The sequence below is a fragment of the Anolis sagrei genome, chromosome 4, assembly GCF_037176765.1.
Source record: "Anolis sagrei isolate rAnoSag1 chromosome 4, rAnoSag1.mat, whole genome shotgun sequence".
Classification (NCBI taxonomy): domain Eukaryota; kingdom Metazoa; phylum Chordata; class Lepidosauria; order Squamata; family Dactyloidae; genus Anolis; species Anolis sagrei.
Genome location: NC_090024.1, coordinates 164,572,470 through 164,699,620, shown reverse-complemented (window position 1 = coordinate 164,699,620; position 127,151 = coordinate 164,572,470). Strand labels below are relative to the sequence as shown.

General features: G+C 41.1%; 3 protein-coding genes across 4 annotated transcripts; 1 reads left to right on the top strand and 2 right to left on the bottom strand.

Moving 5' to 3' along the window:
- Nucleotides 1-9,362: 9,362 nt before the first annotated feature.
- LOC132767408 (uncharacterized) lies at nucleotides 9,363-11,159 on the top strand. The gene has a single exon (XM_060762308.2). The coding sequence runs from the start codon at nucleotides 9,369-9,371 to the stop codon at nucleotides 11,157-11,159; it is 1,791 nt and encodes a 596-aa protein (XP_060618291.2). The 5' UTR covers nucleotides 9,363-9,368.
- A 23,179-nt stretch (nucleotides 11,160-34,338) lies between these two features.
- On the bottom strand, nucleotides 34,339-43,553 carry DIRAS3 (DIRAS family GTPase 3). The gene is made up of 2 exons (XM_060771575.2): nucleotides 43,360-43,553; nucleotides 34,339-35,701 (listed from the first exon to the last, which is right to left on the bottom strand). Exon 2 carries the CDS (start codon nucleotides 35,633-35,635, stop codon nucleotides 35,039-35,041), a length of 597 nt encoding a protein of 198 aa, XP_060627558.1. The 5' UTR covers nucleotides 35,636-35,701; nucleotides 43,360-43,553; the 3' UTR covers nucleotides 34,339-35,038.
- A 19,463-nt stretch (nucleotides 43,554-63,016) lies between these two features.
- WLS (Wnt ligand secretion mediator) lies at nucleotides 63,017-117,500 on the bottom strand. Of its 2 annotated transcripts, none has more exons than XM_067467836.1 (12): nucleotides 117,182-117,499; nucleotides 96,698-96,970; nucleotides 83,070-83,194; nucleotides 82,130-82,291; nucleotides 80,654-80,790; nucleotides 72,730-72,898; nucleotides 72,003-72,100; nucleotides 70,223-70,286; nucleotides 69,659-69,802; nucleotides 67,928-68,011; nucleotides 67,331-67,484; nucleotides 63,017-63,944 (listed from the first exon to the last, which is right to left on the bottom strand). In XM_067467836.1, the coding sequence occupies exons 1-12, from the start codon at nucleotides 117,285-117,287 to the stop codon at nucleotides 63,835-63,837; spliced, it is 1,626 nt and encodes a 541-aa protein (XP_067323937.1). In that variant the 5' UTR covers nucleotides 117,288-117,499; the 3' UTR covers nucleotides 63,017-63,834. The 2 variants fall into 2 exon arrangements, with proteins under 2 accessions (XP_067323937.1, XP_067323938.1); XM_067467837.1 differs by having other exon boundaries at nucleotides 63,805-63,958; nucleotides 117,182-117,500.
- Nucleotides 117,501-127,151: the final 9,651 nt, after the last annotated feature.

The following is a 127,151-nucleotide window of genomic DNA, read 5'->3' as shown; positions in this document are numbered from 1 at the left end:
GTCCTAAGTCCCTTCCACACAGCCATATAACCCAGAATATCAAGACAGAAAATCCCACAATATCTGCTTTGAACTGGATTATCTGAGTTCACCTGACATATAATGCAGTTCAAAGCAGGTAATGTGGGATTTTATTTAGCTGTTTGGAAGGGGCCTTAGTTAAGTACACAACAAATCCGAATTACTCTAAATACTTGAGCATAAGCTGACCTGGATATAAGCCGGCACACCTAATTTTACCACAAACAACTGGGAAAACTTAATTGACTCAAGTATAAGCCGAGGGTGGGAAATGCAGCAGCTACTGGTAAATTCCATAGTAAAAATATATACCAATAGAATTATGTTAATTGTGGCATCAGTAGATCAATGTTTTTGAATATTTACATAAAACTCTAAGATAAGACTGTCCAGCTCTGAGTAAATCATTATTCTAACCTTCAATGTAAATGTGCTTACATATGATTCTAATAATCACCATAGTATATTTTCACTACATTTTGGGGGAAATGCTGTGTGTATATGAATAAGGAAAAGTGAGAAAGAGTGGCGCCGAGAGAGGAGGAGAGGAAGGCATGCTTTGTGAGAGAGGAGAAGAGGAAGGAGAGCTGGGTTGCTTTGCAGAGAGATGAGGGTCCTGGCAGGAAGGCATGGGGCTGAAAGAAGCCCTTCTTTCAGCCCCTATGCCTTCTGCCAGGACCCTCACCTGAGTATAAGCCAAGGGGGGCTTTTCAGCCTAAAAGGGGGTTAAAAACTAGGCTTATACTCAAGTATATACAGTAACTCGACTCTGGTCAGCCAAGAGCAGACCCATGCTTCCCATTGAGATGCTGGTATGTTTATGTTGGTTACAATTTTTCTTCATTTTAAATATTGCATTGTTCTTCCATTGTTTTTTTTTTTTTTTGCACTACAAATAAGATATGTCCACAGTGTGCATTAGGAATTCTTTCATTTTTCCCCCCGGACTATAATCCATTCCATCTTGTCCCCACAATTGATCATGAACTGTCTTTAAAAGTTTGAGGAAACCTGCACCACACTGTCGGATTAATTTGACAGTGCTTGAGCTGCTTATTTTTATTATTATTTTTCGTATCAGAATTGCTTCTGGTATGAGAGAATTGGCTGTCTGCAAGGACATTGCCCAGGGGACCCCCTGATGTGTTACCATCCTGTGGGAGGCTTCTCTCATGTCCCTGCATGGGAAGCTGGGACTGACAGACAGGAGCTCACCCCTTCTCTTGGATTCGGTCAGCAATCCTACTGGCACAAGGCTTTAGCCCATTGCGCCACCGGGGACTCCTTATGGAATTCTGGGAATTCTAGATTGGTGAGGCGGCAGCACACTTTGGCAGAGAAAGCCGCTGCAAGAAAATTGCACAGATGGACTACAAACAGAGGTACAACTATGTGGCCCAAATGATTCATTGGAACTTATGCCACAAATACCACGTGACAGTAGTAAAGAACTGGTGGAATCATAAACCTGCAAAGGTAGTGGAAAATGAACATGCAAAAATACTGTGGGACTTTCAGATCCAAACGGACAAAGTTTTGGAACACTATACACCAGACATCATGATTGTGGAAAAGAAAAAAGTTTAGATTATTGATGTCGCCTTACCAGGTGATAGTCGAATTGACAAAAAACAGCAGGAAAAACTCAGCCATTATTAACACCTTAAAATTGAACTGCAAAGGCTCTGGCATAAACCAGTACAGGTGGTCCCAGTGGTAATCGGCACACTGCGTGCCATGCCAAAAGATCTCAGCCGGCATTTGGAAACAATAGACATTGACAAAATCACGATTGCTGAACTGCAAAAGGCCACCTTACTTGGATCTGCACGCATCATTCGAAAATATATCAAAGTCCTAAACGCTTGGGAAGTGTTCTACTTATGATTTTAAGATACGAAATCCAGCATATATATCTTGTTTGCTGTGACATACTATGTTTTTGTGTCAGTAAAATAATAATAATAATAATAATAATAATAATAATAATAATAATAATAATTTCCTGCATCTCATCACAGCTCAAGATGGGGTACAACATAGTTAACACACCCAGATAAAACATAATACCATTAAAATATGTGTATTAAAATACATAGTACAAGGATTAAAATACAATACTAACAATGTACATTTAAATTTCATAGTTTAAAATTGACTGGGTAGACCTGCCAGAAGAAATAAGCCTTTTATGGTGTCATAAATTCTAACATGTCATTTAGCCATTGGTTCTTTTACAGCAGGTCATTCCACAGTCTTGGGGCAACTGATGAACAGGTCTGCTGGGTGATCAAAGATCATTAAAAAAATCCTGCTGTTTCCTTGATCATTGAAGCCATGTTGGGATAGCTTGCTTTTGTTGCTTTCAGTGAGTTTTCTGTTGCTTTCAGTTTCCTTCTGTGGTCATTCCACACATCTGTAGATTTATACTGAAACATTTATTCTAGTAGAGATATTTGTACATGCTTTTTAGTAATTTGAATAAATTCTATACCCAGATTATGTTTGACAAGTATAAACATGTTTGACCAATAGATGGCACCATCCCTTTATGAAAATTACCAGCCTGTCCATCTTGGAAAGGCAAAAACAGGCAACAGCATTTATAAGGACTAGGACATGTGATCTCTAACCATATAGAGCAGGTTTAAGAGCTGCCACAGGTATCTTGAATACTTTCAATGTGTGAATTTCAGCCCCTCCGGCCTAAGGCTACAAACAATTTGCTTGGAAGACTGAAGCCAACCACTTGGGTTGCTGTGAGTTTTCCGGGCTGTATGACCATGGCAAACCCCATAGAATCTGTCAGGTGGTACTGGAACATGGCCACACAGCCCGGAAAACTCACCCCAACCTGTGATTCCAGCCATGAAAACCTTTGACAACACATTCAGCTACTTTCTTTTTCCAAGTCCTTCTCGGCTAGCTAAGAAAACCAGAGTCTTGAGTGGGCCCATGGGGATGGAACATGTTCATGCTTCCTTGGATGAGGATTGTCCTAACTCTGCTAGTACAAGCTGCTATTGGTTTTTTTAATCCAGTTTGGATTCTACAATCCTTCATAATTTACCAGTCAAGCAGATTGTGGCAATAAATCCAGGCCTTCTTAGATGAGTTGGATCCATCCACCTTTCTACTTTAGATTTAGATCTGGGTTGAGAGACTGCAGCAGCTTTGGGAATGACCTATCGAAGGAACCAAACAAGGTTTGTCACCCTATGTTATGTCTTGTCATGTCCTACCTGGAGGAAGCCTCTTCGGACAAGGAAGGGGAAGAAGAGAGCCAAGATACCAGACGAGGCTGAGAATCTGGTCAAAACACTGACAGAAATGTCCATCCCAGCCATTGACTGCATATTAGGAGAGAAATACAGAGGTACTTCAGCCTTTGGAGCATTTATAAATTAAAATACCAGTTTAAAAGCATCAGGAAACCTCCTGCACTACTTTAAAAGGAAATGCTGAGCTAAGTGAGGCCAACTAGGTGGCTTTACTGTTGACTATAGTGTGCACCTGCCTTATCCACAGGTGTTTGGTTCCAGGGCCCTGTATGAATATGAAAAAAAATGTGCACAATCAAGCCTATACTATTAAATGGTGGGGATGTGGACACCTCAACATCTCCCGGTAGTGCATAAAAGGGCTTACATTGGCTGCTGCTCACGCCACCTCTTTCCCTGACAAACAACCACAATGTGAATTCACCAACTGCAGCAAGACTTTCTGATATATTTTTGTTTTATTTTTTGTTATGCAGTGGTTTGTGAATACACTGTGTCAACTCTTAAGTTTGTTCAAGCAAAGTCATTCCATTTCTGGAATGCTTTGGAACCTTTTCTAATGGGTTTATTAATTTCTCTCTTTTGGTGTGTATCTTTGGCTCATCTCTCTATGTGTGCTATTTATAAACCCTATGGGAGATGGTGTTGGAGTATAAACAAAAGATTGTTGTTGTTATTATTTGAAACATAACAAGATTAGGACATAGCAAACAAGATCACTATGCTGGTTATCATATTTGATCACACGTCTGACACTTCCCAAGTGTCTAGGATGATGTGATGTATCGGCGAATAATGCATGCAGATCCCAGTAAAGTGGCCTTTTGCAGCTGACAGATGGTAATTTTGTCAGCGCTGATTGTGTTTAAGTGCAGGCCAAGGTCTTTAGACACTTCACCCAGTGTGCCGATCACCACTGGGACCACCTTGACTGGCTTTGTAGTTCAATCTTTAAATTCTCATATAGTGTCAGCTTTTCCAGTTGTTTCTCTTCAATCCTGCCTGGGATTGCAATATCAGCAATTATTATTATCTTCCTCTTCCTCTTCCTCTTCCTCTTCTTCTTCTTCTTCTTCTGACAATTCCCTTGTTTGCTTTGGCTCTGCTCAGAAATGGCTTTTCCCATTTGGAGCTCAGACTATCTCGACCATGCTTCTTGCTCTGAAACAATGTCTACACTCTGAGACTGGTTCATTTTTATGGACAGTGGTACATGGGAGACTGAAATGGGACCTCTCCTTGATCGGTCACTTTCTAATGTTAGAAGCTGCACACATTCTTGGAGAAAGGTTATCGGATCACAGTTATACATGTCTTACTTGCATCACGATAAAGTTGGCATCCACAAATTCAACTGACCATGGTTTGAAAATACCCCCCTAAAGTTTCCCCAAAAAAGGCATACTTTGATTTTGCCATTTTATATAAGGCAGATTGGGCAAACTTTGGTCCTCCAGATGTTTAGGACTTCGACTCCCACAATTCCTAATAGCTGGTAGGCTGTTAAGAATTGTGGGAGTTGAAGTCCAAAACACCTGGAGGGCCCAAGTTTGCCCATTTCTGTTATAAGGGATATCGTTTTACTACAGCACTATATGTGACAGATTTTTATATCCATGAGGATCCTGGATCAAACTCCTGCAGTTACCTGGGGGCTACTGCATCAATAAACAATAGTGAATTGCCACCCAAGTTGCTGAAAAATTGTATTTCTAAGGAGATTTTTGAAGATGTATATGCTGGACTACAACTCTTAGAAGCCTACAACCAATTTGCTGTAAAAATGTTCTCTTTTCACATACTGCACATTAATCATACAAATGATAATGGACAATCTTAGGCTGTTGCTTACCCAATAGCGATGGAAATAACAGGAGACTATGAGAAAATTATGTACTCCAGAAATATTCTTGCCTGCGGCATTTGAAACATTCACTAGAAACCACTCTAAAATGCAAGATTCTCAAGCAAGAAGATGTTCTAAAGTAGAGGTATATAAATAGTCTATCACTTTTTATTCTTATAATAAACACGATGGTACAACAAATGTTGCATTTTACTTTCTACATCCTCAATAAAGTTTTACAGCTGTCTTTATTGTGCAGGGATATACATATAATAGAGAACTGCATGGTACTGAACGTAAACCAGCAGCAGGATACATTTTGTTCTTAAACACAAGTGTCAAATTTCCCTGTGTTTGGTTTACAAGACAACAGATCTTGCTTCAACCTTTTCAAGAGTCATCTGTCGTTGTGTACATATACATTAACACTTATTCTTTCCATAGCACCACTATTATTATTTCTAGCACCCACAGAGTCTTCCTGAAGAGATGGAGAATGCTCATTTCTTCCATCCATTGGAGGGTTTTCTTACACTATGAAAAGCCTTGCTCCTTATAGATAATGATTGTAGGGTTATTACTCAAAGAGAGAGACATATAGGAACATGCAGGATGTTTTTACACTAGTTTGGCCATCTAGACCTGGACAACAAAGCCCATTCATTTCAGTAGGACCTAAATGCAACTAACTATGAGCTTGACTCATGTCCCCGCATGGGGAGCTGGAGCGGACAGAGAGAGCTCATCCACACTCTTCCCAGATTTGAATCTGCGACCTGTCAGTCTTCAGTCCTGCCGGCAAAAGGGTTTAACCCATTGCACCACTAGGGGCTCCTGTTTCTAAATGTATCAATGCATTTCAGAGTGTGAATGATCTTAAAGTTGCATTATAGTGGTGACATTGGTTTCATGTAGGTGCCAAGTTATGGCTGTTCCTTGAAACCTTTGAAGCCTGTGTGGTTTATTCTAAAATGTTAAATAATGTGGTTTTCAACTTTTAAAACACTTTTAACTTGTTAATATGTTTAATATATAATTTAGTCTATTAAAATGTTTGAAATTTTATTTAATATATTATATACCTTCCAACATTTCACATATGATGAGTGTGGACAAGTAACAGAGTATGGTCAAAATTGTTAGTTATTAATAAGAAAGAACACACAAGTTAGGAAAGGTGCAGCAGCTTGCTCTTCCTCCCACCTTAATTCAATTCCGACCTCATTCCTTGGTTTTCTTAATTTACATATGGCTTTCTTTATTTACATATCTTGCATTCTGTGTCCTTTGTTCTGTGACTGATCACTGATAAACATGAGTTAAGGGAGCCTACATGGTGTATTGGCTCAAGTGTTGGGCTAGGACACTGGGAGACCAGGGTTTGAATCCCTGCTTGGCTGTGGAAACCTACTGAGTGACCTTGAGCAAGTCACACTGTTATCAGGCTCGGAAGAAGGCAAGGGCAACCTTTCTCTGAACCAATTTTGTCAAGAAAAACAGATGATAGGTTCACCCTTAAGGTCAGGATAAATCAAATATTACTTGAATGCACACAACAGCAACACATGAGTTTAATTCGCAGATCTGACCACTGAAACATTTATATAAGGGATTCCTTTACTGGAAGGAAAACAGATTAATCACACGGAAGACATGTTTCCTTTAATTTTTAATTTGACCCTGTTTTGCCAGTAGCTGACATTGATTTCCTACCCTGTTTTACCCTGGGAAGAATATGAAATTGGCTTGTATCTTAAGTGGACATTCAGCTTTAATACAGGAAATTCTGAAGCCTTACACATTCTTTGTTACACAAAAATAAAAAGGGGAGGACATACTTCTTTCCTATAAGGAATTCCTATAAAGAAGATTGATCTGGAAGAGCATCGGGGATGGCTCTATTCTGAGTACTTAACCCTGGGCCGATATGGAATGGCCAACACCACGTTGGGCCGGGATGGTGAGAGGAAGTTCTAACTATCCAGCAGTGGCAAATCTCATTCTGTGGCATGGAGCAGCCACCTTTACTGTTGCAGTGCCAGTGGGCACGAAATGGGTCACGCCCATCACTCATCACCTGGAACCCAAGATTGATATGGGGGGGGGGGGGAGAAATTTCACCTGCTGGCTATTGCACTAAACAGAATGGGAGGGGATAGTTAGTGGCATTCCATGTCCTTAGGCCACCCAAGCCCAGAGAACATGGGATGGCAGCTGGATGATGTCATCCGGAGTTTTGGAGCTCAGTGCCATCTCTGCGCAGATGACACCCAACTCTACTACTCTTTGCCACCTAAATCCAAAGAAGCCTCTCGGATACTGGACCAGTGTCTGGCTGCTGTGATGGTCTGGATGAGGGCAAACAAGTTGAAAATTAATCCTGACAAGACAGAGCTCCTCCAGGTCAATCGTATACCGGATCGGGGTATAGGGTGGCAACCTGTGCTTGATGGGGTTGCACTCCCCCTGAAGACACAGGTCCGCAGTCTGGGGGTCCTCCTGGACTCAGCACTGATGCTTGATGCTCAGGTGTTGACTGTGGCTGGGAGGGCCTTTGCACAATTGAAACTCGTGCGCTAGCTGCGACCGTACCTCATGAAGTCTGATTTGGCCATGGTGGTCCACGCTTTAGTTACCTCTAGATTGGACTATTGCAATGCACTCTACATGGGGCTGCCCTTGAAGTCGGCCCGGAAACTTCCATTGGTCCAATGGTCGGCAGCCAGACTACTAACTGGAGCGAATTACAGGGAGCGGTCTACCCCAATGTTTAAGGAGCTCCATTGGCTGCCTTTCATTTTCTGGTCCCAATTCAAGGTGCAGGTTATCACCTCTGTACAGTTTGGGACCTGCCTACCTTTGTGATCGCATTTCCTTCTACGAACCTACGCGATCTCTTCAATCTTCCCAGGAGGCCCTCCTCTCACTCCCACCTCCATCACAAGCGCAACTTGTGGGGATGAGGGAGAAGGCCTTCTCTGTGGTGGCCCCTTGGTTCTAGAACTCGCTACCCGGAGAGATTAGCCAAGCACCCACTTTGGCAGCCCTTAAGAAAAGCCTGAAGATCTGGCTGTTCTGGTGTGCTTTTGAAGAATAAACAACAAATCCCCATACCATGACCATCTCAGCCCAAAATGTCTTTTATGCATCACCCACCAGTTACAATAATTTTATTCCTTGCATTTGGCCCAGCCCACTACACTCAATTCTTATTATTTTATCTTGTATCCTGTGTTTACCCTATTGTATTATTGTGTTATTGGTTGTATTTTATCTAGTGTTATTATTTGTAGTATGTATTTTATTTTGCTTTATTGTAATTGCTGGGCTTCGCCTCATGTTAACCGCCCCGAGTCCCCTTGGGGAGATGGTGGCAGGATATAAATTAAATTTAATAATAATAATAATAATAATAATAAACAGTTGTGGTCAGTTCTGTCTCAAAACCAGCCCAATAGTTTACATGGACCCAAAAGTTGAAGTTTGATCCAGATTCTGAGATAGAATTTAGAGCAACCTGCAAATTTGGTTAATGTGGTTAAAGACTACAGTAAGCAGCTTTGGCTCCACATTAACCTGGATCAGCTCCAGGCCTGATTGAATAAAAAGCCTGGAATCTGTTGCTGTCTCCCTTCTCTTCCTTCCTGATTGCATTCATCTGATCCTGGGTAACAAACCTGCTGCTACAAATGGGGGCTCGTCCGGGATCTGAATCAACAGTGAAGGAACAGAAACGAAGTCTTTTGAGGACTTGATTGCCACCACTCAGCGGGCCAGGTAAGACGACGATCAGAAGGGGCGAAACGGGTACCCATTGAAAGAAAAGACCCGGCTGATCCTCGCCTTCCCTGCCCTTCAGACTGGGGTATATTGAGACTGGGGTATATTGATTCCACGGCACAGGTAAAGGAAAAAGGCTAGCCTTAAAGGAACAGGAAAAGGAGGTACATGGGAAGTACCTGGGGAATATTTCACTGTGTGATTACTGCAGAAATCAAGTGAAACCCCTCGAGTGACGTTTTCGCACAGAAATCGCACTCACAGGTTAAAGGAACACACTTTCAGGGGAAAGTGATAAGGTTGTTTTGTGTGTATATTTTGGTTTATGAAATATTGTGTTGTTGCTTCTTTGCTTCTGTATTTTCCATTCTTTATGCTTTCTGTGCTTAATACTTTGTTTTAAAAAAAAAAAAGAAAAAAAAAGGAGAAAAATATAGAAAATGGGTGGTATACCAAGTAAAAAGTCTTTAACTGCTCTTGAATGCATGGTGGAGAATTTCTCAAAATTTAGGGAATTAACTCAAACACCAGGATGTAATAGCCCCCAGAAATTGAGATCTCTTTGTGAACTAGACTGGGTGCAATTTAATACCGGGTGGCCAGGTGAAGGAAGTTATGATTTAAAAGATATCAGAACAGTTGTGAGAATAACAGCAGAGGTTCATCCGGATCAATTTCCATATGCAGAGGCATGGGAAAATGCTATCATTACACAGCCCGCATGGTTAAAGAAATGTCAAAACAAAGAATGTGCTGTTTTTGTAGCTTTAACTAATTTGAAAAAGCCTCAGGCAGATAAAAAGAAAAGAAGATTTGGAATTTTTCCTTGTCCTGAGGAAGAAGTGAGTAACCCTCCTCCTTATGTTCCTATGTACCCACAGTTAAAAGCCATTGACAATGAAAGGGCAACTTTGGTTCCTCAGGCAACTTCTTTAACCACACCAAAAGCTTCTGATACCTCTCCTGGGGAATCTAAAAAGTCACCTTTAATAGATCTAGCATCTGCAAGCAGATGGCTTCAGAATATAACAGAAGAATTTTTGCGAGATAGTCCCATAGCTGGAAGAACTAGAAGCCATAGTAATCCAAACCCAAAGATTGCTTTTCAATTGCCTTTAAGATCAATGGTCCAATATGTACAAGAGATAGATAACAAAGGAGAATTAACCCTAACTCCAAAAACCACTTACCAGCATGTGCCTTTTACCACTTCAGATTTGTTAAATTGGAAGTCTAATAATCCTCCTTATACTGAAAACCCTCAGCCACTTATAAATTTGTGCGAAACAATAATGGCTAGCCACCAGCCAGATTGGGCAGATTGCCAACAGCTATTACAGGCTCTCTTCACATCTGAAGAGCGAAGAAGAATCCTTAATCAAGGAACCCAACTAGCACAGATATATGCTGCTGAAAAGACAAGTTATAATCCCATTGAATGGGCTGCAGGGGCATTTCCTTTGACAAATCCAAACTGGGATCCTAATATAAGCCGAGAGATGGAATATATAGTCAGATACAGGGAATTTTTAATGGAAGCTTTGAAGAAGGGACCCCAAAAGGTGATCAACCTCAAGAAGATACAGGAAGTAATGCAAGGAAAAGATGAAAGTCCAGGTGCTTATTTAGAGAGATTATTGGAAGCTTACCGAAAGTATAGTCCCTATGATCCTGAATCAAAAGATGGATCTGCATTATTAAATACTTCATTTGTTACTCAATCAGCCCCAGACATCCGTAGAAAGTTGCAGAAGCAAGATGGGTTTGCAGGAATGAATCTGTCCCAGTTAATTGAAATAGCTACCAAAGTATTCATCCATAGGGACGAAGCAGAAAAAAGAGAGAGAAAGAAAATAAGAGAGGAGGATCATAAGATTTTTTTGAACCTTCTAGATGAAAGAGATAAATTGAAAGAATCTGAAAGTGGAAACAGAAGGAAAAGAGGAATGTGGCAGAAGGAAAGAAGAGGAGGACGAGGGATGCCCCTGGGAAGACACCAGTGTGCCATTTGTCGTCAAGAAGGTCATTGGAAGAACGAGTGCCCATCTGCTCAAGGAACGGTAGGAATACAAAGGGGAATGCCATCCCAGAGAGGACATTGGAGAGGAAGAGGCCGGGGAGGAGGCCACCAAGGGGGATATGCTAACCTGGTTCCTGGGGCTAGATATGGAGAAAAAAGAGAAGAAGAATTTGTTGGGATGGTTGGATTAGGAGAAGACTGGACGGAATAGGACAGACCGGCCCCCTTATGCCTAGGCCCGGGGGAGCCACTGGTCAAAATGAATGTTGAGGGCCAGGAAATGACTTTTCTAGTAGATACGGGAGCTGACCACTCTGTGGTAACCAAGCCAGTGGCCCCTGAAAATGGACTAGAACTTAATGTGGTTGGAGCCACCGGTCAAAGACAAAGTTATCCTATGTTACAAAGCAGAAAATGTGATTTAGCAAACCAACAAGTGATGCATGAATTCTTATATATACCTGAATGCCCAATCTCTTTATTAGGAAGAGACTTGCTTTGCAAAATGAGAGCAATATTAGCATTTGAAGACAATGGGACAATGGAAATGACTGTTAGAAAGGGACTTTATACTTTGATTTGTCCTATGTCAGAGGAATGGAGAATATTTACTGTTTGTGAGGAAAGTACTGAAGAATGGAAGAGATATGGAGTTCCAGGTGTATGGGCAGAAGACAATCCACCTGGCTTGGCCCGGTGTGTTCCACCTGTACAGATAGAAGTAAAACCAGGGATGGGACCTGTGGCTATTCGACAATATCCCATACCTCGAAAAGCTGTAGAAGGGATCAATTTGCATCTGAATAAGTTACTTGAATATGGGATCCTAAGAGAATGTAGGTCTCCTTGGAACACCCCTCTTTTACCATTACAAAAGCCAGGAACACAAGACTTTCGTCCGGTGCAGGATTTAAGAGCTATAAATCAAGTTACAGTAACCATACATCCTGTAGTGCCCAATCCATATGTACTTTTAAGTTTAATACCAGCAGCTGCTACCCATTTTACAGTCCTGGATTTGAAAGATGCATTTTTTTGTATACGCCTTGAAACCAATAGTCAGCCCATTTTTGCTTTTCAATGGGAAAACCCTACAACCGGAGCAAAAGTCCAATATACTTGGACTCGTTTGCCTCAAGGTTTTAAGAACAGCCCGACGATATTTGGAACTGCATTGGCTCAGGATTTACAAGGGTTCCCATCTGACCCTAAAAATAGGGTGCTTTTACAATATGTGGATGATCTTCTCTTGGCAGCCACGTCACAAGAAGAGTGTTACAGGGCGACTAAGGAACTATTACATCTACTTTATGAAAAAGGATACAAGGTTTCTAAAAAGAAGGCCCAGCTGTGTAAAACTGATGTCAAATATTTGGGTTTTCGTGTGTCACAAGGAAAGAGACAATTAGAAATTGAAAGGAAACAAGCAGTTTGTGCCATCCCCACCCCCACCAGTAGGCGTCAAGTGCGAGAATTCTTGGGGAGTGCGGGGTTTTGCAGAATTTGGATACCGAACTTTGCTATCATGGCAAGACCTCTTTATGAAGCTACAAAGGGGGGTGAAAAGGAACCATTTAATTGGACCCCCGAATGCGCCCAAGCATTTGCCCAGTTAAAACAAGCTCTGGTGCAAGCACCTGCATTGGGCCTGCCAGATTTGGAGAAGCCATTTACCCTTTATGTTGGTGAACGAGATGGAATAGCAGTGGGGGTGCTTACCCAGCTACTAGGAACCTGGGCAAGACCAGTAGCCTACTTGTCCAAACAAATAGACAAGGTAGCAAAGGGTTGGCCATCTTGTCTACGTGCTGTAGCTGCTACGGCCTTGCTGACTCAAGAAGCTGATAAGTTGACTTTAGGACAAGAATTGGTAGTTATGGTTCCTCACTCAGTAACAGCTATTATGGAATATAGAGGACATTATTGGTTCACAAATAGCCGTATGTTGAAATATCAGACCTTGTTATGTGAGAACCCTCGAATCAAGTTACAGGTTTGCAGTACATTAAATCCTGCTTCACTCCTGCCTATTGAAGGAGAATTACTTCAACATAATTGTTTGGAAACTATGGATGAGATATATTCCAGTAGGCCTGACCTAAAAGATCAACCTTGGCCTAAGGCGGATGCTACTCTTTTTACAGATGGAAGCAGTTTTGTTGAAAATGGACAAAGGTATGCTGGATATGCTGTAGTAACTGCAACCACTGTGTGGGAAGCAGAACCACTTCCTCTAAACACCTCAGCTCAAAAGGCAGAACTGATAGCCCTAATTAGAGCTCTTGAATTGTCAGAAGGAAAAACAGTCAACATTTATACAGATTCAAAATATGCATTTACTACTCTGCATGCACATGGAGCTTTATATAAAGAAAAGGGTCTATTAAATTCTGCTGGGAAAGAAATACGACATAGTGAGACCATTCTGAGATTGTTAGATGCTGTCTGGATTCCTGCTAAAGTAGCAGTGATGCATTGTAAAGGACATCAATATGGCGAGGATCCTGTGACCTTTGGAAACCGATATGCTGACACTACCGCAAAGGCTGCGGCCCGGAAGGGACGAGGACAAGAGCCGGTCATGGCCCCTTTGCAGGTAAGAGACTGGTTAAGGAAAGATGACTTGTTATATACTCCAGAGGAAGAACAATGGGCCCAGCGTGAGAAAGCTGTAAGGAAAAATGGATGGTTGGTGTTGCCGGACCAGAGGCTGTTTGTACCCAGACAGATAGCTTGGGAAATGATTAAGGAGGCACACCAGGAAACCCATATGGGAAAAACAGCTTTGGCCTCACTAATGGGACGACAACTTTACATAAATGGGCTCACTGCCCTAACAGGAATAGCCTCAGCCAGATGTCATATTTGTGCTGAAAATAACCCCAGAACAGGACCACTGCCACCTCCAGGGGTTCAATATCAAGGAAATACACCTTTTGAATCTTTAGTAGTAGATTTCACTGAAATGCCAAAGTGTGGGCCTCATAAGTATTTGCTTGTGTTTGTATGTACTCATTCTGGATGGCCTGAAGCATATCCAACTAGAACTGAAAAGGCGGCTGAAGTGTCAAGGGCACTTCTTAGAGACATCATCCCAAGATATGGGATTCCTTTGCACATTGGTTCAGATAATGGACCAGCTTTTGTATCAGAAGTCTTACAGTCCTTGGTCCAACTATTGGGGACGAAATGGAAGTTGCATTGTGCATATCGACCTCAGAGCTCAGGAAAAGTAGAAAGGATGAATCAAACTCTAAAAGGAAAATTATCAAAAATGTGTCAAGAGACTCGCTTGCCATGGACTAGGTTACTGCCTATAGCCTTGCTCCATGTTAGATGTACTCCTACTAAGTTTTTGGGCCTGTCCCCGTTTGAACTTATGTATGGAAGACCTCCCCTTGGATTGAGGCATCTTCAAGGAGATATTAATCAATTGGGACAGCAAGCATTAAAAAGGGATGTTCAAGCATTAGGGCTGGCCATAGCCCAACTTCAACAATACACTGAAGAACTAAGACCACCTTGGCCAGCTACTCCTTTACACTCCTTCCGCCCGGGGGACTCAGTGCTGATTAAGGATTGGAGACTAGAACCGTTAAGACCAAAATGGAAAGGGCCTTTTACTGTCTTGCTTTCAACTCCCACAGCTGTCAAAGTGGAAGGAATCAAAGCCTGGATCCATTACACCAGAATAAAAAAGGCACCATCTGAGTGGACTGCGACTCCTGAACAGAAAGATCTCCTGAGACTTCATACCGTCAAACCAACAGCGCCATGAGACCCAGAAAGAGGACTACGGCTCTGGTTTTGACCACATACCTGGAAGCTGGTCAAATAAATCAGACAGAAGATTGAGGAGCACTGTGGAAGTGCCGACGTGTATGGGACATTCTTCAATAATTGTGATAAATGATTCTGTTTGATTGTGTTAAAATTATTGTTATTCTTTTCTTGCTTTAAAATAAGGATCTGACATCCTGAGTTTGCGATGCTACTGTGGAACATTCGCTCGCAAAAAGGGGGGAATGTGGTGGCTGTATGAAGAAAAATAATGAGAAGTGAGGGGTTACCTGTCTGAGAAGGAAAGCAGAATCTTTGGTAGAAGGGAAACTTTACAGATGACTCAGAAACCTTTCAGGCTGGTTTATCTTGTGTCAATATTTGAATAAGCCAAGGCTGAAGCTAAATGTGTTACTAGGGTTAGTGCCAAGTACAAAGTTAATAATTATTAATCCAGGGAAGAAGCGAACATCTGAAGATATGGTATAACAGCGCCACCTCCTGTCTGGTTGATGTAAATAGCAGGCAATTAAATACACCTTTTAAATGGAGCAATTGAAAAAAACTAATATATTATGAATGTATTGTGAATGTATTATGGGGGAACTTAAGGAGAATTAATAAGGAAAATGCTTGTTTTGGATAAATTGAAGAGATATATATGAAGACATATGTATGAAGAGAAATATATGAAATGATGATTCATTCTAAAGATTATGTAAGTCCTCTGGGAATGTAGTCAGCTGATGGAAGGGAAAATAGTGGATCTTGCCAACAAATGTTCTTGGCTGCGATTCCTCGAGGACAAACGGATGTTGATTAGATTGTGTAAATGTCAGGACTTTTCTGCGCATGTGTAACCCTGAGAATCATGCTATAAATGCTGGAGCAAATCTGACTTCCAGTGTGTGTCAGATATTGTATTCTGAACACCCGATCAGGCCTGATTGAATAAAAAGCCTGGAATCTGTTGCTGTCTCCCTTCTCTTCCTTCCTGATTGCATTCATCTGATCCTGGGTAACAAACCTGCTGCTACAGTTTAACTACCACAGAGCTGATTCGCTGCCCATGTCAAATGTTTAGTGTAGATGTGCCCATGAAAGTTTTTATTGAACGAAGCAACCTGCCTTGAAATGTTTCTATATTTACTCAAGTGTAGAATACCATCAAATGGAATGTGCAGCTCAATTTTGAAATGTGCATTACAAAAAAAATGCCATTAAATGTAGTGCACAGGTGAAAAGGTTTGACTTCCCCATGTCTCTTAGCCCTTCAGCTGCTTGCCTTGGTCAGCCAGGCAGTAGGAGGGCCAACAAGCAAAGGGAAGTAATGTCCCTTCACCAGCCTTGCATCATTCCCAACTGCCCTCATTCACGAGGCCTTCAAAATCTCCCCCATGATATAGAAGGCCTTGTGGATGAGGCCTTTGAATCTAATGTGCCCCTCTTTTTTGCCTAGGTAATTTAGCCCAAAGGTGTGGTAAATACAGTAAAGGGGCCGGGGGGGGGGGGGATAAAAAGAAATATATATCGTATTGTTTAATTACAGATGCACAGATGCGAACAGGAGCTTCAGATTAAATTTTAACTGACTTCAGGAACATTACTGGCTCTTCTCACACAGTGATTTACTGCTATTGTCACCAGAATGTGAGTGTAGATTAAAATTGGAACATTGCATGGTCTAGCATGCAAAATGGTCTTTGACTGAAGACTTGTGCTTTAGTTGGGTTTTAGGAAATGCGAGAAGATTATCAATTTCTCTAAAATATTCCTTTCCAATTTTTGTCTTCAAGCTAAAACTGTAAAAAGATTCCAGATTTGGGAAAAGCAGGATTGTGTACGACATAAAGGCAAAATACAATAGCATGCATGTGAATGGAGAACATCAGGCTCTCCCAAAATTGTTAATCTGTAACTCCCATTATCCTTTATACTTGGTGCAACATCTGGAGGGTCACAGGTTCCATATCACAGCCAGCTAATCTATTTCAACCTACATAGTGGTTGAAAAAAAGAGAGTCTGGACACACAATAATTTTTGAATAATAAGGTCTCAGAACTGTTTTCAGTGTAAGGGGTATAGACATTGGGAGGCAGGTAGTCTCTAATTTTGTGTGCTTGGAGCAGTTGGAGGTACAGGTTGATCATCCTATATCTGAAATTCAAAAATCTGAAATACTAAAAAAAAGTAAATTGTTTACTTTGATGACTGAGATTGTGAAATCCTTGCTTGTTTGTTATATATTTTTTCCTGTGGCACCTTTATTCTGCAATGTGTTTAAGTCTTGTTTGATATACACAATTATTTCAAAAATTGTGTATAAAGTTATATTGAGATTATGATATATATATATATATCATAATATAAAACACAGAAATGTTTAAACTTAACTCTCAACTCCATTTTGAATGTATATGCAAATGCAAGTTTTCCAAAATTTAAAACTCTGTAATCCAAAATCTAGAACACTTCTGATCTCAAGTATTTTGAATAAGAGAAACTTAAATTGTACTTGGAATGAGATACCCAAACTGTACCGGGAATGAGAGAACAATGACTTTCCAGCACAATGTATGGGAAAGTGTGCATAGGTAGGGTTGTAGTCAGCTTTTATTATTCCTAGGAGGGCTGAATTACAACAGCTATCTTAATATTTCTTAGTACTTGATCATTTACTATAGTACTAATGAATAATTTGGGAAGACTTCGGCAATGCAATTTTGCCTGATAATTTCAGGGGAACTCAACCTGCCCCCTTCAGTTTCTCATGCCCACTTTTCCATGATTTTTTTAAAAAAAATTAACCCCTTCAGAGCTAAATGATGCATACTGTCCAATATTTCACTGATGAAAACTGGGACACCTGTGGCCTAGCAACATCGAAATGCGGTCAAGATGAAGAATACATAAGTCAGGAAAAGCTGAAGCTGAAGTAGATTGCTTTTGATAAAGCTTACTGGGAGAGGCAACACCCCCCCCCCCACCACCACACACACACACACACACACACACACACACATCTCCCTTCCATGCTGAGGTCTAATGGTTTTAAGTTACAGGAAAGTAGATTTTGATTACTTGTCAACATTTATTAACAGTGAGAGCAGTTTGGCAATGGACCATATTGCCTGGAGCGGTGGTGGGGACTCCTGCTTTGCACATCTTCAGGAATAGGCAGGGCAGCTGGAGGTGCTCTAGATGGAGATCCTACATGGAGCTGGGAGTTGGACCCAATAGACCATGAGGCCACTTTCAACTCTATGGTTCTATGATGTTTACATGTCAAATGGCAGATTTCAATCTGGAGATTGTGTGTGTGTCAGGTGCTACTTGAAGAACTGCAAGTTGCTTCTGATGTGAGAGAATTGGCCATCTGCAAGGACGTTGCCCAGAGAATGCCCGAATGTTGGATGTTTTACCATCCTTGTGGGAGGCTTCTCTCATGTCCCCATATGCGGAGCTGGAGCTGACAGAGGAAGTTCAACCCACTCTCCTTAGATTCGAACTGCTGACCTGTTGATCAGCAGTCCTGCCGGCACAAGTGTTTAACCCATTGCACAACTGGGTGCTCTTTACTTGCTGATGATGTAGGATAGGGACAAGTTGTCAAGCGTTCATGATACATATTAGAATTTGATTCTTTTGGTCACCTAGGAAGGGATTCTTAACCTATATAAAAGTTAAGATGCAGTTCACAAGGGTTTAACCCATTGCGCCAACAAGGGCTCCAGTCTGGAGATGCAGTGTGTGCCATCCCATGTCCCCAAGGCAAAAGTAGATGGCATAGCTGCTGTAGTTCCATTCCTCTCTTGGTTCACATATAATATTAAGGAAGGAGATATCATAGCTGCCAGTTGATGAAATAACTTTATGAATATAAATAGAACTCAGAGCATGGGATTTATTTCTATATGGGATTATGGGGATTGTAGGAGCCCCTGGTGACACAGTGGATTAAACCCCTGTGCCAGCAGGTCGCAGGTTCGAATCTGGGGAGAGTGTGGATGAGCTCCAGCTTCCCATTGCGGGGACATGAGAGAAGCCTTCCACAAGGATGGTAAAACACCAAAACATCCAGGAATCTTCTGGGCAACATCCTTGCAGATGGCCAGTTCTCTCACACCAGAAGTGACTTACAGTCTCTCAAGTCACTCCTGACCAGGCATGTAGCCGGGGGGGGGGGGGGGGGGCTCGGGGGGCTTCAGCCCCCCCCCCCCCCCGAAATTTTCATGGTGGTTCGCGAAAAGGACTTAATGGTGCATTATTTAAACTGTTATGTTTATTCATATCATGATCTGATCACCATACTCAATATATCCCAAATGCATGGGGGTATTGATACAAAAGGTTTGCTAGGCTAGACCCTAGAAACGAAATCCTGGCTACGGGCCTGCTCCTGACATGACAAAAAAAAAAGGGGGGGGGGTTGTAGTTTACAAAATTAACTTTATTGAGCTCTGGTAGATTGTTCCACCTATGCATTACTTCAAGTCAAACATGACTTAAGGTACAATATGATTGTTTCTTTTCTTTTGTATGTGGCAAAAATACTATTGTAACTGAATATTGTAAACAAGGCTTTACTATGCAACAACATTATTTTATTCTATTCGTTTAAAAAGATCTAGGCCCTATTTCAGCGAATGCAGACCTCTTCCTTGCATGATGATGATAATTGGTTCCTTATTTTGTTAGAATCAAATTTATGTAAAGATCAGCATAAGCCATGCTTCATTATACAATATCAATGGTACCATGCAGAGTTGGGCCAAGGGGGCTGCATATTGTGGTTGATTCACAAAGGCTGTCCCACAATTTCTGGTATAAAAAGCTGACAGAGGATGATCCTTGCCCACAGGTTTCAGTGCCAAAAATAGAATTGCTTTTATCACTCCCTGTTCCCTGGGCTTGACTCATCCTGTGACTTTGATGTTCCGTGACTAGTTCTGAGGATGCCAGTTTCCCTCCCACCTCCCTGATGCTGGATCATAAAGTATACAACCAAAGGAAACATGGAGGTCAGATACTTTATTTCCCTAGACTATGGCAAAATTTCCCTCAACGTGACTTGCAGATGTTTAGATGCCATGAATAAGTTTACCTGCCACTCATCAATAGACTTCCATACAAGAAGTGGAGAGGCATGCTCCTGGACATCTTACAATCATTATTAAATCTTTAAATCTAGGAAAGTTATAAAAATTAGAGTTACATGGAATTTCACTTCCTCTTTTACCACTCTTTATTCCTCAACTTCCCTTGCCAACTCCTTACTATATCTAAAGCTTTATCAGCCAAAGTACTACATGCATACATATGAGCGTGATAATCTATTTAGCATCATGCCTTCCAACATTCCCACTTTGACAGAGACAACTCTAATTGATCTTCCTTCATCCCACTTTTTAGCTTCTTGTAAAAGGTCCCAATCTCTCTCTCTTCTTCCCACTTTCCCCCTTTGTCCCCCACTTTCTTCAATTGCTGTATGTTGAGTTAAAGTATAAAAGCAATTTGCACTCAGATGCTCAACAGGACATTGAGAAAAGTAAAGGTTAGAATCACGTACTTCCTAATAGGCTTAAGTAAAAGCAAAGTGCTGAAGCCTCTCCTGGTTGCTGTGTTCCTCCTCATTGGTAACTTTTATCATCTTGATCATTGTGATAAGTTGGAAGGTATGTAGAACCCTAAACAAGTACCTGGGATATACCTGAATTTGGAATTTGTGAATGAAAATAACAAAAGAAGCTTAACATTTGTTTTCTGTTTTCTTTTTTTATACGGTGGAGGGGATTGTTTTGACTTTGTACAATCTATACTATTTCATATTTGCATATAAATATCTCAAAATCCACCCCATATCAACTGCCTCTGTTTTCTTTGCTGACCTTAGTGAGATGTCACATAGATGTATTTGCACGATATTGTGTAATTCTATAAAAATAGAGGGTTTTTGTGTGTGTTTGTGTCATGAGTGATTTGAGAAACTGCAAGTCGTTTATCGTGTGTGAGAATTGGCCGTCTGCAAGGATTTTGCCCAGGGGATGCCTGGATGTTTTGGTGTTTTACCATCCTTGTGGGAGCTTCTCTCATGTCTCCGCATGGAGAGCTGGAGCTGACAGAGGGAGCTCATCTGTGCTCTCCCCTGATTCAAACCTCCAACCTGTCGGTCTTTAGTCCTGCCGGCACAAGATTTTAACCGACTGCGCCATCGGGGGCTCCTTAAAATAGAGGTCATAAGAGCATGATCTCATGTAAATATAAGGAAAATTAATATTAAAAACAGGACAACCATGGGAGTAGGAGGAATGAAAGAAATAAGATCAATGAGTATTCCTCTTGACCAAAGGTAGCTCTTGTTTGTCACTGGTTCCCAAACTTGACTCACAGATACAACTCTAAGAAGCCCTGAACATGCTGATTTGAGATTTCTGATAACTGAAGTCCAATAATTTCTGGGATCCATGTTTGGCATCACTATGTAATGCAGAAAAAGAACAGATGAATTGAACAATTAAACCATGTTTTTTTCTAAATTTAGCCTATTAATGGTATTCTGCTGCATCAATAACCTAAGAATGGAGAGGAGGGATAAATGCAAAAACATATGATAGCAGGAAATGGTATTGATGCAAACGTAATTGCATGGATGCAAACGTAATTGCATGTGCATTCTAGAAAATTGCTGCAACTTTTATTAAGAACAATAAAACTGTGACTTTGTTTTCTAAGAATCGCCATAATTTCATTATGATTTTCCTAGCACTCTGTTTAACCTTTGATTTGTAAACATGGAGTTCTCAAAGAGTTGAGGCTGTCCGCAGCTATTGTTTCAGATTTCAAACTCCAATTTTCCTTATATTTCCTTTCTTTTTGATTTGGAAGAATCTGTATTTAAGACAGGACTGAGGCGGAAGAACCATGTTACAGTTAGAGGAGCTAATGCCAAGAGGAAACATGGAAAGCTTCAAAAATAAGCTAGTCCTCTGGAGAAAACCTGTCTGATTTATGTTTATGAGCTGCAGTGTATCAAAAAGACCAGAGCCGGTAAAATAATAGCAAAGTGTACACATTAAGCTGAAATATAACTCAGTCGGTACCTCATCATTAAATCAAGCTGCCAGGAATATTGATTTATGTTTGAGCACGTTCATTTAAAAACAATAGACAAAACAGAACTAGGTGGAAAATATCCTGGCCTAGGTACATCTAATGAATTTTTAAAAAAATCTGTACTTAAAATAATTGAGTGATATTTAAATATTCTTTGCCTCCATCTGTTTTTATATGACGTGATTATTCCATAGTAGACTGTATACATATTACATTGTCCCTGAGAGTGGATGCTTTTGAAGTCAGAAGTTGATGCATATGATTAATGCTACTATAGGGAGGGCTTATTAAATATTTTCTACTGAAATACCTGTGCTTTTCCTACCTTTAATATTTAAATGGTATTTGTAAGATTTGCTATTTATTCCATCATTTGACTCTCTGTTGCCTTTATGGAAAAGCCCTCTCAAGTTATATATCTTTACTCTCGTTTACTTTTGTTTATATCAGAAACAGTTGACTCAAATGTAAATTCTTTTGTCTGAGAAATTTATTTCCATAAGAGTAGAATCCCATCAAATGTATGTTTTAATCACTTAAAGTGAAGACAGATACTTCTCACACATTTTGTGTATTTATTTATTTATTTCGGACATTTCTACCCCGCCCTTCTCAACCCCCTAGGGGGGACTCAGGGCGGCTTCCAACCGGCACATATTCGATGCCTGCAATTCAACATAGTAAAATATACAACAACAGTAATTATAAATAATTAAAACATAAAGTTAATACAATAAAAACTAATAGAAAAAAGCCAGTATGGTGGCCAACGTTTCGCCGAGTTCTGTAATTGAGTCCATTCAGCTTATCATAATCCGTTCCAAAGCTCTAGTCGTCATTGTCCATGTCAGTCTGCCAGATTACCCAAAGGCCTGGTCCCATATCCATGTTTTTAATTTTCTTCTAAAAGAGAGGAGGGATGACAATGATCTAATTTCCCCAGGGAGTGAATTCCACAGGCAGGGGGCCACTACCAAGAAGGCCCTGTCCCTCGTACCCACCAGTCTCATCTGTGATAAAGGTGGGGCCGAGAGCAGGGCCTCTCCAGAAGATCTTAAATTTCTAGGCGGGATGTAGAAGTAGAGATACGTTTGAACAGGTATGCTGGGCCGGAGCCATATAGGGTTTTATAGGTCAAGACCAGCACTTTGAATTGTGCTCGGAACTGGATCGGCAGCCAGTGGAGCTGACATAGCAGAGGGGTGGTATGCTCCCTGTATGATGCTCCGGTGAGTAGTCTAGCTGCCGCCTGTTGGACTAATTGAAGTTTCCAAACAGTCTTCAAAGGCAACCCCATGTAGAGCACGTTACAGTAATCTATTCGGGATGTAACAAGAGCATGGACCACTGTGGCCAGATCCGACTTCCCAAGGTACGAGGGCAGCTGGCACACAAGTTTTAATTGTGCAAAAGCTCTCCTGGCCACCGCTGAGACCTGGGGTTCCAGGCTCAGCGATGAGTCCAGGATCACTCCCAAGCTGCGAACCTGCGTCTTCAGGGGAAGTGAAGGGGGAGTGAACTATGGGTACCTCCATGCTGTAGAATTAATGCAATTTGGCACCACATTTACTGCCACAATTCAGTGCTATGGAATCTGAGAACTGAGGCACCAGCACTATTTGGTAGAGGAGGTAAAGACCTTGTAAACCTACAACTCCCGTGATTCCATAAACTGTGCCATGAGGGTTAAAGTGGTGTCAGACTGCACTCATTCTACAGTGTAGCTGTATTAATCCTTGGCTGGATTAAAAGTGGGCATAGGTCTTTGGAGCAATTGTCACTTCTAAATTGGGAAAAAGGAGTGGTTGCCCCAAACTTTCATCCAGCAACATAGTCTTTGCATTCTGGATGCATTAAAGTTTCCCTGATCTTTTTTCAAAGGGATCCACTTGATATACACTATATATTTAAACAATACATTGTAACTGCTACTAAATTAGCCTTCCCCAACATGGCACAATTAAGGGAGGCTGAGATTTATGGGAATCATGATGTAACATGCTTGGGGTGTGCCAGTCTGAACTGGATTGAGAGGAGTTATAGACTAATGCATATCTAAAAAGCAGCTGTTTGTGGACTGCATTAGGTTGCCAATCTGTTCAAGCCTGTATTCTCCAAAAAGGGCACAGCTGATGGATGGGATTAAGGTGCTGAAAACTACTGCTGACCACCTTCATCTCTTGATACCCAAGATCATTGCAGGATCCTGTTGCATTCCAAAACTGAAGATCTTGTTCTTAAGGAGCAAACCAACTCCACCCAAAGTAGGTTGGACACTCCCATCCTCGGTCAAGAGAACGTCCTTTTGTCAGGAATGAGCTCAGTTTGTCCAGTGACATTTATAGTTGCCAGATATAAGGGTTTCATGCTGAGGTTCAGGACCTGGACTTTCTCTTCTGGCCTTCAGAGGAAGATGGAGACATCTCAAGGCAATACAATTGCTTTGAAACGTATGTGTTCATTTCTGTCATTACATAAGCATGGTGTTTTGTTTTTCAATGGCTACTCTGTGCAACTGTGGCTGATGTTTAGACATCATTCTTAATACATGAGCATTGCTTTGCCTTGTAACATCCCTTTGGTAACATCATTGGAGACTGTCCCCTGTTCTGACTCTGAAATCTCAAAACCTGGGAGTATTTGGACCTTGCAAGCCTTGCAATGGCACCTGTGGCACATATTATGGTCTTCTTGGTGCAGCTGAATTCACCTCTCATACCAAATCCAAAGAACAAGGGCATCTGGTCAATACTAGTGATCTGTATGAAAGAAAAAAAATGTTCCAACGCTATATTAAAAAAACCCTTTAGCTGCCCAGTTTGCTCCTTGTCATTTGTCAGTTCAGGTTTTATGTGCACCCTGCTGGGTTTGTCCTGAGTTTATTTGATTAACATTTATCGTCATTGTTTTATTGTTAATTTACATCTTTTGTTTGTACACTGCTTAGAGAGTTTTAGTTACTGGGTGGCTTTTAAATGCAATATAAGACATAAACAAGCAAACATATGTCTCACAGGAGGTCTGTAAGTTTAAACTGTAGTCATCTGTCTCTATCTTCCTTAGCTTATTTCCCTCTCAAATTCTGGTGGGGATTTTTCCCTTGCCAAGAAATAACTCCAACAGTGTAGGCTGTTTTTCCTCATCTCCCTGCATTTGGCAAAAATTCTGTGGACCAGATGCAGACAAGCTATTGACCACGCAAGCAAAAGGACAATTTATGTGAATGATACAGGGGAAAACCGACAAAACTGATGAAATAAGACTATTAACCAATTTAGTTTTTAAAATTAATTTAAACATGCTGTTGATTACAAATAATTGGTTTAAAATATTATTTATTTATTTGCTGTATTTATATACCACCTTTTTCACCCATGGAGGGACTCAAGGAGGTTTACAACATACTGATGGCAGAAATTCAATGCCAACATACAGTATAACAAAGAAATAATAATAACTAATTACTACATATAACTATGAACTTAAAATCATTACAACCATTAAACATAAGACACACATAAAATGTAAACATTCAGACAAAGCATAAAAATCATCCTAGTATAAACATTAAAATCACATGATCTAGAAATCATATATCATAGCCATTCTGAATAGTCATTACACTTATTCTTTAATTATTCTTTGTACTGATTTATTTACTGGCCAAAGGCTTGATCCCACAACCACATCTTTGTTCTTTCTAAAGGTCAAGAGAAAGGGTGCTGATTTAATCTCGCTGGGGAGGGAGTTCCAGAGCTGAGGCGCCACCAGTGAGAAGGCCCTGTTTCTCGTCCCTGCCAACCACAATTGTGACGGAGGCAGGACTGGGAGCAGGGCCTCCCCAGATGATCTTAACCTCTGTGATGGTTCGTAAAGGGAGATATGTTCGAACAGATAAGATGGGCTGAAACTGTTTAGGGCTACTGAGCACTTTGAATTGTGCTTGGTAGCAGACATGCAGCCAGTAGAGCTGACATAACAAAGGGGGTTGTGTGCTCCCTGTATGCTGCTACAGTCAGCTATCTGGCTAATGCCAATTTGAATACTAGAAGTTCCTGAACAGTTTTCAAAGGCAACCCCACGCAGAGCACGTTGCAGTAATCTATTCTCAATGTAACGAGCGTGGACCACCATGGTCTAGTCAGACATCTCACTGAATGCTGAGATTCAACTTAAATCATCTCTTAAAAAGAAGTTTGGGCAAGCTTTTATAGTAAATGCATATCAGAATAGGCTTAATTTGGAAAAAAAATATTTTATAGAAAAAATATTCAGAACATAGCAAACAGCATTGCCTGTGTCACTTCTTGGGATGGGACTTGTTTTCTATAGGCTACTTAGAGCTTGTGTGTGTGTGTGTGCATAGGAGTTGTAGTCCAGTTCTAATTTTTTCTATCATAATTTGTGACAGTAATGTCATTTTTCTTGGAAAATGTTGACATGAAGTGTAGTGAAGCGGGAATAGTAAAATGTGGTTAGTAATCATGAGTTATCTGTTATAGAGAGTAGGAAATGAATACATTTCTTAAGCCTTACTTCCTTTCTAATGGCTCTAAACTTACCTCAGATGTAAGCACAGCTTCATATTTCCATTGTCTCTGAATGAGAAATACGCAGATCAGTTGTGAATTCCTGTTATCACATAGCTAAGAAATTGTAGTTTTCTTGTTCTGAATATTCTGCCTCCATTTGTAAATTAGGTTTATATCGTGTATTATAGAAGAGTGATATCTTTTTTGGTCAACCAAAATGCACAAAACACAAAGTTTTTGAAGTGCAACTGACTTTTTCATCAGGTCAAAGATTATTTTAAAAACATACAGAAAGAAAAAAGTGACTTTTTGGAATTACAAACATAAATTTTGCCTTTTGTCTGGGTCCCATGAAAGGGTCATAAAAGGAGTGGCTTCTGTGTGCATTGAGATCCCTCCAAACCACCTGAGTGAAAACAAAGACAATGTCAGATACAAAATGTAGGCTTATGGCTCTTATATTATTTTTTTAAATTTCTTCTGTGTGATTAAAAAACATTGGCCTGATAAATAAGCTAGTGAAGTATCAAAACCATGCATGATGTGCATGTTGGTTGGCCAAGCAAAGTGTTGTTCTTTAGTGGATTTTATTGTATAGGCCTCTCAATCAGGGGCGAGGAAATTTGGGCCTGCCAGATGTTTTGGATTACAGTTCTCATGTGTTTGACATTAATCATACCAGCTGTAGCCTTGGGGAGTCAAAGTACAAAATGTAGAGCTATCTAGTCCAATCCTCTTCCATGCAGGAATACACAACAAAAGCACACTGAAAAGATGACCATCCAACCTGTGTTTAAACACATCCAAAGAAATAGTACACCATTATCCAAGGCAGTCTATTTCACTACTGAACTGTTTTTACAGTCAATAATTTCCTTCTAATGTTTAGATGGAATCTGATCTTGGAATTTGAATCATTGGTTTCTGTAGAAAGCAGATTAATGCCATCTCCTACATGACAACCAGGTATTTTAAAATGGCATGTAACATTGCAAACTTCTCCATGCTGAACGTATTCAGCTCTCTAAGTTGTTTATCGTAGGGCTCTATTTCCATACATTTCACTATCTTGGATGATCTGAACCTGTTCCAGCTTGTCAATATCTTTGTTGAATTGTGGTCAGAATTGTATGCAGTATTCCAGGTGAGATCTGACCAATGCAGAACAAAGTAGTTCTATTATTTCCTTTGATCTCGACACCTTGCTCCTATTGGGGCCACCACTTCACATTATTGACTCTTATTTATCTATTAAGACCCCTAGAGTTTTTGCATATATGATGTTACAAGCCATGGTAAATATTCCTCTTCTGCCTTGCTTCCGAAGACCTTAGAGCATGGGTCCTCAAACTTTTTAAGCCGATGACTGGTTCATGGTACCCCAGACTGTTGGGAGGCTAGACTATAGTTTGAAAAAACCATGAGTGAAACCCTTTGCACACTGCACATATCTTGTTATACAAAAAATGACAGAACAATATAATCTTTAAAATGGAGAACAATTTTAACTAACATAAATGTTTTTCAATGGGAAGTGTGGGCTTGCTTTGGGCTCATAAGAGAGTCAAGGTAATTGGGATTGTTGTTGTGTCTCTTTATGTTGTTTCAGACTTAGAGCAACCCTAGGTTTAATGTTTAGAGTTGGGGCTGGGTCAATGACCTTGGAGGGCCACATCCGTCCCATGAGCCCTGCCTTAGAGGCTTCTAACTGTGTAGAAACAAAAATGCTTAACTCAATGAGAGAATTCAGTAGGCCTTTTATATAGATTTACAACTAGACATCTGCAAATACGTGGATTTTAAAACTTCACAAGTCATTATAGGCTGTCAAATTAGTGGTGGCAAGTTTAAGTCTTAATAGTGCACAGTGCAGGATCCTCAATGCAGTGAACTTCAGATGTGTTAAACTATAGTCTGTCTTGTTTGATGCAGCACATAGGAGTTTTAGACAAAATCATAGGGAGGCTACTAGTCTGAGAAAGGCTACCACCAAAAGGTGTGATAATCTACTTGGCATTCTTCATCTTTGCTGATGAAGGAGCCCCCGGTGGCTCAGTGGGTTAAACCTCTGTGCCAGCAGGAATGAAGACCGACAGGTCGCAGGTTCAAATCTGGGGAGAGCGTGGACGAGCTCCCTCTGTCAGCTCCAGCTCCCCATGCGGGGACATGAAAGAAGCCTCCCACAAGGATGGTAAAATATCAAAACATCCAGGTGTCCCCTGGGCAACATCCTTGCAGAAGGCCAATTCTCTCACACCAGTAGTGACTTGCAGTTTCTCAAGTCTCTCCTGACACGAAAATCTTTGCTGATATTAAGAGCAAGGTTGAAAAGCCTGACAGCATTGAAGCTAAAATAATGCAAGTGTTAGCAGAGACATGGCATGTATTCCTTCTTTTAGGTTTCGATAGTGCTCTGTTTTAATGAAAAGTCATGATTGTATAGACTAAAGGTATGTTTTATTATCCTGCTATAACTCAGAAATGGAAAAACATCATAGATCATTCCTTTCAAACTTGCTTCAGACTTAAACTTCAGCACTTTGAACTGAAGTTTTGCCTGCTCTAATACATGGCCACAGCCAGGAAACCGGTTCCACAGGATACAGTATTCAAGCCAAAGGCAGGCTACCAGACAAAGTCCCTTCAATTTAACCAAAAAAATTAACCAAAAAAAACCCCGCTGTGAGTCGCCCTCGGGCTTGAGCTACAGCGGTATACAAGAATAGTAAATAAATAAATAAATAAAATCTCTGTGCATAATTGGGCAGATATTGAACATCCTTGTGCAGCTGAATTGTATGTTCAATGTTGTGAATCATCAGCTACAGTCTTTTGTATTCTGTTTGAAATGGAGTTTCTTACATAATTAGAGTTGTCAGGTTTCAGAGTGCCGGCTGAAATCTCAGGGTCTGTAGGTTAAGATAAAGCTCAAGACAAGCAACACTGGAGAAGGAAGCAAAAGTTTGGTTGTTCTGTGAGAGGAGGTTTAGAGCTGGGCATTAGGGCTGTGCAACATTTTTGTTCGTCGTTGTAGGTCACATAAAATTCATAAATTCGTACTTATATCTGGCACGTGGATGTGGCCTCCGCCAAAAACTTAAGAATCAACACTTACCCAATACTTTTTCATTTGAATTTTGTAAACCTCGGAAGCCTCCCAAAGTCAGTTTCATGTTGAATGCAAGCAAGCAAAGCAAAGCCAAAAAGGCTGCAATATCTCTTTAAATTAATGGCCTCTCTCTATTAGGAATGGGAAGCAGCAGGGAGAAAGCAGAGTTTGCTGAGAAAGAGACTGAGACAGCACAGTATTCTGGGAAATGTAGTTTGGGAAGGCAAGGAGCCCTATGGCAGAGAATTCAAAAGGTCTTGCACTAAACTACATTTCCCAGAATTCTGCCCAGCATCAGAAAGCCTCAGTCAGGATAGGGGAGAGATTTGTCCCTCCATACCAGCAGCCAGCCAGAGTTCCAATAAATTTTTGAATCTGCAAAGAGGAGGACTGACTGATACCTCTAGGTCCTCCAGTATAGTAAGTAAATTTCTGTGCTGGGCTGGGAAGAAACTCCTATTTGGAAGTTTTGTTGGTTAATTTGAGAGACATTCAATGAGATAGCTCTTGTGGCTTTTAAAAATGTTTTTTGTCAAAACGTTTTTAAAAAAATCCCTAAAATTATTAGATGTATGAATATTTCTGAAAATTGGGGGAATGGTTGCCAGTTATCTTGTGTCACTGTATAGAACATTCAAGTTTATAAAAGCTGTGAAAATTTCCCAAAAATCTGTGGATAAGTGAAACTTTCTGAAACTTGATGGGCTAACAATGGTAAATTTGTTCTACCATTGTAGAAAATGTGACCCCAAAAGCTGTAATAAAGGAGCCTCTGAAGTTTCCTCACTTGCACAATTACTCTCATTATAGTAACAAAATTTTCTCTAATGATACTTTAGAAACACTTTAGAAATGAAATGCCGACACCCCTAATTTTATATTGAGTTTTGAAACTTTTTTTTCATCGATTGCACAGCACTACTGGCATCCATTCCCAACATTCCTTGCCAGACCCATGGCTCCCTAGTTGAGCACAAATGTATTTGTGTGTGCACCAAAATGCTGAGAGTGAAAGGGAACTATAGAGATGGGTGATAAATGCATGTATTTCTAATCATTGTGCCATCTGGATTGAGATAGTTCTTGAGTCTTCTTGTTGTATCAGCAGCAATATAGGACATAGAAATGTTGTGTAGGTAAGACCACAGGAGGAAACACAGAGCGTGTCAAGATTTTCCTTAATAGAGATTCTGGACCTACTTTATCTTACTTGGTGCTTCCAAAGATAATATTTTATTCAGCACACTATGGATAACCTGCCCTTTAACATAAGCTTTCCTATAAACAATCAAAGGCAACACCATATGTAAACATCCTTGCAGCAAGCATCTCCTCATTCCTTAGGTATTTGTTTGGGGACTCACCCCACCCTTGCTTGAGAAATAAGGCTCTAGACTACACTCTAGGAATGACATCTCTCACAAGGGAAGTGGCATCTTCATGTGTCACTTATTGTAGTTTCAAGACAGATGGGCATGCAGACATGGGGAAATAATTTAATTTTTGCTCTGTGAGGAGTAGTAGGATGAATTGTAGTAGGGGTAGGGTTGTCAGTCTGTAGTTCTCTATATCTAATCATCATCATCATCACCTAGACCCTAAAGAACATTTCATAAAGAAAATGGCATACTTTCCACATAATGCACTGTTTTCTACACAAAAAAAACTTTTACACAATTATGTTTTTGCAGTTTTTAAAAAAGGCATCTTATAGCACTTGGCCATTCTCTTCACATGTTGTCTCAATATGTACTGCAATATTTTTATTGATGACAAGAACGCATCCCTGTACTCTTGCCCCAAAAGTCACCATCAAAGATTCCCAGTGACTTTAGAATCATAGAGTTGGAAGAGACCTCATGGGCAACCAGTCCAATCCCCAAGAAGCAGGAAAATTGCATTCAAAGCACCCCCAACAGATGGCCATCCGCCCTCTGCTTAAAAGCCTCCAAAGAAGGAGTCTTCATCACACTCCGGGGCAGAGAGTTCCACTGCTGAACAGCTCTTACAGTCAGGAAGTTCTCATGTTCAGGTGGAATCTCCTTTCCTATAGTTTGAAGCTATTGTTTCGCATCCTAGTCTCCAGGACAGCAGGGGGCAAATAGCCATCTTACTCCTTCCTCCCTATGACTTCCCCTCACATATTTATACATGGCCATCCATTATATTGTTACAGATACGTGAATATACAGATAGTACTTGAAAAGCATTGCTTATTACATCACATCACTGTGTGTCTTTCCTGGACTACAAAAATGTACCTGCCGATGGAAAGGATTACATCTCCCACTGGTATAAAATATTAGTGATTAATGTTAGCCTTTTTTTTAATTATTGAGAAGCTCTTGTCTTTTTGTACTTTTTTGTCCTTACAAAGAAATTTAATTTTATAGTCAGCAGTGACTAGACTCTACGCTCACATTTTGTAATGAGATGTAAAATAAATTCCCAGGACACTGTACAACAAAATTGAACAGATTCGCTTCACTAAACCTGCCCTTCATTTTATGAGCTTCTAATACAAATTTGTAGCCGTAACCCATTTTTGAGGTGCTTGATAAAGTCAGGAAGATCTGCTGATTTTTTTTTAATTTTTTTTTTTTTTGCCCAGAATAATCTTCCACAATGAAAAAGATATTAAAACCAATCGGCAAGAAGTCATGTCACTTTAATTCCATTTGTTGTCTTTTCATTACTGATCTTTTTTGTATTTGCCTGTTCTGGTGAATTTATTGCAATGATGACATGTAAAATCATCCTTAACACATGGATTGTACTGGGACAGAGCAAAGGCTCTCTCTCTCCATTAATGTAGATTTCTCCTGCCCAGAAGCCTCTCAAGTTTCCGAAACCCCGAGGAAGGGTTTAAAAACCTACAAATTAGCATCTTCTTATTGATTTGTGGGCCTGATTGGAGATTCAGATAAGAGGAGATCGCATTAGTGTTATAGAATTGAGGTTTTTATCTCCCTACTGCCCAGGTTGCTCCTGCAGAATGCTGAGATTTGTAGTTTAGGGCAGGACTTTGGAATTCTCAGCTGGAGAGGTCCTGGCTTCCCTAAACTACATTTCCCAGAATTCTGCAGGAGCAAACCTGGAAATAGTGAGACAGAAACCATTCTATAGCACTAATGTGATCCCATCCCAGTAGAAACTTGAATCTTGCCTTTAAAGTTCCTGAAAGCAGTTTTCTGCATTCCCCTCCACAATCAGCATACAGCTCCATTTCCATCCTTCTTCTGTCTACATTCCTGTCCCTGGTTTTGTGGTTTCCTTTGTAGCATTTGTGAATCTTGATTATATATTCAATTTTGGATAGTTTTAGAATGTGGCCCAGATCCAGTTGGGGACAGACAGGACACAGGTGATCAAATTCAGTTGGGGGGGCCATAATGGGGCCTTGGGTGTGTGAGCTACTTGAGTCATGTCTGATTGAGGGACAGGCAATCCATCCTACCCAAAGTGGCAAATAATCCATGCAGCAATTTACACCCAGACAGAATTTTAGGCCATCATTCCAAAAGTGTACCCACTCAGGGCTGGATGAGCAGGTTCCCATCAGTCAGCAGATGGCCTGATCAGTGTCTGCACCCAAACTCATGCTGGAATCAAGCTACTATAGCTGTCCAGTCTGCCCTCCAAATGTGTGAGTTTGTTTTGCAAATTTGATTTATCAGATTTAATATGATCCCTATGAATCTCTGGGTCCTTGACTACAACTATATGGTCATTTTCTGCTGGAAGTTGATCATGGAGTTGTGCTGATAGACCTTGAGATTCCTAAAGAGAGCACCTTCCTGTAGAAAATGACCATACAGTTATTCTGGAGGATCCAGAGGTTCCTAAAAGGTGTTTTCTAAGGTTAATATAGTCTCATCTCTCTAAACTGCTCTATGGTGTGCCTCATGAAAGACTGTGGTAAAAGCAGCTCCAGTGTGCTCTCCTGCTGAGCCTGAACACTGCTGAGGTGGGACAGAGAGGAGAACAAGATGGGGAAAGAAAGAAAAAAGGAAGAAGGGGTGCTCAGACAAGAACCCCAGAAACTTATGGTAGACTAAAGCTTGGTAGAGATCAGGGAGGCATTCTGAGATCTCTTTCCTTGGCAGCTGGTCCTTTTGCCACTGGCTGTTATGGTTGGGATTTGAACATCCATGGATTTTGGTATTTGTGGGGAGTCCTGGAACCAATCCCCCATAGATTCCAAAAGTATTGTAAGTGGAGTTTCAATCACCACTGAATCTACAATAAAATTAAAAACCTCAGTAGACCATGAAGGAAATGGCCAAATTTAGCTCAAAGAACAACCGAAGGATCAAATCCTTTATATAACAATTTTCCAATGATCTAGAAGTCCACATGTGGACAAGTGACTAATGTGGCTATTCTCCACTAAACATCTAGTCTGGCAACAGCTGCAATCTAAGACCAGGCCCATGCAGCTTGTGTAAAAGTGGAACATGAATCTATTCAGATTAACATCGCCTTTAAACAAAGGGTTGAATCCAAACTTTGTGACACTTTGAGCTATTAATTCAGCTAAATTTACAACTTTTGAGCTGTGATTAAATAGTGTTATTGATTTCAGTGTGTAGACTCTAAATATTAAGTCTGGATCCAACCTAAGAATTTTGCCTCGCTTTAATTAAAAAAATGTTCAAGACCACTAATAGTTTTCATTCTTTTAAAAAGAATAATAATACTAATCTACACAATGACATCAGGTGCTGAAACTCCAAGCTCTCGTCTCAGCTTCTTAAAGATGGAAAGAATATTTGATGACCCCAATCCACTGATACTAATTTTAGGAAAGACAGCTTTGCACCTCACATAGCTAATCTATTAAACAGATTCACAGTTGGTATTCAAATCACTTTAATAATTCACATAAAACCCTTGCCAATACACAACACTAAATACAAAATTATAATTTTTAATCTGGAACAAATAGCACATCTTTGGTAAGGAATGCAGCTTCTCCTTATATATACAACACGTTCAAAGAACTACAGGAAATGAATAAACAAAAGTAGTCAGCATTTGATTTTACCCTGGTTAAAAATCAGTCTAAAAACAATTCAGGTTACTCTGTTTGCTTATTAGGCAAAATGTTATCTTTGTTTCTAACTTACTGACCAGAGTTCCATCGTGAACCACCCATTCTTGTAAGCATTTGTATAAAATGGTAAGTTGGAGATAGACTCAAAAGCTATAGTAAAATGCAAAGTTAAAATGCAGGGTTCTGCTGCTCAGTCATAATGGCTTCTCTGTACTACAGTGACTCATATTTGTTGTGGTGTGGTGGATGTTTTTTTAACACCTGATGTGCAGAATGAATCATGCAAACCCCGACTGTCCTCAAGTAAATATTTTAATAACCTGGCCAAAGTTTAAGAATGAGACTTTAAAAACAAACATGCAAGCAAACAAAACCTAACAACAATCATTTGCCCATAGAAACTCTCTGTGTCTATCTGTATCCCAAAATGTATGAGAATGAACTGCCAAGAATGAATCTCTCCACCTCTTTCGATTGCACAGGTCAAAACACCTGCACTTCACATGACAGAACATTTGCCTTTCAGTTTATCCTTCTTCCGCTGCTGCTTCGATTTCTTACCATCCACCTGGAGGCTTACACTTCTTCGCTTCTCCAGATTCAAGAGTTCTTGGAAGAGTTCTTGGACGTTATAGTTCATTTTGGCAGATGTCTCCATGAAGGAACATTTCCACTTGGTGGCCAGGACTTCTCCTTCATTGGCATCCACCTCTCGCTGGGTGTCATCGCTCTTGTTTCCCACCAACATGATGGGTACCTTCTGGATGTCCCCTTTGATCTGACAGATCTGGTCATAGATTGCCTGGAGCTCTTCGATGGACTGCCTGCTGGTAACAGAGTACACCAACATGAATGCATGGCCCTTGGAGATGGACAGCCTCTGCATAGCAGGGAACTGGTGACTTCCAGTGGTGTCTGTGATCTGAAGGGTGCAGATGTTCTTGTCACAGCTGATCACCTGGCGGTAAGTATCTTCAACAGTTGGGATGTATGTTTCCCTGAAGGTTCCCCTTACAAAGCGAAGAACCAGAGAACTTTTACCAACACCAGCAGCTCCAAACACCACCACTCTATAATCGTTACTTTGTTCTGGCATGTTTGTTGTTCACTAGGGAGCCAAAGAAGGGTCTTCAATGTTTACATACCCCCTTGGGGAGTAGGCCTGTTGAGGAAAGACAGAAGTTTAGATACTAGAAAAGGTTCCAACATCCAGGTGAAATTGACAACCATTTTCCTTTTCCCAAAGCTTTATATCAGTGGTTCTCAACCTGTGTGTCCCCAGATGTTTTGGCCTTCAACTTCCAGAAATCTTAACAGCTGGTAAACGGGCTGGGATTTCTGGGAGCTGTAGGCCAAAACATCTGGGGACCCACAGGTTGAGAACCATTGCTTTATGTGGACATCAAAATTCCCAATTAGCAATAAAGCTGCCTTCTTCCCAACCAGTGCCATCCAGATGTGTTAGTGTAATCACCCTCGTGGATATTGCTCACGTTACCTGGAAATGATAGATGTTGGCATCCAATCCATCAAGGGAGGCTGAAGTAGAACACGAGGCAAACCTCTGGTTTCTCAATCCATAGGCATACTTCTATTAGTAGTGAAATATCTAATTTGCTTCTCCATCAGGAGAAATAAGGTTATAATTGTCAATTAGAGTGGAGATCAGCCAGCTGCCTGTGCCCAAGCAACAGAGCACCCAAAGCAATTGGCACCTGCCCAGAATCACCCTTTCCTATTTTCCAATTTCATTTGTTTTCATTTTCTGCTTCTGGGGTGGGGATGGAAGAAAGTTGTCTGCTAATCCCATGGATCTGTTGCTTCCATTCTTGTTTCATGCACACACCCACACTGACTCTCAATAAGCAATTCAGCTGCATTACTCAGAATGACGGATGCAAGCAAATACGTACAACACCAGTGTCTGCCTATTGGCATCGTCACAGCTGCAGGCAAGCAAGGAAAACATTTACCTGCCTTGGAGTCAAAGTGACTTTGCATCATGAGCCTCCGGGAGGAAACAAGCTTTTTTAGCCTATAGAGTGGTATGACCTACACACAACCCAGGTTGTGAGTCTGTGGAATTTTAACACACTGGTTTGTGATTAACATCAAATTTTATTGCATATAGGAATTTGACTGCATGTATAACAAACAGTAGTACACACAGGCATACAAAGTGTGTCTGCTTTCTGGTTAGGAATATTCTTAAGACATCCCACTGTACACAAAAGAGACTAAGATCTAAACATCTATGTGGGGCGAGAGAGGGAGATATTGGATTTCAAGCAAAGTCAGCCTGAACCAGTTGACTTGAAGTCTTCAACTTGTTGTAAAGGCTTCAGAGGGCATGTGTGGATCCCCAGACGCTTTTTTTTCTGTATTCCAACTCTCTTAACCCTGCTGGCTAGGGTTACTGGGAATTCATGGCAAGTAATAGCCTGAGAGCCATCCTCACAATTCCCTGACCTAAATGTTTGTTTAATATTAAAATACTTATATTTCAGTCTTTATCCAAATATCTTGGACAAGTTCACAATTAAATCAACTTGAAACAATAAATAACAAACGTTTAAGGTTTAGTTAAGATATATATGAAATATAATTGTCCCTCCACATTTATGTTTTTGACTTTTGCAGATTTCATTATTCATGGATTTGATTTAAATGTTTTCTCTACGAATTTCTAGTTCCTCCCATGTGACTCTGTGGTCAACCTCCACTCTTTTTTTACCCAAGAGCACACCTCTCTAGGAGTCTCGAGGTCAACTTTGTCAACTTCATGATACAGTCATGTTGGCAGATGTTGAAACTCCAAGAAAGGTGTCTCTCAGGTAAAAAAAAAAAAAGCAATTTCTTCATTCTTCATCTGTAGTAAAATTACAGATTATGGAAACGTGTAAATTTCAATATTAACAAGCCACATAATCAAGCCTCTACATATTTCAAATACAAAGTTACATCAAAGTTGTTTTTTTCTGATTAGAATTTTTCTGCCCCTGCCCACCACCTTGTAATGTTTACTCACATGCCATAAAAGTGTTAATGATTTTGGAGGGAAACACTATCCATTAGCTAAGCTGAAGCATTGTTCATGGGATAGGAGAGGAAATCATCTGGACTGAGAAAGCAGAAATATAAGAAACAGAAACTATGAAGGAAGAAAGCCCAGGTGAAATGCTATTACAGTGTCCAAATGCTGGAGAAGTTTCACTTGTTGAATGTTTCCTGCTCAGGCAAAAGGTGCAAAGGAGCTGCTCATTCCCTTAAAAAGTTGCCAGGCTATTCAAGTATTCCTTAGACCATGAGTGTAAAACTCACTTTCATTGAGGGCCACATCAGCCTTATGGTTGTCTTCAAAGGGCCACTGAATTCATGGACAAAGAATCTGGGGACACAGCAGGGCAACTTTTTTTTATTTACATAGTGGTTGGTGTTCTTTTGTTTTTAACTGGAGGGAATGGGAATTGCAGGCCAACATCACTTGTGGCTCTGAGGTCGGGAAAACCTTAATGGACATTTTAAAGTCCATTGTATCTAAATTCAAACCTCACTATCCTGACTAAACAACAAACTGCAACATTCCAAATGTTGCTGTCTCACAACTCCCATTAGATCTAGTTATAATGTCTAATTATGAGGAATACAGGAGTTGTAGTCCAGCATCTGGAGGGCCACACAAAATGACATGGCGGGCCGGATTTGGACAGCGGCCGTTGAGTTTAGCACATGTCCCATAGAGCTTCTGTATAACTCCACAATTATTCCATCTGTGGCCAAATCCTGGTGAAATGTTTATCCCTTTCTCTCTAAGTTCTGACCTTTCTCCATCTGGAAATACGGCCACAAGATTAGAGTCGTGCTGGATCTAGCCAGAAGTCCACCTAGCCCAGCATTCTGCAGCCCTGGTGGGCAATAATACCTGTGAAAGGTAGTATTCCCCAGCAACTGGCATTAAAAGATGAACTTGCCCTGTTTATGGAGAAAATATATTGCTTGCATTATAGCTAATCACTTCATCCTTCATTGGGAGAACTTACCATAGCGAGAAGCTATTGGACAGGATGCAAAAAACAAGCAAAGTCAAATCCCAGCTAAGTCAATACCATGTTGAATAACACTGGCCAAGTTACACCTTAATAAACTTAATAATAATAATAATAATAATAATAATAATAATCTTTATTATTCATAAACCTTCTAAGATTCCATCCGCACTGAGGAATCAATGCAGTAGGACACTACCTTAACTGCCATAGCTCAATGCTATGGTATCATATCATATGGTATCAAAGGTATTTCCTCTAGCTTGGCACATCTGAAATTTTGTACTTTCCCTCGGTTCTACTTAGGAATTCACTACACTTACTTGAGCCCGGACCCAGCTCCGATTTTGTTTTCAACCATGATATCATTTTTATGATGTTGTTGTGATTGTGTTATGTTTTTATTTGATTGATTTGAATGTGGTTGTTTTTATCTGTAATTTTTGGTCTTGTCTCCTTGTGAACTGCCTCGAGTCCCCTTGGGGAGATGGTGTCAGGGTATAAAAATAAAGTTGTAGTAGTAGTTGTTGTTGTTGTTATCATGGGAGTTAAATTTTCCTAAGTCTTTCACCATAGTATTGAGTCATACCAATTTAAGGGGCACACTGTGATGCAGGTGTTGAATGCACCCTTACATAGAATTCCCCAATGTAGGTCTCATCAGATGTTTTGAGCTATAACTCCACTTTGCTTTACCACTGACCTGGAGTTTGGAAGGCACCAGATGGGGGAATTCTGTTTTAAGACCACTGAAGATTATCTGTCTTTCTAGTACAGGGATGGACAACTGTACCCCTCCTGATAGTCTTGGATACATTTTTCATTAATGACATGGTAGACAGGAACAAATGCAAGATACTCCACTTAGGCAGAAAAAAATGAAATGCAAAGATACAGGATGAGGGATGCCTGGTTCGGCAGCAGTACGTGTGAAAAAGATCTTGGGAGTCTCGTGGGCAACAAGTTAAACATGAGTCAACAATGTCATGCAGCAGCTAAAAAAGGAAATGAAAAAGATCTTGGGAGTCTCGTGGGCAACAAGTTAAACATGAGTCAACAATGTTATGCAGCAGCTAAAAAAGGAAATGGGATTTTGGCCCACATAAATAGCATAGTGTCTAGATCAGTGGTTGTCAACTTTTGGGCCTCCAGGTGTTTTGGACTTCAACTCCCAGAAATCCCAGCCAGCTTACCAGTTGTTAGGAACTGTGGGAGCTGAGGTCCAACACCTGGAGGCCCAAAGGTTGATAACCACTGGTCTAAGATCATTATACCCCTCTCTTCTGTCTTTGTCAGAGTTCACCTGGATTCACACTGCATCCAATTCTGGGCACCACAATTGAAGGGAGATGTTGACAGGATGGAAGGTGTCCAGAGAGCAACTAAAATGATGAAGGGTTTGGAGAACAAACCCTATGAGGAGAAGCTTAAAGAGCTTGGCATGTTTAGCCTGAAAAAGAGAAGGCTGAGAGAAGACATAATGGTCATGTATAAATATGTGAGGGGAAGTCATAGAGAGGACAGAGCAAGCTTGTTTTCTGCTGCCTTGGAGACTAAGATGCGGGACAATGGCTTCAAATTACAGGAAAGGAGATTCCACCTGAACATTAGGAAGAACATCCTGACTGTGAGAGTTGTCCAGCAGTGGAACTCTCTGCCCTGGAGTGTGGTGGAGGTTCCATCTTTGGAGGCTTTTAAACAGAGACTGGATGTTGGGGTGCATTGGAAGCAATTTTCCTGCTTGGCAGAGGGTTGGACTGGATGGCCCATGAGGTCTCTTCCAACTCTATGATTCTATAACAGGGAATCTGAGAGTTGAAGTCCAAAATAGTACTCATCTTAAGGGAGAGGAAGAGAAGGAGAGGTGGTGCAATGGGTTGAGCATTTCTGCAAAGCTCTGGAGACTAGGCTTTGAATATCTGCTTGGTCATGGAAACCTACAGGTGAACGTGGACCAGTCACATTCTCAACCCCAGAGGAAGGCAAAAGCAACCCCCTTCTGAACAAACTGGGCCAAGATAATCCCATCACAGCTTGGTCTTAGAAAATTGCTTGAAAGCACAGAACAACAATGACCACAACATACAGGAAAACAAAGATTCCCAGTGTCTGAACTAGCCAAAAAATGTCCACTGCCAGTGGCTTGGCAGAGGCAAAGGGTTTTACTTGCTCTCTGACCCATTTAATGGACTGAATGGAAATTGGGATTTCCTGCATACAAAGCAGGTGCTTTACTACTTCAGCCGTGTGCTCTTCTCATGTAAAATAGAAGCAATCCTCGGCAATGAACTGCACAAGACAACAGCTAGTTAAATATTCCACACTCCTGCCTTTAACAACACCCAATTAAAGTTTCATTGAAATGCAAGGGGAGTTTCTTCCAGGTAACTGTTGCTTAGGACTGTGATGCAGAGCTGTTCTCAGGCGCACGTGTGTTCTCTCTCACACAGGCATGGACGTGAATCCAAAATCTGCATGTGGCATTTACAATCTGGATCCAGAGGGGTGGACTGGTACTCTGGGAGACCAGGGTTCAAATCTCTAAAAAACCAAGGGAACTCTTTAGATGACAGAACAAGTGAGGCTCGCCCACGTTGGACCGACACTGCTATGTGATGCAGTTTAAAGTGCATTACGATATAGTGTAGGCCAGGCATGGGCAAACTTTGGCCCTCTAGGGGTTTTGGACTTCAACTCCCACAATTCCTAACGGCCTCAGGCCCTTTCCTTTCCCCCCTCAGTTGCATAAGCTGAGGGAGAAAAGGAAGGGGCCTGAGGCTGTTAGGAATTGTGGGAGTTGAAGTTCAAAACCCCTGGAGGGCCCAAGTTTGCTCATACCTGATGTAGACCCACCTAATACAATTCAATGCAGTTCAAAACTGCATTACGTGGCAGTGTAGATCTAGCCCTGACCTTAGAGCAGCGTTTCTCAACCTTGAGAGGAATTGCCAAAGACCAGCAAAAACCTATATTTCTGATGGTCTTAGGAACCCCTTTAGCAGAGAAGGTTGAAGATCTCTCCACCTCTCCTTCTCTTCCTTTTTGGAAGCAGATGGGAAATCCTCCCACCAAAATTCCTTCTCCGCTGTGACTCGCCGGCCTCTCAGCCAAGGGGAGAGCTGTTTCTATAACTCCAAGTGGGAAGGGGAGAGCAGGCATGCTTGGTGCATGGCAGTGTGGAGCACATGTGCGGGTAAGGGAGAGCGTGCAAGGCTGGAGGGAAGCCTGCGTCCCTTCAAGGCAGGGGAAAAGTGCCCTTTGATGGTAGGTGAACTATAAATCCCAGCAACTACAACTCCCAAATGACAAAAATCAACCCCCCCCCCCCCCACAACCCCACCAGTATTCAAATTTGGGCTTATTGGGTATTTGTGCCAAATTTGGTCCTGTGAATGAAAATACATCCTGCATATCAGATATTTACATTAGAATTCATAACAGTAGCAAAATTACAGTTATGAAGTAGCAATGAAAATAATTTTAGGGTTGGGAGTCACTAGAACATGAGGAACTTTATTAAGTAGTCGCAGCATTAGGAAGGTTGAGAACCACTCCCTTAGATGAAGATAATGGCAAACCACCTCTTAATATTGCCAAGAAGATCCCATGATAGTGATGTAAGTCAGTGGTTGCTTGAAGGCACACAATACCAATGTGTTGCCCTCCAGATATGACCAGACCCCTGCCACCATCAGATTATGGTAATGGAGTCCCAAGATGCCTGGTGCCAGGTTGCCCATTTGGAAGTGGGTGCCTCCTTCTCTGGGGTTTTTGAAACACAGGCTGGATGGTCATCTCTGGAGATTGCTTTGGTTGCATGTCCCTACGTGGCAGGGGGTTGGACTGGATGGCCACTGGGGTCACTTCCACCTCGATGAGGGACTCTAAGTGAGTCTCTTCAAGTGGTTGCCTGTTTGGACGAGATCCAAAGTCCAGAGGGTGCCTCCTTCTATGGGGGTGCCTCCTTCTATGGGGGTGCCTCCTTCTACGGGGGTTTTTGAATCAGAGGCTGGATGGCCATCTCTAGAGGCTTCTTTGTTGCATGTCCCTACATGGCAGAGGGTTGGACTGGATGGCCAGTAAAATCTCTTCCAGCTTGATGAGGGATTCTAAGTGAGCCTCTTCAAGTGGTGGTCCATTTGGATGAGATCCAAAGTCCAGAGGGTGCCTCCTTCTATGGGGGTTTTGAAGCACAGGCTGGATGGACAACTCTGGAGCTTGCTTTGATGCATGTCCCTACATGGCAGAGGGTTGGACTGGATGGCCACTGGGGTCTCTTCCACTTTGATGAGCCCCTTCAAGTGGTTGCCCATTTGGATGAGATCCGAAGTCCAGAGGATGCCTACTTCTCTGGGGGTTTTGAAGCACAGGGTGGATGGTCATCTCTGAGGATTGCTTTGGTTGCATGTCCCTGTATGGCAGGGGGTTGGACTGGATGGCCGCTTGGGTCTCTTCCAGCTCGATGAGGGGTTCTTAAGCGAGCCTCTTCAAGTGAGCCTCCTCAGCACTGCCTGGGGGTGCCATCCCTGGGCAGAAAGCAGAGCCCTCTATCCTCCCCCAAACCCTCCAGGAAGGAAGGGAAGAGCCCGAAGTGCCCCTCCATCGCCTTTCAGCCCAGGTCCAGGAGGGCAGGCCTTCCAAGCAGCCCCAGAGGACGGGGCGCCCTCCCAAATGCAGGGCAAAGGGGGAGAGGAGGTGGAGGAGGCCGCCCCTCCCTCCCTCCCGCCTTTCCCCCCTCCCTACCCTCGCCCTCCCCACCCCCTTCTCTCTTTACCTGGCGCTCCGGGTCCGCCGCACGGCTGCTTTCCCCACCAGCCAGGCGTCACCGGCGGAGGCGCGCCCAGGAAACGCGCTTCTCTTCCTCCTCCTCCTCCTCCTCCTCCTCCTCTGCCTCCTTTCTCCCTTTGAGTCCCAGCCCAGCGCCCACTTCAGCCTCGGCAGCGCCTCCAAGGCTCTCTCTCCCCAGCCCACCTCTGTCGCCCAGGCCAGGGAAAGGCGGCGCCACCACAGAGGCGCCCTTCCCTCCTTTCAGCTCCCCGCCTTTCTCTCCAGACTCAAGGCGGCCGACAACACTGGATGTGTATTGTCGAAGGCTTTCATGGCTGGAATCACTAAGTTCTTGTGGGTTTTTTCGGGCTATATGACCATGTTCTAGAGGCATTTCTCCTGACGTTTCGCCTGCATCTATGGCAAGCATCCTCAGAGGTGAGGTCTCACCTCTGAGGATTCTTGCCGTAGATGCAGGCGAAACGTCAGGAGAAATGCCTCTAGAACATGGCCATATAGCCCGAAAAAACCCACAAGAACTTAGCAACACTGGATGTGTTTCTGAATCCGGCATGGCCTTAAGCGGCTGTGGGGCAAAAAGGAAAGGGCCTGAGGCCGTTAGGAATGGAGAGGGTTGAAGCCCAAAACACCTCGAGAGCCCTTGTTTGCCCATACTCACTTCATCACACTAGAGAAGAAGTTAAACATGAGCCAATGATGTGATGCTGCAGCAAGAAACGCCAACGGGATTTTGCCCTGCATCAATAGGAGTCTAGGGTCTAGATCCAGGGAAGTCATGCTACCCCTCTATTCCACCTTGGTTAGGACACACCTGGAATACTGTGTCCAATTCTGGGCACCACAATTGAAGGAAGATGTTGACAAGCTGGAAGGTGTCCAAAGAAGGGCAACTAAAATGATCAAGGGTCTGGAGAACAAGCCCTATGAGGAGCGACTTAAAGAGCTGGGCATGTTTAGCTTGAAGAAGAGAAAGCTGAGAGGAGACATGATAGCCATATGTGAGAGGAAGTCATAGGGAGGAGGAGGCAGGCTTGTTTTCTGCTGCCCTGGAGACTAGGACGCGGAATAATGACTTCAAACTACACGAAAGGAGATGCCACTTGAACATGAGGAAGAACTTCCTAACTGTGAGAGCTGTTCAGCAGTGGAACTCTCTGCCCTGGACTGTAGTGGAGGCTCCTTCTTTGGAGGCTTTTAAACAGAGGCTGGATGGCCATCTGTTGGGGGTGCTTTGAATGTGATTTTTGTGCTTCTTGGCAGGGGGTTGGACTGGATGCCCACAAGCCTATTCCCTCCTTCCTATGACTTTCCCTCACATCTTTATACATGGCCATCATCATGTCTTCTCTCAGCTTTCTCTTCTGCAGGCTAAACATGCCCAGCTCTTTCAGCCACTCCTCATAGGGCTTGTTCTCCAGACCCTTGATCATTTTAGTCACCCTCCTATGGACACATTCTAGCTTCAATTGCAGTGCCCAGAACTGGACACACTATTCCAGGTGTGGTCTGACCAAGGCCGAATAGAATTTGAACCCTAGTTTCCAGAGCAGCACAAAACAAGCTTGTTCTCTCCTCAATGTTGCATCCTTTTAAATATTTAAACATGGATATTATGTCCCCTCACAGCCTTCTCTTCTCTAAACTTATGCCATTATATTCAGTGGCATAAGAAAATGGCATCTCTTTTATAAAATGGCAAACTTAAGGTTTGGTTTGGAGTAATTACATGGTATAACATGTTTTTAGGAGCTATTTGCTGGGTAATTTCTCCAACTTGGAGAGAATTTCCTGTTCTGGACTGCAAGTTCCAGAATCTTTTAACTACATCTCCAAAATAAGTAACTTTGCAGACTCTATGGGATTGTGACTACAGACCTATTTTGACCTCTCTTCCTTCATTGCATGTCATTTATTCAGCAACAGCGGCGTATGTAACCAACAAGCAAAAATAAGATGGATTAACTGCTGTCAAGAAGCTTGCAATCTAAAATTGATAAAGGAAGACGGAGCAGGAGACGAAAGTGAAAGCAAAAGAGAAATGAATTAGTTGGGATGTAAAATGGAGTTGGGGCTGAGAAATGATGGGATGAGACAAAGCTCAAGCAGAAAAGTTGGGTATTTATTAAGTGTGGCCTTTGGCCTGCCTGAGGCAAAGGGCAAGATGGTACCCTTTGCCTACCAATGCTTCTTGAGCAAACCAATATCTTGAGTGACACAGTGATGCAAACACATGTGTCCTTTTCCAATATTTTGCTGTTGGTCTTCACCCCAATTTCATCATTTCCTCCATAAGACTTTGCTTCACTGTGCTATTACGAAGATATTTAAATTCCATCCAAACCCAAGCACCAGAATTGGGCTCTCCTTTCCTTCATTAGATATATGCCATAAGGGAAGGAGGCCATTACAGTTTTATATTTAAAGCAGTGATCTTTCTCCCAACATAGGATGTGAGACTGTGAAATAGTCGATCAAGAATTTAACCCATAGTTTTTCCTTGCATGTGGTCAGGTAATGTCTGGACTTCCAGGTGTCATTGGATTGAAGTTTAAATCACCTTTAGCCAGCATAAGCCAGACTGGGGGATGGTGGGGATGGCAGTGTAGATTGTCAGCCACACATCCCTTAGCCCTGTCCTACCATGCACCCATAGTGGTAGCTTAATGGTGAAATTTCTGTTTTGAATGCAACTACTACAGACAATCCTATACAGTCAGAGCCTGGTATCTGTAGCGGATACATTCCTGGCCAGAGTGCCATTGCCTAAAACTGAATATATGACAGAACATCACTAAATTACCTGATTTCTGGTCCCATTATACCATATAATTGTCTTTCAGAACCTAGAAATTCTCGGAGAGGAAGTATTATTATTATTATTATTATTATTATTATTATTATTATATAGAGATATATATACCCAATTTTCCTAGTTTCCTAGTTACCAACAGACCGCAGAATCTCTGAGGATGCCTGCCACAGATGCAGGCAAAATGTCAGGAGAGAACGCTTCTAGAACATGGCCATACAGACCGAAAAACCTACAACAACCCAGTGATTCCAGCCATGAACGCCTTTGACAATACAACTTCCTTTGTTCTGGCAGTGTTTGCTTGTTTGTTAGGGCTTATAACATGGTATGTGAAGCAATTTCTGAAATTCCTTGTATCAAGTAGTATACACTAACATGCTGCTCATCCCCAAATGAAACAGGATCCTATGATTCCTTGGATTATTGTGATGTTCAAATTCACTTGATAACTTTACATTAATTAACTGCGTGTTTATTGCCAATGGTGTCTTTGTTTGAGTGTTGGACTCCTCAGATCAGGGTTCGTTTGGCCATGGAAACTCAGTTGGTCAGACCACAGTGGAATACTGTGTCCATATCTAGGCACTGCAATTGAAGGGAGATGTTGACAAGCTGGAATTTGTCCAGAGGAGGGTGATTAAAATGGTCAAGGGTCTGGAGAACAAGCCCCATGAGGAGTGGCTTAAAGAGCTGGGCAAGTGGGCATATTTAGCCTGCAGAAGGGAAGGCTGAGAAGAGACATGATGGCCATGTATAAATGTCTGAGGGGAAGTCATAGGGAATTTTGTAGGACAGTTTATTTTCCTTTGACTCAAATGCATGATTATATCTTTGAAACTAAAAAGCAGATCTGTGACTTTTTATCATGTAATTGTATGAGTATTGGACTACGACTCTGGAAACCAGAGTTTGAACCTGTACTCAACCATCATTGCGGTGGCCAGTGGGTCAAACCCTTGTGCTGGCTGAACTGCTGAATCCATGAGATGGGGTGTGCTCCCATCTGTCAGATCCAGATTCCCACGCAGGGACATGAGAGAAGCTTCCCACAGGATGGTAATACATCTGGGCATCCTCTGGGCAACATCTATACAGATGGCCAATTCTCTCATACTAGGAGTGACTTACTGTTTCTCAAGTTGCCTCTGACATGATTTTAAAAAATCAAAACCCACTTGTTGCACTCTCTCAGCCTCAGAAGAAAACAAAGGAAAATTCTCTTTGAGGAAATCGTACTAATAAAACTCAGTGATAGGTTGGTCTTAGGAAATGACTTGAAGGTCAGAAATGACTCGAAGGCAAACAGCAACAACAGCAAGAACAACTTGGCTTTATGCTGAAATGTTTTCTAGCATGTATTGTTTGGGCCAGCAGGATTTTTGCAGTTACTAAAAGCAGTTATTTTAGTTCTCTTTTCCTTAGAGAGTAAGGATGCTGGGTATATAAATTCCTCCCCCAACCACAGTAGAAGAAAGAAAGAAAATGAATCATTTCAAGCACATGAATCATTCAGAACGGAGCAACTTACACATTACAAAGGGAATGTCAAGATCTAGCCACTTCATTTTCCAAACAGAGATGCTGCATCCACGTTTGTCATTGCTCATCCTTATTTTTAGACTTGGTGCCAGGTCTCGTGTCTTATTCCAATTGCTACCTTTCTAACTGGCTTTTCTTCTATTTCTTTTGGAGCACCCTGACATCTGGGCACAGCTGGCATAGATGTTTTAATAACACTTTTGTCCAATCCTGATACAAGCAATATTGAGCTAGGCCGGCCAACAATCAACAATCTACAAGGACATCTTTCTATACTTCTAAAAGTATAGAAGAGAATTGTTTTGCCCCCCCCCCTTTCTTTCAAGATGGCTTTATATAATAAAAATAAATGTGCTGCATAACATAAAGTTAGGGTGGCCAACAAGCCCATAGCCAAGGGGACAGATTAGAGGTTCAAATCACTTATTTCACATGCCAGTAAAGTAATGCTCAAGATCCTGCAAGGAAGACTCCAACAATACATGGGAAAAAAACTGCCAGATGTACAAGCTGGGTTTAGAAAAGGCAGAGGAACGAGAGACCAAATTGCCAATATCCGCTGGATAATGGAAAAATACAGAGAGTTTCAGAAAAACATCTATTTCTGTTCTATTGACTATTTTAAAGCCTTTGACTGTGTGGAGCATAATAAATTGTGGCAAGTTCTTGGTGGTATGGGCATACCAAATCACCGTGTGTCTCTCCTGAGGAATCTGTACAAGGACCAAGTAGCAACAGTAAGAACTTACCATGGAACAACAGACTGGTTCAAGATTGGGAAAGGTGCACGGCAGGGTTGTATACTCTCACCCAACCTATTCAACTTGTATGCAGAACACATCATGCGATGGCAAAAAGATTATGGCAAAAAGACTGATTGATAACTGGAAAATAGAGGGAGAAAACGTGGAGGCAGTGACAGACTTTGTATTTCTAGGTGCAAAGATTATTGCAGATGCAGACTGCAGCCAGGAAATCAGGAGACACTTATTATTGGGAGGAGAGCAATGACCAATCTCGATAAAATAGTGAAGAGTAGAGACATCCCACTGGCAATGAAGATCCGCATAGTTAAAGCAATGATATTCCCCATAGTCACCTACGGATGTGAGAGTTGGACCATAGGGAAGGCTGAGTGAAGGAAAATAGATGCTTTTGAACTGTGGTGTTGGAGGAAAATTCTGAGTGCCTTGGACTGCAAGAAGATCTAACCAGGAAATAAAGCCCAACTGTTCATTGGAGAGAAGGATATTAGAGGCAAAGATGAAGTATTTTGACCACATCATGAGAAGACAGGAAAGCTTAGAGAAGACAATGATGCTGGGGAAAATGAAAGGAAAAAGAAAAAGGGGCCAACCAAGGGCAATATGGATGAATGGTATCCTTGAAGTAACTGGCTTGACCTTGAAGGAGCTGGTGGTGGTGATGGCCAACAGGGAGCTCTGGTGTGTACTGGTCCATGAGGTCATGAAGAGTTGGAAGTGACTGAAAAACTCATGAATTTTAACTTATTAATCAAATCTCCATGACAAGTCTATGAGAAGCAAAAATTAGAGTCCCTCCAGAACTACAAGCACTATCTCAACCAAATGTTGATTATTCACACTCGTTCCTCTGCCTTTTCTAAACCCAGCTTGTACATCTGGCAGCTTTTTTTCCCATGTACCTTTCTACCAAGCGCAAGAAACCGAGTTGGCCTTCCCGCAGCCAGCAAGCAACACCTAAGACACGGGGAGCAGGGGTGGAGTTGCAGATGGAAACTGAAGTGTCTCCCACTGGTACATCTAATCCAAGCCCTGCCAAAGAAACCATGGAACAGGAACAAAACCAAGAAACGGTGTCATTGTTAGACCATGGACTTCTATGAACAAGACTGCTTCTAATGACCAAGTGAAAGCTCAATTATGTACAGACTCCATTGCCAGGATATGTATTTCCTGTGGATAAGAAGAGGCATCTAAGATTTCAACTCAATGGTTCATCAGATTTCCCTGATTAGCCTACTCATATCATGTACAAGGTGCACTCTGTAAGTACAGTGTGGTGTTTGGAGGAAAAGTTGAAGGTCAAGATGCTCATAAGAAGCTTAATGCATTGGTTGGTTGATAAACCATTTGTGCAATGGGAAAATGCAATACAAGTTTTTGACAGATACCAAAAAACCACAAAAAACCAAAACAGTAGCATCAGAACAATTTGTGCTTGGCTGAAAACTTATTGTTAATTCACAGTGGAAAACACCTAGATGATAAAGGAAATAAGAAGAAAGCAGAAGGAAACTTCTGCCAATTGTGGAAACTACTGTCCTTTGTGGGCAACAAGAACTGACTTAAAGAGGGTGTAACGATTCAGGATTTATTGCCTATGAAGAACTTTTTCACAATGATGGTTATTTCAGGGCCTTGTTGATCAGGAGACATTGGCCTGAAAAGTCATCTAGGGGGGAGAGGGAGTTTCAACTTCTCCCAATTTTTTTCCTGGCTACAGGTCTGGTAGCTATTGTCTTTTTCCATCATTGAGACACCTGATATACCTATGCAACATGTGAGATTCTGTAGTCTTAAAAAAGGGAATTTTGTCAAGCTTTGCTGCACCAACTTTTTTGAGGAATTCATGGACAATATACTCGTGCCCATGTTCAAGCAGTGATGGGGATGACTGAAGTCAGTGTTGGCCACAGGAAGAGGGCTAAACCCATTACCTCTCTCTTTCTGCTAGCTCTCTCTCTCTTTTGATCTCACACTCTTTCTCTTTGTCCTCCTACTCAGCTGGCTGGCAGAGAAGGACCAGTTTGGTTCTTGCAAAAGACTCTGGAAATCAGGCTGGCCAGTCCTGCCATTGATGGTTATCCTGCTGATTCCTGCAGTCAAGCTAAGGCAACACATTATGGTTGTCACAAGTTGAGAAGCCCGTTCTGATATGTTGGGAATATAAATGAGATCCACAATCGAAGTAGCTCCAGGTCCACCCAAAAGAAGTCCAAGGGCATTAACAGCTCATAAAGTAGGAGCACTAAAAAGATTTGTCCACTAGGATACCAGGTAGAGCAGGATTCATATTTAAGAGTGCATTTATATTTAGAATAAATACAGTTTGGCAACACTTTAATTGTCATGGCTTTACAAGGCTTTCTCTTCCAAGGGGTGCTGCTGCCTCACCAAACTATAATTCCCAGAATTCCATAGCACTGAGCCATGCAATTAAATTGATGTCAAACTGCATTAATTCTACAATGTGGATGCATTTGTAGAATTCTAAATATTACACTCAACTGACTTACTCCCAGGTAAGCATTCAACTCCAGGCTCTTCTCTTTGCATTAGACCCCCAGATAATCCAGGTTATCAAAGCAGAAAATCTACATTAAATTATTTGAACTGGATTATCTTAGTCTGTACTGCCATATAATCTAGTTCAAAGCAGATTATGTGGATTTTATAGAGATGTGTAGAAGGGATCTTAGTTATGCATTGCTGCTCAAGGCTTCAGCATCCTCATGACGTTGACGACAAAGCAGGCCTGAGATAATAGAAACAGATCAAGGACATCATGATTTATTTCAAAGATTACATTTATAGATGGCTTTGGAAAGATGTTTCAGAGCAACTGCTCAGTATTATTGTGAGGTGCTGTGTTATAGAGCTCGTTTGGTATGGTTACCTAACTGCCAGAAAGCCACATGCATACAAAATAGCTACACCATTTTATAAAAGTCTTGCACACAACTGTGACAACTGTATATATAGCTTTTTCAAAGTCACTTCAAAATTCAGAAAGTACATTTTCTAGTATTTCAATGACCAAGGAACTGCCTTCACGTGGAGAAATCAAGGAAGCACCCAGATCCAGCAAATACATGTATTTCCTATTTAGGACCAGGACCCACCAGCATCAGATTTACATTCAGATGATGCAAGAATTAAAGTTTGGAAAATCAGTAAATATTTATAGAGCACGGAAGTGAAGAATTATGATTGCATGTTCCTCTTTTCCCTTTCCACTCCTTCTTTCCTTTTCCTTTTGTGTGTTTAGATTGCAAGTCTGAAGGAAGGACTGTCTTGTGTTGTTTTTGTCAATACATAAGTCATTCAGAGAGCCTGTGGGATGCAGGAGTGCAGGATAATTGCCCTGAATGAAGGAAGGAACCTATTTAATTATACCTCTGAGAGGAAGCAACGCTTGGTAGTTGACTTTCACACTCATCCCATACAAAAAGAAGTGGAAGTCTAGCCTTGGGGAACAAATGAAAGGCTTCTGTTTATATTTTTCAGTGTCAGATGTTTCTTAAAGGAATCAGCTTCCTTCACCAGAAGACAATCAAGTGCATCAAGGTAGAGTCTTGGACAGAAGAAGTTGATTATTATTGCATTATTGGACCCTCTCTCTATTATGCCATCCTAAGGGAACAAAGTGGAGAAAAGCAATAATGTGAGTGCAATGAAACCATCAAGGCTTGTTACCTTTTGTTCTGGTATGTTAAGTGGAAGCAAATAGTGACTGGCAAAGAACAGAAAGCTCTAACTTTCATTTTCTTCATGGTATTTTCAGTGTTTTTGTAAGGAAAGATGTCCTTCTCACGTAGGTATTCATCTAGGACTGGTTCTATCATTAGGGAGAGTTTGGCATCTGCCTGAGGCAGAGATTTTGGATATTAGACAACCTTATAGAGAGATAGAGTAGGCATAGATCTAACATTAGAAATGGGGGTACCGCAAAACCAGTTGTAGAACTCTTCAATCTCTCAGAACTCCAATTAGCAGTTATTGAACAGAAAAAAATGTTAAAGGAATATTGAAAAAGGGGGGGGGGGGGGCTGAAGAAGGATATACTCCCAAATTCTAGTCCGTTAGCTATGTTTTGAACAATGGCAATTGTTTCTTGGCATATTTTGAAATACTAGTCTTTCTTGCAACTGCAGACAAGAAATGCTTTTTCTCATGCCTGCTTTACATCAATGTTTTACTGGCCTTGTATTAAAGTAGGATTCGTATCACATGAAGTCGTTATTCCAGAGCAGTTGTGTAACCAACAATAGTGGCTACATTTAGTGTAAACACCCTCATGTCTTTCCATTTGGGCAGCTGTGACAATTTGCCAATCCATGATTCTGCACTTATACTTCAGTGTAAGATTGTCACCAGACTCTCTCACACTTCCAGTGTTACATAATTTTGAAGGCAATTTAACACTTGCAGGTTTCTCAGTGGGTAATTAGGACTGTGGATAAGAGGATCCGTGCCTGGCAAGCATATGCTAAACCAGATAGGCCAGGGATAGAGAAACCAATTCACCATGTTGAAGACAAGGCCCAGAGGTTTATTACAGTTCGGCCAAAAAAGGATGCAGGTACAGCAATTTGCTTCAAAATGAACAAGCATTAAACAGAGAAAGCAAGATGTCTTATACAAGATGTCTTTGACAAGATGTCTTTGACAGCTATTCAAAACTCCTGTTCCCTTCTTTGATTGACTGAAAGAGGGGTCAGTCTGCATCCATGCTCTGATTGGCTGAGAATGCTGATGATGCCGCCTCTGGGTATGGATTCCCTTTTGGGGGGAATTACAGGAGCATTTTGTCTCTTTCTTGAACTCGTTCAAAGGGGGAGGAGATGTCTTTCTCCCTACCCAGTTTGCACTGCTTGCTCTTAAGTTATGACTGTGAAAAGTCTGTATGGAACAGCCTTCGCCTCCTACCAAATTTCAGTGATGAAACTGCTAGTGATCTGCTTTAAATTGGATGGCTTAAAATGAAGAACAATTTTCACCATCGTCCAGTCCAATCCTCTTCTGCCATGCAGTTAAAGTACAATCAAAGCACCCCCACCAGATGGCATCCAGCCATCGTATTTTTGAAAGGAGGATGAAATACACCACAGGCTTTTGTAAGAAGAATAGGGACTTGAAATGGAGAACTCTGACAGCTAAAGGAAAAGGAAAAAAGAAAATATAAAGAACTAATCCATAATCCCTTCATGATTGATTGATCGATTGATCGATTCAAATAATACTCAAATTGAAGATACAACTGTTCCCAGTGGATTGGGGGTGAAGGGGGAGAGGGAAGGAAAAACGAAAAGCACTGGACACAAGTGTTTGATAAATGTGGAATTGGGATTGGTAAGGTTAAGTAAATAAGATACATTATACTGAGTGAAAATGTAAGTAGAATTCCATTACTGAGATTTGTCTTACTCTACTTGTGCCTCCAATTAATTAGAAAATGTTAAAGATGACATCTGGCAATAATAATAATAATAATAATAATAATAATAATAATAATAATAGCAGCAACCCAAGGGCCATCCAGACCAACCCCCTTCTACTATGCAGGATGGGGGAGATAGAGAATGATAGGAAGGAGGTGTGGTGCTCGTGGAGCTCCTGAGCAGTGAGCACCTCTTGTGGAACCCCAAGGGCTCTGCAGAGTTTGAGAACCACTGCTTTACAGGTATCAATGTGGAGGGAGAGAAAGTAGCTTCATGAATTAGAGATTATTACAGTAAATGCTGTAAAGAATAGAGTTTTGACAATTATTGACTAGAGTTTGCATGTCAGTAGGACTATGAATCTATTTTGGATTTTAGTCCAAACTTTAAAGTCACTATCTATGTTACTGAGCCTATTTTTGTGACAGGACCATGGACAACTTCAATTTTCAGACTGAAAGACAGAGTGGATTCACCTCTTCACTGACTTCAAAGCCACAAGTTGCCACTGTGTAAAACTCTCAGACCTCTCAATAAGAATTGCCATAGACTAGGAGGTTGTGGGAACTGCCACCTAAAAAGCCTTGTACTTCAAAAGACAACTTTCCCCAGCTTTAGAAAGTCTTAATCAAAATTAAATAACAGATTCTAGAAAAGATCTGCAGAAAGAGATGAAGTCAGACACTGTTCTATATTTAATATATCTTGAAATTAAAAATAAATGAATTGTATAACAGCATGGGGAAAGAGATTCCCACCTACTGCAATATTTCCTGGTTCATCTGCAAATGTCACAAAGCCCCAGCAGCTGAGAATGAGTTCATCAAAGGCAACAAAATAGTGAGAGGCAACCCCCAGTCACGCTGGAACAAGAACAGGAGGTAGTCATCACCAGGGACTGATCTAAGCTTGCAGTCAGTTTGTGCCAGAGGGGCTGTTCAGATCTATTCAAGCCCACAGGAATTTACCACCAACGTCAATGGGATTTATGCTGAAAGGAGCTATTTTGTTAGCTAAGTCAAGTGCCAATCTCTTCCTATCCTAAGCAGAGGGAACTGCTTAGGATAGGAAACTTGTGGCCCAGACTCTAAAGTTCCCAATTGGTAAGAGTGGCAAGAACTGATGGAGTCCAGCAGCATTGAATAGGTGACACATTATTCCCCCCCCCCCCCCGAACATAGCCTTCAGAATCTCATATTATTTCTGTCTATACAGCCATTTAACTTGCTCTTGTTCCTAGCATTAGTCTATCTGTTGTGTCTACGAATTACAGTCATAGGAGAGAAGAGAGCTGCAGGAATTACACATTGTTCCTGTGAATCTTTTATCAATGTCAGCATGTCAATCTTGAATAAGCATTTTTGCTGTCAATAAATAACCACTCAGATTCACATAGGGTGAGAATGAACTGAAGGCACCTTGATTTACCCTGATCTTCTTCCTTTATCAGCCCTTCCCTATTTTGCCTCATTAAAATGAAGATTCACCCTTTTAGATGGGCACAATTATGCACAATATAGATGGTAAACATGATCAGTCCCTAGAGTATTGTGGGTAGCAAATGCTGGCTGAGCTACATTTGAACTCTGGAAAAAATACTGATTTGGTCTCCATACCTTCAGCAAGCCATGTTGACTTGGGGATCCTGAGTTTTTCAGTAATAAATCTTTTCCAAGTTCTGAGCCATATATTTGAGCAAGTCCAACATCTGTGTAAGTCCAACAAGAAACAACACCAGCATTCAACTAGTCCAGTGGTTCCCAACCTGTGGTCCATGGACCACAAGTTGTCCGCAAGAACAAAAATATGATCCTTAGCCTCATCATTACTGCACCATTGCTTCAAAACCACAAGGCAACAAGAGTGGCTGGTCTCACTAAACAACAGGGATGTCAGGAGGGGAGAGACTGATTATCTATGAAAGATTACTACTATCACATCAGCTCTAGATTATTAAATATGGTTTTCTGTGGATGAGCAGGTGGCAACTACTGGATGGCATATGTTCTTTATAAGAAACTAGAGCTGATGTGGTTTCTCCAATGCAATTTTCTGAATCAGCACCCCAAATAACCAAACTGAATCTAAACTTGTCCAAAAAAATGATTCGTATCCCTTTTGGTACTAATGTTGGAGAGTGGTCCCTCGTCAAAGTGGTCCCTGATCAAAAAAGAGGTTGGGAACCACTGATCTAGTCCAAAGCATTTACCATAACACAGGTATCAGGGGAACATTCAAATGAGAGAACTAGCAGTGTAAAAACAATCTTTCAAAACACTTCCTTGATGTTTTCCTCTTCAGGATAAACACAGCTGTTATTCTTCATTCCTAGAACAGAGAGAGATTGAAATTTCAGAGATATCAGCAGGAGGTTCTTGCCTAGTTATACCAAAAGATTTGGGATTTGCCTCCATGTACCTTAAATGTGCCATAGGATTCTTAACCCCCCTCCCAATAGGGTGAGAAAGGATCCATATTTCCATTTCCTCTTCCTGTCCTGCTCCTCCCTTAACTATGGAGGAAAGCAGTGTGACAGCGAGAGCTCTGAAACTCTGGTCATGATCAATGCAGATTAATGCACTTGCTGGCATCCTCCCCAGAGAGCAGGCGTACATAACCATGGTGACTGAAAGGCTGTCTCTCGCCCGCCCTTGCAACGGAGAACATTTCCACTTGTTGGCAGCGGCCTGCAGGCAAACCCCACCCTCCTGATTTACACGCACATGTGCATTAACATGCCCTCCCTTATGGAGTTACTGATGAATTGCTTTTTCCCCCACGGGTCTGCCTTGCTGTGTGCAACCAAAAGACGAGCACATTAGACATGAGTAGCTTCCCATTCCCATTCCAGTCAGTTGGAAAATAGTTAATATTCATTATCTGCAGGGTGGAAGGCGATGGGGGAGGAAATTAAGGCATTGCCCTTCCACATAGGAATTATCCCTCCTACAAATTATTCTTTCAGTTTCAGCATTGCAGTGACTTAAAACTTCAGTTGGGAATTTAGAAATAGGTTTTTAGGAAGGGAGGGAGGGAGGGAGGAAGGAGCGAACCAGAGCTACCAAGGGGATGTGAATGCAGTAAGACACAACAAATCCCAAATCCAGGCGCAGTGATAACTTTTTTGGGACCACTCAAAAACATAAAACACACAAGGCAAAGATACTCAAAATAATCCAGGTCAAAAATGATGATTAGGTTAGTTATAGGCCTACATTCTATGAGATGTTATGACTTCTGATGGTCTAGAAAACACTTGTCAAGTCATACAGTCTTGCAATTACAAACGGCCCTTTGAAGGTAACCATAAGGCTAATGTGGCCCTTGGTGAAAAATAGGTTGACACCCCTAGCCTAGGGGGATTTAAATGCTGGCAGAGGCCATCCCTCATTGACAATGTGAGGGAAGAGACAAAGAGAAATAAAAACTCAAGTCCATTAGGAGCAGAAAAATGACACTAGCTGTTCTTTTCTTAAGCAGAAACTACACTACATTTCTCAAGGATTCTCAGTTTTAGTTTTAGGTATGAACAGTTTTCAGTGTTACACTCCCTTCAATGCCAGAAATTGGGGACTGAAGGGAAATTTCATGGAGTGGGGAGACAAGATCCTTATTTGCATAAAATGCCCTCATCCTCTCATCGCTACTTCCTTGTTATCTTCTTCACCTTCACCATCATTTGTTTTTTGTCCTGGTGATTGAATTGTATGAGATTGTAATGGCAAAGAGTCATATTGGATGCCCAGGAGGAAAGAGAGAGTGGCTGTGCTGAGACACTAGTAGGGGACATTACTTCATTTATTTACACAAAGATTCTAGAATACAGACTGTGTTAGCATTCTTTTTGGGGGGAAATCCTGTTGGAGACTTAAGCAGCTTGTGAACTGCATCTTAACTTTTATCTAGGTTAAGAATCCCTTCAGAGGTGACCAAAATAATGAAACGGTTAATAAGTATCATGAACGCTTGACATCTTGTCCCTGCAGAAATAGTATAGTGCCTAGATCCATGGAAGTCATGCTACTCCTCTATTCCGCCTTGGCCAGACCACACCTGGAACACTAGGCACCACAATTGAAGGGAGATGTTGACAAGCTGCAAGGTGTCCAGAGGAGGGTAACTAAAATTATCAAGGGTCTGGAGAACAAGCCCTATGAAGAGCGGCTCTGGGCATTCTTAGCCTGCAGAAGAGAAGGCTGAGCGGAGACATGATGAATGCCATGTATAAATATTTGAAGAGAAGTCATAGAGAGGAGGGAGTAAGCTTGTTTTCCGCTGCCCTGGAGACTAGGACGCGGAATAATGGCTTCAAACTACAAGAAAGGAGATTCCACCTGAACATTAGGAAGAACTTCCTAATTATGAGGTGTTCAGCAGTGGAACTCTCTGCTCCGGAATGGGGTGGAGGCTCCTTTATTGGAGGTTTTTGAACAGAGGCTGGATGGTCATCTGGCAGGGGTGCTTTGAAGGCAATTGTCCTGCTTCTTGGCAGGGGTTGGACTGGATGGCCCACGAGGTCTCTTCCAACTCTGTGATAATGTAATTCTATCCCCTGCATCATCAGCAAGTAATCTGCTTTTGGCTGAAACAATTCCCTCGATTTCTGGGATTCATATTCCAAGTGCTACTGCTTATGTAGTTGAAGAGGTCTCAATGCATGTATGGAGCAGATATATCTGGTCCGGGGGAACCTCAAGATGTGTAGAAATAAAGTGCAGGAAGGAATGAAACAATTTTCAGACAATTGACTTCTGGAATAAAAAGAGGGTGGGTGGAATGGAAGGAGGTATCCTGGGAACTGGTGTATGTGCCTGGAAGGTGTTTTGAATAGGAACATGCTTATACCCTATTTTGTTTTAGATTTCAGTAATGGTTTTCTAAAGCCTACAGCAATTTGCCAATAATGATATCTAGTCATTATTTAGAAAGCTGCAATTATACATGGAAGGTGGCTTACTAACAACTGATATTTGGGGGATAAAATTACTTTCTTGGTTCATAGTGTATTCTGTCCCTTGGGGTCAGAAGCAATAATGGCATTTCTTGAGGCTTGGCACTAATGGAAACCTATTAGATCCCGTACACAGTACTCTAATGTTTTGCAGAAACATCAAAACAAGCCAAAAAAAGTGACCATATTAAATTTACAAGTCACCAGATATCCTGCATTTTGCAATTATTTGTTTTGATTTGTTTCTTGATTGTAATAATAATGTATTTTATTTTATATTTTTCAAGGATACAATAACTGTTTCTGATTTGCTTATTTTTTTTGTAAATATAAAAGTAAAAAAGCAAGAGAAGATTTTCTCTTTATGACAATGCAGGTTCTCCAAAAGATTTCAGGTGAATAGAAGGCAGCACAAAATGACACTTAGCAGAGCTTGGGCAAGTTTCTTTCCAGGAAACCCACTATGCAAAAAATCTGTAACTCTTTCAAGGAACCATCTGAGACAGAACATGGAAATAGTCATTAGCTTAGAAAACATTCAATGAGAATTAACCACATTCATGGAGATTTGGTCTATCATAGTTAATAATTTTTAAATCACGTCAGAAGCAACTTTGAGAAACTGCAAGTCGCTTCTGATGTGAAAGAATTGACTGTCTACAAGGGGATGGCCAGATGTTTTACCATCCTGTGGGAGGCTTCACTCATGTCTCTGCATGGGAAGCTGGAGTTGACAGATGGGAGCTCACCTCACCTCATAGATTCAAACCCCAACCTTCAGGTCAGCAGTTCAGCTGGCTCAAGGGTTTAACTCTGTGTGCCACCACAGCTCCTACAGTTAATGATAGCTATCTAGAAACTTTATAACTGCTTTCTGATTATATATTTCAAATTATTGAGTTTATTAGGAGGATATACAGGTAAGATGTATGCAAAAGAAGGGACTGATAAATATAAATATAATGTGTAATATAAACACAGTGGACTCTTCACATTCACTGAGGTCAGGGGTACAGGGCCCCTACAAAACTGAAAAAATGGATTTAAAATATCTCAATTTTTAAAGCAAAGAGAACATTCCTTTAGTAATCTCCAGGACCTCCAGAACAACTTGATAGTCAACTTTCCCTAATCAGAATCAATACAGTAGAGCCCCGTTTATCCAACATAAATGGGCTGGCGGAATGTTAGATAAGTAAAAATGTCGGATAATAAGGAGGGATTAAGGAAAAGTCTATTAAATGTCAAATTATGTTATGATTTTATAAATTACACACCGAAATATGTTTTACAAAAAATTGACAGGAAAAGCAGTTCAATACATGGTAACGTTATGTAGTAATTACTGTATTTAGGAATTTAGCACCAAAACATCACAATGTATTGAAACAGCTGTGGATCTGGGTGGGAGGCAGACTGTGTTGGATAATGCAGAACGTTGCATGAGCGAAGGTTGGATAAGTGAGACTCTACTGTACTTCTCTCTAGGTCCTTCAGTGCAACTATATGTTCCACATCCAATGGAGGCTGACCAGAGAGGTTGGATTTTTAATGCTATTTTTGACCTAGATTCCTAGAAAGATCATATTAAATTAATGAATAATCAAATCTGAAGTCAAACCAGCAAATGTGTAAGGCCAGGTGTACAATATAAAGAGTCAGAAAAGTTAGGATGAAAAGCCCCAGAATCCTTTTCCAAAACAGCAACATGGAAAAGAAAAAAGGCTTGCGAAGTGATGATAGTGGTAAAGTGTCTGTAACTTCCTGTAAGTACTTCCATAATTATTTTGGATTGTCCAACTTGTAGAAATTATAGTGGGGAGAACCAAGGTGAGGCATGGCCCCTTGGAGACTAACAGACCGATTATTGTGAGCCACTAAAATGTTTGAATGTTCTTGCTTCATTTATATCTCACCTTTTCACCAGTGCTGGGAGTCAGGATAGCTTATAAAACTTAAAATAGATACAGCTAAAAGTATGAGGTACATATCACAATGTTGTTGTTTTTCTTGCTGCTGTGGCTGCAAGAGGCCATGCACCAAATATTATGGAAAAGTACAGCAAGTCCTGTGTGCGTTGCTTTGCTGTGAACATTGTCAGTGATGCTATGGCCATCAGGACAATTCTCAGAGCCTCATTCTCAAAATTCTGGAAGCTCTGTTGATCTTCATCAATTAACTACTTCTAACAGTTTCCATTTCCGTCAAGTGCATATCTGTTGTAAAGCTCGTGGGTTTTCACTGTCCCTGCAACACCAAGCCATTTCCAAATGTTTTCAGTTAGAGTAGGGATAGCATTATTGCGAGGGAAAATCCACTTTCCTCTCAACAACTGTGAGGGTAGAGTTGAGTTATTGAGAGAAGAGGGATGAGGCAGGTGTGGGGTGAGATCTTTGTCCCTAAAAATCAAAAAGTCCCAATACTTTGACACAAGCAAGCCCTGGTATCATAAACCCGTTGTTGCTAGCAGTAGCATTGGCAGAAACATCGCTCTTGGGATTCTTAGATGGGATATTGCAGAGAGTCAGGAAGAAGAAAAGATCCCTATTGCCCTCTGCTCATTGCAGAACTCGCACTCCTGTTGGGATGAATCCAAGGTCTGCTTCTTCCTCCAACCAGTAGGGATTGAAATGTAAGTGTACAAGTAAGAATGCTTCTTCTTCTCCCATGACAGTAGATATTTTTCCTAGTAATAAAGTGACAAAACGTATGTGTTGGGCGTAAATGTATGTTTGTTTCCAGATAACTCTGCTCTCCTGCTACCAGTCAGGGGTATAGATCTTGGGGAAGATGCCTTCTAATAATGCAACTCATATCATTTACACCACACAAGAGGTTCAAAAAACAGTTTTTTAAAAATGTCAAATTTACCATTTTGCCAGCAATGCCCCAATTGCAGTTTACACAGACTGAGGCTGCTCTCTGCACAAAATAATAGAGTGATACAAATGTGACATCAAAAGGAGCATCTGAAAAAAAAATCCAGCCCCTCAGAGCACTTTGTCCATGACATTCGAGTGGCTATTCCCGAATGGAGCTTCAAAGACAGCTTTGCAATGTGAAACAAATGAACTACAATTACCCAAAGTTCAACTTCACCTTCTGTGCCTTGAAGAAAGGGAGTTGGAAAAAAATCTTAAAATTACATTACAGGTAGATTCCTGATGCTTATTGTAAATTAAAGTAGATCTATTAAATCAGTGGTTTAGTGGTAAGTCAATGCATAAATAAATTCCATTGATTCAGTGTGCCTACTCTAATGGGGGGGTAATAACACTATTGTAACTATCCATAAGGAGAGGCAGGTAAGAAATACATGACGTGTGTACACATATATAATTCAATCAAGGCATGCCTGTTTGTTTAGGTAAAGGTAAAGGTTTTCCCCTGACATTAAGTCCAGTTGTGTCTGACTCTGGGGGTTGGTGCTCATCTCAATTTCTAAGCCGAAGAGCTGGCGTTGTCCGCAGACACTTTCAAGGTCATGTGGCCAGCATGACTGCATGCAATGCTGTTACTTTCCCACCGGAGCGATATCTATTGATCTACTCACATTTGCATGTTATTGAATTGCTAGGTTGGCAGAAGCTTGGGCTAACAGTGGGAGCTTACGCCGCTCCCTGGATTCGAACCTGCAACCTTTTGATCAGCAAGTTCAGAAGTTTAGTCATTTAACCTGTTGCGCCACCGGAAGCTCCTGTCTGTTTGTTTATTGAGCCCTATAAGGAATCAGCAATATAAGGATCTCTTTGGTATAAATAAAAGAACAATCACTGCTCATATCTAAATTCCCTTTAGCCAGTTTACCAGCTGTTAGGATTTCTGGGAGTTGAAGGCCAAAACATCTGGGGACCCACAAGTTGAGAACCACTGCTCTCGATAATGAAACCTAAGTGCCACTCATTTCCCTGAAACAGGTTGACAACTGTGAAGCGAGGATGGTGACAGCACTGCAGTGGAATGCATATGCTCTCCAGCAGATGTCAGTATTATCACAACTACCAACACACTCTCTCTTCTACTTGACGTCACTTTGAACATGCAGCAACATGTTGTTTCTTTACAAGAGAAGGTCAGCAAAAGCCACAATATTCGTGTATTTTAGTCATAGCATAAAAAAGAGATGATCCACAGGATTCCCCATGCTAGTTGGAGCATTTATTTAAAAAGAAAAGGAAAAAAAAGTTATCAAAGTACACACGCATACAGCTATACCTTTCAGTTCCATGGATTATGTATCACACAAGTAAACAGCATTTTGTAGGGTATATAAAACGATTATCTACACCTGAAATACTTGTTAGTGTTCAGGGCCTCCTCACTCTCTCTCTCTCTCTCTCTCTCTCACACACACACACACACAAACACACATGTACATATAGTTCAACTTTAACGCTGAAATGCCCTTTTTGTACCAAAACTTTACAAAAGGCAGTGCTACACTAGATTAGAAAAGAAATAACATGTTTAAGTATGAAAATACTAACTGAACTACTATGTATAATTCCAAAAACAAAAACTGCTCTAAATATAAGCACTGGGACTGTGGAGTAAAAACTTGACTTGGGAAGCATGTGAAGTATTCAGATCTGTTTCCCAAGAGTATCCATAGCAGCAGGAGCAAGAGGTGTGTTGATAAGGAGAGCTAGACCCAAAGGTCACTCACTCATCCTTTCACTCAGTTATCACTTCCTTATTTTTCTCAAGACAAAGTAAAAGGTGTTGTGAAAAAAAGGGTCAGATCTGATGCAAGCCCCTTCCCCAAATAAAGATACACCATTAGTGAGGAGTATTTTTCCAGTTGCTCTTTCCCAATCACCACCATTTTGTAGAAGTGTACTTCAATGTCTGGAAACTTCAGAGGTGACGTCAAGACATACTCTTGTAGGAAAGTAACATCATTATTCTGTGTTGCGCTTTGCAGTTTTGTGCCCAATGAGTTCTGCTTAATTAGTTACTCTTGGGCTTCCTTACGAGCCAGTTTGTAAACCTCTGTTGGTCCATCCACGTGGGTGATAGTGGTAGTAAGCTGAAGCTCTTCTCCGCTGTTTACTCCAAGATCACCTGAAATCAAAAAACTAAGTCTTAGATAGAAACACAGTCCTATGGTAGAGATAAGATGAATACTACAAAGCTTCAGGAGAAAAATACGTTTTGAAGCAGTGGAGTAAATTTGAAAGTTTCATTAAAAGTGCTTATTAAAAGTATACCTTCCTCTTTGGGGTACTTTGAAATATCAATTTTGAGCAATTTTGTTACAGTTCTCCAATGCATCTATGAACATTCAAAAGAAACAGTCCTCGTAAACTCAGATAATTTCTAGAGACACAAGATAAGGATGCCCACTTTTCCCCCTTGTTTTTGCTCTAACAATTGGGCCTTTCACAAATCTACACTTACATGGAAGATCATCTGGGGTTTTGGAGTCAAATTTATGTGGATGACACCCAACTCTATTACTCTATTACTCCCTTCTACTTAATACCAAGGATGCTATGCTGCCCCTAAACCCTAGCCTGTCATCAGTGATGGACTTGATGAGGGCTAATAAGTTGAATTAAATCGGGACGAGACAAGAGCCACTCCTTGTCAGTCGGAGGGTGGATCAGGATGTGGGATTACAGCCTGTGTTTGATGGAATCACACTCCCTCTGAAAACACAGGTTTGCAGTCTGGGGCTGATCCTGGACTCTTCACTGACCCTGAAACCCCATGTGTCGGTGGTGGCCAGGAGTGCCTTTGCACAATTAAAACTTATGCACCAGCTGTGGCCATACCTTGAGCTGCCTGACTTGGCCATGGTAGTCCACGCCTTAGTCACATAACATCTGGACTATTGCAACATTCTCTACGTACCTCAACCAATTCAGAGATCAGCAGGCAGATTACTAACTGGAGCTCTGTACGAGAGATCCACTCCCATGTTATGGCAGCTCCACTGGCTACCAGTCTGCTTCTGGACCAAATACAAAGTTCTGGTCATCACCTTTAAAGCCCTAAATGGCTTAGGTCCAGGCTATTTGACTGATCACATCTCCTCTTACAAACCAGCTCGGGCACTGTGGTCAGCGGAGGAGGCCCTGCTCTCGGTCCTACCTCCATCTTAAGTACGGCTGGTGGGAATGAGGGAGAGGGCTGTCTCCGTGTTTGCCCCCACCTCTCAAACTCCCTCCCCAAAGAACTCCCTCCTCTCCTTCAAGAAACAACTGAAGACTATTTTTGTTCACTAGCATAAGGAGAGGTGGAAGACTAGATAATGAGAGACCACTACCCGACCTCTGGTCAAGAATTATCACTCTATTTGGGCTTTGTCATTTTATGTTACCCCAGCTACCACCACTGGCCAGATAATCAACCCATATAATTTTGTGAACCTTAGTTGGGCCCTGTAAATCAATTGTGGATGTTTTCTGCTAGATTATGTCGGTATTTGTTTGTTTTACCGAAGCATTGAATGTTTGCCTTTTTGTATGTTGGAATCCACCCTGAGTCCCCCCAGGGATATAGGATGGAATATAAATAAAGATGATGATGCTCTAATCTGGATAATGTGTTTGACTTTACATGGACATCATTATAAGACTATGCAGATGATGTTCTTATTTCTTGGGCAAACCACTAAAAGAAAATCTGTCTTAAAACAATCAATAGTCTATATTTTAGTTTCCAGTTTAACTTCAACAAATTCACCATGATGTGATTAAATGTAGTAGTAGTAGTAGTAGTAGTAGTAAAAACTTTATTTATATCCCACCACCATCTCCCAAAAAAGACTTGGGGCAGCTTACAAGAATGACACTGAAGTGCAGTATATAACATAAATGATACCCGAGTATAAAACATATCACATAAAAACTATAAACCAACCACTATCAACACATAAAATAAAATAAAATTTAAAACGCAAAATCATCAGTAGATAAAAATTAGCTACCATCAAGTCAAACTAAAGTCCCAGAGTGTCGACCTCAAATGTACCACTTGCACACACACACACACACACACACACACACACACACAAATAAATGGTACTCTATTAATTATTTTACAATGCTACCTCTTTGGCTTCTGTTACTTGGGGAAAACAATTTTTAAAAAGACCTCCATCAACTCATCCCACAGAAATACAATCCCCTTATCTCACAGATGGCACAAAAAAAATGAAACCCTGGCACCTCCCAAAACTCTCCATTCTTAGTCTCATCACTTAATCAAAATGTTCCTAATCTCCAAACAGTTTTTCCTATTTCAAAACATCCTTCTTGCTCCTCCTCCCCCAGGTTCAAGCATTGGCAGATGTCCAGAAGCAAAGACCCTGCTTTCCAAAATCAATGTGATATATCCGCTGGCAACTCCCTACATCAAACTGTATTTTCACACCTTCCAACTAAGCCAATTTGTACAAATACTTAAGAAACAACACTCCATATGGTGGGTCACATCCACAATCCAGAACATGATATCGGCTGAATCTATCTTCCTGTTCTCACAAACTACTGTTCACACAAAGATCACTGTTTTCAGGTGATCTTGGAGTAAAAAGCAGAGAAGAACTACATACTGAAAAAGATTACTAATCCATTTTTACATACTTCATTATCTATCTGGCAAAAACGGAAGCACATTCTTGTTCCTGACCCCTCCCTAATACAAATTTTCCTTCTACACCAACATATTCAGATGCTGGAAGAATTTGCACAATTCAAAATCAGATCCAACACCCCCTTTCTACATGGAAAACATAAAGTGTTCTGGAAGGACACTCTACATAACAGTGCTTCTTCTTTAAAAAGTCTCCTATAAGAAAACAAAGATGTCATTTTAAAAAGAGTTTTTTTGATTACGAATCTTTCAATCCTCCCAGACCAAGGTTTACTGTTAATCTTTTCTTCTCTTTCTCTTTGTTGTTGTTTTCTCCCTTTTTTTATTATTGGATGGACTGCTTTTGTTAAGTACATAAAATGATGTAAACATCCAATGTAATGGGTTGCTGTGAGTTTTCCGGGCTGTATGGCCATGCTCTAGAAGCATTCTCTCCTAACACTTTGCCCACATCTATGGCAGCCATCCTCAGAGGTTATGTGGTCTCTGAAACTAGGCAAAATCTGTGGAATGTCCAGGGTGGGCGAAAGAACTCTTGTCTTTTTGAGGCAACTGTGAATGTTGCAGTTGGCCAGCTTGATTAGCCTTGAATAGCATCGCAGCTTCAGAGCCTGGCTGCTTTGTTGCGAAGTGTTAGCTGGCCCTGATATATAAACTCCACTTGGCTAGTTTCAACAGACATCACAACCTCTGGGGATGCCTGCCATAGATGTGGGTGAAAGTCAGGTGATAATGCTTCTGGAATATGGCCAATCACAGGTGTCTCGTAAATACAGAGGAACCCTCATTCTCTAATTATTGGTTTTTAGACTCCAACCAAGGTACAGCTGTTTCAAATATCATCTCACCATTTGATTGATCTTCACCGTAGTTTTTGTGTGAGGGAGCATACAGGAACATCAAGGCAAAGACATAAAGATTCCACATCCCATAAATCCCTGTGAAAAAGGCACTGTTCACTTGAACGGTGAAGTCACCCCATTTCCAGTGGCCTTCGGTCACCTACATAGGAGGAAAAGTATGATATACATATGACGAAGTGTGAAATATATATCCATAGAGTACACAGGAAAAACTAGAAGACAAGCAAGAGTGCAAACATACATATGATTAATGATTTCTTTCCATACATGAAATAACACATCTTATATTTCTATTCTGATATGCATGGCTTTCTTAGCAATATCAAGATAGGCACTCACAATACATGTGCAGTTTAAGCAACACTCTTAGGCACCTTCTTGCGCGCTCCCGTCCCAGGTGGAAATCAAGAAGTGCACATCCTGATTGGGGGGAAAGGAAGGCAAACCCCCACATTTTAAATCAAGAGGCTCCTCTTGTTGATCCTACCAAAACATCAGCAAGGCACCAGATCATAGTCACACACGCTACCACTTAGCAACAATTGAAGAAATGCTTCAACAAAGCAGTTTAAGATAACTCACCTGACTGACAATGAAAAATATTACTGTCATGGCAGCACAGGCTAAGGTAATCAGCATCAAGAACTTGAATCTAAAAATCAGCCCCTAAGAGGAGAAGAGCAGAAAAGTGTGGAAAATGCATACTAAAAGCACATTTCAACTATTTAAATGCAGAAGGTCAGGCCCTATCTACACTACCAAATAATGCAGTTTCGAACTGCATTATACAGTATAACAGCGTATATGAGGCCTACATGATGACACTGCTGTGGAGCTGATTATTTTAGCAAGAAATGCCACATATTTTATGGCTCCCATCTTAACAGTTTTCAGTAAATTGTGTTGACAAGTCTTATCTATATAGGCAGCAGGTTTTGGAGTAAAATATACAAAAACACAAGACTGTCGGGGAACCCTGTACCATTATGAGGTACATGTTATGACCTACAAAGCCCTAAACGGTTCAGGCCCTGCCTATCTTTGTGATTGCATCTTCCCCTATGAACTGGTGCAGGCTCTAAGATCTGCCAGGGAGGCTCTTCTCTTGCTTCCATCACAGGCACAGCTGGTGGGGACGAGGGAGAGGACCTTCTTGGTGGTGGCCCCTCTACTTTGGAAAACTCTCCCCAGGGAGATTAGGCAAGTCCCCACACTGTCCTCCTTTCACAGGGATCTGAAAACTTGGATGTTCCAGGAAGCATTTGAGAACAACTAGTCTTTAGTTATAAATGCCCAGTACCTTTGTCACCAGATAGTATTCTATTCTCTGTACCTCATCCAATTCCCTGGTCTTATGGTACGCTATTTTGCTCTATTCCATGCTTGACCCTTTTATAACCTGGTTACAGGTTAGTAATTCATTTTAGTAAATCTGGTAATTGGTTTTTGTTGAATATTGTCTGATGGAGCTTCAATGCCGCTGTTTTCTTCTCTTACGTTTAATTGTGTTTTTATATGGATTGTTGTATTTGATGATGCTCTTGTTTTAGTGGTGTTTATGTTTTAATGGATTGTTTTGCTTTCTGTCTATTGGACTTTCTGTCCCATCTGTAAGCTGCCCGAGTCCCTTCATGGAGATGGTGGCAGGGTATAAGAATAAAATTATTCTTATTATTCCCAAAACCTATTTCCAAATTAAAGTGAAGGAAATTTGAGAGAGAAGAGGAATGGGCAGTGACTCTTTAGCTAACTGTAGAACTAACAACCCTTGTGCCCGGATATGGGTCCTCTTTCACAGAGACAGGAAGATTATTCATTTTCCATTCAATTACCTTATAAAAGTAGTAGTCTTTACCTTCCAGCTAATGTCTTCTCTAATGGAGACATCAGTGGCTAACCCATCTGCAGCTGCCTCCAAACTCCTTCATACTTATTAATAAGGTTTTACAAGTTCCCCTTCACAAATGCATTGTAAAGCTTGCATGAAACCTTCAAATAGCCCCTCAATAGCCATGGCAGCATTTATCCTAACCAAATGGAAAAAGTTTATTGACTCCCTAGAATAATAATAATAATAATAATAATAATAATAATAATAATAATAACTTTATTTATATACCGCTCTACCTCTCCTAGGGGACTCAGGGCAGTTTCCAAATAGCAAAACACCTACATACAGAGTATGCAAAACATAATGAAGCAATCTCTTTAACAGCTCTAGATGTTCTGGGGAAAGATCCATCCTCTCATTGGACCTGATTAGCCAGCCAACTTGGAGATGGCCCTGGCCTCTGAAGCCGAAAGATCTCTCACCTCATAATGAAGCCTTCGAGCTTTGGACATCGCTGGGAGGCTGGATTGCTTGCCACTGATGTTTCTGAACACTTGAAACACCATAAAACACAGCAGCAAGAAATAGAGACAGAGGCAGATTCCAGCAACGATAATAAAGGCCATCTGAGCAGTAACGTTAAGGAAGTCAGAATTCTCCTCAATCCAGGTTTAAGACACCAGCCAGGCCCTGATATGCCTTTTATTCTCATCCTCACTGCTCAACAAACAAAATCACATATCCTTACATGTGTGTGAACATACTACACAGGATATCCAGTAAAAAAACATGTCAAATCATTTTTTTCTGCTCTAATGATACCTCTGCCTTCTCTGAAGGTAGACTCTGCAGGAAAGCACCTCTAAATGTTTTTCTTGTGAGGGATTCATAAATCTTCATCAAAGGATTGCCCAAATGTTCCAAAATTTTAAAATAAATTCAGTAAATCCATGTGCGGAAAGCAGTCACAGCTTCTAGTTTTCTTCCCTTCCCCGCACCACAAAAAGCAAATCAATGCCCTCTCTGATGCAAAAGGCAAAGGATACAGCCAGTTCTGTGCCGACCTCTGTAGCCCAGATACTATAGAAAGGGTTTTTTAATTGTACCCCTCTGAAAAAAGAAGAGAATCAAAAGAACAAATTATTAATAATCAAAGTTTAAAACAAACTTTGATGGATTGTATATGATAAACTGCTTCAGTGTTGCAATATGCTACTTATAATGTATGGTTAAAACACAATTTCATTATATTTCAACCTGGCAGACTAATGCTTCAATGTAAACAAAGCCTAAGCATAGAGGTGGCTACATCTACAGTGGGGAGAAGGCAAGATTGGACTCTTTAAGTTCTGCTGACAGAACTAAAAGATCCATTCCATTCGATCTTGGCCCATGTCTGTTTAGGTTTCTAAGAGGAGTCTTTGTGAGGAATCAATTTCTACCAAACACCAGAAAGTAACAGGACATTGTAGTAATGAAAGACAAAACATGTCATGCCAGACCTTGCAGGGAAAATCCTTTTTAGACTGCAATGTACAGAATCAATATGTCCACTGTTTTTGAAGAACAGTAAAAAGCATACAAAGTTCCCTTGATGCACAAGTCGGGAGCAAGTCAAAATTATGTTTTTGATGTGTCAAAAGTCATTCTGCAGAGAGGGCAAAATACCAATGCCGACTTAAGAGGGCCAGAAGTGGTATACAAGAGAGGAGGTTGGTGTTTCTTTTACGTTCTCCTGGGTTGAACTACACTCTTGCCTATCACTATTCTATTCACAAAAGAGGAAAGTAACTTTTTAAAATTAGAGTGGTGGCGCAGCGGGTTAAACTGTTGAGCTGCTGAACTTGCTAATCGAAAGGTTGGTGGTTCAAATCCAGGGAGCAGGGTGAGCTCCCACTGTTAGTCCCAGCTTCTGCCAACCTAGCAGTTCGAAAACAGGCAAATGTGACCTTCGGCAGGAAGGTAATGGAGCTCCATGCAGTCATGCTGGCCACATAATCATGGGGGCGTCTACAGACAACGCCAGATCTTCGGCTTAGAAATGGAGATGCGCACCATTCCCCAGAGTCAACCTTTACCTTTACTTTACTACAACACTATGTCACATTAAAACACAGAAGGAAGGAGATATAGATGTGACACCATTAGTTTGATGGCAGCCATGCATCTTGAGTAGCTAGTTCTTCCTTTATATAAGTGTTAATTGGAAATCCAGTGTACCTTCAGCTCTCAAGGACAGGCTAAAATATATGACCTGAGCTAAAACAGAGGCTACCTGTTTCTTTATCTTGCTGAACTTTAAAACCGTCTAGGAATACCACACACGTCCTCTCACTTTAAAGTACATAATTTAAGTTTAATGACTGGTGTTAAGAATGAAAATGAAGCCATTTGATATCAAAATTGAAAAGTAAGGATGCCATGATCCTTTAATTTAGGAGTCAGAAAGTCATTAAAAAGGCCTAACCCCAGTGTTGTGCAACTGGTACTATACTGACACTGATATGTTACTCCACTCCTCTGTCCTCGTTGTCCTCCGCACCCATGATGGTTTTCCAGCCTTACATGTTTGGAAGTACATGGCAGTTTGGTTTGGAAAGGGGGTTACCAGCAGACATCTAGCACTGGATGCCTTGTAAAAGCCAACTGACTTGTGAAACAGGATGGGTGGTTTCATATAGAATCCCCAATATCGAAGTGTTCTTGTATTTAATGCAAACAACCCTGGTATTTTCTTATTATTTTAAGAAGCAATCTTCTTATCTTCTTAAAACCAATCATACTGAGATTAAAGGGAGGTTATAAAATAGAAACTCGACAAGTTACCTCTCACACATATCAAAGACAAAGAGACAGAAAGATCCCACAGCTATTGGTCCAACTTGTTTCCAGTAAGATGAGAAATGATTTCGTTCATTCTGGTCCTAAAAATTTCAAAACGGGGGAAAAATCAAGATGATTAGCAAATATATGATTTAAAAAATAAAATTATTTTACAGGATAAGCCTTCCTTATCTGGAATTACAAAATCCTCCAAAATCCAAAATTGGCCACATGGCTAAGACAGTGACACCTTTGTTTTCTGGTGGTTTAATGTACACAGACTTTACTTTTGCTCAAAATTACTTTAAAAATTGCATAAATTATCCTCAGGCAATATGTATAAGGTGTATATTAAACAAAAATGATTTTTTTTCTTAGACTTGGGCATCAACTCCAAGATTATGCAAATACAGGAATGCCAACATACAAAAGGATCCATAAATCCAAAACATGGTCACAAGCATTTTGGATAAGGGATATTCAACCTGGATTCCAAGTATACAAGGAGAGAGCCAGTAAAGCAAGCTGCAACAAGGTGGAATAAGTGTTAACAAAGCACATCCACTAATTACCAACTTGTAAGTTGCTCAGAGAGCCTTTGTGGCTCAAGGGGGGGGGGGGTGTAAATACTACAATAATTTCCCCAAGTCTAATAAAGCAGGTTTCTGAGGAACCAGAAAAATCTTGCTGAAATAACATTATGTCAACAATTTGGTATGACTGTACTTACCATCATATGCTCTCCACAAAAGATGATCCAAAAGGAGAGAAGCATAGCATAAAAGATTCCTTGGCGAATGTCTCCAAAAAGTAACATCCACGTCCAGTCAAATCCAATAGAAAACCACTCTACTGGAATGTTTATGAAGGTCATGGAGATCCCAAGAGCGAAGATAACTCTAGAAAAGGAGTAACATGTTCAAATTTCATTTTTTCAGATAAATAACCATTGCAAAAACTCATGTGATAGTAAAGGATAAAGACACCAGCTGTTCCTAGTCAAATTAAAATATCAAATTAATTGTTGGTCCAATTAACACTTGCCTCCCCCCCCCCCAAATCTTATGCAAAATTCATTGCAAGTTTGTCAGTAAGGTCTACTTTAAAAGGATACTGCTCACTTAAAATATAGTTACAGCTCTAGGATAAAAGCTATATCTCAATGTTTGTCCTTATCTTTGTCATCCTGTACCATCTGTCAAATTGTAATAAATTCAAAAAAAGAATATGCTGGGTGAGATGGATCCTTAAGAATGCTCTAAGCTTTTTTAAGACTGCAGGACTTATAAAGTTCTTCCAAAGAGGGGAGAGGGCAACCAGTGATTCCCTTTGTAGCATCTTCCTATCTGCCACTGTACAATTAGCAAACCATATGCAGATGCAGTAGGTTAGAACTCTCTCTATAGCAGTGATAGAAAGTCACCAGCAATTTTTCATTCAGTTGTTGGTTCCTTAGAAATCTCAGGTAGTACAGTCTCTGGTGGGCCCTCTTAACCAGCACTACTGTATGAATGCCCTAGGTGAGATCCTCCTTAACAGTGACCCCCAAAAACTTAAAAGTGGCCACCTGCTCCACTTCATCTCCATTTATGACCAAGGACTGAATTTCCTGGCCTGTTCTTTCTGGAGTCCACTATGAGTTCCCTGGTCTTATTCATGTTAAGAACCAGATTATTGTCCCTGTATCACAAGAGCAGCTGATCCACCTCATCCCAATAGGCATATTCATCTGTTTCAGAGATAAGCCTCACCATGGTTGTATCATCTGCGAATTTGGTAATTATATTGTTCATTTGTGTATAAAGTACATCCAGAGAAGAAGTCCATAATTCAGGAATAGACTGACTATGACAATCCAAGATCCATAAGTTAGGACACCAGTCTATGTGGGAGGACTGTGTTAAACGCGGAACTACAGTCTGCAAAAAGCATTCTCACATAGTTCCCCCATCAGAGCAATGTGGTGCATGATGACTATGGCATCCTCTGTTGATCTGTTGGCTCTATATGCAAACTCTTGTTTATCCAATGCATGTGGAAGGCAAGAAATGATATGCCTGCAGACCAATTTTTCAAGGCACTTCATGATGATGGAAGTGAGCGTCACTGCCATTTCACTGCACTAAGGGTTGTTTTTTTAATCATCTCTCACTAGGGGATCTCCCAGACAAGGCTAGATTCCAAAAGATAGCATAAAATGCTCTGCCCATTAGCACAAGAAGGCAGTGGATCATAGAGATTTTCCTGAGAGATGGACTAGCCATTAGCATTCAGAGAGCAGCCAATGTGAGAATCAATTTGAAATAAAGATTGTTTGAGCTTGAAACAAGTGAGAAGAGCTATTAAAAGGAATCTGTCATAAAATAAAAAGTTATTCCCAAAATTGGCCCGGGGGGGGGGGAGTGAGGGGTAAAAATAGGGGGGGCGGTTTGACTCTACAGGATCCCATTCTGGGTGGTCTGTATAAGTCCCCAACCCTTAGCACTTGACACTGTACCTCAGAGAAGTGGGCCTAAAACCAAATGTTATGAGACAACATCCTTCATCATCATCATCATATTGGCTGGAAGACAGATTCTAATACCATTTGGAGGTCACAATTTCCCCAAGTTACAAACATCTGACTTATAAACAATTCATAGTTACAAACAGAGGTGAGACAACAGGAGGTGAGAGGAAATCTACCCCTAGGAAGGGAAGTTCACTCTTGGAAGAGTTATCATAGGGAAAAAGTGCATCCACTGAAAGTAAGGTTGCTTACCTGTAATCATGTTTCTTCTAGTGGTAACTGTGAAATTCACACCTGTGGTATTTCCCTGCGTCCACGCAGCTGACTCAGATCTTTCTTGAAAGCTTTTCCTAATTAGGGACTCCAGCCCCGCCCATCTACTCCTAATAAAGCCAGGCAGCGGGGCTTGGAGCCTTAATTCCGTACCGCGAAAGACAGTCGGAGATAAAAGGCATGACAGAATGTGGGGAGGATGGGCGGGTTGTGTGAATTTCACAGTTACCACTAGAAGAAACATGATTACAGGTAAGCAACCTTACTTTCTTCTGCGTGGTACTGTGAAATCCACACCTGTGGTAGACTAGCGAGCAGTCCCACGGATGGCGGGTGTCATGCTAGTGCAGAAAAAAGTACTGCTCTCCCAAAAGCTGTCTCCTTCTTGGCAGCTAAATCCAATGTATAATGGGAGACAAAAGTATGCGGTGTTGACCATATGGCCACTCGACAGATATCATGCAGAGGCACACTGTGCAAAAAAACCATGGAGGGTGCCAATGCTCTAGTGGAATGAGCATGGATCTGAACAGGTAAGTCCAGTCCTGCCATTTCGCAAACTAGCCGGATAGCTGCAACTATCCAGGCCGCCACCTCTGGGTAGAAACAGGAAGGCCCACAGTATCCCTACGGTACTTAACAAAAAGTCGTAGGGACTTCCGTAATGGAGCTGTGCGGTGGACATAAAAAGCAAGAGCCCTCCGCACATCAAGAAGGTGCAAAGACTGCTCCAGGGGAGTAGAAGGATTTGGAAATAAGGTTGGAAGGACAATGTCCTGAGACATATGAAACTATGATGCTGCCTTAGGTAAGAAGGAAATGTCTGTGCCCAGCATGACATCCTTATGAAATTTCAGGTAATGGCTATCGACTCAAGAGCCATAAGCTCGCTAGCGCGACAAGCAAAAGTAATAGGCACTAAAAATGCCGTTTTCCATGATAGATGGAACATGTCAGAAGTGACCATTGGCTCAAATGGTGGTTTCGTAAGGGCGAAAAGAACAACCTCCAACCTCCAAGGGGGGCACAGGCCTACTTGGGGCCAGAAATTTCTAAAGCCTTGCAGAAATCTCTTTACAAAAGGATCGGATAAAGGAGAGGGAAGAGAATGCTCGCTTCTAAACGAATCTATATTTGCCAGATTGACCTTCAAGAATGATAATGAGAGTCCTGAATCTGACAGAGAGATCAAAAAATCCAGGAGGAGGGAAGTGGAAGCAGACAGAGGCTGAACCCCTTGCTTTTGTGAAAAAATGCAAAAATGACACCACTTACAATTGAACAATGTTTAGTGGCAGGGCTCAGGGCAAGGTCCAAAATGCCCTTTACTGGTTGAGAGAGGGCTGAGGCTGGAGCTGCCACGCCGTCAACCGGAACTGAGTGACCTGGGAGTACGGGACTGGGCTGTTGCTCATAGCCAGCAAGTCTGGTCTGAGTGGCAACTGAATGTAACAGCTGCCTGCAAGTTGGAGCAGAATGACAAACCATGGCTGGCGGGGCCACCATGGCGTGATGAGAATGCAATCTACCTGCTCTGCTTGAAGACGAGAGACCACGCTGGACAGCACTGGCAATAGTGGAAAGATGTACAGGAGGGTGGATGTCCAATCCAGGAGGAAGGCATCTCCCAACAGCCTGTCTGGTGGAGGCAAGACGTGCTCCAAAGACAAACAAGTCCAGAAGGGGAGTGTGCCATCTGACAAAGAGTTCCCATGCCTGGGAAGGATGAAGGGACCATTAGTGGTCAGTATAAACTGTCTGACTGAGGGAGCCAGCAAGAGAGTTCTTGATGAATGGCACTGATGGTTATGGTATACCAGTCCCCGGTTCTGATGATGAGGGCAAGCAAATCACAATCGTAGTGGTGGTAGTAAGGTGGACAATACTGTCCATGAGCAAATGAGAGATAAGGTGCAGTGCCATTTGTACTGCGAGTAACTCCAAATAGTTGATGTGCTCCATGCCCTCTATGGCCGCCTAAGGACCATGGATGGTGTGACCCTTGAGGTGAGTGTCGGTTGCTAACATCGCCCACACAGAGATTGGAGCGATGAGTCCACTAGTTGAGAGACCTGTGGATGGCTAGAGGGACAATGACACATTCATTGGGCTCATCCTGCATGGGATGAAGTGCCCGAAGAAACCAATTCTGGAGAGGCCGAAGGTGCAAACAGGAGAAAGGAGTGGCAGCTGTGGTGAATGCCATGTGTCCCAAAAAGCACTGGACATCCTTGGCATGGATGTATGGCTTCTGCCAGACTCAAAGAGCTAATGAATGCAGATTCAGAAACCTGTCTTCTAGCAAGTAGGCTCTTGCATGCCAAGAGTCCAATACAGGCCCCATGAATTGGTTGTTTGGATAGGCTGAAGAAGAGATTTTACCTTGTTGATAAAAAGACCAAGCGTCTGCTATAAAGAGAGTAAAGTGAATGTTCCTCTGTAGATACTCACAGGACTGTGCACCAGCAACCGGCCATAAATATAGGGGGAAACTACTACCCCGTGCACCCAGGGATGAGCCGGCATACAGCCATCTCCTTAGTAACACCTGTGGAGCTGTGGAGATACCAGAATGAAGAACTTGAAATGAAAAAACCTGACTGCTAGTAAAAAGTGACAAAAATCTACCGTCTTGTGGTCTAATACCACATGAAAAAAGGCATCCTTCAAATCAATGCTACTGAACCATGTCTTGCTGGATAACAGAGGGAGGATGGTTGGTAATGACAATACCTGAAATTTGCAATATGCAATATATGCATAAAATCCTGTAAGGTCCAAACCTGGCCAAAGCCCACTGCCTTTATTGGAAACCAAAAAACAGCTGGGGAAAAGGAAAAAGAAGGAAACATAGAAAGATGTAAAGAAGCTACTGCTCCTTTGAAACAAGTAATTACCTCCTGCTATAACACAGGAGGAGGAGTGGCCCGTAGAGTCCCTACTGGGGACAGTTTGAAAAATTCAATTGCATAAACATGCTCTGTAATCTCCAACACCCATGAGTGAGAAGAGATCTAATGCCATGCATCTAAAAATGATGAGGTGGAGCTCCAAAAACTGGAGCTGAAGGGTTGGAGGCTATTAAAGAAGAGAAAATGCATGCGAAAAAACTATTGGCCCTGATCTTCTTCTTTCTCTTTAGTTTGTTGTCACCCCTGGATAATTAAGCTGAGGGGCTGGCCACCACAATCTAGGCTAGATTGTGGTAAAAAGCCAAACTTAGAAGCAGGCTATGTTCTGCCATGGGCAGTTATCCTGCCATTGCTCTGCCTACTTTGGAGAGGGTAGAGGATCTACACATGCTGGTGGATGGCTGCTGCAACAGCAGCAAACACCTTAGTACTGTATCGGTGCTGTGCTTAGCCGTAGCGTTGTGATGAGAAGCTAAGGTGAGATACTACTGACAGAAAGCCCTTGGGATCTGTTGATGTTGTAGGGGAAGAAGATCCAAAGAAGGTGCTGAGCTATGCCACAAGAGCACCTGAGAGGCTGCCAGACAAGCATGGTAATGAATCATGCAAGTGAGTAGGCTAGCAGTGGGGTGGATCTTCTTATCACAGTGGATTAAACAACTTTGACCACAATAAAGTACAGTTTAGTAGGCTTAACTAACCACTCTGCTGAAAAGGTGCGTATGCAGTAAAGTGCAGTTACAAACTTAGAAATTCCAGACACAGATACAGGAGTTGCCCTTTGTTAATCTCCAAGCTTAAGCGAATATGGAAGTGCTGGGAGAACTGGGAGAACTGTACTTGGAGCTTGTTTCTGCTGTTGCTCAACTGAGAAAAGCAGATCCTCTAAGCAATCAAGGAGAAAAAATTAGGTAACACATCCCCTAAGGAAGCTGGGATGGAAAAGTCCTCCTCAAGAGTAGGAGAAATCTGCTACTCATAGGAGTCAGAATCTACATCAGACTCATTGACTGGTTGCAGCTGAAGGAAGCACCAGAATGAGCTTAGGAAAAAGTTTTAATAAACTCCTGAAAACCAAAAGAAGGGACTACAAATCCTTGAAAAGGAAAGGAGGGTGCAGTTTGCCTATGCAAAAGAGTAGCAACCTACCTGTTGAGGCATGGGCCAAGTGGAGATGGGGTCCAAAAGACACAGTACTTACATTCTGAGCCGACACTGAAGCTCCCAGGCAGCATGACGCAGAGGGAGGATAGTAGCCCGAAGGCCCCTCCAAGGAGTTATATTCCATGGGCTTAGACCCAAAGCCTTGGCAGCCATCACTCACACAGGTGGCGTGGCTGCCTTGAGCCTCCCCTCCCCTGAAGGGGGCAAAAGCATGGCAGGAATTGTTGCAACCCGAAGGCCCCTCCAAGGCGTTATATGCCATGGGCGTGGAGGCAAAGCCTTGGCTAGCCATCACTCACACAGGTGGCGTGGCTGCCTTGAGCCTCCCCTCCCCTGAGGGGGGCAAAAACATGGCAGGAATTGTTGCAACCCAAAGGCCCCTCCAAGGCGTTATATGCCATGGGCGTGGAGGCAAAGCCTTGGCTAGCCATCACTCACACAGGTGGCGTGGCTGCCTTGAGCCTCCCCTCCCCTGAGGGGGGCAAAAACATGGCAGGAATTGTTGCAACCCAAAGGCCCCTCCAAGGCGTTATATGCCATGGGCGTGGAGGCAAAGCCTTGGCTAGCCATCACTCACACAGGTGGCGTGGCTGCCTTGAGCCTCCCCTCCCCTGAGGGGGGCAAAAGCATGGCAGGGATCGTTGCAGCGTCCACTGCCTGCTGGGGTAAATGGGGCAGAGAAAGCACGAGCAGTGAGAGCAAGCTGTCCTTAAAAAACAGAGACAGCTGAGAGGCGTGGCTGCAACCCAAAACAAAGTTATTGGCACAAAGCCACAGTGGCAGTTTGTTGCCACAAGCTCTACCAGTTCCTGGGTCTGGAAGGGGTGGTAGGCTGGTAAAAATCTTCTTCCCTCCTGCTTTCTGAGTGAGGGGAACAGAAGAAAAAGAAGGTAAGTTACTGCCCATTGCCAAAGGCAAAAAAGCCTGCGCCTCAGAGGACACGGCATTTTTTTTTTTTTAGAGGGAGGGAGTGGGTTTGTCCTCCCACTAGCCTAAATAGGATAAACAAAGGTCCCAGAACAAAAGTTGGAATTGCTGTCTGTTAGAGTAGTCAAACTGGAGTCCTTGAGTCAAACCAATAGTTGTTTTAGGAGAGAACACAGAGTTGTTGCTGCTTTCGCGGACAAAAGGAATTAAGGCTCCAAGCCCCGCTGCCTGGCTTTATTAGGAGTAGATGGGTGGGGCTGGAGTCCCTAATTAGGAAAAGCTTTCAAGAAAGATCCGAGTCAGCTGCGTGGACGCAGGGAAATACCACAGGTGTGGATTTCACAGTACCACGCAGAAGAAGCTTTATCACCAATCCTTGTTTCCACAACAACGCAAAATCTTCAAAATCCAATTGTCACAGAGACAGAAAGTGAGGTAAAATCTTTTGAACAGGGGCACAGACAGCAAAACAAACGTTACAGGGGTGTTAACCTTTTTCTATGCTATCCAAAATGAAATGGTGTTACACTTCAAAATGTACCTGTTCCAACTTATTTACAAATTCAACTTAAGAACAAACCAACAGAACTTATCTGGTTCATAAGTCGGGGACTGCCTGTGAGTTTTGCAAAGAGACTACTAATAGCTTTAGGATACTTATCATGTAGATATTTTACAGGAGGCTAGATTTTTTGTTTGTTTGTTTGTTTTTACAACAAAGGTTTTAAAAGAACCACAGTGAAGCTCACTGAAACTTCTTATCATCTTAATACCAGTCAAGTGCAACCATTTCTTCTCCCTCTTTTCAAATACATACTGAACCTATAAATTTTGAAGTCTACAAGACATCTTGGATTATTTTTGCTCACTTTTCCAGGAGTACAGGTGGCCGTGTCATCAGGGTGATCCGTCTCCAGTACCAAATCATGATGATGAGGATACTAGGTGTAAGGAAGGTCTTCATTGCAAACCACACCTTTGTAAACCCTCCATTTTGGTGGATACCCTGCAAGTAACAGCAAATAATTGTCCTATTATTCACACTACCTTGTAACAACCCTACAAGGTTTAAACAACACCTGTGTTGGGGAGAGGAGAAAAATGGGTACCAGATAACTTTTCTAAAATATTCTTGGTTCAAAACCAGTATCTTAACTAAAAGAAAAAAATAATTTCAATATTGGATGAAGTTAGCAAGAGAATTTCTTAAGACTATTGTGTGAATCCAAATGACAAAAGTATTGGACATGAAACAATGGCTTCAAACTACAGGAAAAGGGATTCCACCTGAACATTAGGAAGAACTTCCTCACTGTGAGAGCTGTTCAGCAGTGGAACTCTCTGCCCTGGAGTGTGGTGGAGGCTCCTTCTTTGGAGGCTTTAAAACAGAGGCTGGATGGCGATCCATCGGGGGTGCTTTGAATGCAATTTACCTACTTCTTGGCAGGGGGTTGGACTGGATGGCCCATGGAGTCTCTTCCAACTCAATGATTCTATGATCCCTCCCTATTGCAATTTAGGGTGAAAAAAGAAAACCCTGAAGTTTGGAAAAATTGTACTTTGAGCTACAATTCCCAGAATGTCCAGACTTTGAAAAAAATATAGAAAGATACATGGCAGAGATGACCAATGAGAAGATTCACACGGAACGTAGATAGATCTGTTTAAGGGCACTCTAAGCATGTAATACAAGGACTACTACATATCCTTTATTTGAAAAACTTGGGCAGTATCTAGTATTGATTGGACTTCTGCAGCACAGGGAGGCGTAACCTTCCTCCCCAGCACAGACTCCTTTGTGTCCCAGAATCAGTTCTGAGAGAGCTTAGATAATAAAATATAAAGCATGGAAAAGTGATTTCAGTTCTTTTTTTCATGAACAGAATTTCTGCCAACTTATAAATACAAATTCAACATTCTTGACTTTGTATCTATTTTCTGATGGAGTCCATCCCAAGCTCTCAGACTAGACTAATATACAATATTATACACTTAATTAATGGAAGTTAAATCACCTTTCCCAACATATATTTCATTTGAAATAAAATTTGGACACTTGAATTTAACTGTGTTAGAAAATACTGTATAATCCCTGTACCCATGGTACCAGAACCCATGTTTTCATTTATCCACATCCAACAATGTATATCTACTCTAGGCATTTTCAAGGTCCTACAGTATGATTCTATGTTATTCATGGACTAGAAAACCTTCATTTCAATAAGGTTCACTATTACTTTGCAGTTTCACATACTCAGATGAAGTTTGTGAATGCCTACTGGAGTCACACTGTAACCTATTTTCATGTTATAAGGAGAACAGAGACAAATTGAATGCATATTTACCACTAGGCGGATATCTTTTATTTCACCAATTCCCACATTGATGCCTTTCTTCTCATTCACTGGAAGACGAATGTTGACAAGATAATACTTATGAGCAACAGTTCCAATCTCCATGAATGGCAGTACATCGCAGTCATAAAACTTCCCTTCATGCTCATGTGTCTATTGAAAATCAGAGAACAGAGTGTCATAATAGCTGACATCAATTTGCAAGTGTAAAACTGATTTACATCTTTTAAAATACCAAAACAGCAGATTTTTCCCCCTTTACTCTTCATTAACTACTTAAGTTAAAGTAAATGAAAACCAAAAACAATTAGTTCAGCAATGAGATACAAAGAACATAAAAGAGAAATAATATTTAACATATGGAATTAATGCTTACTCTTCTATAGTCTAGATTTCACATACAGGGACATCTTTACTTTTTTTTGTCAATATGGTACAATAATTAGGGGAAACATGTCCTTGCAATTCTCATAAGAGAAGATAAACTATGAACCAGCTGTTAGGATTTCTGGGAGCTGAAGGCCAAAACATCTGGGGACGCACAGATTATGAACCACTGATCTAAGAGAATGCTTTGAGAGAGAAGTCTCCTTAATACATATTTCTGTAAACCTCTTTCAGTTACTGTTGACCGAAGTTGGAGAGCTCTTACTGAAAAATCCAATCACAGCCTTCTATCCGAAGGAGCCCAGAGAATATGCCTCCTTTTATGAGTTGACAAACATATCTTGATGTCAAGAAAAAACCTGACATCTCCTGGAATTTCTCTGGCTCTCATACAGTGACACCCAAACAGCTTTGCTCCAAACATCCAACCCACATTTGTACTTGAACTATGTTCAAAAGCAAAAATGTACAAAACACCAGTTCCTTATTAGAGCGAAGATCTTTAAAATATCCTGACAATATTAAATATAAACAAGGAACCTACTTTTGGAGCTCCAAAAGTACATTTCAGCTTCCGGGTCTCTGTTGCATGAGACATTTCTTCCCAAGGGCCACCCATGACATCACGGTATGCCAAAGACACCTCAAGTGTAACTTCAGCATTTTCTTCTGCAGAAGAAAGCATCAAACATTTAAAGAAAATTCAGCAAGTCTTTAGAGAAGTATAACCTTGCAACGCTTGACCATTTGCAAGCATGCTGCCGTCAAAAGAACTGAAATCAATTTATATCCAAGTGAATTCAACCCCCCGCCCCCGCCTTCCCCTTTGCAAATGAAGAGGTGAAGAGCCCATCTCTTTTCTTGGATTGAAAGGTTTCAACCTTGTGGGAAAACTTACCTATCAAATAAGAGCATCAAAGAGACAAGGAGGTGGAGATAAATTTGCTTCAATTTGGGATCCATTTATTATATACACAAAATTTGAAAGCACATTATATGAACCTCCAGAACAACATTTGAGTGTTTGAACAAACCCATGTTAACTCTTCATGACAGGAAAGGGACATATGAATATTACATTTGGACCTACTGATTCTGAACTGACATACAGATCTTTCAATTGAGTTTAATTTTAATTGTTGGGTTTTTTGGATTTTGTTTCTATGTATTTTCCCTCAATCTATTTCTAAAAATTGTAATAAAACAGCTTTAAAAAATAAGTGCCCTACGTGATGCCAGAGAGCCACATATATACATACATTCACTTTATATGAAAGGACCCCCCCCCCCAGTTTTTCAATAAATCAGAATGAAGTCCATTTGAGTTATTTTAGATTTAAGCCCTTCTTGCACTACTCTACACACAAAAATCCCCAAGTTCTCAGAATTATTCTATTGCTATAAATATTCCACTATTTTTGGCAGAAGAGGACTATGACAAGTTACTCTTGCTGAATTCATATTCTGAACTGTCAAGAGCTACACATTTCTTCTTCTTCTGACTGCAAAGCAGGAAAAACATTTTAGAAGTCTTTCTGTATTCTTGATCACATATTCAACCATGGATAGCATATCTAAGGATATACACTCCCAGCCCCCAAATTTTCAGATTTTTTTATGAGTCCCCAAATGCACATGCTTCGTGTGTATGAACACCAGTGAATGGTTTACAATTATGGCCTTGGCTGCATTTTTCATACAAAGCCACAAATACAACTTCCACTGGAGCTAAATATAGCCCATCAGCAAGACCCAACTTTTCCCTGCAGCAAGCAGCCTCCTTTTGAGATTTTAGTTGCAGGTGTGAGTGCCATGGGCTGCTGAAGACAACAATTTCCTATGATTTCATTATATATTTCCATCCTGTAGATGAGTTAAGAGGACATCTTTGAAGTTCTACTGATCTAAACATTTGACATTGTTTTCTGAGTTATAATTTTATTAGGATTATGTGGAGAGATGCTCGTCAAGAGTGCTGGGAACAGGCGTGGAAAGACTTTGTGGTTCCGGCTTGCTATTTATATCATGCTTGGAGGTGTTTTCTTCCTCATGCAGTACAGCAAAGTTGTTCAGTTTCTCCCCGTTTCTCCACAAAAGTCAACACTGACACTGAAATACAACACTGGCTGAGCTCTGCGAGTGCAGCAATTTCCAGAACGAAGAAGAGAGTGTTTGAGGATCAGGACCTCCATAGGGGTACCAAGGTGCTTGTTTATAAAGCTACTGTCCTCCTAACCCTGTTATACGCCTGCAAAATGTGGACTGTCTACAAACATCACACTCAACTCCTTGAATGATGCCATCAGCGTTGCCTCTGAAAAATCCTGAAATTTCTTGGGAAAACAGGTGGATGAATGTCAGCAGGCTGGAAGAAGCAAAGACCATCAGCACTGAAGTGATGCTCCTATGCCATCAACTCCACTGAACTGGCCATGTTGTCTGAATCCTTGATCACCGTCTCCCAAAGCAGTTACTCTACTCCGAACTCAAGAACGGAAAATGGAATGGCGGTGGACAGGAAGGTGCCAAGAGGAAGGCATGTCAAGCCAACCCTGATAGGACTACCTTCCACCTAGAAACCAATGTCTTCACTGCAGAAGAACATGTGAATCAAGAATAGGACTCCACAGTCACCTATGTATCCACTGACAAGACACTACACTTGGAGAGCCATCATCTTGGGATACGAGGGATAGCGTAAGTAATGTAAAGAGGTGTTTCCTTTCTTATGCAGTACCACAAAGTTCAGTTTCTCCCCTTTTCAGTATGTACAACTTGCATATGTCACATTTACAATGAAATCAGAGTTTGTGTTTTCATCAGGCAGGATGGCCTCCATATCTATATCAATATAGTTCTGAACTTACCATGGTAATGTGAAATAAATGACTTCTGGTGGGCCTAAAAATGCCTACAAAGAATTGCATCTCTTGATTCTACGATTAAGTCTGGCATAAGTACACCATCGCTGGAAGATTTAGAAAATGCCCAGGGAGAACTATTTATTCAAGTACGCAGCCATACAATATTTGGAATCCACTTAAAATGTAACTATTTATTTATCATGTCAGGAGCAAACCAAAATAGTATTGCATTAAAAAAAACAAAAAAACAAAAACAAAATGTAACTGAGAATGCGGTATATGAAATCATGACTACTATAATCTGATTTCAGAAAAATGGCAACATGAGTGGTAAATCTAGGTGTTTTCACTTCTATTGGCCAAAGGTCCCAAACAGAATGTACAATTCTACAACTCCCCTTTTTCCCACAGTCTTTAGGAGAAGAGGGAAACCATACAACCCCAATATGTCTCTACCCAAAATGTAACTTGAGGTTGCATGGTTTCCTTCTTCCCCTAAAGACTGTGGGGAAAAAGAGGCGTTGTTGGGGGGTGGGGAACAAGCTCCCACAATCCTTTATTGGGAAGAAACTTTATTAAGAAGATACTTTTCCAAGCTATGGTTACTACCTTGATCCATTTATAGGGTTCACAAAATAGCACCTTTTCTTTGGTGCCCCCTACCCATATGAAATGCTCTTCAGTGGATACACATGTACCTGATTATTTTTAAGCAGGCCTTCAAGGCTGGATTCTCTAGGCCAGTGGTTTCCAACCTTTGGTCCTCTCCAGGTGTTTTGTACTTCAATTCCCAGAAATCCCAGACAATTTACCAGCTGTTAGGAATTGTGGGAGCTGAAGTCCAAAACACCAGGAGGACCAAAGGTTGGGAACCACTGTTAGGCAGACAAATGGCTCATTTTAAAATGTCCACTCATGGTATTATTCAACTTATAAGTAATGTTTACTGTTATAATTATGATGGTTCTGCTGTAATTTGGTGACTTTGGCTAGTTTCATTTTACATTTCAGTGCTTTAAAACATTACCTTGTAGGAGGTTTCAAATTTCTGACTCAAAAAGGGGCAAAGTGTGCCCGTTTTTCCATGATAATCCCATCAACTCTACTTGGAAATCAGATCCTTTTCCAAATGATGGACTAGTAGTCTTAAAATAATGGAGCTGAGTTGTAAATTGAGGATCACCGAGCTCACATCCGCTCAAATGTATGATGCTCTATTGCAAAGCCTTTCCTTAATACTGATGTCTAGAGACAAAGTTACTGCATGATGGCAAAAAGAGTCAAGGGCAAGGAACTATTTATCTTTCACATACGATGCAGCTATAATAAAGCTTGCCCTTGATTCTCAACCTAGAAAGAGAAATAAAGAGAGCGATGAAAGAAGAGAGACATTTTTGCTCCCCAACCATTACAGCTCTTCATTCTGGGCACTTCGGAAACTCACTGCAATGGTTTATCACAGAAGCATTCATCTTTGGTCAGACAAGTTAGTCCTGGTATTTTGGAATGCCACACTATAAAAACATACACATCACCAGCATCTAAAACAAAAGCAAATACTGCTTTTGCCTTTATTATATACCCATAAATGCCCTTGAGGTGTTGCAATTTTTCACACTGGTTGTGTTTTAGCTGCAAAATCTTAGCTCTGTATTTAACAAATAATGCACTCCCTCCTTACAGATTAGACTTAGATACCGCCAATTTCAAAGACCTTTGTTTACACCACAATGATCTAAAAATAGAAAAACTGTACAACACAAAGGCATCACTTGCTGCTGCTTTAAATACATTTAGAGGAAAAGATGGATTTCAATGCTTCAGACTGAATCATAGCTCAGTTCAGGTGTCCAAAAGACACATAGTCAAGTTTTCCTGACAAACCACTGTTTCTGCAAATTAAAATGAACTGCATGTAGAAAAGATGAAAAAAAATACTGAATATTTACATAAGATCCTCATTCTATTACTTAAGAATAAAAAAGCTATAGTTCCCTTAATGTTGCTGACCAGCCCCAATTACCTTCAGTCCCAATCAAAGATGATGAAAGTTGTGGCTTAAGAACATAGAGGTGAACCACAACTCTGTGCTTAATTATCCTGTTAACCCTATATAAAAGCAGTGGTTGGCTCATTTCTCTCTGTCACGGCATGTCTGAGTTTGCGGATATCTTCCTTAAACTACAGTGCCTTGAGTGTATTTATTCGAAGTGAGGTCTGAGAGCAAAACAGAGTGGAATCACTACTTGCCATCTGAACACTGTACTTCTGAGAAAAAGTTTGGAAAGCTCTTGCATATGTGAAGGTTCCACAATGTTGGGGCTATTTCCTCCTCCTTTTATGATTATTTCCAGAGATATAAAGCATTTCAAATGCTTAATATGTATTCATTTTAATTTAATTTTAATATTATTGGGATTTTATGTGTCTTAAGGCATTGAATAATTGCCTATATGTAAGCCGCTTTGAATCCTCTTTGGATTAGAGAAAGGCAGGGTATAAATAGGGTAAACGTGGGCCCCAGGCATGGACGCTCAGAGTGCCCGGCATTTAAAATTTGGGCAAGAACTGTGAGAGTGTCCATGCCCACATCCTGTTAATTTGAAGTTGCAGACTGATCTTTGCACTCAACTGCAGACTGTAAAATGTACATTTTTCTCAACTCTCAGAATCTCTCATTATCAACATCGAGATTCTTAGATTCGTAGTCCAGAAAAAGTAATGATTTCCCAACTCTGATTCAGGCTACGTTCCTCGGACAAGTATAGCAGGAGCTATTCATAAAATAAGGAACACAAAAGAACAAAGGGAGATCGCTGGAGTTCTGACTCATTGAGAGGTATGAGTATAAGCTTGCTTACAAAATCCTGGAGTACTCTTTCTTGTTTCGGAGAGAGCCTTTGTGCAGCTGCATGTCTTTCCCTTGCAATGGAGATCCTCTCATACTCTCTCCTGTGCTCCACCCCCTTCCATTCTCCTTCACCACGGTCTCATCTAGTCAAATGTCAGGTTACCGCATACAAACATTCCCTTTGAAAAATGCACCCATTGCCTGGGTGACTAAGCCCTTTCACCAGCTGTGTTATTGCTGGTAGACAGTCAAAGTTATTCACAGGATATTTGTTTCATGAGGCGTGTGTGAACTGTGACTTGTTGCTGCATCAATATAAAACTGCAAATGCATTTAGAAATAGAACACTTAAGAAACTGGAAGAAATATTCACAACATTTCACTGTTTAAAAGCAAATGAATAGGCAGCTACTTTAAAATGACACTAAGAAGGTACTGAACCTGTTTAGCAAATACAAGATGTTTCAGACAAAGGATTATCATAAGCCAATCGCCAGGATTCAAGCAGGAGTCTTCTAGTATCACCTGCTGGAAAGTAATTTGGAATTGGTAAAGGTAAAAATTTCCCTTTGACATTAAGTCTAATCATGTCTGACTCTGAGGGGTGGTGCTCATCTCCATTTCTAAGCCGAAGAGCCAGCATTGTCCAGAGATGCCTCCAAGGTCATGTGGCTGGCATGACTGCATGGAGAGCTGTTACCTTCCTGCCGAAGCGGTACTTATTAATCTACTCACATTTGCATGTTTTTGAACTGCTAGGTTGGTAGAAGCTGGGGCTAACAGCAGGAGCTCACTCAGCTCCCCAGATTCGAACTGCCAACTTTTGGTCAGCAAGTTCAGCAGCTCAGCAGTTTAACCCACTGCACCACTGGGGGCTCCAATCTGGAATCGTTGTTATTATTATTATTATTATTATTATTATTTATATAAACATAAATATAACTCCAAGAATCTTCCAGGTGGCATGGGCACTGGCTTAATTCTTATTGCACTGTACTTTTCCATTTATGTCTGCTTGGAAATCAGAAGTACTACTTCACATGTTACCAACACCTAAAGTAAAGCACAGACTTTTTAGGAGGGGCTTTGTTTTTGAAATGTCTTTCCCAATATTGATGATGATGCCCTTTTAAGCACCAGATGAAGACCTTTTTTTTCTCCTAGGCTCCCTTAAATAGCTTTATATAAAATATATTTTTAATCTTTTAAGCCACTGTGACTATCTCATTACTGCATTCTAGGATGCTGACTGCTTTCCTCTGTTGTTTTATTGGCCTTTATAGGACTGCTGGTCCTATCAAGAGTATGCCTACTCAATCAATGGAATCTACCTATGTGTTAATTTCTCATTCAACAACTCACTAGTCCTATGGTAGCTGAAACGAGCAACTGGATTTTTACCACTGTGACCACGATTTTAATGTTTCCATCATTTTACTGTAGCCTTTTGTTGTTGAAAAGTGTGATTTACAAATAATAGATAAATTTATTTTTAACTTGGTCCTTGTGACGAGCCATCTCACAAAGTACAGATAATGCTGGGTGCATTTAGGATAAAGGAGAGGAATTGCTCATGCCCACACTTCATGCTTCAAATCAACATAAATACGCTGCCCAACTAATAGTTTTTCCTTCCTGTCAATTTACCAACTAGCACAGAGATTACTAGCTGTGCCCTGCCACGCGTTGCTGTGGCCTATAGTAAAACTTATCAAAGTTGAGGTAGATATCTGGACTATTATGAAAGAGAGGTACCTACCTATTCCTTCCCCCTTTTCCTTCCCCTTTCTCTCCTTTCTTCCTTCTCTACCTCTTTCTTTCTTTCCTTCTTTCACTACTTGGTTTCATCCTTCTCTCTTTCCTTCATTCCCTCCCCCTTTCTTCCTTTGCCTTTCTTCCCTCCCTGTTTGCTTCCTTCTTTCACTTTTTATTTCCTTTTATTTCACCACCATCATAACAATAACAATAATGCAATGCATTGCCTCCGGGACCTGACACCTCTCCCATTCCCCCTAAAAGGGTCTCAGAGGAACAATAGCATCATCATAATAATAATAGAAATAACAACCTTTACCCGCCACGTGTTGCTGTGGCCAATCTTCCCTCTTTCTCTCCTTCTTTCCCTCCCTCCCTCCTTCCTTCCTTCCCATCTTTCCTTCTCCTCTTCTTTCTCTATCTCTTTCCTTCCTTCCCCCTTTTTCTTTCTCTTCTGCTGTCTCTCTTTTCTTTCCTTCCATCTTTCCTTTTCTTTCCTTTTCTTCTTCCTCTAACTTTCCTTCCTTCCCCCTTTTTCTTTACCTCCCTTTCTCTTTCTTCCTTCTTTCCTTCCTTCCTGTCTTTCCTAGATTTTGACAGGGCAGGAAGGGGCGGGGTTGCGTGTGTGTGCGGCGGTGGGGGGAGTGATGGAGCGTGGGGTTGCGTGTGCGTGTGTGGCAGCGGGGGGAGTGGGGTTGCGTGTATGTATGCGGCGGCGGGGGGAGTGATGGAGCGTGGGGTTGCATGTGTGGGTGCGGCAGGGGGTGTGTGTGTGCGGGAAGCGGCGCGGCGGGGCTTGGAGTGGGCATGGTTTCCGCAGAGAGAACGTTGGCCGGAAGGCCATGTGCGCGCGCCAGGGAACTTGCGGATGGGCGCCAATGCGCATGCTCAGTTGTTTTGCCGTTTTGTGAGTGTGTTGTTGTGTTGTTTTTCATTTTGAGTAGATATGTTTGTACCTTGTGGGTTGTGTTATGGGCACGGGGATTTTAGTTAAGTTTCGTTGGGGGATTTTTGAGTTTTGTTGTTTTGCCGTTTTGTGAGTGTGTTGTTGTGTTGTTTTTCATTTTGAGTAGATATGTTTGTACCTTGTGGGTTGTGTTATGGGCACAGGGATTTTGGTTAAGTTTCATTGGGGGATTTTTGAGTTTTGTTGTTTTGCTGTTTTGTGAGTGTGTTGTTGTGTTGTTTTTCATTTTGAGTAGGTATGTTTGTACCTTGTGGGTTGTGTTATGGGCACGGGGATTTTGGTTAAGTTTCGTTGGGGGATTTTTGAGTTTTGTTGTTTTGCCGTTTTGTGAGTGTGTTGTTGTGTTGTTTTTCATTTTGAGTAGGTATGTTTGTACCTTGTGGGTTGTGTTATGGGCATGGGAATTTTGGTTAAGTTTCGTTGGGGGGTTTTTGAGTTTTGTTTCCTCGTTGGATGCCCCTAACAAATTTATATATATAGATTTATTCACGCACATAAATATTATATTAATTAATTTTGTTCGCAGCACTAACTGAATTAACTACAAAAACATTTAGTCACTGGAAAGACCTCATTTCCATAAGTATGCATAACAAATGCATCCTTCAGAAAGAAAAGCGCAGCACCCTTCAAGGTTGCTAAAAACATCAGTCTCCAAGATGTGCTTTAGAGCATCACAATCAATCTGCTTTATCTTGAAGGGAAAAGAAAACCACTGCAAATATTTTTGGAGGCATCCTGCCAAGACTAGGAGTATTCTTTCACTGCTAGAAAACCCTTTGCTGCTCTTTAAAGCAAGAATTTATAAGAACTCAACAGCATTACTCCCTAGATCTTGGATTTCTGCACTATGCATAGTAAACAGTAATTAAACTGTGGTGAAACAGTGACTTAAGCCTCCCATTATCTTCGCTTGGTGATTCAAGCAGTCAAGGGATACTGGTCAAAGGAAGCAACGGGAATGAGTCAAGCATATGAGTCACTATGGCTATGTTTATTCCATTGGTGTCCCCCAATCCAAGCCTTCTATATATGCCTGCAGACTCCCTCTCTGAATTCTAATGTCAAACACCAAAATAATTCCACCCACAAGGAAACAACTGTGAAAAAAATGGCTGCACTTATTTTGGGTTTAGGTTTCTGATTGTGTATGGCCTCCCCTGGAATAAAAAAGGAGATTATTACTGAAGATGAGATAAAATATTGAAATGCTCATTAAAATGAAAGTGATGCACTGGAATTCATATTGAATATGTAGATTATTATAAAAGTAACATGCTGAAGTAGACCAGAAGTCAGAAATGCACAACCCTCCAGACATTGTTGGACTGTTACTGATTTCCACACTACTAACATTATTAATGATGCAAGATTCCGGGAGTTGCAGTATTTCAATTAATTAAGGACAGCATATCTGCCCCTTGTTGTAAATCCTTTATGGCCTATAAAAACAAGGGATTGCTAAATTACAAAAATAAAGCATGAACACAAAGTTCATTGCAAAGGCACAAGAAGGATTAATGCCACTCATGCAGAGTGGCAGGTTGTGAAGTATTTGAACATCAAAGGTACAATAAAAATGGCTGGCATAGCCAACCTTGTCCAGAAACAGGTACTGTGTGAGGGGTCAAAATTTCACACACAGAGGCCATTTCCTAAATGCAGTCTGTAAAATTAGCCATTATCGCTTACAAGTTACAGATGAAGTAATTCAGAGCAGTGTGAAGTAGTAGTTAGGGCACTGGGATTTAGGAGATCAGATCCAAATTTCTACAAACTAAGAAACACACTGGGTGTCCTTTGACCAGCCACTGCCAAAGAGCTGTCCAAGAGTGGAATATGCTGTCTCAGAGCGTGATACGAGTCTTTCTCTGGAGATTTTTAAACAGAGGCTTGGATAGCCATCTGCGAGGGGTGCTTTAATTGGTTGTTTCTGCATGGCAGGGAGTTGGACTGGTTGGCCCCTGTGGTCTCTTCCAACTCTGATTCCACTTCCCCTAATGCATCTCATAAAGAAATGGGAAAAGAGTTGATAGAATACAATAAGGAAAAGTAGGGCAGCATAAGAAATCATTATTTTGCAGAATAAGGAGAAGATCTTATCAGATCACCAAAAGTCATTCTGTTCCACACACATGAATGCTATTGACCTTGGATGTCATTGATAGTCTGATTTGCCTTTCTAGCACATGCCAATGACAATCAAAGCACCCAGAAAGGGATATAAGCAGTATTCCATACAACTGGGCAATACTTTCTCTGTGGTGGGTCCGTTTGGGCTAGTGTAAGCAGCCCAGAAGACAATTATGCTGGGAAAAGGAAGAGAGGCCGACCAAGGGCAAGATAGATGGATGGTATCCTTGAAGTGACTGACTTGACCTTGAAGGAGCTGGGGGTGGTGATGGCCGACAGGGAGCTCTGGTGTGGGCTGGTCCATGAGGTCACGAAAAGTCGGAAGCAACTGAATGAACGAAAAACAACCACCAGCCACGAAACATATTAGAAATATATTGTTGAAGGCTTTCATGACCGGAATCACTAGGTGGTTGCCATAGATGCAGGTGAAACGTCAGGAGAGAATGTTTCTCAAACATAGCCATACAGCCCGAAAAACGTACAACAACCCATATTAGAAATAGATAAAGGCAATGGTAAAAATCCATGGTACTGGTATCCAGAGTTTCATTTACCCATGTGTGACAAAACACATCCTCTCTAAATATTTTCTAGGTCCTCTGGAGCAACTCTTCAGTATTTGTGGACCAAAGGCCTTAATTTAAATAGGGTTGGCTATTATCTGTAGTATCACGCATCCTCACAAAATCTGGGAACACAAACCTGTGAACCCAGAAGCAATCACAGCTCCCTCGAACTCCCTCTTCCCTCTTATAACCTATCTCTATTCCAGTTTTTCTCCATTACTCTATTTCACAGCAGTCTCTGATTAAAGGTTTTCACGTGTCTGCCTTCCACCAGACTTCCCCAGCAATTTCTCTTCACAGCGGGACTTTAGGCAAGTTACTATTTTTCAGTGTTTTCATCTTCATGAGCTTTCAAAGGTTGAATAAAATGCCCTTGGACACACTATGTAACACATTTCTTTCATTCCTCAGTTATAAATGTCATTTCCTAATTGGTTCTATCATAAAACATGGAAAAAGTTTATTAAACTGCAAAAACTTTGTTTTTATGGGACTCCCTCAGCACATTTTGCTATAGTTTTTGAATGAACATATTATAGAGTCTCAACCAATTCAATGTAGTTTGTAGCAGCCACAGAAACAAAGTTTCTGGACTACAACAACAATTTTCAAAGTAAGTACTGCACAGTTAAACACAGGAAATAACACTTTCAGACCGGGAAGAGATTTTTTTTCCAAATTTTGTTACATAGTGTTATACATTGTAGGGCAGAGAATAATATATGCACCGAGGGGAAACAACAGCTTCTAATATGTATTGCAAGTATCAATGGCTGACATAAAATGCTAGGAATGGCTCCATGGAGTCAAAAGGCATAACCACCTAAAATGACAGCATCATTTCAGGAAGGGATGTGGAGAAAGATAGTTGGCGCACTGGGTGACTAATGAAGCCTACAGAGTCAAGAGAGCTGCCGGAGTAAGTTGAGGCTTGGATTCTAGCCAGTCTGTATTGTCATTCAGCATCTAGAAATGGCAAAGGCAGGGCAGTGTTATATTCACTCAAATTAGAGCAAGAGAGTCAAGCCAAGAATGATCTCAAAGATGACTTTCACCTTCATGTTTCTCCTTGACAACAAGAAAAAGCTACATAGGGTTTTTTATCCGTAAAGCAGAAAGGGAAATTGTATTTGGGACTAGTGAATCTATTACCACAACAACACCATAAGCAGCAAATTCCTATTCTGAGATAATGAAATATCTTTTCAAACTATTTTGAAGATTGATCTTCACATCTCCATACATTTCCTGGAAATGAAGAAATGCAGCATCTCAAAACCATCATGTTTGATGATATGAAAAGATTATAAAAACTGAATCTACATATGCATAATAGATTATAACTCGCGTGGCATGTGAAACATTCCACATATGTATGTATAAGAGTTAGAATGCCATAAGTAAACTAGAAATGAGAAGTTTCTCTTCCCTATTGTTTCAGACTATCATGTCCACAATCTATGCTGAGAGATGATCCAAAACAAACAGTCAAGCATTCCGCAATCTGAGTCCCCAAAACACAATCCAACCACTCCTCAATTATGGAGGCAGATATTTTCATTCTTAAAGTTTTCATGCCCAGTTCTTGAAATGGAATATTGTTACTTCAAATGGAAATGTGGCCTTTGATCTCTAACAAAACTGTACTCATCAGCTTTCTCAAGGGCACTGAGATTATTCTGTGGAATAGATGAGCTGCCTCTCCCACTGGCCACTTCAGCTCTACTAATCAGATCAGAAACTAACAGAGATAGATTGGGAAATATGAATATGAGATGGCAGTAACCTTAACACTCACAACCCAAAGATAACTTGCTCCAAACCACCACGGGGAGAGTAAAGACATCCAAACAAATTTGGGCATCTAAGTCTTAATTCAAGGAATAAATAAGACTGCGTAATTTAATATGAGGAACCGATACTCTAGCAACCACCAATCACCTCAAGTGAAGTTTTAGTTCTGACTCTCATTCATATTCTTATTCTCTCTCTCTCTTCTGGCACTATGAGCTCCATGGAGTGACTTTAGTGCTGCCTTGTTTGTGACAGTAGAAGGCTACCCAATGCAGTCCAGGCTACCAGAAGGTGTTTTAGAGGAGAGCTAATGCTTGTCAAAATTTGAGATGATAAGCTCTGAGAACACAATGAAAACACAATAAGACAATCAGTTGAAGTGAAAGAAGTTTGACAGGTGAAGAGCACAATGACAGGATAGATGCAAGAATGTATTTTGTACACACTTGAAGGCTATCAATAAGCTGTGCTGTGAGAGTCTACAATATTTTTTCAGGGATTAGAAAAATATTCGCCTCAATCCAACAAACTAAGAGAAACTATTGGAAGGTGCATACCTTGAAATTTAGAGAGGGAGTTGTTTGGGTGATACAGAAGGGGATTAGGAGGTCTAGAAAGGCTTCCAATAAGGGCAGTTAAACAGTCCCCAAGTGGCCCCAGGAATGATGTCTTGATCCAAAGTGTCTCACAATTATAAAATAGTGCAACACACTGGCACGAGAGTGTTTTGCTTTCATTTACATGTTAACACTCATGTACACTTTCCATCCTATGGATGTGAGAGCTGGACCTTAGAGAAGGCTGAGCGAAGGAAGATCGATGCTTTTGAGCTGTGGTGTTGGAGGAAAGTTCTGAGAGTGCCTTGGACTGCGAGAAGATCCAACCAGTCCATCCTCCAGGAAATAAAGCCCGGCTGCTCACTGGAGGGAAGGATACTAGAGACAAAGTTGAAGTATTTTGGCCACATCATGAGGAGACAGCAAAGCCTAGAGAAGACAATTATGCTGGGGAAAGTGGAAGGCAAAAGGAAGAGGGGCGACCAAGGGCAAGATGGATGGATGGCATCCTTGAAGTGACTGGACTGACCTTGAAGGAGCTGGGGGTGGTGACGGCCGACAGGGAGCTCTGGCGTGGACTGGTCCATGAGTCACGAAGAGTCAGACACGACTGAACGAATGAACAACAACACTTTCCATCTTCCATAGTGATACCATTAATGCAGTTTTTTGAGATACTTACTAATCTGGTTGTCAGTCTTGAAAGCGATGTCCATATGCAAAATGTACAGCATGAACTGGAACCAAGGACTCATCTCTTTGTTGGGAAGTGGCATGTGAACCGAAAACACAATATCGCTGGCTTCTATGTGTCTGTTCATAGCTTCGTCCAGATCCCTGATTTTTTCACATTGGTTTGGTCCCCAGGGCATAAACCATTTGTTCTTGTGGTGGTTTTTCCGCACATCTATGCACTTTATTGCCACATAGGGCACAGCAGTAGTCGGACTTGGAGCTGAAAAAAAAATACACAGTCAATTCTCAAGAGCAGTTTTGCTCATTCCTTCCTCTGAAATACAGCCTGCAACACCTGGTATTCACTAGTAGGTTCCCATCCAAAACTAATCAGGGCTGACCCTGCTTATCTTCCAAGATCAGATGGGATCTGATGCCTTTAGAGTATTTAGGCTGCTAATGCTATACAAGAGAACATTAGCTCATACCACAGACATTAAAAATTCATTACCCCAAAACAAAAATAGTCAAGTAAAATCTTGTGCCTATAATAATAGCATAACCTCATCTATAAAGTTGCTGCCAGTTCTGCAGTTTAAAAAAACAACTCTCAACAAACAGATCCAAATGCTTTCAAGAAGAGTTATAAACGCCCAACAGAAAATCATGTCCTCTAACCATGGACACAGAATTTGGAATTATTCTTCAAATGACAAGAGAAACAACCATAGATGGAAGTAACTCTCTTCTAAAAGCCATTCCTTATGAGGAAAGCAGGAATGGGAGCGTATCAGTTAATGATGGGAATGAAGGTGCTTGTCTCCAGCTTGGGGGGGGGGGAGGGGGGACTGACAACCCCATTTTGAATTTTGGCTAAGAGATCCCTAAACAAATGTTCTTATGCAGTCTTAAAAAAGTACCATCCTTTTCATATTTTAGTTCCTCTGGTGTTCATACAACAGGTATTTGTATAATAGTAGCTTTGGAGTATGTGCCTGCTTCTCACGTTTGCAGAGACTGCCAAAAACCTATCTGAAACCTTGTATTAGTACAAGTTTGGCACATTCAAACTGACAGTATGGAGGTATTTTAAGCCCTAACACACATAAATGCCTTGTACCATATCTTGATAGGAGCTTCAGTGGTGCAATGGATTAAAATCTTGTGCTGGCTGAACTACTGACCAAAAGGTTGGCGGTTCAAATACAGGGAGCGGGGTGAACTCCCTTCTGCCAGCTCCAGCTTCCCAATAGGACATGAGAAAAGCCTCCCACAGGATAGTAAAACATCCGGGCAGACAGCCAATTCTCTCACACCAGAAACAACTTGCAGTTTCTCAAGTCGCTCTTGACACCCCCCCCCCCCCAACACCATATTTTGATAGTCTCTGGAATTCCTTGGCTGACCCTCTCTGCTGTTGTTCTATCAAAGATCAAAGCCCTTTAACTGAAGCAAGTTCCTGCCATATAAAATGGGTTGTCATTACTTCTGTTTTACTACTATGTTCCAATGAGAAGTGTTAATCTGTTGCTCCTCCACCCATCAGCACTCCCAAAGCCATGTACAATACAAATACAAATCAAACTATTTTTTAAAGGCAATTTTAGAAGTTAACTGTAAAAACCAAAGGCTATACAGATTACAGGCATATCAGAGTTATCAAAGTCTTTTAAAAAGAAGTTCCTTTTTACAAAGTCCTTTTATGTCTCTGTCTAGCAAGAAGTTTTTTAACAGCCTTAGCACTGGGAAGATGGACAAATGTAAACTTTAGATTTTGGGTTTCAGAACCATGTCTAGGGTCCACAATAGAATAAATGTTGTTGTGGAGGAAGAGCAAAAGTCTATTATAAGCAATGTAGTTGGAGCAATGTATATCTCTTTTACAACATTCAAGATACACAGCAGCTGCCTATGGAATCACTTATTGATCACTTGTGAAAAGAGAGGCAAGACAAACCTCAGCATTTACCACTATCATGTTAAAAAAGTACCGAACTTTAACTCTCAACACCAAAATTGACATTATTAGAAAGTGGAGACTGGTATTGATGGGGAATCATTCTAGGATATGCTCTGGAAGATGAGTTGAAATGGTGTCTGAAAGATTTCAAATGTTTTTCTTTACTCATGCAATGTTCATTCATTTATTTTTTAATCTTATTTCATTTCACAAATGCATATATTTAGTTCCAAAGGGGGAAAAAATCCACTGAAACAGGTTCAAGCTGCTCTTCTTTTTGTGGTGCAGAAGCCTACCTCTACTCTGTGTTATTTCTGCCTTTTGTACCAATGTTTCTGTGAAAGAAGTAATGCCCAGGAGAACATCTACTTCACTGACTGAAGTATGAGGCCACTTCATTGATTTTCATATTTTAATTGTATTTGTTTACTACTGTGAAGCTGGAAAGCCAATTTCTTTAATTTTTGGAAGAAAGGGAATAAATGCAATCAATTAAATAAATTCTAAAAAAAATCCAACAGATGTAATGAAAACCATGGCCATATAAATAAATAAATATATTGGATTGTACTGTATTAATTGTTTGTTTTTAATCTATTGTGTTATTGCTATTGCATTTTATTGTAACTGTTGGCATCGAATTGTGCCGGATGTAAGCCGCCCTGAGTCCCCCCTAGGGGGTGAGAAGGGCGGGGTAGAAATGACAGAAATAAATAAAATAATAAATAATAAAATGCTGCTGAATCTGTGCCATTCGGAGTAATCAGAACAGGATTAGGGAAACACAAGAGAGATTCTACTACAGTTGGATACACAAAATAGCCACATGGTTCTCAAAAGGTCAGTAGCAATGACAGGCTCCACACATCCTGCTTTTTGTTTTGTCCCACAGAGCACGTACTTGTATCAGTAACTCTGGTCAATTAGCTGGTCCCATGAGCCTCTTAATCCTGCACATCAAGCAATGACCTGCTCCAATGAACCAAACAGAAGTATGTTCCTGGGCCTCCAGCCCACCACAGGGTCATTTTGCTTGCGGTTGACAGAAGGACATACAACCAGGGAATAGTTATTGGTTGAAGCAAAATCACTCCATACCTCACTTGCCTATATGCACCAAAACATATATATATATATATATATATATATATATATATATATATATATATCACATGTGTACACAGTCAACACTCCACAGATTTTGACTCAGAAGCCAATTGTCCTAGAACACTTTCCTTTTGCGGAGTCCTCTGGTTCTTGCATAGCGTAAGGCTGAATGACTTGATATCAGAGCTCTAAGTCAGTACAGATAGTCCCCAGGTTATAAACAATATAGTTTCTGTATATTTGTTATTAAGTTGAATTTGTATGTAAACCAGAACAGGAACATTTTTATGTGCAACTCTTTTAGTTTTGGATAGCGTAGGGAAGGGTTAACACCCTTGAAACATTTGTTTTGCTGTCTATGCCCCTGTTCAGAAATCCATGCTTCTTGTTCCATATTCATCCAACTGGTAAACTCATTTCACAAACATGTGTAAAGAACATGGATTTTGGAAAGGTTACTTCTGGACTACATGCCCCAAAATCTCCACGTTAAGCTGGCAAACAGCTAAGAGATGCCAGGGCTATAGCCTACAAAGTAATTTATCAAAGGAATGGTTGCATACTCCCTGGTTCCCAAGCAAAACACCACATTCTAGTATTGAAGAACAGTGTTTAGCATAACACTCTGCAATTCCATTAAGTCCCTTGGCTGTTGTTCCAAAGAGTCCCACATTTCCCCACACTTGGTACAGCACTCTTTTCTATTGAATGGGATTGGAGCCAAGCCTGTAACGCAAGCCAAGTAGAGATGCTTGTCTAGCATACAATCCCTGACAAATAGTAACATGCATAAGTGGTTGAATTTTCACAGCTGTTACTTTACTTGGGAGGTTACTATGGGCTGCTAATATGAAGGTAAGACAAGACATCTAAAGTTAGGATGAATTCAGAGAGGGTAGCAGGACAGGGGGAGTTAACATTTTCTGAAGAGCACCTTTTGTTTAACTGCTTCAAAAACAAAAGACCTCACAGAGTTTTATCTCAAGAGCATCTCTGGAATGTCTGGCTCTTCTTAATGCCTGGATCCAAGTCATTCATGCACAGGGATGGTGGTAACCTTCCCTTTTAGAAGTTGGATGGTTTGTTAGGCAATAAAACTAAAAGCTGCTTACCACAGTTCAAAGCAAATGTAGGCAGAACAAAAGACCAGGGAAGTGGAGGGCAGGGAGAGTCCAAATGTCTTTAGAATACAGACAAAGTTTCCACATCCAAATAACAGAGGCTGCCTTTCTTAGTACTTCTTGCTCTCTAGCATTCCATGTTTCTGTTAGTGTTATTTGAACATAACCAAAATGTTCATACTCAAGTATTTTGTTCACAATCTTACTGAGGTCTCCATTTTGCTAAATGATGCAACCTCTGTGATTCGCTGCAAAACTCCTCTGCAATTCATTTAAAAAGCATTTTGCCACTAATAAAAGTTTATTTTTATTTATTTATTTATTTGGCTTGTATACCGCCACTCCCAATTTGGCTTGGAGCGGTTTACAGCAATAGATTAAAAACAATACAACCAACTTTAAAATACAATAAAACGAGAACAGACATAGTCCCGAGTTATTCACCCATCGAAAGCTTGTCGGAAAAGAAAGGCTTTACAGGCTTTCCGAAAAGCAAGTAGCTCTCTTTATGTACCCTCAAAATACATTTTTCTTCTGGAAAATAAAAAGAAGATAAACACACATCACTATTCTCTCTTTTCTGTGTAAATGATGGCCATTAATGGGTTTACACAGAGAAGGTACCATGACATGAATTACAGTCCACTGCATTGAGAAAGTGCCCTTGTTCTAGGGTGATATTACAGTCAAGTTACTTCACCTTTCCTCATTGGTAATTCTAAATTCAACTGCAAATAATATTAATTGCCTGGAGAGAATAGAGGCATTATTTGCTTAGCATGATAGCACATACCCGGCTTAGTTACTTATTTTTAGACTTTATTCATTTATATTTCATGTTTCCCCCAATATTGGGATCCAAAAACAGTTTACAAATGTTAAATTTGTTGCTGTGTATCTTCCAAGTTGTCTGATGTAGATCAACTCTACAGTGAATCTATCATAGGTTTTTCTTGACAAGATTTATTAGGAGAGGGCTTGGGTTTGCCTTTGTCTTCCGATGAGGCTGAGGGAGTGCAACTTGCCGAAAGTAACCCAGTAGGTTTCTATGGTTGAGTGGGGATTTGAACCCTGGTCTCAAACCATGTCACTATGGTGGCTGTCATACATAGGTAAAAATACATAAAAGCTCTTGCTAAAGTATTATTTTTGTAGTTATTAATGTTATTTTTAATATCACTTTTCTCCCAAAATTGGAACTCAATATTGCTCTTTCTCTTTGCAGATGAGCTGAGAGATCTCTTCCATGCATGCAATTAATACGCAAATAGCACTTTACGCAAAGTAGAAAACTTTAAAAACCATATGATCAGAGCAACACTGGATTTAAAAAAATCAAAGGGTGCATATGTACATGTTCAACTCTCCTTATCAGTCTCCCTAAGAGAGGCAAAGAATTAGTCAATGAGCTTTAAGACCTGCTACCTCCGCTACTCTTGATATTATTTTCTCTAGATATTTTTCTGTAATAAAATAGATTTTGAAGAGATAGTTGTTCATAGGAGGTAACCTCATTCTGCCTGATCTTACACATTAAAAGGAAGCCAGAATTTTGACCAGAACCAGAAGGTTATGATACAAGACTTGGCATTTTTTCACTAGGACTTGCATGTTCACAGCTAGCCAGCAGTGGTTCTGAAATCAAAACCATGTTCTTCCAATGGAAAAGTTCTATGCCCTGGATATTTACTAGCATCCATAAATAAAGAAGCCCTATTTTGTTCATAGATTATACTGAGAGCCAGCGAACTATGTGTTTGGCTAAAGGTGTGCAAGTGTGTGAGCTTTGTTGATTCACATTAACCTCGTTTCATTCCCTTCTCCAGCAAACATGGACAATGTTCCAGAAGATCCCCAGATCCTCCAGACCAGAGATATGATAAAAGGCTGCAGTGTAAATCGGCCACTTTTCATCTTTTATGGATGGCAAACAAAACTGAAAATGTTTGCCTATATTTACTAGGAAGGGCTGAAAGAACACCCAAAAACAGTGGTTCTGGAAAAGTGGTTATTTATCCCAACCCGGAAATGCTCATGGTTGCTGTTAAGTTTCTTAGGTATCTTGTAAGCATACTAACAGAATTCTTATTTCTTAGTGTATGTTTCTGCAAGATTAGTTAACTCAGATCCGAGCCTGAATGTTAAGAAGACACTTGCCCTGTAGCGATACATTTGGATATGGCAGGCAGCTCTGCTACAAATTTGAATGTATAGCTCTCTAGCACTTTATCCCCTCAACTAAACCCTGCTGCAATGATTCACAGCCCCCAGGCCACAGATTTGGAAGAAGCAGGCTTTCTTTAAGAAAGCTGTGACAAGAACTACTGCTTCTCAACGTCTATTTTTTTCCAGATTTGAAATGTTTGGGATTCTCCACTTGGTTCCAAAGGCAAAAAATAAAGACCGCTTATACTGCACCTGCAGCCACGGGGGACTCAGATCTTTTTCTATCTCAAAGTATAAGTTTGGAGTGGTTGTGTCCGTAGGGAAAAGGGAACCTTTTTTGTGGTTGGGAGTGGAGAGGTGAGCCTTCTTGTGACAGAAGACTGCAAAATCCCAGTATTGGTCCAGTATTGAGCAGTAAAATTGTACTAAAAAAGAAAAGAGGACAGGTACTTGAGGGATGGATGTTATGTGTATGCATATTAAAGGTAAAGGCTTCCCATTGACATTAAGGTATAAAGGAATAACTGGCTACTCAAGAAGCATGGCTGCCATCCAACTAATGGTGTCACATCTATAGTTTCTTCTCTCTCTGCTTTAATGTGTTATAGTATTGTAATAAAGGCAAACGTTTCTCCTTGATATTAAGTCTATTCATGTCCACCTCTGGGGGGTGGGGTTCATCTCCATTTTTAAGTTGAAGAGCCAACGTTGTCCATAGATACCTCCAAGTTCATGTGTCCGGCATGACTGCATGGAGCGCACTTACCTTCTCGCCGAAGCGGGACCTATTGATCTACTCACATATGCATGTGTTCAAACTGCTAGGTTGGCAGAATCTAGGGTTAAAAATGGGAGCTCACCCCATCCACAAATTCGAATTGCCAACCGTCTGATCAGCAAGTTCTGCAGCTTAGCAGTTTTTGCATACATCTTGGTATATAACCTCTGGGCCAAAATAAGTTGTGTTAGTATTGTGTATTGTCTACCTTAACACAGCAGAGGGAATAATCTGTCATTATCCCTCAGGCAGCAAATATCTTTTGCCAGGCCTCATGAGAATGCAAGTAGGTTCCTCTGACTACATCTCTCCAGTTTTTCCTGGGATCCATGTCTAAAGTAAATTTTACAGTGCAATAGCAGCTATCGAGCTCCACAGTTACAGCTTCCTCCTAATTTAAAATAATGCTGAGAAATCATAATGCATCACACATTTTGAGAACTGGTGTTCGCTGTATAAGTGGCACACAAAAGATAATGGTTTATTTTTAAGCTATATACAAACTTGCAGATATTTTTTTAAAAAACTCAACAGAGGCAACCAGAATTCTTCCCCTCATTTTCCACAACTCCTTTGGTATTTCAGATTATTTCCTGACCCTTGTTTCACACCCCAATGGGTTCTTTAGAAAAATCTCAATTGCATGGTGTCTACACTGATTAAAACTTGAAGCCTATGACCTCATGCGATGCTAACGACTCCCATGCTCCAAGAGCACTCTGCTTTTCTGTCCAATTACTCCCTTCTGTGCAGAGTTATCGCCACCAAATGAGTGCATACAATGGGCTTCTGCTTCATTACACTAACCAACAGCAGGATAGGAATAAACAAGCTAATTTATCATCCTAACCTCCTCTCCTCACAGGCTTAGATCTCAAGAACCACTCTCTTCTTTGAGAAAGAATTTAATAACCTAATGTGAAATTCCATATATATATATATATATATATATATATATATATATATATTTGCATTTCAGCCATGCTGCTATTAGCTACTGTGACTTACTTTTAAGGTAGTGATTACACCAAAAAGAAGCTTACAACAGGGACAACTCCTATGAAATCTACCAAACGTATTTTCTGAATAAACATGTTTAGAAGGTAGTGTTAGGGGTTTTGTTAATTGAGGTGTGTCTATGCCAGTTATGCAAACATGTGCAAGCTTATAGGTAGGCAAACAAGTACTATACATGTATGTATGTACGTATATCAGAAAGACAGGCACGAGTACGCAATGATGCAGTAGAAAATTTTGCATCTAGTTTAATAAACTATGTCCTAAATCTATTTGGTAGCTCCTGAAAGGCTAGTTCATTGAATAAATATAATTACTTAAACGTTAATTTAACAAGTTCCAAAACTAAATTAGATTTAAGCCAGGGGTGGAACTATGGATCTTCCATAGTTTGCACATTCCAGCAGCTCTAGATATCCAGCCAATGAGAAAGAATATAATCCAACATTTGAAAATACTCTGGAAATCCCTTTCAATGAAGTCCAGGATTATTCCATCTTTGCTTCTTTTCAGTGGCAGGTGAGACATATAAAATGATTTTTTTGCTTCATATTGCTTTTATTCTTCATTTTAATGTAATGTTTTTAATGGCTTTAATGTTGCCTTTAGCTTTAAATGAATTTTTGTGCTTTTTAACTATATCTATTTTTACTATAATTCTATTTTGTAAATTGCCTCGGTCCCCAATATGAGAAAATGGAGCAGTATGAATAGACAGATTTGAAGAGTCATGTAATTTCCAACTCTGATAGAACCAAATGAGTGAGACATTTTGGATAATTCCTAAGGTTGCTGCAGGTAATGCACATGTAATGTAATATCTCCTAAATCTATCTTTTTAAATCTAAATAGGGCAAAAGTTATACCCTCACAGATGTTGAAGATTGCTCACTAAATTGGAAATGAATATACTACTGTGTTCAACAGAGAGTCAGCATGGTGCAATGGTTTTAGCATTGGACTAGGTCAGACAATGGGACACTAGTGTTTGAATTCACACTCGACCATGGAAATCCAACTGGTGACCCTGGGCAAATCACATCCCCTCAGACTCAGAAAAAGGCAAGGGCAAACCACCTCTGAACAAATTCTGACAAGAAACCCCCTGACTGGTTCTCCTTAGGGTCACCGGAAATGGCTTGAAACCACAAAATTGTAACAAACAAATGTGTTTCAACATATATGCGAAACAGTTATTAAAGGAGATCAATTAATTGGTGCCTTTCCGAATTAAATAATAATACACTTTATTTATATTTCACTTTATCTCCCCAAAGAGACTCAGAGTGGATTAGAGTTTACATAAGGCAAACATTCGATACCTTTTCACACTATGAACAAGGACATACATAAAGGCCTTCCCCTTTCCATCTCTGGCATCTGGAGGTGATGCTTAGCTCCAGCGATGGAGAGGTGCTCCTGTTCCATTTTTCCATGCTGAGGAGCCTGCTATCCATAGATTTCTCCAATCGTGTTGTTGGCATGTCTGCATGTGGCACCCTTATACCTCCCCGATGAGGTGGTACCCACTGATATAATCACATTGCATGCTTTTGAACTGCTAGGTAGCTAGAAGCTAGGGCTGACATCCAGGAGCTTACCCTGACTCATGGCTTTGAACTGCTAAACCTCCAGTCAGCAGATTTCCTGCAGCTAGCGGTTTAAACCACTATGCTACTGATTTAAATCATGAGAATGAACCCGCTATGCTAATGGTTTAAATCTTGAGCAACAATTGAATCTACATTTCACTAGGAAGATCAAGAATAATCATCATTAAGTCCTTTCACAAGGACTGACACTACCTATTTGGTTTATGGAAGGTCTATCTTATTCCATGCAGAGACAAAACTGAAGAAGGCGGGGAACAGCAATCAAAGTAAAATGTGACTATATTTTATTCTTTGGGGCCTTTTTTTGTTCCCTCTTCACACACTGCCAGCCGTCCTGTCAATGGAACAGGCTATAATTAGAAACAAATGAGCATTTTTCAGAGAGAACCAGGAATATTAATGCAAAAAATGAACAAGATAAAGAGAATGTGTTACAATATACGAGCTTCCAGATTCACTATCAAGATGTACTTATGACAAAATATAGTATGATCTATCATATAGTTCAACTTCAAAACTACCTTAATTCAAACTACATTAAAAAAAATGTGGTCACAAACGCACTGAGATTGCAAAAAGCTTCAGGGAACAGTAACTGACTGTTTACTTTTACTCAACAATCAACCCACCCACATTTTTTTCACATTTTACCATGCTTCTTAGACAGGTTATGTGACTTGAGAAAGGACATCACAGCCAAGACCAGTGAAAAGTAAAATGCAAGTCCCAAATACTTTTGTTTGGGAGGCACATCATTTTTTTTTAGTTCAGAAAAACTTGATTCTTCTGAAAGACTTTACAGTAGAAAGTCTTTAAAAAATATGGGCAGTAATTGGAGAACTGCTAACATGAATGAGAGCCACATAGTGTCCTTCCCATTCTAAACCCAACCCATGCAGTCCTCAAAGAGATAAAATGTGTTGATAGCAAAATATGTCAAATTTTACTCTAAGTAAAAGTTTGGCTAAGTTTGGATAAACTGTTTAATCCCTCGTTCTGCTTACTGGCTTACACAGCAGTGGGGATGACCCAATGTTATTTACAAGAAGAGTTCCAGCTGTAATTTTTACCAGAAATTTACGGCATCTCTGATCATGAGCTGGCTACTGTCCATCTATAAAACAAGCATATTTAGATGGCAAACATTTCCCGTCTCTTAGGCATAATAATCTATGTGCATCTACTGCATAATGCCTGAAGGAATGTTAAAGCATTTCTGGTATGCGCCCAAAGCCTTTTCATCTCAAGGAAAGCATTTCTGTCTTATCATAGTTAGAAAATAGTTAGTTTCAGGTGAGATCAAAGAAGACAAATGCCTTCCAAGTGCTCATATCAGTCAAAACCTTTAATTTTAAAATGAGATGGTAAATTGGGATGCTGATTTGCTTTTTAATTTTGCCATGAGACTAAATAGGATTTAATCTGGATCTGCCATACTTCGTATTCATGATACGCCTAAAGGAGGACAAACATCTTCATAACATGATTTATGAAGAAAGCAACTTTTTTACTTTTGAGACTTTGTTAATACCAAGATAATAATAAGTTTTAACAAAAACATGTGATTTGAAGGGAAAAGTAACATTTTTACAGTAAACTACACTGTCAGAAGGTGAACAATTCAAAGGATGATGCTATTTTAGTGCCATTTATGCTTCTGGTATGGGGGGAATGCAGTAGCAGGAAGAGCCACCTCCACTGATCAGAGGCCATAAGGAATCTAATGTGTTCTAGGAGACACAGTATCTTATACTATATTCTTTACTTACTTAAAACTCCTTGTTCCTGATATATTTGCCCATTCATTTTCAAGAAAATCTCTTTACAGAAAAACTGAAGTAGACATTGCCTTTCCCCCTTGTTTCCTCTACCCAAATACCTACATCAGCATTTAACAACTTGGGAATAAATCGATTACTAAATGACTGAGAATTACAAAAGATAGCTGGAAAGATGAATACATCTCCATCAGCAGTATGCCAATTCTCTCACACCAGAAGCGACTTGCAGTTTCTCAAGTCAGTTCTGACACACACACAAACAGCAGTATGAATCAACAGTAGCCACAGAAGGCTACAAGGAATAGCCTTTACAGTAGCTGAAGTGTTGTTGCAGAGCTGTTTATCAGGAAAACTTGCCAAGCCTGCTAATTGTTCCTATTTAAAAATCCAGTCAAAGCTATATTTTATTCTGCCAAACTCTGGGGATTGATAGACAAGCACATTTATCATCTGCCAACTCTGGTAACTTAATTGTGAGCTGCCCCACCCCCACCTTGTTGCTGTTGTTATTTTAATTGCCTTTAAAGTCACCTGAATATATTAACCTTGTCTTCAAAACACCTTTCTCCTAAAACCAGCAACAAAAAATAACTTTAGAATGTTATTGAAATCAATAAATTAACTATCCACATGCCTCACTGATGGAGATCCACACGCCTCACTGATGGCGGAGACCGGATGAGAAACTCCCTCTTGGGCACATGGAAGATTGGGCGACTTGGAAGATGCTGAATAGGCTGCACTCTGGCACCACGAGATGCAGAGCTAAACTTAAGAAATGGGGCTACAAAGTGGAGTCCACAACAAGCGAGTGTGGAGAAGAGCAAACCACAGACCACCTACTACAATGCAACCTGAGCCCTGCCACATGCACAATAGAGGACCTTCTCACAGCAACACCAAAGTGGCCAGCTTCTGGTCAAAAATATTTACAGTAATGCCAAGTATTTTAAACTTTGTGTTTTTAAATGCATTTTAATTGTACCTTCAACTAGCTTCTGACACGATAAATAAATGATTGGGAAACTTCAATTCAACAAGGTAAATTCTCTCCCTAAAGAAATGTAGCTCAGTGTTACCTTCTGGACTCCCTGCATGCAGAACATGCCTGATTCAATTCTAATCTTCACAAACACTGAGAAAAGAATCTCAATTGAAATCCTGCCAGTCAGTGTTGCCAATAATGGGCCATCTCAACCTAAGGTAACCTCCTATGCTCTCCTTTCTCTCTGAGTGATGCCAGCTACCACTGAGAAGATGGCTCTTTTCTTTATAAGCTACAATCCTGTGCATCACTAAGGTGGATATGCAGTCAGTACAAGTACTGATAGGACAGGCAGCATCAGGAAAGAATGGCTACCATACCATTTTGTTGAATATTCTTACAATGTAGTGAAAAAGAATCAGAACTGCACATTACCAAAATGTAGCAATACAGAGTTCAATTTCCAAACCATATGTTCTGTTGTCTAGCCAAAGGAACAATGTGGTTCACTACATAATAGTTGATAGTTTTATCTCAAAACCTCAGTACTCAAAGCAACCCACAAGTTGAAGATACATTTCTGAAGAATGTGTTCACTGAAACAGGAAACCTGGATTATATTACGGTATAAAACAGTGAAGTCATCTAATCACTATGCCTAAGTCCGGGAAGCAGGAATCCTTGGTTCATCAGATGTTTTGAACTTCATTGCTAGACGTTCCAGTGAGCATGGCCAATGGTTTAGGATTATGGGAGTTGCTATTCAATGATACAGAAAATCACCAGCTCTTGAGTTGGGCTTTAGAGGATCCATCAAGACACCTTAATTTGGAAGCGGAAGACATTTTAGCAAACTAGTAGTGTTCATTACTAAATGTGTAATTGATTTTCATAGGTAGGAAAATCTACATAGAGAGGCCAACCTTGAAATAAAAAAGTATGCAAAGTTTGTTATAACATGCCTCACCTTTGCCCATAACAGCCTATTAGTGGTGTCTGGCAGACTCATGCTTGTCTAGTCTTGGAGAAAGTATTTGCAGTATGAAAAACACCTTCATAATCAGAAATATCTCCAGAATCAGAGGCTTACAGATGGCTTAATTAAAGATAGTAGTTATTTAAGTGAATCAGAAGGGTTAGATAAATACCCCTTTTTGAGACTACATCTACACTGCCATGTAGTTCAGTTTCTGAATCAAGATGATCTGCTTTGGTTTATATGGCAGTGTAGGCTCGCATAATCCAGTTCAATTCAGATAAACTGGATTCAGAAACTGGATAATATAGGAGTGTAGATCAAGCTTGAGTGTGCTATCGTTCATCTGTTAGGAAGAATTACCCAGAACATGTTTCTGAATGCAGCTAGTGTTCACAAGTTCAGATACCCCCAGTTTGAAAATATAGGGATTTTTTTAAAAAAAAAAAACTTTGATTTTGCCATTTTATACAAGGGGTGGCATTTTATTTTGACACTATATATAGTGTGATACAGTAACATGACACAATAATGTGAATGCATATTATTGCTTTAAATTGTTATTTTATGACCTTTTATACTTATTATTGATGTATTTGAATTGTTGTTTACATGATTTTAATATGTTATAAGCCGCTTTGTGTCCCATGAGGGAGAAAAGTGGAATATAAATAAAGATGATTTACTATTATTATTATTATTATTATTATTCAGCTATCCATGGATTTTGGTATTTACAGGGATCCTGGTAGAAGCCCCCAATTGATACCAAAGGGCCACTGTACACGGCAATTTTGGAGGGCTGAAGTTTCTAGAAATTTCTTCTATTCTCTTTCGCTGTAGGCAGTACTACTTGAAGTGCAGTCTGAACAAGTAACTGCTAGTTACTAGAAAATTCCCAAGAAAGAAATGGTTATACCCAACGGCCACAAATATGGCATCTGCCCTCAGCACAGTGGAAAAAAATCACTGCCAACCTTCTCCATCAGATAATCCAGAAGTCGTTCAAACAGGCATGGGCAAACTTTGACCCTCTGGGTGTTTTGGACTTCAGTTCCCACAACTTCTAACAGCCTACCAGAGCTGAAGTCCAAAACACCTGGAGGGCTGAAGTTTGCTCGTGTACGGGTTAGAATCTCCCTATAACTTCCAGAAGCTCTAGAAATGTTAAAGAGTTGCGGTACAACAACACAACCCTCATACTTGATCGACTGCATTCTGAAAAGTCATGAAGGATTTATCTGGGAAGGTTTTTGTTCTCCCTGTGTGGCAGCAGTTTTGAATGGACACAGTATGTGAATGCAACTGGCAGTTTAAGTGCTGCTTCTTAATAAATAAAACAGGGGACAAACCGGCCCATTTGTGAAGCAAAGCAAGGAGTAGCTCCTGGGACCTATCATTTGCTTGTAAGGTGTCAGGCAAGGATGGGGAGAAAAGAGATAGCAGAACAATAGGCACGCATTTTGGAACAGCAGATGGAGGAACACTTGTAGAAGCTTTAAACAAGGAGGAGCAGGCGAAGGCAGGAATGAGCTTCAAGGTTGGGAACTTAGTAAATAAAAGGCAAAGCAGTGTGCAATTTTTAGGTCTACCTCAGCATTCGTTTCTCAACCAGGGAGTTGGGACCCCTGGGGATGTCATGAAGGGGTGTCAGAGAGGTCACCAAAGACCATCAGAAAACACAGTATTTTCTGTTGGTCATGGGGGTTGGGTGGGAAGTTTGACCCAATTCTATCGTTGGTAGAGTTCAGAATGCTCTTTGATTGCTGATGAACTATAAATCCCAGCATCTACAACTCCCAAATGTCAAGGTCAATTTTCCCCAAACTCCACCAGTGTTCACATTTGGGCATTTTGAATATCCGTGCCAAGCTCTCTGGATGTAGGTGAATTACAACTCCAAAACTCAAAGTTAATGTCCACCAAACCCTTCCAGGATTTTCTGTTGGTCATGGGAGTTCTATGTGCCAAGTAGGGTTCAATTCCATCATTTCGTGGAGTCCTCTGAGGATGCTTGCCATAGATGCAGGCGAAACGTCAGGAGAAAATGCCTTTAGAACATGGCCATATAGCCTGAAAAAACCTACAACAACCCAATAATAATAAAACTTTATTTATGCATCGCCCTATCTCCCTTTGGGAACTCAGAGCAGTTTCTACATATGCAAAAAATTACAAAAGACATACAATATGAAACATAGAACATAAGCATAAACTATTAACACAACATATATATTAAAACCAATTTGGAAACCAGTTCCGCTCTTCTTTTGTGCAAGGTAAGTTATTAGGGGCCAAAATTCCGATAAAGGGCCTAAGCTGTTGGGCGGGCTGGGCTGAAGCTAGCGCAGAAAAAAGGGAAGCATGGGACATGCTCTTTGCATGTTGGTGAACTATAAATCTAAGCAACTACAACTCCCAAATGACAAAACCAACTCCCCCCCCCCCCAACCCCAAATTTGGGTGGATTGAGTATTTGTGCCAAATTTGACCCAGTGAATGAAAATCCATCCTGCATATCAGATATTTATATGGCGATTCATAACAGTAGCAAAATTATAGTTGTGAAGTAGCAACAAAAATAGTTTTATGGTTGGGGGTCACCAAAACATGAGGAGCTGTATTAAGGGGTCCATTAGGAAGGTTGAGAATCATAGAATCATAGAATCATAGAATCAAAGAGTTGGAAGAGACCTCATGGGCCATCCAGTCCAACCCCCTGCCAAGAAGCAGGAATATTGCATTCAAATCACCCCTGACAGATGGCCATCCAGCCTCTGCTTAAAAGCTTCCAAGGAAGGAGCCTCCACCACACTCCGGGGCAGAGAGTTCCACTGCTGAACGGCTCTCACAGTCAGGAAGTTCTTCCTAATGTTCAGATGGAATCTCCTTTCTTGTAGTTTGAAGCCATTGTTCCGTGTCCTAGTCTCCAAGGAAGCAGAAAACAAGCTTGCTCCCTCCTCCCTGTGGCTTCCTCTCACATATTTATACATGGCTATCATATCTCCTCTCAGCCTTCTCTTCTTCAGGCTAAACATGCCCAGTTCCCTAAGCCGCTCCTCATAGGGCTTGTTCTCCAGACCCTTGATCATTTTAGTCGCCCTCCTCTGGACACTTTCCAGCTTGTCAATATCTCTCTTGAATTGTGGTGCCCAGAATTGGACACAATATTCCAGATGTGGTCTAACCAAAGCAGAATAGAGGGGTAGCATTACTTCCTTAGATCTAGACACTATGCTCCTATTGATGCAGGCCAAAATCCCATTGGCTTTTTTTGCCGCCACATCACATTGTTGGCTCATGTTTAACTTGTTGTCCACGAGGACTCCAAGATCTTTTTCACACGTACTGCTCTCGAGCCAGGCGTCCCCCATTCTGTATCTTTGCATCTCATTTTTTCTGCCAAAGTGGAGTATCTTGCATTTGTCACTGTTGAACTTCATTTTGTTAGTTTTGGCCCATCTCTCTAATCTGTCAAGATCGTTTTGAATTCTGCTCCTGTCCTCTGGACTATTGGCTATCCCTCCCAATTTGGTGTCGTCTGCAAACTTGATGATCATGCCTTCTAGCCCTTCATCTAAGTCATTAATAAAGATGTTGAACAGGACCGGGCCCAGGACGGAACCCTGCGGCACTCCGCTCGTCACTTCTTTCCAAGATGAAGAGGAAGCATTAGTGAGCACTCTCTGTGTTCGTCCACTTAACCAATTACAGATCCACCTCACCGTAGTTTTGCCTAGCCCACATTGGACTAGTTTCCTTGCCAGAAGGTCATGGGGGACCTTGTCGAAGGCCTTACTGAAATCCAGGTACGCTACATCCACGGCATTCCCCGCATCTACCCAGCTTGTAGCTCTATCGAAGAAAGAGATCAGATTAGTCTGGCATGACTTGTTTTTGATAAATCCATGTTGACTATTAGCGATGACTGCATTTGTTTCTAAGTGTTTGCAGACCGCTTCCTTAACAATCTTTTCCAGAATCTTGCCCGGTATCGACGTGAGGCTGACCGGACGGTAGTTGTTTGGGTCATCCTTTTTTCCCTTCTTGAAGATTGGGACCACATTGGCCCTCCTCCAATCTGCTGGAACTTCTCCCGTTCTCCAAGAACTCTCAAAGATGGTTGCCAATGGTTCCGAAATGACTTCCGCTAGTTCCTTCAGTACTCTTGGGTGTAGTTGATCTGGCCCTGGGGACTTGAACTCATTAAGAGCGGCCAGGTATTCCTGGACGACTTCTTTCCCAATTTGGGGTTGGATGTCCTCCAATCCCTCATCCACTCCATCTTGCTGAGGTTGAAGACTCTCTTTTTGTGAGAAGACCGAGGCAAAGAAGGCATTAAGTAGTTCTGCCTTTTCCCTATCCCCTGTCAGCATTGCCCCATCTTCTCCTCGAAGAGGTCCTATCGCCTCCTTGTTTTTCCTTTTTCTACTGACATAAGAATAGAAGCCCTTTTTATTGTTTTTAATGTCCCTGGCAAGTCTGAGCTCGTTTTTTGCTTTAGCTTTGCGGACCTTTTCCCTACAGGTGTTGGCTATTTGTTTGAATTCTTCTTTGGTGATTTCTCCCTTTTTCCACTTCTTGTGCATGTCTCTTTTGTGTCTTAGCACAGTTAGAAGTTCTTTGGACATCCATTCTGGCCTCCTTGCACTTGTCCTATTTTTTCTCTTTGTTGGCACGGTTTGCAATTGCGCCTTGAGTATTTCACTCTTGAGAAGTTCCCATCCATCCGTAGCTCCCTTGTCTTTTAGTATCTGTGTCCACGGAATGCTGCTCAGCGTTTCCTTCATTTTTTGGAAATCAGCTCTCCTAAAGTCCAAAATGCGGGTTTGACTTGTCTTAGTTTCGGCCTTCCTTTGTACCTCAAATTGCAGGAGCACATGGTCACTTGCCCCTAAGGATCCTACCACTTCGACCGCATCGATCAGGTCCTCCACATTTGTTAGGATGAGATCAAGAGTAGCCAATCCCCTTGTTGCCTCTTCTACCTTCTGGACCATGAAATTGTCTGCAAGGCAAGCGAGGAATTTGTTGGACCTTGTACTCTTGGCCGAGTTTGTTTTCCAGCAAATATCGGGATAGTTGAAATCGCCCATGACTACTACATCTCTTTTCTGTGCCTGTTTGGTCAACTGTTGGCAGAAGACTTCATCAAGATCTTCCTCCTGGCTTGGGGGTCTGTAGTAGACGCCTACAACGACATCTTTTTGAGTCCCAGTTCCCTTGATTCTTATCCAGATGATTTCAAGCTGGTTTCCCAGATTGCTGTCTTGAATTTCTTCTGCAGCATAAGAGTTTTTGACATATAAGGCTACTCCGCCTCCTCTCCCCTTTGTTCGGTTTCTGTGAAAGAGGTTATACCCCTCGATATCTACATTCCAGCGATAGGAGTCATCCCACCAGGTTTCAGTGATGGCTATGATATCATATTTGTGGTGTTGTGCTAGAAGTTGGAGTTCGTCTTGTTTATTTCCCATGCTCTGTGCATTAGTGTAAAGACATGTGAGCCCCTGGGATCTTCCCTTGAGCTGTTTAATTGGGATTATTGTGCTTTTGGTACGTGGTCCTTGTTGTGTTTGTGCAGCCCTCCGTTTAGCCTTCTGGCGATTCCCAGACATTATGGGTAAAGTAGCGTTCGCAAGGCTGTTGTCCCCCTCCCCCGGTGGACCTAGTTTAAAGTGCGTCTAATGAGGTTTGCGAGTCTGTGAGCAAAAAAGTGTTTTCCTACTTGTGTGAGATGCACCCCATCCCTTGCCAGTAGGCCATCCTCCTGGAATAGCAGGCCATGGTCGAGGAAGCCAAAGCGTTCCTCCTGACACCATTTTCTAAGCCAGTCATTGACCTGTACTATTTTTCTGGCTCTTGTGGGTCCGTGTCTTACAACAGGGAGGAGGGATGAAAAGACCACCTGTACATTACATTCTTTTAGTATTGCTCCTAGAGCTCGAAAATCATTTGTGATCTTTTGAAACGTATGCCTTGCAGTATCATTGGTTCCTACATGAATCAACATGAAACATTTTTCTATCTGAACACACAATAGAAGTTTGAGGAAATGGTTGCAGTAACTCAGGCATGGGCAAACTTGGGTCCTCCAGGTGTTTTGGACTTCAACTCCCACCATTCCTAGCAGCCTCAGGCCCTTTCCTTTCCCCGCTTAAGCGGCTGAGGGGGGGAAGGAAGGGGCCTGAGACTGCTAGGAATGGTGGGAGTTGAAGTCCAAAACACCAGGAGGACCCAAGTTTGCCCATGCCTGCCATAACTAGACCTTGGAAAAGTAGCTTTGGAATTCAGTGGCCATGTTGGCTGGGGGGAAGTGAGATCTCCGGTTTTTGGAGGGTGGGGAAGAGGGAAATTGCGTCCCAAACTCTGAAGCCCAACTCTCCTCCCTCGCTGCCTTCCTTCCTTCCTTTCTCTTCCCTCCTTCCCTTCTTTCTGCTCCAACCCTTCCCCGCCTTTGCAGCCTGAAAAGCAACCTAATGAGAGGCAGCCGAACAAACACCCCGAGAGCCGCAAAACACCGCGAAGTGAGGCGACAAAGCACACAAACATTCCTTTCGTGGGCTGGAGCAGTTCCTATTATTGTTCCTATTGGGAGAAAGTGGGGAGGAAGGGGAGAGGAGAGTAGGACTTGGAAGAGGAAAGGAAGGAGGAGGAGAGTAGGTCTTGGAACCAGAAAGAAAAAAGGAGGGGAAGGAAGGAGGGAGTGAGGAAGAAAAGGGAAGCTCAACTTTCCAACGCCAAGTCGCCATGCTTCGAGGGCTCTTCTTTCCTCTCTCTCCCCCCCCCCTCCCCAAAAAGAGAGCCACCCGCAAACTTTTCCCCTCCTTCCCTTGGAGCAGAGGCAACACAAAGAGGGCTCTGGCTGCAGCTACAAAGCCGGGCTCATTAGATAGATCACCGAAGGAAGACCACAATGAAGAGGGAGAGAAAGCTGGGAAGAGGAGGAGGAAGAGGAAGGGAAAGTTCCCCCCCGGGAAGGCTTACCGATCAGACCTCCCACCAGAAAGGCGACGACTTGGAACACCAGCAGAATCGCCCCGACAATGCAGAGCTTCTTGGTGCTCATGTTCTCGATAATTGCCCCAGCCATGTTGGCAGAAGCAGCCGCCTCGGCTCGCTCGCTCTCTTTCCCTTCCTGCAAAAGTTGAGGCTGCGAGGGATGGAGGAGGAGGAGGAGGAGGAGGAGGAGGCGGCGGCTCAGCAGTGATTGCCCAGGCAGGAAAGCCCTCCTCGGCCAGGAGCTGAGATTGTGGCCAAGCGGCGCCGCATGTGGCCGCTTTCAAGGCGCAGGGAGGCGCCTCGCAGGAGAGGAGCCCGCCCCTCGCTCCCCCCCCTCGCTCCCCCCCCTCTCTCTCCTCCCTCGCCTTCTAAGACTGTCTTTCTCCACCTCCCTCATGCCAAGACCCCCTTAATACAGTGCCACATGGTGTGGTGACCCCCAACTATCACATTATTTTCCTTGCTACTTCAGTCATCTTGTTACTGTTATGAATTGTAATGAGAATATCTGATATGCAGGGTGTGTTTTCATTCACTGGACCAAATTTGGCACAAACACCCAATACACCCAAATTGGAATAATGGTGGGCTTAGGGGGGGGGATATGATTTTGTCATTTGGGAGTTGCAGTTGCTGGGATTTATAGTTCACCTACAATTAAAGAGCATTTTAAATGTGCAGTGTTTACAGTGAGCCCCCCAGAAAATGCTTCGGCTGCACCCAGGCCCGTAGCGGGGGGGGGGGGGCGGATCTTCAGGGGCTTCAGCCCCCCGAAACAAACTCACCCCCCAAATCAAACTCAGCCCCCCGAATCATACTCAGCCCCCCTGAATTAAATTCACCCCCTGAATCAAACTCAGCCCCCCAAATCGAACTCAGCCCCCCGAATCAAACAGCCCCCAAATCAAACTCAGCCCCCCTGAATAAAACTCAGCCGCCCCGAATCAAACTCAGCCCCCTCAAATCAAACTCAGCCCCCCGAATCAAACTCACCCCCCGAATCAAACTCACCCCCGAATCATACTCAGCCCCCCTGAATCAAATTCAGCCCCCCCAAATCAAACTCAGCCCCCCAAATCGAACTCAGCCCCCCGAACCAAACAGCCCCCAAATCAAACTCAGCCCCCCCGAATCAAACTCAGCCTCCTGAATCAAACTCAGCCCCCCCCAAATCAAACTCAGCCCCCCCCCCAAATCAAAATCCTGGCTACAGGACTGGTTGTATCCCACAAAAAGGAAAACCACCCTGTTTAGCAAGCTTTTCAAATGCTGATTTATTATTCGTCAATGTTTGATTTTTGTATCTACTTTATATATGTATATATCCAGGGTCACGCTAAAATTTCTCAGGCGGAATAAGTTGCAAGTGGGAAAAAAAGTTTAAGAAGTCTTACACTATAGTACAAGGTCTCAGCCTCAGAGGAAGGCAGAAGGCAATCCCCCCCTGAACAAATCAGGCCAAGAAATCCTTGTGACAGATTCCCCTTATGATCTCTATGAGTAAAAAATTGACACGAAGAGCACAAAAGTATGATGTACATACTTGACATTATCCCGGGCGCTATCACAACTATGTCAAATCTTGACAAAGGCTACCCATCAAGGTACAGAACCATTATCGATATATTTATAATGCACTTTTCTGTCCAAACATATTCTGGTTGCATACAGACTAATACCAACATTTGCCACAACATGTACAAACAAACCAGATGCAAATACTAACAGGAAAAGACTGTGTCAGAGAATGGGGTCCCTGTAAACACATGCTCAGCACAGGAATTTATAGTCAGTTCCAAGAAAACAAGTGACTTGAAGGAACACACAAAAATATTCACCCATCCACCTTCCCACCAAGTGTAAGACTACTTTGAAACGGTAGTCAGAAACTTTGCACATCTACTCCAGTCTACTCCAAATAACACTGTAAAAATGAACAGACACAATGAAAAACAAATCTCACCATGTTAGATGCAGTCTTATACAAAAGCAAACCTGATTACTCATGGTAGGATCAAGTTCTGAATTAATGAGCTTAGATCTGTGCCACTCATGCACTAATTGATAGGATGTTTATGATTCTCAGAGCTCAAGACCAATGTTACATCTCTCACAGCCATTTCAGGCTTAGATTGCCAAACATTTTTTTTAAAACCACATTCTTTGTCCTACTGTGAAGTTTCCATTTGGGCAGCAACAGAGGAAAGTAGTCACTTCAAGAGGAAGGATGTTCAAGGCCTAGCCCTCTTTCAAAACACGACTAAGTAAAGGGTGGATTGAATCAGTAAGGGTCCTTCCAGTCCACCTCTTCATTTGTCTATTTTTATTGAAAGTCAGGAGATATTGTTAATAGTTACTGATATTTCCAAGTGATTTGGTCTTTGGATTGGTTTTTGCCAATACTACAGTTTGGAAACTCAGCTATGCATTATTTTTACTTGGAAATACCAGCCAGGACCAATAAAAATAGAACAAAATACTCTGAAATATTCCATAAACCTCTCACACAGAGATGGAGGAAAGGGAGGCAGAAAAGCCCAAAATATTGGTCAGATATATGTGGCTAAGGCAGTTCCAGAACAGAAAATGAAAACTGAATGAATCCGAAAATTCAGTCTTTATTTTCCACCCTGAGTCCATATTCAAGTCTATACCTCATGATTATAATATCCGACCTAATATTTGGACTTTTCTTTCTCTCCTATTGCCTATTTATATGGCCCACCTATGATGAAGACCTTTGGAAAACTCAAAATTTCGTAACCTTTGGCATTTTTGTTGATTTGACTACTCAGCTATGCTTTGTCCTTGTTGACCACCATTGTTTAAAAAAAACAGGCTATTCTTTTTTTTCACCTAGATCATTTAAAAATTTCAGTCGGCACAAATGTTGTTACTTGCCAAGAAAAGTATTGACAATATGCTTTGTGCTGCAAATATCATTAAAATAGCTGCATTAAGTTGCCAACTAGACATTGCCAGATTCTGTTTTTGTTCAATTAACTACAACTAGAGCTGAAGAAATTAGCGGGCATTTTTCACAGCAGGGAGATACTATCACTGCTAATGTTTATATTGTTAAAAAGTGTGTGCACTGATGAGTTGTCAACTCTTATACACAGGAAAACTTCCAGATGCCCTCCTCTCTTTAGAATTCACAGTCTCACAGTTATGCAAAGCACTGCCCACTGCTTCACACTGTTTGCTAGAGATTCTTGGAGCTTCTTATGGCAGTATTTTTGGTGAGCCAAATATGAGCTGGGCAGGAAATTCTTTAACTGTGAGTTGATGATTGCAAAGGACTCATATTCATACTCGAATAAGCTGTAAGGATGTTAAGTATGATAGATTAAAATAATGCACCCCATCTTAAAAGTCTGAAATTCAAACTTAATTTGCTCTTCTAAGAAACTTGAACGCATACTCTTAGATATCCAGTGATGGTATTGGTATTGGTATTAATATCTAATGACCTGAGGAATGGTAAAAGAGGGGTATCTGTATTTCTTGCCTGGATTTCCACCCAAATTGGACATTTAAGATAATTGGACACTTAAGACTATTGTGAGCCTCTCCATATCGGGAAAAAAAACCCTGCTTGAGCTATAACTACAAAGCTTTTGATTTGAAATAAAAGAGTTCAGCGGTCAGTAATCTCTCAGCCCAAGTTAAATACTTGACTGAACAAATGTCTGCTAGCTTTATCAGATCAGGCATGGAAATTGTCTATCGTTCTACATGCACACAGAATGGATCTTAATTATCATCTTTGCCAGGAGCTGCCAGGGAGCCAGCCCAGCCTCCCTTGTCCGGGAAATGCCTGGGCAAAGTGGCTGAAAGGTGAAAACCTCTGAGATACATCTGGTTATATCCTGACAACAAATCACACACATAGTATGTGTGTATTGAGGGAGAGGGAGAGGGAGAGGGAGAGAGGATAGAATTGATACAAAAGGATATAAAGTTGGCAGCAAGTTGAAATAAAAAGATAATAGTTTAACTTTGTGGAGGAGTCTATGCTGGTGGTCTGTTTTTGATAATCCTTCTCCGCAACTGCAGAAGTTCAGAAAAGAATTTTTAAAAGATATAAAAATTATATTTTTATTCTTATTCTCTTGGAGAAACTATAAATTGTTGCTGGGGGGTATTGTGTTCGACAACATTGTAAATGGATTTCAGGGTTCAAGGGGAGAGATACTTAGACCTCACAAAATCTACCTAGTTAATAGTGAATCTCACAGTGAAACCTTGGATTGGCTCTTTAAGAATATTAATTTTACATGTAAAAGATGATAGATTTAGCAAGACAATCTCATTTTCAATCATGGATTAATTTTAAATTCTCACTTTAACCCCTTTAGATGCTGGGTTGAAAATTATCAATGGATTTGACAGTAAAACAAAAAGCAGACCTCATCACTTAATCCCTCTATTAAACAGGCTGAATGAAGTATGTGAGATAACATTTGCCATTTTCATTTTTTTAAAATTCTCTCTCCTTTCCTGGTACAGTAAAAAAGGGACTAAAATGAGTTTTCAAACTCTTCCACCTTTTCAAGATTGATACCTTTCATAATAATATAGCCTTAAGAGAACTCCTATCAGCAAGTGTTATGGGATTTCACAGTATGGGGATGCATTTGTTTGGGGAGGTTTGAAATGCATTTCTCTGCTGACAGAAATAAATGCCCTGTGAGGAAAGAGGTAGTCTAGAAGGATAATGATATGAACACCCCCTGCTGCTAAGAATATGAACAATCCATTCCAGGGCTTTGTGCATTTCGCTCTATCTGAGCTGCCAGTATGAATTTTGCTCTTTACCTCTTCTGGCGGATTCTTCCAGCACACTAACGTTATCTCACTCTCGCCTCAATTAAGCCACAGACAGTTATCTCTCACCCAAGCTCCAAATACAGAGACATGCTGGATTATTTGTATCACCGCTTCAACTGAGCCAGACCAAATGGAAATGTAGTGAAGACAGAACAGTCAATGCTAGAGGGAAAAATATTACAGATCACATAGGATGCATAATACACTGGTTTTGAAATCTTAGCACTGGCTGCTGATGAGCTGCTGGGCCCGATCCAAGGTGCTACTACAAGTGTTACTGTAAATGGCTTACAGACCAAGTACATGCACAACCACCTTCCCTAGTACTCTACAAAAACAGGATTAAGGGATGCTAGGGAATCTAGCACAAGGAACAGGTCTTTCTCAAGAGCAGTGCCTCAGCTATGGAACTACGGGCACATCTACACTGACCCATTATCCTGGGCCAGATCAGAGTGTTGAATGCAATACTTTATCCTAAATACAGCTGACAACCAGTGACCTTGTCACACATGCTGCCTGAATGATGTGGTCTTGTCACCTCCTGGTCGCGCTCACGCAGGGGGTGTGGAAACCTGTTGTCCCATTTCCTGCTCTGTTGTGGCTTTCCCTCTGCCTCGTCACATGGGGAAGCCTTTTTGCAGTGTTTCGACAGCAGTTCAGCCACAGAGCTGCCCTAGAAGTAGTTCTCTGGGGTGTGATGGGAGCCATTGGGCTCTGTGGTTGAAGAAGAAAAACCCTGTTGAACCACCTCCCTCCCCCCCAAAAAAAGAGGTAAGTGTGAAGACATCCCTTGTTAAACCAACAACAGTCAAGCCAGAAATGACACATTTGGTTTGAATACTGAAAATCAAAGTAAGCAAAGCCAAAGTCAAAAAACCAGATAGTATAAAAACAGAATATCCTTTTAATGCTGAGGTGGAACAATGGAAACTATAGCTTAGACAAGAAGCATGCCAATGTGATGTGCTGCCCAAAACCTAATAGTTCTAGTCTAGATGGTTCTGAATGATGTACTGCACAGGCACATGTAAATCCATCTGTGTGAGTCACAGAAACCAAGAATAAGAAATAAATATATTTAGAATTAATTCTTATATTTTCTCAAAACTCACCATAGGCTTTTGCTGAAGACGACCTTCTAATGTCTGAAATGAAGTTTGAATGATAGTTCCTTCCTCACTTTGCAGCCCTTGGTTCCCTCCAACTAGGCCCCTTGAAACTCCCATATCTGGAGGTTCTGGATCAAGTTATGTGTCTGCAATTAAGCAGATGAAATAACAAGAAGACTGAAGCCAGAAACTATGATTTTCATAGTTAAGAGAGGTTGATTGCATACACATTGAAATGACTATTTAATTATTGCCTTGAATATCTACAAAGCATTTTAGAGACCAGAGCCAAAACATAATCTTTAAAACTTGGAAAACTCATGTCCAGGAAATATATTAGTTCCACACCAATTCTCAAGTCACCCCACCTCCCTCTCACAAATCCTTTGCGTTTCCAAACATAATACACACCCACACATTAGTTGATGATATGGAAACAATGACATTACATTAAAAAAAGAAAGAAATACACTCTTTCTTCATTATATGCTTAAAAGTGGCCAGTGAAGAAACCTAATACATACATAGAATTGCCCTTGGATGGACATCTGACAGAAAACTACAAAGCAGCTTGGAGAGTTGTTCTCCATTTCATATTTCAAGATGTCTGTAACAGACAAATGTTAACATGGCCCAAATCCTTGCCATTGGGAGGAGTTTAAGAAAACTTTGTGATTCATGTGCAGCCTTGATTCTTCACATCAAGACCCCACTTCTTCCTTCAGAGCATTTGCTAAACTGCTAAAACTTTTAGAAATGTTGTTTTACACTGGCTAAATTACATTTTAAGGGTTATTTTTTGTATTTTGGAATTTTATTAATTCATTATATTATCATTTTCTATGGTTATATTTTGATTTCCATATTATGACTTGGTCCAGAAAGGCTGCTTATAAATACTTTCAGATTGCTAACTGTTTTGAGTAGAACACAATAAATGTACATTCACTTATCAGAAAAATAACTTTCTCAGACCAATGAAAGGTTTCAGGCTATTATTTTAAATAGGTTTTCATAGTAATCTACTTGTCTCCTCCATTCAGTGTTATATGACTTGTTTCTCCTACACTGACAACCTGAAAACAAACACACAGAAAATCAGCTGTCATTCTATGAAGAACTCTCAGCACGGATGTTTGTAAATCAGTCGAATCCCACTAAATAATGGTTTAGGGACTAGGCTTCAAATTGGAAAACAATGCCTGTTGCCAGGCCCATAGCCAGGATTTCGTTTCAGGGGGGGGGGGGGGCTGAATTTTTTTCAGGGGGGGTTTCGGGGGGGGGCTGAGTCTGAGTGAAAGAGGGTCTACCCTAGCAAACCTTCTGTATTGTTACCCCAATACATGCATATGGGATATATTGAGTATGGTGATCAGATCATGATATGAATAAACATAACAGTTTAAATAATGCACCAGTAAGGCCTTTTCGCGAACCACCATGAGAATTTCGGGGGGGGGGGGGCTGAAGCCCCTCAAGCCCCCCCCCCCCCCGGCTACATGCCTGCCTGTTGCATGACCTGCACATGTAATTTGGGAACATGAAAAGATACCATAATATAAACCAGTCTCTGTGCTCTCAATTCCACACATATGATGACCCAAACACTGGCCAACACCTGTGGCCAAAGATTAAAACAAAACCCACAGATAGGTGTACATGTAAGGAGTCCTAAATATGCCATCATTCCTGAACATCTGTTCTTGATTTTGGAAACATACTCAAAAGGTGAGTGTAAGTGTAGCTGCGATGTAGAGTATATGGGTGAACGCTAATCATATAATGGAGTTTCAAACTGTATTATAAGACAGTGTAGATCTAGCTGTAGTCAGAAACATGTGGTATAAAGTGAAATAAATGACATTAAATTAATTAATATATGAATCATATGTAAAGTAACTAAGACCCACTCTTGAATGATATATTATTCTGATAAAATGAAACAAAAATTAATTTGACTATTAAAATATGCAGCTGAATTAATACAGCGAATACATTCAGATTGAGATTTTCTTTACTTCAAACAAAACAGCTTTCATGGAAATTCAACAAAATGCCTTAGTTGTTTTTATAAAAAAGCATTTAATTACAAAACATCTTTGAGGTTATTGTCATGACTATGGCAAGCTCCTGTGAAATAAGCTAGTGCATAAACAAAAAAAACCCAACAACAATAAATCCCTAATGGAGTTGATCAAGCAAGATGCCTGGCTTATGGAATCTGACTCTGGGGAAGTAATATGACTAGAAAACATCAGCATTATGCACAGCTGAACTGCATGGCTAAAAAAAAATATCACTGGTTATAATGAAAGGCACATTTACTGTGGACAAGTTCTTACTCCCCCCCCCCCCCATGCACTAAATAAGATTGCTGCATATACGAAAAACAGACTGGAAATGTTTAATTAAGAGCTGTAAATCCTGATGAAACCTTATTTTTATTTATTTACTTATTATTTACTATATTTATATTCCACCCTTCTCGACCCAAAGGGGGACTCAAGACGGGAACTTGCAACTATTAAACTTTTGTAAAGGGGTTGGCAGTTTTAGAAATGTTAATACTGTGAATTGCTGCCCTTTGTAGAAGCTGGGAAAACCTTCATAATCCATTCCCCAAGGGTGCATCCAGGCAGCCCTTTAAAAGCAGGAGCTCCCTTATTTTAAAGTGGGGCATCCAGATGACGTCTCACAGAAAAATTCATTCATTCATCACAAAGCAGGAAAACTCTGCTTTGTAGTGAACTAATTTGTTAGTCGGTATGTTCCACGCTTTCCTGGAAGTCGCAGGGCAAACCCACTATGGTCGCTGTCTGGACTGGCCAATCAGAAATCCCAGGGGGCCATCTGCACAGCCATCTTGCATCATCTGGGCTGAATAAGACCTGGGAAATGTGAGAGGGCTCTAACCTCATCCCCAACCCCCCCAAAAACCCCTTTAAAATAAAAAAAAATTACCCGGCCTCCATTAGTGTGGTGCGAGAGCTCTCTTGGCGCATAGGAATGATAGCTTCTGCCCCCCTTCTCCGGGTGCATCATTCCTATGCTCCAGGAGAGCTCCTGCACCATGCTAATGATTTTAAGGGGGTTTGGGGTCAGCTTGGGGAGGGGTAGGGGCTGCCTGCTGGTTCCCCCAGTAGATACCGGAAGAACATGTAGACAGCGCCCGTGGAAAGCACAGGTTTCTTTGGCGGTGTGCAGTCGACAATCCACCCCAACCCGGGTTTTTTAAACCCGGGTCAAAGTGGACTTTACTGCTATCTGGAATTACCCCAAGTCTTAACGGTTATATTTCACTTTATGGAACTTCCACTAGTCCTATCTAGATCAATTAAAATAAGTGGGACTTAAACTACTTGTGTATGACAGCCCTAAGTAGCCCATCAGATGCATATATGAAGTTGTCTAATGATTTAAATTGATGGGATTAATGTAGAGGTAAGAAATAATTGACACCATGATCTGGAAAACCTATTTTGTAAATCTTCAGACTCATCCAATATGGGTGAGCTCGTAGTACATTACACTATTTTAATTACCCGTATTGGCAAATATAGTGAATAAACAGCATGGGCACTTGTTTTGCATCTCACTAAGAAGTACTTTACTGCCTGCTAATTACTTCTTCTGCAAAGTTTCACACACGTAATATTTACCCTTAGAAAATCCTGTTATATTTAATCGGCTTACATCCAAACTGCTCTCTCTCAAAAAATATGTTAACTTCAAGTATATTTTTTCATTGGCGGTAACTGCTTCCAGGGACTGCGCCGCTGTTCTATCTTTTTCTTCCCAGTGCATTTTTTGTGGTAAAGACATGATGAAAGTAGCTGAGAAAATTCTTGAGAATTTACAAATTTACAAATTGAAGCTGCCATTGCACAAATAAAATCCTATAAATAATGTAGGACAACTGCACAATAAAAGCCCAGAAACAATCCAATACATGTTCTGGCCATAGACAGCTAAACTAATACGTTACTATGCAAATTTAATACACTTAGGTC

Excerpts from the sequence above, each read along its gene's own strand:
- DIRAS3 (XM_060771575.2), bottom strand. The coding sequence starts at position 35,635 with ATGCCAGAACAAAGTAACGATTATAGAGTGGTGGTGTTTGGAGCTGCT.
- WLS (XM_067467836.1), bottom strand. The coding sequence starts at position 117,287 with ATGGCTGGGGCAATTATCGAGAACATGAGCACCAAGAAGCTCTGCATT. Across the intron at positions 96,971-117,181 it reads TCTGGTGGGAGGTCTGATCG|CTCCAAGTCCGACTACTGCT; the intron begins GTAAGCCTTCCC and ends TTTTTTTTTCAG. Across the intron at positions 80,791-82,129 it reads TAAAAGATATCCGCCTAGTG|GGTATCCACCAAAATGGAGG; the intron begins GTAAATATGCAT and ends TGTTACTTGCAG.
- LOC132767408 (XM_060762308.2), top strand. The coding sequence starts at position 9,369 with ATGGGTGGTATACCAAGTAAAAAGTCTTTAACTGCTCTTGAATGCATG.